Below are 144,179 nucleotides of genomic sequence, written 5' to 3' on the forward strand. Positions count from 1 at the left end.
AATATTTTTGTGCATCTAAATAACAGTGTTTGAGAAATATAACAAGCAGATGTTCTAACAACATAGTAATTCAGGGGTCAAACTGTATGTTTAATTCAGGCCCTGTAAACACAGATTTTTAAGAAATATTTAGAATGATGGTTTCCCAATATTTCTAAAGCAAAATTCAAATTGTACAGTTTTTTTTTTTTTTGTGGCCATGAGCAAACAGCCAAAAAAACTGTGAAAGATTGCTTTGATATAGACCATCAGAAGTCTTAAAATGCCCACAGAATGATCTGTTTCTCGTCTGATTTCTTTTTTTTCTTTTTTTTCACTAAAGCCTCGCAGTTTGAGCGGAGTGGAAATGAGGAAACGGCAGCAGCCACACATTGAAGGTCCCCCACAGGCTCCTGGTCACCCGAGACCCAACACTTGTTGCTTGTGCTGGTGCGGTTGCTGCAAATGCCTCTGGTAATTCACATCCTCACAAGGTGCACCATTATACTGCATAGCAATGTCACATCCACCCTTGAAAGGACATCCAAATGTATTTTTTCGGGTTCTTTCACTTAACTACACGTTTGTAAAACCATGGCGACGTCATTCTATTTGTGAATTGACTTTTCTTCATGGTTCTCTCATGTAAAATTCGAAACTGTTTTCATGTCTTTTGGAGTGACTTTGTAGTTGTGTGCGTTTCCTGAGCAATGTAATATCGTCTGTGACTAGCTTTGAGTGGCCACTTGCAGTTGAAGGCAGGAATTTTTTTTTTTTTTTTTAACGTAAGATTGAAATTGGCACAGTGAACCTCACTGTGGCACTATTTTTAGAACTAGTATGAATATAAATATTGCATAAAATAAAGAAAACATTGAGAAGGCAGGACAAACCAGTGTTTGTTAAGCTGGCGTTTCTATGGTTGTCTCCTGTTGTGTGGTTTCGTTATCTGTCTGTTAGCTGCTATTTCCATCCTCACATCACATGCAAAACAGCTGTGTAGAACATGTTTTATATTTAGAGCCTCTCCAGTTCGGGGCAGAGCCTGTGGCCAGCAAGCCCTTACACTTGTACAATGGAGACTTTGAGTTAAGACACTGAAGGCGAATTCACTCACACACTCATACATAGCCAAAATAGACTCACAGTGCAATTTATGTATTTTAGGAAAACAAACAAAGAAGGAAACAAAACACGAAGGACGTGAATGGCCGTGGAAAATCTTAAGAGGATTTCTTTTTGTGGTTTTGTTGTCAGTTTTGGAAACAGAGATTGGGTGACATTTTTAGCAGTCAGATTATGCAATGGTATCCCATGTAAACCAGTGTCTACCCATTGTGTGGACTATATCTTTTCAGAGACAAGTAATAAATTACAGTTTTTCCTTTGCAAATAACAAGTTTTTTTTTTTTAATTCATTTAGGCATTTTTTTCAAAATAGTTTACCCAGTCCTCAGAATGTAATCACCATTTGCAAATTACACATTGCATGAGAAAAAATGTGCTGAAGTCCCAAAATACCTTTGATAAAAAGATATCGTCGCAAAATTGACGCAAATCAAAATGCTATCACAGCTGTTTGTGGAAGATAGTTAGGTATGGTCGTAGTCACCATGGATTCAGCATAAAAACGTTTTTAAAATCTATCTAAGAAGTATTTTAATTCCCTCAGGAATCATTAGCTACTTCAATATTAACTGTAGTGGAGTAATATTCAGCTGGCCCATTAATGCAGGCTTGATGGATTTAGGACTTAGTCAGCCCTTAGCATATTTCTCAGCAGTAATGTATCACTGTAATGTCTCAGTCTGTTGTGGATTAGTCTTCAGGTAAAATGCAGTACTTTGGCACATAATTCACTCAGAAAGCTGCTCAAAGAATTTGTCAAAGATTATTTGAAATAATTCTACTCAAATCTATACATCTATGTGCCCTAATTCATCACCAATTCTTCTTTTGTTTTTTTTCTCTTTTTTTAAGACCTTAACTTACTGACTGTTTTTAAGACCTTAAGACCTTAACTTACTGACAGTTTTTCTGAGTGGACCATATATTTAAGTGTGTTTCATATTGTACTTTATATGAAAGCAACTTCTTCTAGTGAAGGCAGTCAAGAAATGGACTAAAACAGAAATGGTTAATGTGATGTGTACAAACACTGTAACTTCTAGACAGTGGCATTTTAGCATTCAATAGTCGACATTTCCTATCAGGTAAAATAGAAATGACTCATATGAAGGCCTTCCGCCCAGTGTTGCTTATACGGAACAAGGATCCGTTTTCATGGTAATGTTGATTCACAATACTTGCCTCTGGAGTCCTCTTCTATTATTTGTTAGCGGTTAGTGTTTACTTTGAGCTTGGGAAAGATGAACGGAGTAACTGACATAAGTAAAAAGAACTGATCGTTCAAGTAAAGATATCATTTCTGCATGTGGTGTCATGCCCTCATGCCGTAAAAGACACTTACTTAGAATCACAGAGTGAATTGGCTTTAAGTTCTGTTTTGGTTGTTGTTGTTTTGACCAGATGTTATAACTGTATCTTTATTTTTAAAATTAGATGTTATATCAGCATAAGAAAAACGTGTCTCTGGAAAGAGATCTTTATTTTAAGCGAGCTGAATTTTGCCAGTAAATGACAAACAAAATATAATGCTGTCAGCTTTGAAAATAAATTTCTCAGGATTTAATTTCCCTAAAGCAGAGCTCAACGCAATGCGCTGGGCATTATGCACACTCATAGTTTTGTTCTCTGGTTTTAGCAAGCGCAATAAAGCATTTGTTCTGGAATCATTTGTATCTAAATAATTGAAAAATACCATGTATTGCTGTTTCAGAATTATCTGGTTTGAAATTATTTGTGCTAAGACAAGTTAATAAATGTGTTTTAGTTCCACAAACTGAGTGTTGTATAAGATATTACTCTAGGTAATTACCAATTCACTGTACATTTTTACTACATGATAGACTCAAGCATCTACCAATAGTTGATAGCGATGGTACCCAGAGGCACGAGTGAGTTCATTCTCCAGACCATGAACATGTAATCACTCCAACTAATATTTCCTGACTAAATTTTTTTTTTAATTTAGCTGACACAACGCCATTGAGGTTTTTTACCCTTCATCAGGGCTGAACTTGATTGGGTTAGTTCATCATTTGAAGGGTAAAAATAGGACAAGAAACCTTAAAGGAAATTAAATAATAATTTCTACCTGTTCCGAGGCATTGTCAAGTCGGGCCAGGACACTGTTGCCAAGACAAATATGCTGTTCTTCAGTACAGAGAAACTAATTGCTAATTGCTGAATGTAAAACACTTTTCATTAGCTGTTCAGTGACCACGAGACAAATTCTTAAAGCAAATCAGCTGACGAGGCTGATATGCTGGTAATGGAAGCCAGCTTTCCTTACATCCCTGAAATTTTGTCATCAACTTTAACTCTGTCATCGACATTTTAACTTTAGATAAGTATGCACAAAAATGAATCTCAGTTTGGCAGTGTGTAATAGTGTTTGGCTAATGTTGGCTTTTCTTTTCCAGGAATGAAGATAGGGCGGAGCGCCCAGAACGGCAGACGTGTACAAAAATGGATAGCATAGAAGCAACAGAGGAGCAGTGAGTAACCAGGAACTGCATAGTAAATTTTCCCATCATCGCTGTTCTTTCAGAAAGTTGGATAGAGTGTTTGTTCAGCTGCATTTTACATAACTGATCTTTGTTCCTGTGCATTATTTACATAAACACAAAGTCACAAATTTAGAGTTTGTCTGGTTCAACATGACATGAATCTTGCTGAGATAGTTGGACAGAAATTAGATTAACCCTGTAAAGCCTGACACACAGAAAAAAAAAATCTTTTTGGGGGCGTTTTATTGGAAATGAGAATTGCTTTTTTAAAAAATAAATATTTATTTTTATACATTTTTTTATATATCACACACTAGTGTTAACAGTGAACATTTATGAGTCCGTATGGACTGGATAATAACATTATTGACGTTCTGTTGGCTGAAAATGGCTGGTGTTAAATTTCTGATATATTTCAGTTCAAATACGACACTTTTGAAAACCTCATCTAAAATATTTTTACAGTTGATTTTATTTCTCCCTCCACAATGCATGTCTTAATCATATAAGTAACCACTTTAAATAGTAAAACAACTGCATGTAAAAGACTTGTCTTTCCATCAGAGAACTTCAAATATACACACACACACATATATATGTGTGTATATATATTATGTGTGTGTGTGTGTGTGTGTGTGTGTGTGTGTATATATATATATATATATATATATATATATATATTTTTTTTTTTTTTTTCTCATTCATTATATTTTATATACTTCATTTTCTTTTTGTTGATCCATCCAGAGTGACAGAAACAAAGTCATTATATAACAGCAAAGCTATCATATTTTAATATAAGACTAAGTTTGCTAATATACAATTAGATTTCATTTCTTCAGTTTTCTGATTTCAATCAGAAGTCTACAAATTGAAAATAAAAATGCAGATTTTAGTATTTCAAAAAAAATTCTAAGTAGCATTTTATTGTCTGGGGTTTTGATTTCATCAAATCAGTTGTATACACAAAAGTACTATGAATCAAGTCGTACCTCTAATATAATATGTTTTACCACCATATTTTGTGGCTGTATCATTGATGTCATAAAATTTGACTCATTAAAATATGAACCACGTAGAAATTTATTTGCTCAGTGTGAACATAAGACTCATGCTGATCTTAAAAGGGAAGCTTTTTGTAAGCTTTTTCTTAAAAAGAAAATTTCTGGTTCTATTGCTGATCTTAAAGTCAGTTTGCTTGACTTCAAACATGTTTTGTGATTTTGTCACTCATTAAATAATTGATGTCATCTATAAATCTAACTGTTATGTACTGCGTTCTTATCATTATGATCAGCACTAAACTTTGTCTTTAGCCCTTGCGTATTTTGTCCCCTCTGTGAACCACTGCTAGCAATGTCACAGTGTTTAAAATTCGTAAACTGATAGTGTATGACTGCATGTTGCTGCCAAGCAGAGCTAGTGTACCCTCCCATATCCTCAGCGATTTATTACTCTAGATTTTTTCTCTGAGGACTAAAATCATGATTCTCATCTTAAAGAAAAAGGTTTATTCTCAACAGCCCATTTTTTTCTTAACTTTTCTTAACTCTTTCACTTTAAAGGTATGTAAATTACTGTGTTATTAATTTTTTTTCTCTTTTTTTGTATCCATGTGTTCAGACACCCAACTCTGGACGAGGTTGTTGCCTGGGCACGGAGTTTTGAGATGATGATGCGATCATCTGTGGGCAGGGATGTGTTCAGAGAGTTCCTGCGCTCTGAGTACAGTGAAGAGAACCTCATGTTCTGGATTGCCTGTGAGGAACTGAAAAAGGAGACCAACCCTGCTGCCATAGAGGAGAAAGCCAGAATCATTTACGAGGATTATGTTTCCATTCTTTCGCCAAAAGAGGTAGGATATGATACAAATGCATTTTAAATGTCCTGCAGATTATTCTGGTCAGTTCTAGTTGTTATATAGACATTGTTTCTTGTGATATAGGGACTCTTAATGGACGCTTTTTCCAGTCCGTAAGAAACAGATTATTTGAAGCTGACATTGTGTAGAAAATATAAACGTCGCATCAGTGAATTATTGGTTAGGTTAAGCCTACATAAACATAGGATGTCAGATATTTAAATCCTGTCGGCTTATTTTTTTATGTCTGTAGTACAGATAATTTAGTGGCAGTGTTGGAAGGGTTTTATTACACTAATCCTGTTTTTTTAACACTTAACCTTGGGTTAAAAGCTGAGTATTAGCTCATGCAGTGCTAAATGAGCATTATATTAGTGTACCTATACTGAAACCTGTGTCAATTTTGTACTGGTTACATAAATGAATGTAGTTTATGTAGAAATGGCACAGAGTGCTGCAGCCATTCCTTAAACACTAATGTATTGTATGTTGAATTCTGTCTAGATAAGAGGTCTTTTGCAGAACATTTTGTTTTAACAGCAAGGTGTTTGATAGACCAAGCCAGTTCCCTTAAAATGAGTATTAAGGCAATTTTTCCAGTGTAGCATGTTCGTCACAAAGTGTTGTTTTCATCTGACCCCTTGTGGTGAAATTTAGAAATACAACCGTGGCTGGGATGAGAAGGTTGCATCCAGACACTACACATTCATTTCCTGACCAATGTTGGTCACGTACTTAATGCAGTTAAGTGGGAGTGCATTTTCTATGGTGAAATTTCTGTGATTCCTGTAGCACACTGTAATAGTTTATGCAAGTTCATGGTAATATTGCATTCATTCTGCTGCTGCAGCTATACTCAGAACTCAACATGTGCATCCCTGACATTACAAAAATGCCAGTAAGCTTATGAATATGAATATACTAGCTGCCAGTCTTGTCAGCTATACTGATTTCTGTAAAACATACTTTTGTTAATGCACACTTTCTGCTTTAATGCAATAAACATTGCATCATTTTATTAGAGCTTTGAAAGATGTTCATCTAGGCATACATTTTTGTTAGGGGTGTAACAATTCACCGATGCGATCAGCGATTCAGTTCGGTGCGATGCGATACCATGCAATCTGATACAGTTCTTAATATCAGTTTAACCTAGATATTCATTTTCCTTCCCTCTTAAAAAATCCTAAAGTTTTCCAAACTTTAGATTTTAGATTTGGTGATGCACTCCAACTGGGTCGGACATGTTGTTCTTGTTTTTACCTCGCAAGCAATGCTAACGTTACTCTCGTAAAAGGTAAAAGGTCAGAACGAGATGCGGTGCAGATTTCGCAGCGAATGAGAGGCAATTATTAATATTTTGAAAGTAACATGACGTGTTACGTTAGATCAGTGAGTCTTCCGCAGCAGCTTAGCTCATACTAAAGTAGAATTAGCAGCAAAGCTTCAGTCAACCGATTCCTAACTTTAGAATTGGGCCATCAACTGGTTCGTGATACATTTGAATTGATCCAGGGTTGCGCGTATCGATGTAGTCGCACCAGTTTCTGATTCGTATCTGTGAATCGTTACATCCCTAATTTATGTACATTAATTTTCTCTCGATCTTTGCCCTCCATTTCTCTGTGCTATGCTATTAAGCAAGTGTCTGTTGGTTTACAAAAAAAGTTTACGTTTACATTTTCACGTGCTTTTTAATCTGTTGGCTAGATGACCCGCCTCAACATCTCTGTTTCAATGGTTGTATGTGTTCAGCCTTCAGCTTGTAAGCTGCGTGCATAAATGTCCAAATAATTTTCTTTTCATGCAAATGAATGCATTGTCAGTAGAAAAGGTCGAAAACATCACCTACCGTAGCATAAATCTCTCACAATATGACAGCCAAGCTTTTATAATGCCCGGCCCAAATATCAACAGGTTTCTTCATTTGCATGAAGTATTTCAAAACAAGGAAACTGTCTGGTGATGTGCCTCCATAAATGATGCAAATATAAATATGAAATATCATGAGTAGTCAGTGCAGTGACAAGAGAAGTGGAAGGTCTGTTGTATCTTCATCATCTTACCCTCATCATGCCATAGTTCCATTTCAGTAATCCCAGTTTTCAGAGTTTCAAATTGATGACATTAAACTCGAATTAGCATGCTGAGAAGGAGGTCATGTGAAACTGATGAGGCCTTGTTGTTTGGCTTTTACTTTTTGGGTAGGTTGCTCTTGTGACCATTTTACCTCTTACAGGTCAGCCTTGACTCGCGCGTGAGGGAGGGCATCAATCAAAGCCTAGCAGAGCCCAGCAACCTGATGTACGAGGAGGCCCAGCTCCAGATCTACACCCTCATGCACAGGGACTCCTTTCCCCGCTTCCTCAATTCCTCTGTTTACAGGGACTTTTTGGACAGCAAGAGAGCGTCCTGCTTAGACACTTAAGGTCCAGCCAAAACAAAACAAAAAAAGTATCAAACCTAAAAAAAAAAAAAAAAAAACCCAAGGTGCCACTATTAAAAGGCGTGACGTTTCTTTCCTGAAAGAACGAATAGTTAAGCAATTTCATACGTCTGCTGGCGACTTCGTTCAGTTCCTGTTCAAGTGCCGATATGAGCTCCTCAGGCAACTGTGACACTGAGAAACATGACATAAAAAGAAAGGAAAAAAAAAACCAGACAGATCCATACTTCCTTTATTTCAGTCTTTCTTGTCCACTCATTCTGTCTCTGGATCAATGTATCTCTCTCTCTCTCTCTCTCTCTCTCTCTCTCTCTCTCTCTCTCTCTCTCCCTCTCTCGCTCTCTCTCTCTCTGTCTCTCTCTCTTTCTCTCCCTCTCCCTCCCTCTCTCGCTCTCTTTTTCATGCCTCGCATATTTGAGGACAGTTGAATAATGATACTGTTTTTTTTTGTGACAGGATAAGAACCTGACCACGTCGGAAGAGAAAGCCTGATTATGCGCGTACATGGTTACAGAACTTATTCTAGCTTGATATTTAAGCTGGGACTACAGTGGTTCTTAACTATCACATGTAATTTTAATGCTGTTGCAGTGAGAAACCATGTCAAGCTCTCTTAAGTGGAGGGAAAAATTCGTTTTGACAGTTGTTTTTAAAGAAAGCTCAAAAGTGTTGACACTGTTTCATCCGTCCATGCCCTTTTCTGTCTTGACAGTTTTATCACTGGGAAATGTAAGGGCTAGATATGTGGTTGGGCAGCTAAATAAATCAAGAACATTCTATTCCACTGCAAAAATCACGATGCCTCGATGTTAAAAGAAGGGCAGAGAAGCTGCTGAAGCTGACAACAACCACAGTTTTATTGTACGAGTCCTTCCCGTCCCTTCCCAGATCATTTCCAACAGAGAGAAGCACAGGTACTGTATGTCAGGGGTTGTAACCGTTGTTGAATTTTATCAAAACAGAAATTGCCAATGTTTTGGAACTACTAGAGAACATTAGAGAACTTCCTCTGGCGTATGTTTTTTTTTTTGTTTTTTTTTTCTCCTAGCGTTTAACAAAATTAGTTTGTCGCAGAGCCTTGTTTTCGAAGGTGAACACTGTATTTGCGATAATTGTATGTTCGGTAGAGCAACGCACGACAGTGGAATTTGTAAGAGGTGGCATTAAAGGAATATATTAGCTTCTGGTTTCTCTTTAAGATATTTGTATATTCTGAAAATGTGTTGAGTCATTAACTGTTGCAGAGGCCCCAGTCACTGTCAGGCTTATGAATGAAGGCAGTTTCAACACTAAACTGAGACGAGAGACTACAGCTTAATGCGTTCATGATGTCTTGGAGACTAGGCTTTTATGGTTGTAAAAACAGGCCTTTTTTCAGAGACCGTTGATAGTTTTTCTTCATTTTTGCCAGCATGCATTATTCTGTGTTTGTGTACTGTATAAATTACAATACACCATCCAAAAAAATTAGCTGTTGTGGATGAGAAAGTTGAAGTGAACATAAGAGAGAAATTTTTTTTGGTTATACGGTATATCCCTAAAAGTAACAGCATTTTCCAAGCAGATTTTCTTGGACTTTTTAGGAGAATGAGAACATAAAAACTTGAATGTTTTGCTGTTGACTTTTATACAATTCATGTGCTATTAAGGCAGCCAATGCATGAAGAACCACTATATAAAAGACTGCTGTGTATGTAACCACAATTTCTCCTTTTTAGTTAGTTGAATAACAGTAGTGCAGCGTGAGCAACATTGATTTTAGCATTTTGTAAGCACTTCTCCTCAGCCAGAGTATTAATGTTTTACACACCTGGAAACAATCACGTGCCAACCATTCTTTACCACTTTTCCGTGAATTGTGATAAGGGTTTGGTTTTTTTTTTTTTTTGGAAACCTGAGAGTGCCATTGGATTACACACACAAAGTTAAACGATGCCGATGTTTTTCCGTCCAACGCTACAGTGTATCATACTGTCCTCACTTATAGAATACTCTATACTAGAGTGTGGTGGTAACTGGTGTTGGCATATGGAAGAAATGGGCATTCAAAAAATTAAATGCATGCGGCTCAAGACACATCTTGTATGGCTTTTTCAGTGACAACATGACCGTTTTGATTTTGACTGTTGTAAAACTACTCTTTTCAAGACCAATATTTCAAGAATTTTGTTCAGTCAGGAGATATCTTATGACTGAATAGGAACATCATGATGCAGCTGTCCAAGGTTCACAGTCACATGATTAACCCAGACATTCTGGAGTGGCACAAATAACTTAACCAGATTTGTTATGATCTGCACCTGTGTCCGTGATGTGAATCTGTGAATATTTTACTTATCTGATGGACATGTTCTAAGTCTGTACAACATGCCCTGCTCTGTCCACCTCTCCCTCTGATAGATCAAAATAAAATTAAAGCTATATTTTGGCAGTTTTGAAGACGACAAGGCCAACAGCAACAACAACAAAAAATTTGAATGCTGCATAGCATGTTGTCATTCAGTAAAACATATATTAAATTCTGTGTGTTTTGTTGACAAATATTACGATTATGGAAGGATGTGTCATATCTCATGTGGTCAGATCAGAAGAGCTCTATGCTGATTGACACTGTTTCTCTGTGAAGAGTTTCATTTGGTTTTTTTCCACTACCTCTCATGTTGCCTAATTTATTTCATGTCTAGTTGTCAATGTACAATTTATTTTTTTGATCTACTTGAAGCCTAACACTGTAAATGAATTGTGCACAGATGAACTGAGAGTTGATAAAGAGTAGCGACTTTTTTTTTTGTTCAGTTGTATTCAGCTGAATTAGATTATAAGATATATGAAGAATTCAGGAAATACACTGTTAAAGGGCTAATCTCATTTTGCCTATGCAAATACGTGAACTGTTGGTTGTGCAGAGAACAAGGTTTGAGGGGAGTTTTCAGTGACTTTGGGTGGAACATGGTTTACATTGCCCTTTGCTGATATTCTTCAGTCTGGTCAGCAAATATGTTTTCTTATTTTATTTCTATAAACATAAAAGTAATATACAGTATATTAAGAAAATATAGTATGCCTTCGTGATGGAAAAAAAATTTAATTGAGATTTAAATAAATTCGTGTTGTCTGAACTGTGGCTGTGTTTTGGCATCTTGTTAGGAGTGCAGATCATAATTAGTGTACAATTTACATGTGGAATGTAAGCATATGGCTTATTTGTTCATGAATTTGAACACACACAGTAAATTTGGGGGGGGCCCCTGAAAAGGTTACTTTAAATGTCAGGGGCAGTCATCAATATGATCAATTACAGTCCAAACATTTACGGAGGCTGAAACACAATTTCCAGATGTGTTGAGCATCTTTTTCTTGATGTTTTTAAGAGGTGCTTTAGTCTTTTTCATAGAGGTTGAAGGGCTGTTTTGAGCACTTTAATGATTTAATGTTTTCAAGAACAAGAATATCTACCTCTTGGATCTTTCCTTATTCCTCCAATCCTGTGTACAGATCAGCATTGACATATCACCAATAGAACTCATACGCTCCATGTCTGTATTGCACTGATTCTTGGAACAGTGCTAAGGATATAGAGGAAGGGATTATTTTCAAGAGTCAGTTTCCTGTTATCAAATTTTATCAAGCATTTTGTGTGTCCCAAACACATGAAATGCACATTTTAAAACCTGATCTTCTAAAGCAGGCTTTACTTAACTGATCAAAATGACTTTTTGGTTAATTGTTTGACATGTGGAGACAAATCTGATTGACTAGTGAAGTCTTACATCTGTGTTGTATTAAGTAATAATAATAATACTACAAGTTTATTTAGAGCCCAGTATAACTATTTATAGCCACAAAGGGCTTTACATATTCACAGCAAAGTTAAATCAGAATTATATTATCCATAAGTTAGAGAAAGTAGATAAGTCTTAAGTTTAGTTTTAAAGGTGTGAAGAGAGTTTGCCTCCCTAATTTCTGTAGGCAGACCATTCCAGAGGAAGGGAGAGCGATAGGAAAAGTCCCGGTAGCCAGCAGACTTCTTTTTAACTCTTGGAACGACTAATAGTCCATAATCTTGAGAGCGCAGGGTGTGAGGGGGTTATAGGATGTAATTAAGACAGATAGGTAGGCCGGCGCAAGCCCATGTAGAATTTTATATGTTAATAAGAGGACCTTAACATCTGCCCTTGCATGAATTTGGAGCCAATGAAGGGAAGCCAGGACAGGTGTAATGTGGTCAGATTTCCTTGTTCTGGTCAGGATTATGGCATTCTGGACCAGCTGAAGACTTTTGGTTCTAAAGGCAGGCAGACCAGGGTACAGAACATTGCAGTTCTTGAGGCGAGATGTGACAAATGCATGAACAATGGTTTCTGCATCAGCCATATTTAGAAAGGGCCTAATTTTACCGATATTACGGAGGTGACAGAATAAATGGGACCTTATAACAGTCATTATAAAGGATCTTCTCCTGGCAAGAAATAGGACTTTTTTTTAAGTCTTTTTTTTATCCTTATGGAGTCATTTATCTGGAAATTCACTTTTAGCAGAGCCACCATCATTAACATCATAGTACATTTACATTTAGGTTGAGTCATTTAGCAGATGGTTTTATCCAAAGTGACTTCCAAGACAGGTAAATCAATGTTCTTTAAATTTACTTTAGTTCATCATAGAATATGAGTGATTTTGGTGAAAAATGCAAAGAAATAAACAAGCAAAAAAATATATAAAGACAAATCCTTGCGTTTCCTGGACAAAAAAAAAAAAAATGTTTGAGGCACTGACATACTCAGAGATAAAGGTTATAATTAGCCAAGATGTCAAAAGGAGTGAACTTACCGTTTATGTGTTCTTGGCAAAGTGTGCGATCCCCCCTCGATTTTGAATATTTCACTCTTCACTCTAGTTCCAGCAGGTCAAAAATAATGGAATGATATTAGAGTTACTACTTTACGTTGAACTGACAAAACAGCTTGTATGACATGTCATATATTTAAACTAATTGCGGAATGTGATTTAGTAAAATTCATAAGCAATGGAGGTATGGTTTTCCAGCAATGCCCTCTGATATTTGAGGCATTGACTGGAAATGTGCATTAATAACTGAGTGAACAAGTAGTGGGCTATAGCTTACTTTGAGTTACTGTCATCAGTGAAAGCCATGAGAGAGGACTGTGAATCCCTTTGATTGGCATTGATTTCATTGCCACTAAGAAATACAAAATATCCATTTGTTTTATTGATGAAATTCATTTAGTATACCACTTTCAAATGCAGTTAGTACTTTTCAAGATGAAGATGCTTATTAATCCTGAACTGTGATGTATGCAATTCTGCAGTTACAAATTTTTGATCCACTTTTTTTCATGCCCATAGCTATCACATTTTGATCACTTAAATGACCTGTTTCTTCATTCTTTTCTTCTAGGAAAGGGTTTAAATAAAAGTTATAATCCAGATTACTTAGTCTATCAGCATTGTCTCCACCAGTATTCTGATGGTCCCACCAAGTGGGCACAATTATTTTAGAATAGGTTTTTTCCCCAAAGTGATTTAAGTAAGATTAAAAATTGCATGTCTTACACGTTAAATGGAGAAGATAATGGAATACAGCAGGATTCTTCATTTTAAGTATGCTCTGAAAACAGACCAGACACAGTTCTTGCCTTCGCTGAAGGATTTTTTTAGTCTGTGTCTTGATATGTTTCCTTTTTTTGTACTCACTGACCTGCTATGTCATGTCACACAGTCAACGTGGCATTATGTCAAACAAAATTGCTTCATTTAAAATGTCAGAAAGTGTATCCCAGTACTTTTGTCCATGATGACTGGAAAAAAAAAATGTAGTTTAATATTTTATATTTAGCATGCATTTGCTAATTACAATAATTTAGCTATTTATAACACACAATACTGTATGAGTATGTATTAAAGTACTGCAGTATGCAGACAACTAGTTACGCTGAAACTTGTCGGTAAGCTTATATTTTCTCTTTACGTAATATTGACAACATAAATAGACAGTCCTCTTTTGTGGATTCTCAGAAAATGTGTGATGACTTAAATCCTCCTTACATTAATGAGATTAGGTTATGGTCGTTCAGCTGTGCAGTTGGTTTTTAAAGAATCCAGCTCTTGCATGATACATATTTGAATAAAAAAAAAAAAAAAAAAAAAAGGAACATAAAATTTGCAACAAATGCAAAGTAATTTGGCTGTTGTCAATGTCCAGAGGATTGGACAACAGACAACATTTTTTTCAAAAAGCCAGAGTGTAAATAGTGTGGAAAAATAGCGCTCTCTTGTCTGAGAGAGCATAGTCAGGTGTGGTTTCGCCAATAATGGAGCAAAGGCTAGAGAGCAGGGAGTGCTGCCATTTTTTTTTCTGTATTTTAACCCTTTAGAGGAAGTGTGACTTCTTAAAAGATAGAAGGAACAAATTAAAACATAACAAGTAGATGTAAAATAAAGTGGTGAGATGCTCTTAGTGTGTTTTAGATCAATACAGACAATTAATGTGTTATTATAAATGGCATAAGACATGGTTTGTGCTTTCTGGAACTTGGTGAATACTGTCTAACAGTGTAATGTTTAAGCATTGGGGTAGCTTCTGAAGTAACCACCGCTGTGTTAGACACAGGAAGAAGACAGTGATTTATTGTAGTGTGCACTGCATGTAAATGTGGAATTGGTCCTTTGTACAAACGCAGCCTATGATGTTAACTGATTTAACTCAAATATTTTTTATGCCAATCTGCATGACGACAGCAATATTCAAATACTGTCTTTGGAGGACTCTGGAGCTCTGGTGTTTCTTTATTAGAGAAGTCCACATCAGGCTTGTCATTACAAAAGTAACTGCCCTGACCAATCAGGTTGCTATTGATTCTTCCTCCTTGATTCACATTTAATAAAATCTTAAAAAAAAAAAAAAAAGCTCTATAAAAGCATTTCAACACATGGAAGTGCCAAACATTTTTAGACAGCCTAATTTGCAGCTGTTTTCTGTGCTCTCTTGTGCCAAAATGGTGCCAAAACACAGAGGACAGGTGCCTTGGTAAATGTTTTTTGATGTTCCTGCTCTGAAGCTAAGAAGTATTCTTGAGTGTATCATTTAATGCACAGACATTTCCTTCTCATGGTTTGTTGTTAATTGTTTAATTACTGAAAAAAAAAAAAAAAACAATAAATAAAAAATGAATAATGGAATTTTTGAATTGTGGCATGAGCACGGTGCATGAACACATATGTACTATTCTCATTATTATGATTCGCATAAGCACTACTGGTATGTGAGTGAAAACTACTGGTAAATCAAATCAAATTGAATAAATCCAATATAATCAAAACCCTGACCCCTTTGAACAGAGACTACATGAGACAAATTTGCCAGTCAAATTAATTATAACTTTGAAGTGCCATCTATTATTTTTTGTGGTACTGTTACTACTACTGCTACTACTACTACTACCACAGCTAATAATAATAATAATAATAATAATAATGATAATGATAATAATTCTGTAACCCCCCCCCCCACCCTTCCAAATCTCTTTCAATCAATGCTGCTAGCAGCAGATGTGGCTGAGTTCTATATTTTAGACATTTTATAATGAAAACTTCTGAGATTTGTGGACGAATTGGATTTCCGCACCACATAAAAGAGTTAAAAATACATTAATTTAAAGACCATCTAACACTGACCGACTATCTTGACACTTGACTTGTGTTCAGTCAAGAAGCAGTATACAGAGTTAAATCCACCAGTGGAGCTCCTGTTGATCATCCACAGAAGCCTAACTGTCACCATCCTCAGCATCAAGTTCTACCAACAGATGTGAAGGTCAAAGGTTTAAAGTGAAATTCAATCAAAAATTTTATTATATTCTCCCAACAGTCCTTGAACAGGTTAAGAACAAATCCTGGAACTACTCCAAATCTGATCCCTGCAATACCTACAAAGATCATACATGATCCTACAGGATACTGCACGTTCTATGGTAATAATGCCAGATATTGGTTCTACTTGTCTGCTCAGAACATGAGATCTTACCTTATTTCAGCATGCATAAATTAAAGGGCATAGTACATTTTAAGACTATGCTGGTATAACCTGGACAATTCATCTCCAGGGATCAAATGAAACATTACAGCAAATATAGAATAGCATTGTCCTTTATTCAAAATGTTTGAATGTGTGGAGAATGATTCCAATGATTGTTTCATTTAATTTCCATATTTATGGCATGATTATAGGCAATAGCACTTAAAGGGCTTGGAAGAACACATCAAATAACCAGTTTTAATACATAATGCAATCCCTTTTCTTGAAAAGTCCACTGTTTTTGGAGCCGTACACAAACGAACAAATTGTCATCAGCAATGTGAAATAATATTCGATATTTTAAAACTTTTGACTTCTTTACTTGACTGAGGGAAATGTCACTCATATCTCATGTGTCCTTAAAGTGGACAAGCATACAACCAGATTGAGACATTTACATTAGAAGTAAACCATACTCTTCTGTGTTGTGCTTCACAACAATAGAACTGTATAGAGGAGCTCAATTTACTGGGTCTTAAACACTTACTGGTCAAAGAGTATGATTTTAAAAATATTAACACTTATCATGGGTTGTACAGCCTGTGGAACAGTGAATAAAATAAAATCAGTGAATTTAGGTCACAATTTTGGAAGTCTCAGTTTCCATTCATTTTTGTGGATATTAACACACAAGTCATGTACCCTTTTATTGACAACCTTAAAAGTAATATTGAGTGTTTGAGTTGCATACTCTTAACATGGCCCATGGCTTTATAATGCAATTTGTAAAGCTAATGTCTTATGACTGTATACATTGCAAATATTTTATAATGGCTACACATGGTGTGAGGACAGTTTCTTCAGGTTTGTTTAGTAGGAAACAGTTTTAAGAAGTGTAACAGAGAAGTATGTGAAAAATGAATGTACGCGTATCAAGTGCTCACATTTTCATGCACCAGTTATATTCTGGGAATCTCATGGTGCTAGACTGTTGATCACACACATAATTAGTGCTTAGGATCTTGATTACTGAAGAATATTGAAAGGCTTGTTTTAGTGTGCAACAGTAATCATATTAAACATGGGGCATTCCTCCATCACAGTCCCTGTGAGAGTGGAGTAGTCCAACTATGATACCTTACAATTTATTCAAATGGCAAAACTGTCACTCTTTGCTATAATAATACATCACATGGCTAAGGACAAATATTCATTTTTGCATTGATCAGTACATTGTACACTGGTGGTTTATGGAATTCAATGAATAGGGTGTAACACAGTGTGTTGTATAGCCTGAACTCTTTCAGATGAAGGAGAAAAGACAGAAGAATTGATTTCAAACTAGTCTACGGGGGCAGAATTTCAATAAAACCCAGGACCACAGATTAACACTCTACTATATGAGAACACCCACCAACAGACACATTCTACCCTCTCACGGGGGTTAAAGAAATGGAGTTGGAAAATTAAACCTCTACCCACTTGCAAAGTGTGGTGCCTTCATTTCAGGAATCTGAATTTAAATAAACGTCCTGTTTCAAACAGTACACATTCTTATCTGAAGCCTTCAATACAACTGAAAGAAGACAAAAAAGACACCTAATATACTTACTCTTACCTCAAAATTTAAATTTCCTCAAAACATTAAGTGCGGTAGATTTGTTAATTGTAAAAATAAATAAAATAAATAAATAAATAAATAAATAAAATAAAGGTCTGCATGTTTATTTCAGGACATTCTTTCCAGGCATGTTGGACAGTGAGGCAGTTTTTGGTGATTTTCAGGTCTCAAATAGTCTCTTGTTCTTGGATCTCATTAGAGGCTGACAGTGATTCCTCTTGGTTTTTGTCTACGCCCTGAGCGCTGGCTTTATCACTTGACAAAGAGCTGTCTTTGGGCCCCGTGATCACATTGGAATTGGTGGCATCAATACTTTCATAGGGCTCTGATGTCCACTAGACAGGAGACAAAAAACATGAGAATATTTTAGGTCAACACAGATTATCCTGATAAAACAGGTGAGATTTAAAAAAGAACCATGAAAATAAAAACATGTTAGCCTCTCACTGATTTGTCTTTCAATAAGGTGAACCAGAGGTATGAAGCCCATTTCCTGGAAGCCTCATATTTTTGTGTAGTCCAGTTCATTAAACTTCATCGTAAAATTAAGATTAAAAAAGGCCTGAATAAACTTTTTTTTTCACATGTACTTTTGGTGAGGATGGAATACTTCTACCATTGGACTCTCCAGGAATATGGCTGCCATCCTTCTGAGAGCCAAAAAAAAAAAAAAAAAAAAAAAAAGGGGAACCTGTACCTGCGTGGCACGGCTGGTGGAACGGCAGGAGGGCCCCAGAGCAATGTTGACCGAACTGGAAGACTGCGTGTCACTCGTGTTGCCTCCCTCAGCTGCCGACAGGCCGGAGATAACCAGGCCACTGGAAAAGCTGCGCTTGCCAAAGAGGAGGCTGAGCGTGGAGCTGGACGAAGACACCTGGCTTGAGCGTTGCTGCTGTTGCATGGCCACCGACAGACGGGGAACCTGGGAGAAGACGGAGGCGATGGAGGAGGTATTGAAGGACAGCTGGCTGTTGGAAAGCCGCTGAGCCGGGCCCGCGCCCGCGTCGGCGCCGCCCGAGGCCTGCTGGCTGTCCAGGATGGGACCAGAGCGGCTGGTGACAGGTGGACGTTGGGTTTGAGGTTGCACCGAACGACTGCGGTACTCACGCCGGCCTGAGGGGGGCGACGGGGAAAAAAAAAAAAAAAAAAAAAAGAGGTGATCATTCTTCCCCTTCCTGGCATAATGAGTATTTTTAAACTGAAAGACAGGAACATCTGTGTGCAAATCTCAGTCACCTCACTTATGACCAAGAATGTGTTTTATATCAACAGGTTCTTAACAAGAACAAAACATACTCAAAGTGCCAGAAATAGTCACAGTCAAAATAAGAGATGATATGCTACATCCCTAAACAATTTACAACATGACAAAACGTGTGGATGAGAAAACTGTGACAAGCTTTCCTTAAAATTACATAAACAAAACAAGTATATAAACACTTTTATGTTTCTTCCACTGTAAAGAGGGAGTAGTGTAGGACTAGGTTTTACTTTACTGGTATGTTTAAGGTATACAGCTGACACTGCGCACTGTGTAACCTGCACTATGATGTCTGTTCGTCTGGGAGCTCCTGGGCCGGGCCTGGCTGAGACTCAGGCTTTGGGAGGTGACAGAGTTTGGGTTCTGACTCTGTGAGGACCCAGCGCAGTCTACATCTTCCATGTTCACGCCACTGTTGCAGCTTGTCAAAGTATTTTTCCTGACACTACCAGAGGCACACACACACACAAACACACACAAACACACACACACACACACACACAAATAAACAAATAAACACTAATAAAAACGCAAATAAAACATCCAAGAAAGCAAAGAAAAAAAAGACCGAGTGGCTTTTGCGTCTTGTTGCTCACCCTAAATCATCACTAAAATTCGTATTATTGTACAGTTCAGATTACAAGGTAAAGCACTAAGTAAAAAGCACTAAGTAAAAAAAACAGTACCAACCGCAGCCACCTGGTGCAGAGCCAACCATGGAGAGTGTCTAGACTGAGGGGCCCACCCCAGACACTCCTCAGTTGCTTGTGGGTCCCCATGTAGGAGGTGGTGAGTGGCGAGACATACATGGGATATCCCAGCGGCTGGTCGCATGAGGAGTTGATCATGTTGCGTAGGGCTTGCTTGGAGTTCTGAATGCTCCCCCGCTCTGGGTTACGGTTACGAAGGAACACCAGCTCCTGCTGCTGCCCAGCCCACAGTCCCCGCACACATTCTTTATTGACCTGGAGGAAGAGTGTTCAGTTTTAACCCATGAAACCATACTCCCATTCACAATACTGAACAGGAATCCATAACCAGTATCACTATATACACACGCGCGCACACACAAATGCAAATTAGACACTGCACTCATTGAAAAGGAAAACTGTAAGACGTAGAAGGAGTTTTGTTTATCTTTTATGTGGAACTGTTGTGTTCCATGCAGAACCTGACATGGTTACAATGCAAGGTCAGGAAAACCAAAAAATGAGCAGAATACATCTTTTCTTTTTCCTTACTGGTAGACGTTGGCAATGTAGCCTTCAAATAATATCACCACATTTTTTAATCTTTTGAGACAATGGCATTTATTGTGTTGTTATAAAAAAAAAAAATCATACAAAAAGTTTACATTCCATCAGTTATAATAAACATAAGCTGAGCTTCAGTGCGTAAATAGGGTTCTTATTCTTTGCACCTTAATGACTTTGAAGCTGAGGTGACGCTTGTAGAGCATGATGATCTTGTATTCATCTGTTCCATCATCCACCATGTGGCGGAGTGTGAGCAGCATGTCACGGCTGGACAGCACTGCCTTCCTCCAGGCTGGGTCGCTCTCATGGCAGATGACAAGGTTTGTGTTGTAGGTGCTGATGGCCTCGTATAAGACTGCCGGCTCCTCTGTCTCCTCCAGGCTTGTGAAATGGTCCTATCAGATTAAGGCGAGATCATGTTAGATTAAATTTATTGTTTATATTATTAGCAGCAGTAGTACAGGAAAACGATGAACAAGCATACACATACGGTTACATTTATTTAACATAGAACCAGGTCTAATGAGAGGTGTATTGCTCAGGTCTGTGAGGGCCATGCTTGTTTTCACCCTGGTTTTTAAATACTACAACTGCTTTCAAACAGCTAAAACACACCCTTTCACAAATAACTGTTGTGTGGATAAAAACCAGCACAAAAATGTATTTTTTAAGGCCCAGAGATATGCATTGCTGGTCTGTTGAATCTTGGGTAAAAGTTAAAAAAAAAAAAAAAAAAAAGCATAAAAGGATATGCTAACAAGTGTAAGAAAAACCTATGTGTAACTGAATATAATATTATATTTATAGCACAAACACAGACATATGGCATAAATCTGTATTTTTCTGTTAAAAAAAACAGCTTCATCTCTGACAGATATACCAATGCATGGGCTGTGTTTTACCTGGTGAAGCTTAAGACTCATCCTGACACCAGGGGCAACCACTTTCTGTAGTAAGTCCATGTCAGCAAATACCCACTCATCTTTAGTGGCAATGCGAAAGTCTCCTTTGAACAAGGTGTTGAAACCATACAAGAAAGACTCCAAGCTTTGAGGGAGAGAGAGATGCATTTTTAAGACTGCATCTGAAATTTCATCAGAGTCACATTTGTTAAGGAGAATGTCTTTAAAAACTTGTGTGACTTGTGACTTGGTGATTGGGACTTGTGTCAGTGCATTGGCCTATATTCATACAGCCAATCAGAGAGAAATATGCAAACCAAACTGGCCTCTGTTGATCAGCTTGCATTCAGGCTTAGGTACCATTAAGACCAGTGCCTGGAACAACTTTTTCCAGATTTTGAAGACCGTTCTAAGATATGAATACTGTGATTAGTCTCTGTATTGAATCATTTCACAAATAGAGTAGTCCCCTGAGGTAAGATACAACAATAAACCCAGAATAAGGAATAAAAGACTAGCTAACCTTTTTTGAAGTTTGAGACCAAGTCACTGATGATTTGGCCAGCTCTATGCTGCATAAAGTTGTGTCAGTTTTCAGTTACAGAGGCAGCTCTGACTAATTTTTGGCATCACATTACTGTTCACATGTATCTGATTTACACAAAAGGAACATGTAGATTGTTATATTACGTCAGACTCTTTGTTGTTTACAGACATTTTTTTAAACAATGGCCAAATTCGCAGAATTTCATAACCCACAATACCATCAAACATTTGCAAAAGTCCTCATATTTTAAAATGTAAACCTTAAAAAAATACTTATTTTTCAATACGTTTTTGTGACATAGAAGCTCAGTGAATGGTGTTGTGTTAGGATATGCTGAACTGTTTGGTCAGTGTTTACCTGTTGGACATGTTATGTGAAGCAGTGCCTAAAGACCTCCTGCCCAGAACAGATAAAGCAAAGCACAGGGTGACCAGCGGAGAGTCTTCATCACAGTCCACTGGCTGCAGAGAGAAAGGCACAGGATCTTATCATTCACCTGTCTGACAAAATGGTTGGATGTAGAAACTGAAGCTGTTATGAGAAACTGTACCAAAACAACCGTGCTTTGATGGCAGTGATCCTACTGAAATGTTTAGAACTGTGATTCTAGGACCAAGGTTGACCGTATTGTTTTAAGACAGCCAATAATTATCAGCCACTCTTAGCTCTGCATTCTTTCTTGTACTCTCCATATTGATGTTTGCTTTGATATGATTCACAAAACTCATAAGTAATGAACAAGACTACAGAATGACAGACAAAAGTAACGTGAGACACACTCTAGAAGTGATGGTTCCAAAACAGACTTTTGCAGCTCTCAATCCATTTTACATTTACAGTCTCTTCCACCTTAATATGAGTTAAGTAGTCATAACTGACAACTGATAATTGTGATAAGCAGTAACAAGGGGTCTGAGCAGAACTGGACAACATAAGGAACAGATCAGGATCCCTAGGAATAAAACACAGTGAACCACTGGTCTACAGTTGCTAAAAAGGTTGTAAAGCACCTTTTGTGGCCCCAGGTCCTCACCTCCTCCAGTTTGCTGGCACAGTACTGAATCCATTCAAGGTAGACATTGCAAAAGCTGGCGCGTGTAACACCCTGCAGGCAGTGCACATAGTCCTCATCTATCTTCACACTGAACACAGCTGGGTCCCTCTCAATGTGATGCCACTTGGTATAGGCCTGCAGGGCTTCCTGCATAGATTGCTCCTTAATCCAGGTCTGCAGTTTTGGATGGTTTACCAGGTAATAGATGATACTCTACAGGTAGGAACAAACAAGATGGAATCATTTGTTATAATGCATTGCAGAAGAGGGGTTTTCTCTCCATACTGCAAAACACGACCTAAGTAAATTGCATCACTAGTCAGTAATTCTATGACTGAAATCTCGCACCATATAATCAGTGTCTTTCTAATTTTTAGCACTGCCATTTCATAATGGTATTTCTTAGCTCCAGTCTAGGAGACCCATTAGACAGCAGCTTTCTGATACAGCCCTGCTCCAACAGGCCTGAATCAGCTTATCAAGGGCTTAGTTTAGATATGCAAATGTTGAGCTAGCGTGAAAATGAATTTTATGGTTGCCCATTACTGAAATAGAGACATGCTGACCAAAAGCACATCATCAAAAAATGAACATAAAGACTTTAAACTTTTAAACCTCTAAATTATCCCTTTGCCACAGTAGCTATACTTGAAGCTAACATTTTTATTTTTTTTTTTAAACTCTGAGGGTGCTGAATAAAACATAGGGGTTATTACAACCTTCAGGTAATAAGTGATGAGCAGCTTGCGCAGGTCATAGACCTGTAACATGGTGGCAGCATTGTTCTCACTAATGCTGTAGCCCTCCAGTAGATATTTGGTAGTGGTGACCTCCCAGGCCAGCCAGCGCAGGTTAAAAGCAGCATTGCAAGAGAGCACATGAGGGAGGTGCCCTGGTTCACAGCAGCAACATGCATCGTCCTCCTCTACTCCCTCAGTGATGGCCTCCACCTCCCTCTGCTGGCAGTAAGTACCTACAACAACAGCAAGCACTGATTCAAAACACCATTGGGTTTCTTCAGATCAGATATATACAATGTGAAGGACTGCTTACCAAAAGTGTATTAGACAGTTATAAAGTTATATTAACCCTTATATTCAGTGTGCATACAATGAGCTATGTGTTCCAGTTTTTTTTAATCAGCTTTACACAGAATTCTTAATTTGATCATCTTGCTTTAATGGTGAGTCCTGAATCTAAGCCTGCATTCACTAACTCAGTTATAAACTATACATTTGCATGTAAACATTTTTAGTTATAGTAAAATTTATAATATACTATATGCAATAGATATAAATAGCTGTGAAGATGTTAAACGGCAGTATTTATGTCAAATTATGGAAAAAAGGCTGTTTCTTACAAGGAAAACATACAGGTCGAAACATAAACAATTAACATAAAGGTTACATCAGTTAACATAAAACAAGGCAGTGATTCAGAAGAATTAAGGCAGCAGTTAACATTAAATAATGAAGTGGTTATATCCATCCAAAGGAGTATTATCTTTAGAAACCCATTACACAGACAAGTGGTCCATTAGAGCCGCTGCTTGCATTTGTTTCCAAGTCAAGATGAGCCCGGAGGACCTCAAGCTACAAATTTACTCAACCGCGTAACAACCCAATACATTTTAAAATGAGGGACACCATGTTTCTTTCTGGATCTTACCTCTGAACTCAAGGCCTCTCAACTGGAAAGTGACCAATCCATTGCCAACTTCGATGAGGTGCACAAAGGCATTGAGGTAGTCAGAGGCCAGGATGAAGCAGTCTCCAGAGCTGTAGTTGCCCCAGCGACCAAGCATAAGGTCACCACAAAGCGAGTGTTGCAGCGACCGAGTCAGGTATTCGTAGAAGATGGAGTTCAGGTTATTATCATCACAGCCTGAAATAAAGGAACAGTTAAGGCTAAATAAACTCTACTTTTTCAAAACTTAAAATGTATTTTCAATTTCAAATTGAGATTAAATAAATGGAATTCAATTTGATTCATATAGCATCTACAAGCATGGCAAAAAGTGATGTCAAAAACAATCTACCATCACTTGAACATAATAGTGCATGTGCCAGAGGACTCTATTATTGGTCTCCTACATTGATATCTGGGCCAATATTTATTTACTATTAAATTCATGTCTCTTCATTTCTTATCATTCCAATCAGTGCCTCTTAGGTCCCAACCAAGGTGTTCCCTTGATGGGGCTGAGCAAGGGTATTAATGTCATCAGACATAAATTTATAAACCATTTCTTTCTTTAATAGTTCAGTTAATTAGTTGAGTGTTATGCACTATGCATACTGTGATGTGTTTTGCCCATTTACTATCTTTGGGTGTTTTCTGAAGACTAGTTTCAAACTCTCCATCAGGGGCTCAGCTAACTAGCTGAGGCAGAGTAATTTGACTGGCTAAAAAGTGCCTGTCCAAAAGTGCACATGCATGACATTTAATGCATGACACTAGTTAAAAAATGAGCAGTGTTGGCTTGTTCTATTGACAGCAAGGATATCTATTTTTTGTTGATTATATTTACTGATATATTTATGTTCTTATGTGTCTGTTGCTAATCTGATATTGTCTTATTATGTACTGCTTCTTCCTCTCAGCCAATTACCTGCTTGTGAACACATACAACGAAAGTCATTATTTACCAGTTTCCTTGTCAACTTGAGAAACCAGTCTGCTGTTGGAGTTGTCGATTCGTTTGGTGCTGTCAATGTTAAAAATACAGAAATAAGTTTAAAAATGAAATATTCAAAACATTGTTCTTTACTGCACATTTTGTAAGCACTCATCTGGGTGTGATTCAACTTGGATTTAACATCGTACTCATCAATGTAAGATGTACTTGCTTGGCTAGGTAAATGAGATAATATTAATAATACATGACCACCATGTTCCCTTTCTCAGTTCAGTCAAAGTGCAGTGCTCTGCTGCATGTATGACATCATTTCAAGGACTAACCTTCAGCTACAACAACAGCTATTCAAATAGATAGATCTGGCAAAAGAGGTAAAAGATAACCAATGAACAACTGAACTATGTCTATATGAAAACGGCTTCTCAAATTATCTTAAACCCAACATGCAGCATTGTTTTGCTCACAGGTCAACCCCTTGCTAGAATGTTCAAAAATAGCAAATACATCAAGGTCCTGTGTGGGGTCTATGCATATTTTATGGATTCCATCCTGCAGTGAATAACAGGGTCTCACTTGTAGTTCCTCTCCCAGAACTTGACGGGCCGTGGGTAGGAGGTGATGAAAATGGCACTGCCTAGGAAGGGACTAAGAGGAGCATAGAAGAGGGTGGTGAGGACAGTCTGCAGCAACAGCATGGCAGAGTCTAAGATGCTTGGTGAAGGAGAACCACATTCATTTTTTTAACATAAAAAACAATATCACAGTGTTCTAGCAACATTCCTTCAGGTTTATACTGCATATGTGATAAAACTATTACAAGGACAATGCCCTGTTGCAAAATTACTTTCATACTGTGTGTCTCTATACAACATTTTTAGTGTGCTGCTCTGTTAACTTAATCCCAGAAATGTCAGAGCAGGGCAAGAGCATTTTCAACAATGGACCCTGCAGTGGAATCTGTGGAGGGCCAGTAATATTGGTTTGTAAATGCTATATTCAGATAGCTAAATCATATGCTGAGTGCAGCTGGTTCCCACAGTAGTTATAACATTATTCAAAGCAATTCTAATGTGTAATACTACGTTAAGAAACAGCATTTGCTATAATTACGGCTTACTGGTGCCTTGTCTTGTATTGACCAGATCCAATAAAATTTCCCTTTTGTTATCCCTAGAGAACAACTGCAAAATGAATAACTGACTTATCTAAATGCATACTTTCAACATCAGTGCCGAAAACCTGAAGGTAATTTGTAATTCTTCAAAGTAAAATTTGCAAGGATACGAGGTACAGCAAAGGGTTGTGCAAATGCATGAAACGCACTACCCCATGCAATCTGCCATGGAGCAATGTACACCATGATGAAATGAAGCTTGTGCAGAAGATCCCATAGCTGTGGAGGGACAAAAACCTCTTATGAGTCACCACAAAACAACTTAGGCAAATGTTTCATATAAATGGTGAATACACTGCTGTCTGACTCTTTGTCAGAATCAGTAAAATGCAGAGAGCAGATGGCTTTATTCTTTCACTGTTTGACAATATATTTGAGGTTTATATGCTTAAAACCTTTCATTTTTACGGTATTTAAGGCATTGCATTTTTGAATACCATGTGTATCCCATTCCCAAAGAACCACAAATCTATGCACACTGATCTGGATGCTTCTAAGTAATATCTGTCTACTTTATTGTTCTAATACCTAATTTAGTGTCAGGTTCAAACTAAATATACAAAAATTTCCCATATTTTACCTCTACAATCAGAATTATAGCTGTAACGGTACAACTAGAGAAAGGTGAAAGATACTCATTGACAGGAGAGACTGACCTTGTTGAAAATGATGGACATGATGAAGAAGTTGAGTAGGAACGTCTCAGAGGCCCTGCTGCAGTCGAACTCAAAGAAAACGATGGTGAAGATGAGCGTGAGGAACTGGTAGCTGGGATTGCAGAAGGAGGCACGAAGGAGCTTCATCCCAGCAACTGTCATCAACAAGACATCACAGCTGGAGCGAGACACAGACACCTGAGCCACTCAGGTGCAGGGGCAGGACACAGCCAAGCAAAGCACACAGGTATCAGGACAAAAAGTGGGGGATGTTCTGAGAGCAGCACCAATGCTTTCACCTGCTTACATTACCACGTCAGCCAGGATGCTACTCTGCCACTGGGAACATACTGGTCAGGGGTGTGGTTATTTGTTTCTTTGTTTCTTTGGGGGGGTTTTTTGTTTGTTTGTTTGTTTACAATGGAGAAACACAAAGTCAGACAGAATGCTATTATGTTCCTGAGGGCATTTTTTTTTATGCAGTACAAGGTGTCTTCTAGCCTGTGGTGGAACAATCAAAGTCCAAAGTCAGAACAGCCCATGATCCCATTGCATCTAATTATTCAGAGTGAAATGGTGATTCTCTTACAGCGGTGAAACACATTTCACTTACAATAGGGAAACACAGTCAGATTCTGAATGTACATACTTTCTACATTTTAAGTGCAGGCTTAAGTTGTAACCAATGAAACAACACCGTATGACAGTATTAGGAAACACAGCACATATGAAATGAATAACTGAATCATTTTTTTTCTAACAACTTAATTATTGTATCGGTTTCACTCTTATAACTTAAATAGCCTGATGTGCAAGGACTTCTATATTGCAGAGCAATGGTGCGTGACTCTCCTGCAGTTTTTAGTATTTCCAATGAGAACTCTAACTGGTACAAAGTAGGAACCCTTCGAAATGTAGGTCTGAGACAGCTTTTACCTAATGATATATTACAAGACTGGCCCATGACCATTGGACATGACAGTTCAGCTTTAGTGCATGGCTAAAAAGAGCTTTTCTTTTGTCAGTAAATCATCACAGACAGAAGCAGAAACATTACTGCCTTCGTGATGTATTGTGCAGTAACAGGCCTGGGAAAAGCTAGCTCTAGTAGGAACTGGTGATAAATGGTGACATGAATGTGGCCTATGTAACCAGGCCTGAGGGTGGGTCAAACAGACAGTCAACCTGGACACAGGATACTACATCTTTTAAAAATGGGCACCTCATATATGACGGATGACTTCCATATCATGGACACCTAATATAAAATGAACTTACATCATTTAAGATTGCATTTGATTACATAGATTATTTTGAAGGCTGCCTAGCCTAAAATGCTAACCATTTCCTTTATACAAAAGGAGCAGCAATTCAGCAATTAAGTATTCAAAGAACATGCTCAGTGTAACACACTCACACAGGAAGGACAGATGTAAGGGATAAAAAGACTTAAATTTATGTCTACATAACATTACAGTAAGCCATGGTAAATATTCAGATCTGGCCAAAAGAACACTGGTATTAATATTTTCATTATGCTGAAATTATTTTTCTCATGGCCAATGTACTTCACTATTATATGATTCTTCATCTTTCACAGGGTTTTCAAGATGACGCAGCTCAATTCATGTGTGTCTACCAGTTCTGTTTAGCACTACCAATTCTTAGTTAGCATTAATCTACCAAGCAAACTGTATTTTCTCTGTAGTAGAACAAGCAATTCAGTTGCTTAGGAAAAAAATCCAAATTATATGCTTACAACAATGTATAGCAATGATAAGTTTACATTTTTGTGTTAATGTCATTGCAAGCTAAATCTATGTAGCCAACAATGTCCTTAGAAGCTTGCTTGTATCGTGGTCACTATGGCAAACTATACCAGCAAAAATACTGCTATTTTATGAAAACCTGAGAGGTACTTACTAGATCCCAAGCTTTTTACGATGGCTGAGGACAAAGCCATCATTGGTAAGAGCACTGAGGACAATGGCAGGGTAGACAACATACTTCTCAAAAAAGAGTAACCCCACATAGACACGCTCAAACCACATCAACTGTGCATCTTCTGAAAAGCACAAAGAACACAAAGACTGACTCATTAAAAGGTGAATCAGCTTTAAAAACAGCTAGAGAAGGAGCAGAATGGAACATTTCATCACTATTTTTTCATTTTTCAAAACAAGAACCAACACATGCTATTGCAAGTAGAAATGTGGAAATTAAAGAACGTCTCTTTGAAAAATACCACCAAAGATTAGGTAGCCTTCGCTGCATGTCAAGGCAACAGAGTTCCTCTCAAAATGTTAAAAGTTATACCTGAAGCTTAATATCCATTGAAGACTTTATTAATGCCACAGAACATGGTCCAGTATGACTAGAAACTAACTAGAAAACTGACTAAATGATGACTATGAACACACAGCAGAACTAGTCAGGACCATTACTGACCTCTTGGTTCAAACTGGGCATATTCTTTACTTTTCAGCACAGGGTGGGAGATCCAGAGCCACGGATGATGCTTCCGTAACTGGGGGATTAGATAGTGAGTGAAGAATCCCACAGTTGCAGCGAGGGCATATAGCACTATGGTGACGAAGGGCTGTACGAGAAATGGGAGGGGTAAGTTAGATGAGTTTTAGAAAACAGACAGCTGTGATGGAACTATGTAATCTTATAAACACCTAAAGCTTATATAGCTCTACTGTAGGCTACTACTGTCACATTAGACGTTATGCTGCAAGAGGGCATAAGCATAAGAGAGCATGTCTTTCTGTGAGACAACAAGCAAATAATGGTATAGGCAGCACTCTGATGAAATATGACACTATACTACTTCTCTGTCAAACACAGCTCAGATTTCAGACTTAATTAGTGTTATATTCAATATCCATATGGTGGTAATATAATGTTAGAACTGCTCCCTGTATTTGAAAAGAGATAATTATTCATGACAATAAAAGACACATTTCAGTCCTTTAAATCAGTGGTGTTCAGTCTGTTCCTCAGGGATCCCTATTCTGCATGTTTTTGTTTTAGCCCATTAATTAGGAGGGACTGAAAACTATTTTTCTGTAACGGATTAGCTCAACTCTTATAACAAAAAAGAAAAATCATAGAGAAGACTGACACTCACCCTCAGAGATAAGAAGACAGTGCTGGCGGTAACTGCAAATGTCAACACCGCTGCAACAGTGCAAACCACCAGATCTGAAAGTAAAATTTCTGTCTGCAAATGCAGGATAAATACCTTTAGCTTTCTAGGTATCATCGCAGTCATCATACTAATCTTATTTTCAGCTGTAGAGAAAAACATCAATTGAATATTACATTCAAAGGTATTGCTCTGTAACTACCAGACTGTTTATATAAATAGACACTCTATTGCAGGTCACACATTCTATAAATAGACACGCTTTCCTTCTTTTGAAGAAATAAAAATGCTTGTGTTATGTCATATTGATGTTAATCCATCATGAAGTACTGTCCAGAACAAAATAGATGAGCTCACCACTGAATTTCTCATCTTCTCAGGCAGAGGATCTGAATTCTCCACAGAGACTTCATCTTCTTTCTCACCATCATCCAAGGCTGGCATCAGCTTTGTCTTGATTAAAGATCTGATGTCAATAGGAGATACCAATATTTCAGTTATTTAGTGGTTACATGTGCAATGTTGAAGTTAAATAAAATAACTTGGGTGCAGGGTATGTTGAAAAAACCATTCCTAAAATGGACATATTATCTCTTACATAAGCACAGAAGGGTCACTGCTTTGCCTGCTGAGATGGTATGAGAAGACCACCAGAAGGCCACAAAACCCAGAGAACAATGCTGGGATGTGTTGTTCATCCCAGGGTTCCTGTGGTTGACAGATTAACAGTTTTATATATTTACACCCCAGCTTGAGCATACCCAAAAAAATATTGACTGGGATATTCATTTGTTTGGATTCTGATCATGTAATTCTACGTGACTGCACTGTTTCATATGTTGTCAGTATCCCTGTCCTGGTTATGTCTTTAACTGTCAGCATTAGAAGAGAGTGCACAACATGCATTCATGAGAAAACACAGGGATTCATCTGAGACAGAACATTCTAAATATGAATATACTACATATTCAAGACCTTGTATTTATCAGGAAAAAAAAAAAAAAACTATTAAGATTTTCCTTCAGTCAACTTTATCTACACAGCATGTCAATTCTCTTATAGAACACCTATGAAAAATGCAAAAATTAAAACTGGCATTTGATGTCTTTCTAGAGTGTACCAGTTGAGGAGATTTATACATGTATACCATTTCTTTTTTTAAAATAGGTCAATGAAAGAGAATACAACGGTTTTCCACTGATTAAAAAAAAAACTCATCCATAGATCTGGTCCTACCTTCAGAGCACCGAGACAGAATCCATACATTATGGATAATGCCACTAGACTTCGCACTATACTGTAGACTGCTGAATAGAGTCCAGTTGCAGCTAAGCAGGAAAATTACATATAGTGAATAAAACTGACCCCAAAAATATTCGTTCCTTATCTTGCTAAAATAGTAAGACATGTACATACCTGTTCCACCAAAAAAGTTCATATCAATTTGTTCCAGGAAATAAATTACAAAGGTATTGATTTGTGGAAGGAGGCCAAGAAGAAAAATAACTGGGAAACAGCACGTGAAACCTGTGGAGAACCAAAAGTTTAAAGAATGTATCAGAAAGGACGGATTTCATAATATGACTTGGGTGTTTGATCATCAGACAATGTTCAGCTCTGCAAGAAGGCACTTACCCACTAAAATGTCCCGGACAAAAGTCAGAGCATCTGACAGTACTATTCTTATGCCATACATAGTAGACACAGGGAGGTCTGCCTTTTTCAACATCAACTCCAGAATCCAAATAAGGCCACAGAAGATACAGAAATAAGCAGCACGACTATAGGCAACAATCTGATTGTGTCCCTAAGTAAAGAACAACAATGTGAGTCTGTAGTATAAGAGAGACACCAACTAATACTTGTAGTAATTTTGACTTAGAAAGAACACACCTGCTACATATGTCATACATACTGTAAGAAAGTTGTTATTCCCTGTTACGAAACACCAAATTATGCTTTAATGCATTTAAGTGACTTTCTGACAGATCAAGTAACAATCAAGTGTTCAGTTTACCATGCTAAAATCTATTGCTCAATGAACTCACATGTGTTGGTGACGCTGCATCTGGTTGGACACTCTGTGAAGGAGAAAAATATTTATTATTTAAACAGTACACCAAAATTCTAGAGTACAAATGACAACACATCAAGTGAATTCCTCTCAAAAGAATTTCAGTGTCTCTATTAAGACAACCACGCAGAAGATAGGAGGAAGGTCAGTAGATTCCCATACTTTTGAATTCAGTGCCACAAAACTCTCTGAGAGATTGATTCCTTGATCCTTACCTTTAATAAGGAGTAATGACAACTGGCAATAACCAGACAGAACTGGAAAACCCAGAGATCTTTGAAACAACCATGATTCAGGAGCACAAAACCCAGAAAAGCCACCAGGAAAGCTAAGAACACAGCAAGCATGTTTTCTGTAACATCCTGGTTCCTAAAAGAAAGGATTAAGGCATTTTTGGCCAACATTTGCAAGAGAAAGGACAAATAATAATTTGGAGGGGTAATAGGATTAACTCAAACCTGTCAAATAATGCAAGCAAGGTCAGGCGATCATACAAGATGTTCACCCACTTTCCAGGAAAGACCTTTAGCTTATAGTAAAGCTTGCGTGAGGGCTTCTCCTGGGTGGAAGTCTCTGAGGATTCGTCAAGAGAGTCCTCTTCCTGTCAGAATGTTTATAAAACACATAAGCCAACGGTGTGGTATCACCTTACCCCAGCCTGAGGCGTGGGCCACTTTAATTGACCACAGGTATTTGCAACAATGGTTACACCATATTTATGCAGATAGTCACAAAGTTAATCTGAGAACTTATAATTATGCACTATGAGCAGTAAACTAACATGATGCCTGTTTTTCAATGGAAAAAATCAGTCTGGGAATTTGTGAAGGGAGAATCATCACCTGGAAAATTTCTGGGTGGTTTCTCCTAGGCCGTAGTCTGTGAGCCGGAATAATACGACGCTGGAATGGGCATTCAGAATGCCCACCCACTAGCCCATCTTGGCACTCAGAGTTGGAGGATGTAGAGAGCAGATCACTAATGGAGCAAGGAAAATTACAGGTTTGATAAAAAGCAGTGAACATTTTTAGTTTCATTCGCAACTGCTGTAAAGCTGCCAAGTGAACTATTTGCATTACTTAAAATACTGTGGTGTTATTATATTAGTGGCAGTCAGTAGAATAGTTCAATAGCTTTGTTGGTCACCATAATCTTGCTCTATTAAATATTATACTGTACCATATGTTGCCAGTAATGAGCTCTGCTCCAAGAGGAAGATTCAGTGCTCTTTCTGCATACAGTTTTCGTGGTCTTTCCCCTGGTGTTGGACATTTTAGTTAGTACCATATTTCAAACATGGATAAATCAGAAAAATGATACACAAGAATGAAACTGAAATTAAGAAGTTCTTACAGCTATAAAAGTTCATGCAAATCAAGTGAATATTCTAAACGGACATAAATATCTTCTAAGAGTGGGTTGAAAAAAACAAAGATTCTGACATTTTCAGGTCTCTTCAGAGCTGATGCTGCAGTACCTCTCTTTAATTCTGTTCATTGAAATGTTGATTGACTACTTTCATTCCTCTCCGATCACTTTCATAGTTTAGATGTTTTGTCTGACTGATTGGGAGAACAAACTGACAACTTTAACATTGAATCATCTGGGAAACATCAGTGTTATGGTGAGAAGATACATCATAAGAAGCAAATTGTCTGAACTATTGAACATGTAAATGCGAACAAACTACAATTAAGTGGTGAAAAGGAACAAAAACCATCATCCGTCCTCCAAAAATCATATCTGTACAACCCTGACCTTTATTTACTTTTATCAGTTACTAACGTTTTGAACATGCATGTTTTAGTGTAATTCATTTCAACCTACTGTGAACTGTATGAAAAGTGTATGCTTCCTCTTTGGAGGTCGCCTCTGGTCGACAGATGATTTGTAGCATGGAACTCTCAGACTGGGAAGTTTGCGAAGGCAGAGAATCGTAATCTGGGTCCTTATCTTTGTCTGTCTGGGGGCTAAACACAATGATTTTATGTAATTCATGTGAAAATATTTGTGTCACTTTCTGTATTTACATTGACCATTTTTAATACAATTGTGCTATGATACCTGATAATATAATGCACACTGCTTTGCAAAAGCATTTTCTAGGATAGGTTTAAACTGCTATAATCTGAACAATTCTGTCATTTCTAATGTTATTTCCTCAATTCACCAAGTCACATTTGGTGGGGAATTACAAAAAACTTTATACACAAACAATACCATTTCTTGCTTGACACAAAATACCATGTTTTCTGACAATGACCACTTCAACTGATATCCATGTCTGTTCATAGTTCTTTAAGAAGGCATTTATGGTGGTTGAAAATTAAGGTGTTTTGCACTTCAAATGAAGTCCCTAGATAATCCAAGCATTATATAGACATAATCCAGAATTGCTATCACATCTTTCAAGCACTGAAGGTATCAGGCATACCTATCTGGAGATACAATGGGAATAAGCTTTTCAGGGGTGGCATGCAATGTGTCAGTAGCTAGACTCTTGGGAGGGTTTGGACGCTCCTGCTGTCTCTCAGTTTCTGGCTTCTTATCATTTGTACCAGCCTCTGTGGTGTCTTCTGAAAAATGCAGGGATATGAATTGTTATACATTTCTGAGTTTGAATCAAAAAGGAAACCTAAAAACAGATTTACACTTATTATACAAATACTGTTATTAATTATAATCATTAAAACATTTAGAAAGTGGGATATCCTATTGGACACAAAGTATTGCTCATTTTGTGCGAAAACAAGGTCCAGGTATGAAATGGTGATCATAAAAACATCATTTCCACTTCAGAAATTAACAACAATGTTTACTCTATTCTACTTTAGCCAATTATGTCATGATTCATTCAACACATGAGGATCAATCACCTTTTTCATTTTTATCCTTTTCTTCAAGTCCCTCCTCAGGTTGGCTTCCACCTGAACCTCTGGTGTTGCTGATGGACTCCAGCAGTGAAACAAATTCAACAAAATTTGACTCATTTGGTAGCTGACCTTCCTTAGCTTCCAAATCTGACTTCGAGGACGTCATGGTGTGGGGCTTGTCTTTTTCTCGGTGTCCAATGAGAACTGCATCTCTACCGCTGTCCATGCTGAGACCCCTCACATGTGTCCTTCCTCCTAGACCACACCTCCCAAACCCAGATGGGATTTGCAGAAAGCCATCAGCATCTAGCTTCAGCTCTGGAGCATCAGTTTCATCTGGGTGGGAATGGACATCTATGCCAGAGGAACTATTGTCATTGGTAAGCTGGGGACTAGGGTTCTCTAATTCTTGCTCATTAGACTCTATCTCCTGCAAGCTGGAACCAACTGGCTTTTCTGTGGGATGAACAGCAGCTTGATTCATCTCTTCCTGAGAGGATTTGTCCCTGGCATCCTCAGAGCAAGCTTCTTGCTCCTCCTCCTCCTGGGGTGAGTCAAAAGTGATGACGGGGATTTTGACTGAGCAGTCACCAGCTGCCCCTGCCTGGTGCTCTTTGGCTGACTCAAGCATGCTGAGTTTGACTGACTCCTCTAGTTCAGCTGCTGTCTGCCGGTCACAGCTCATGGTGATGACAATCTTAACTGTGTCATTCTCATTGAGATGGGCAGAAGGGCCCGAGTTATCCACCAGCACCACAGCAATCTCATCCGAGCAGTATGTCTCCTCTGGCTTCTCACCTTTTTGTTGCAAGTCTTCATGGACCTCATAGGAGATGGTATCACTGTTGTTGTTTGCATCTGGTTGGGGCTTCTCTTTCTCAATCTCTTTCTCGCTATCCTCATCACTGTCTGTGGAAGGGGGTAGGCCTTCATCAGCCGTGTCCCTGTCAGGCTGGGCTTTCTCCTCTTCTCGCAAAAGGGAACCTGACTGGTGGGAGTTGGGTTTACATATGTCATCAAGGGTCACCTTCTCCTCAACTTGACTCTCCTCTCTGGGTTTCTCCTGTGAGACAGATCCCTTCTGACCAGCTAGAAACAATAATATTTAAAAGCAAAATATTCATTCAGACATACAGTTATGAGCTCTTTTGTATTCAAATTCTCTTTGGACTATGTGAAATTTTGATGGTCAATAAAAACTTTTTTTTTTTAAATAAATTTGACTTGCCTGTTGAAGCTTTTTATACTCTCTTTCAATAAGGTAATAAAGAGGTGGCTTGAAGCTACTAATACTCAAGCTAATGTATGTGAATAACTGAAACCGTTAATCAAACCCATATTAAAATATTGCGAAGCATCATACTGCTCATCATCGTTTAGGTTTGTTAAGTTTTCAAATCAGATAGAAATTGGTTCAAAATGACAAGCTATTATGCAGACCAAGCCATGGGGCAACAAACAAATTTTGTGCATAATCTAAAAGAAGAGCCATTAAACCTGGTTTAACTAGAAAATGACTTCCAGATTGCTGTGTGTAGCTTGATACTATGAATACAGAAATCATGGATTTTATTCAAATATGAAATGCATCAATATGTCTTGAGAGGTACATGCTAGTCAAACTTTTGGCATTCACAAAAGCAATGATCAATTCCAGTACTACTCAGTGTAATCTACATCTTGACCACAGGTCCCAATATGTCAAAATGTCCAATTCACTCCACTCAGTGGCTTATCTGTTTCACAAATTATATACTGACTTTGTGGTAATAAAATCACAAGTAAATATACAGGTTTGCAGGAATAGATACCAAAATGCTCTGGAGGCCATTTTCTCAAAAGAGAATTTATCAATTTATTTTTTGCAGTCCATATGCCAAAAAGCTACTACATTCACAGACAACACATAAGTGTCTTGAGTTCTATAAATATGGTACCTACTTACCATCACTGCTTTGCAAGTCTTCTGATTTTGGACACTCCTGTAAAAATATCACATATTTAATAAGCAAGAGCACTGGATAGGCAATACAACTTCACAAGTCTAAATACAGGGAGCTATTTGGAATTCTCACAATGTTCTTGGGTCATGCAACTAACACTAGGTGTCTAATTTCCTTAAATGGATGAAAACACATTATTTAACATTATTATTTATCTTGTTTGCTGGTATAGCCAGCAAACAATTAAATTTAACAAAACAGATACCTAAAAGGAACTATACAGATGATATGAAAATGATCTAATAATTACTCCAATAAGTCCGGGGTCTGTTTCTGTCTGCTTCACAGAGACTTGGATTATTGGGCTTGGTCTGTTCCTGGCCAATACTGTCATAGCAACACTGTCAGGAACTGTGCTGCTCTTCCTGTGAAGTGAATGCAAGAATTAAACTTAGCCTGTTTGGTCAAGTTGTACATTTAACATACAGCAAGTATAAACTCAGCATAGGATATATACCTGCATATACATATAAAAACAACCATACCTTAGGTTGTGTGTTACATGTTACAACAATGATTTTACTAATGAAAACACATTAATTTGAGAGAATATGAATATTCTGCACAAGGGGTTACAGACGGGGATCAATTTTGACGCGCTATGATACATGATGTTCAAAGAATGTATTTTTCTACATTATATCATTTAAATCAAGAATAGGTAGGAAAGATGCACACATTAGTTTTTTCCAGGCAAAACATAAAGCAGGCTTCACCTTTTACTAACTGGTTAGTTTGTTGATGTGGAGATTAAGGTTTAAATCACTATTAAGGCAGGGTATTTAACACCATTAATGAGTACACCTTCATTAGACCAAAAGTATTTATCCATTTACTTAAATGCAGAATGGGTCAATGTCATGATCCTAGATTTACTGGAATGTAAACAATCTTTAAGTTTTCTGTGCTTTGCTGGAGAATATTAAAAGCAGAACAATAGTCTACAGCACCGTCAAGAGTATAAGCACAGAAGTAAATAACAGCGTCATCTGCAAACAGATAGATATTAGTGCTTGATACAATACAGTCAAAATGATTAACTTATATGATAAAAAGCACTGGATCAAGAATAGAACCTTATGGAACACAAGTAGTTAATGTCCCAAATCAGATTTGACCCCATTCACAGTAATACACTGTGTTCTTTTTATTACATACTCCCTAAACCAGTGAGGTGCAGAAACGCTTAACCTTGCATTGCACAGTGTTTTTAGAGGCAGAGTATCAACTGCTGTGCCACAGACCTTGAAAAATTCTATAAAGTTGTCTTAAGCTATTATGTGGCCATTAAAAAATAAAAAGATTTTGGAAACTGACAATAGATCAAATGATCAGAAAAAAAGACGTGATAACAAAAACATATTCTCTGCGGGGCAAGCTCTGCAAGCATACTATGAATGGATGAATTTACTTTGCGTTTTACTCTAAAATTACTGATGGCACAGAGACAGATTTATAAATACCAGTAGTGTTAAATACATTATGGTAAAACAACAAGCACCAGACAATAAGCTTAAAATAAATCAGTCCACCACATTCATTATTTTATATGTGACGGCACCATATATCTATACTGACAAGCTATCCACCACATTCACCTACAGGGTTCCCACATGCTATGCTCCTGAAGTTTCCTTTCAACCTACACTCAACCATAGCTTACCAAGTCACTGACACAAATATCTTCAGCCTGTGCTTCAAACCTCTATCCCCATTAATCACAGTAGGCTCTGAAAAGTTGTAAAATAACACTCTTAAAACACAATGGATGCTAGTCATATTACTGATATATAATTTATGCTTCATTACCATAGTAAATTCAGCTCTCCCGTTCTCACGTGTACACATAAAAGAGCTTCAGCCTTCTAACAGACACAACCCCCCCCCCCAATACAACACTTTACTCACTGTATATGACTGCCATGATGGTCAGCAATTAAAACACATCCTGGGGAATGTAATGGTTTAAACAGCTACACGGAGTGAGCGACTTCTGGGGCAGGATCTTCCCATGTAATGAACACACGAGGACAGAGGATACGGCACCACAGAATATCCTTCTTAATTTGTCAAAGGTCATTCCCAAGCAATGGATTTATTGCTGTCTCATCAGGCTCATTTCCTCCATTCTCTGATCTTTACCCTCCACTGTTTCAACCACAAACCCTCCCATTATCACAGGTACCACCCCATCCCTGTGGTCTCTGACACTACCTTATCCCTGATGCCTCCTAAAATCATTGACAGAAAGTAATGTACCCATTCCCTTCATGTTAACCCTCTGCTGGGCTTACTCCCAATGCTCAAGATCCTCCACTGAAATATTATAGTATTCTGCCAGCTGACTTTCAACACATAGCAGCTCTGGAAAGTCTCAAAGTACTCCCCTGTTACATTCATTATTGCCGACCAAAAGCTCAGACTCTGAGATATATCCATTTTTAGTTATATCAACAATTTGAAGTGCTGTATATTCTGCATATGAAACATTTTTATTTGATTATTCTCTGTTTCAAATGGTCAGATGACCTATGGCTTTGCAGAAGCATGTGTTTGTATGAATATTGGAAAACTCACCAGAATAACATACATTATGACACATTGTGACACACTGCCTTCTGTTTCACAAGTCAACGTTAAGTACTGTAGGAAATTTATTAAATCAAAGCTGAGTTACCTCCAAACTTTGCCAAAAGCGTTAAAAAGATTCCTTAGTCTTGCACATCAGGTGTAGTGCCGCCATGCCCCTCCTCATGTATTAACAGGCAAAGCAAAGCTGCTGTATAATTGTGTAATGTCCAGTCAGGCTAGCACAAGGCCTCAAGTTGTGTCTCATGTTGCTAAACATAAAAGAACAAAAGTCTGATGCCCACTACAACCGACACATGGCCTAATGGTGATGGCCTAACCTCTAACCCCTTTCGTGTGGCGGCCATCTTGTGAAATTATTTTATTTAACTTTGACACACCACTCATAAATTATCCAAAATCTTTTCTCCCTTTGTACAATCATGAAATCTAAGTTTGAGAAATACCCCTCACCTTTGTGTAGCCTACTTACTACTATTACATACATCAAACATGCTATGAGCACTCTAGTGTGCTATTCTTTCAGAGAGCAGTTTTCAAATCTCAATATATTGTCGAAACCTCACTATAAAATCAAGCTGTCACTTTCCATTGCTGTGAAGAGGGGACGAGTTGAACCAGACTTTTGGCTGTGCAATTTACTGCATTTATTCTGACTCTCAACGTCAGTTTCATTTCAGCATTCTAGGGGGGCCTAAAAATAGGCTTTGGTGCCTGTAAAAAAAGAGGCCAATCAGTTGAGTTGGAGAAAATCCTTTGCATGCAGTGAGCTGTTATAACCTGTTACTGTTTTTATTTGAACACACAAACTGCTGCCCCAAGAAAAGCTCTAACCACTAGGCATTTTGGCTTTGAAAGACTCTCTTAGCCACAATGACTACCTCTACAAAAACAGCCAAATTCTACTCTCATTCTTTAAAACTGCCATGCTTATGTACAAGTAAATGACTGACCCTCATATTTCCCCAAAAACATGAAATACAAATATGCTTATATTTGAAATAATGCTCATATATCTTTAACTTCAGAAAGTAAATAAAAGTAAAATATTACCTCAAGTTGGCTGGGAGACAGGAATCAGAGGCATTGCTTTTCTTGTCAACACCTTTGCTCACATCGGACATGCTACTCTGGGCGACAATGTCCCCTTTGTCAAACATTAGATGGAGCCGGTAATTGACCATCTTAATAAGGATGAACATAACTGTCACCAAAGTGCAGTATATGCTAAGAGTCAAGGCAGTCGGCGGGAGAGCCTGCAGGAAAGAAAACACAGACAGCTGTACCACTCATTTTCAATCCATTCGCTCAGATGTTTCTAAAGTGAGAACAGTAAGTAGAACTTAATACATAAATTTAGGTCCAGTGGCCTAAATACTCAGACATTTACGTAAAAAAAGTCATTCAGTGACGATGAATTAATTTAGGAAGTATATACGGTCAATAAAAATATGCTTTCTTTCAGTCAACACAACAAGTCAGACAGGCCACAGCACTTCATGTGTGTCCTTCAGTAATACAGACCTGTCCAACCTTAGCAAATGCCGTTAATTTTTTTCCTCCCTCATTATATAGGTAAACTAAATTATGGTTATACATCAAACATGTGCTGACTATAATGTTAGAGCTATTCAAATGAAAAACATCTATTAATGTGACATACAGCTGCCATTAAGATGCAGTTTAATAATGTCACAATGATGTAACACGTTTGGCCATGTTACACAAAGGAAACTGGCGAGGAGCCTCAATAAGGGCTTCTAGTACAAGACCACCCATTGAATTTCTCTATACATTGTACAAGGGTCTGCATTATGTTCAAAGTGGAATGTTGCCTTTGACTTCCAAAGTGGTTTGTCTATAATTATGTATAGTTGTTTATTAAATATTTCAAATATTTTTTAAGTATTACCAAGCTATCTCATAAGCTCTCTCTGTATGTCCTCAAAATAAAACTGGTTGACGTTGTTTCTTGGACAAAAACCATGAAACCAGGCAAGGAACACAACAATACTGTTATACACTTTTTGTACTCCTTAATGGTTATGTTAGTACATTTAAAAAGCCACGTGTTACAATGCTTCTAAAGGATGCTCTTCAGTTATCACGTAAAAAAATATATGTTCAAAAACCATATAACAATTTTTTTTTAATTTCTCAGTGTTTTGAAACGTCTGCAACAATTTTTCAGATAAATGTTGCATGTAATGCAACAAAACACCGGGGATTACGATAACACTACCTCTGATTTAAAAAAAAATCCGATGTTAAATTATAAAATAAAATGCACAACACAGTAATAGCTAAATAAAATACACTGTATTACATGAACTGTAGGCTACAGCTAGCTGTTCTTTAGATGCGTCCGACCAAATACTGAGATTGATCGGTAGGCAGGTGATTGTCCGTACATTCCCCGACGTAACAATTTCTCTGTAGTTTCAACAGCACCATGCGTTCCATCTCCCTCACAGTATGCGGAGGAAATGCGACAATGGCTTGCTGGTACAGTGAAAGGATGAATACAACGAAATACGAGTTAACGATGCCTAAAAAAAATATTTGCTGAAGAGTGCAGTGATGTTCTGCATAGTAAAATTCCGCTTTCAGTTCGAATAAAAACAGCTGACGCATTTTATATCGTCTCTCTCGTCGGTGGACAAAAGAATCGCTGGCCTATGATGCCGTACATCATACTTACCAAATGTAGGGACAGAGGCAACATTAGCAAAAACATCCACAAATACAGATGACAGGAGTTGTTAAATTTGTTTTGATCCGGATCGTGATACCATCCGCCGGTCAGTGAAGCCCAGACACCCTGTCGTAGTGTTTGAACAACTTGGGAGCCCATCTTTAGCAATTCAGCCGATGTTGCAATTTATCACGTAGTGTAATTCATCATGCTACCTCATTGTGACAAATCAATTGGTTTCGCGATCAGTGACATTTTATCAACTCAAACACCTCATCAGTTCTTCCATTATTGTGTTGTTTCCCAGATAAACCAAGCCTGGTTCTTTTATGGCACATTGCACAACCAGCGACAGCATTCTGCGGCGTGCACCGCACCTAACCCTCTGCACAGCATTCTTGCAAACATACGCCTCACGCGCGAGACTGAGATAAGGGATGAACCAATTGGCGGTGATTCCTCCTCTCGCACATTAATCATTTGCGTCTCTCCTCTTTTGACAGCAGGTTACCTTCACACATCCTAAACCATAGTGGAATCCGGCATGAAGTCCAACACTGAATTTCATTTGTTCGAACAACTGTGCTGTGACAAGATTTTTATGTAATACTGTACCGTGCCTTGGGAATCTACTACCCTCTTGGATTTTGGTCCACGTGTTGTCACGCTGCGACCTCAAATCACAATATCTTCCCATGGGATATTTGTGAATTAGCCAAAAAATAGTCTGCAATGTCAAAGTATAATGAAAACATTAGCAATACATTTAGAAGTGGTTTAAATTACTGGAGTGAAATGTTTTTATCTTAGAAATACTGATCCTGTTATAACATCAAATTGGGCTCAGGTCCACTATAAAAGTACAATCTGCTCAACACCAGTCCAAAAACATCTCCACCATAAAGTGGGGTGGTGGTGTCATCCTTCTTTCTCAGCACCAAAGACACAAGTAATTGTAAGTGAACAATGAATGGAACCAAATACAGACAATTTTTTGAGTAGAACCTCCTTTAGTATGCAAATGGCCTTAAACTGGGGTGAAGATTTATCTCCCAAGTTAACGACCACAAGCTACTCTAAGAGTGGCCTTAAGAACAAGGGAAAGTCCTTGAGTGGCACGACCAAAGCCTAGTTTCAAATCCCATTGAGAATCTGTGGCAAAGATTGAAGACTATTGTTCACCAACACAGCCCATTCAACCAAAGAGAGCTTTAGAAAATCTGCATGGAAGAATTGGTTAAAATCCCTAAATTCAGATGTAATGCAAGCATACCCTAGAAGACTCAAAGCTGTAATTCCTGTCTCATTCACGTCCATCATGTATTTATTTAGAGCAGTGAATAGTTAATCAAATAAGCTGTTTCAGTTTTTAATTTTAAAATCATTTTGCCATATGGTAAAAAGATGTTTGCAAATTTAACTGGTTGACCCATTGTGTGTGAATTACTTGACCCAGTGAGATGCATTGGATAGATTTGAAGCAAAAAGAAAGGAAAAGAACTGTAGTTGAGAAAGAAGAGCAACCACAGATCTATGACAACCATGGTTTAGAGCTACAGCAAGCCACACTTGCCCATTTTAAACATGAGTCTCTGGGTTTTTTAAAGTGCCCTCTTACCACTGGTCTCTCCTTACCGTCAGAAAAGAATGTTTCTCTGAATGGAAACCACCTATTAACACATTATAACACAGTTTAGAGCTGCCTTTATGCCTTTGGTGTGTAAAGGTTGTTATCAAGCAGGAGCACACAGAATAATGGGGGAGGCAGTTCTCCCCCAGTCCAACTACTTTATTTTTACATTCAGAACTACTTGACGGCTGCAGTAATAGTAGATACCGCTGTTATGTTACCACCACCAGAAGCAAGAGCACTACGTGCTTAGGTTATTACTACGCAAATATGTTTGAGACATTTAAAACACAAACATCCCGATTTTTATCAGTCATACTAGCAATATGAAATTACTTAGTGGCTCTTTAAAGCATACTTCATCATTCTGAACTTCAACTTCGTTAATGTTATTGTTAGTACAGGTGTAAAGGCTTCAAATTTACATGACTGATCACCTCCGCCTCCACACCTCCACACCTCCACATACTTTAATGAGAGGCATTTCCCCCCAATCGTAGCCCGGTATTGTATTGTCGTAGAAACCAAACTGTCACGTGATACAAAACCACCAATCCATTTGCATCCTCTATCCCCAAGGGTCAGTTAGTTCCGTCCGAGAAGTTGTGAAGTTTGCTCAGCGATGGCGGCGAGTGGATTGTAATGGCTGGACTTTTGGAATTTTAGTTGAAACATCTGTGCATGAAGTAGATTGCACCGTTTGAATGACCAAGTCTAGATTGCTCGGGACTCGGGAAAGCCTTGGGAATACGTAACGAACTCAAGTTTTCAATCTGTCGTCCAGTGCCACATAAACTAACCCTAAGTGGGGTGTAGTCAGGTAGTTAGTTTGCCAACTAATGTGGCTAGCCTGTTAGCTAGATAAGTTAGCCATCTGATTTACTCAAAACTTCAGTGTGGACTAGCGAGCTAGCCTGCAGCTTTCGATATTTACAGGTCTGTTTGTGGTTGACGACCGAATGAGGTGCTGAAGTAAATATACTACAGTTAGTTCTTCTTTATTCAGTATTAGTCGTCGCTAGGAATTGTATCGATTTTGTTCAAAATTAATGAAGCGCATAGATTTAGACAACTGGGTTGTGCTTTACCAACATCTGAAATCTCAAAGCCAACTAAAGCACTTTACCACAAATCGAGATACTTTCCTATCGTTTGGTAGGATGTAAGTTCGTGACGGAGTGCAGATATGTTTGTTTGTGTCTTTGATTTTTTTTTTTTCATGATTGCAGTCAGGTTATTAGAACTGCTTCATATGCTTATCTCTGCCTTCAGCAGCTGTAACGTAACTTTAAGATTTGATTGTGAGCTAAACTTGTTAGCTGGCTCATGCTAAAGAGTGAAGTTCGGCAATGCATCGCATTGATTAGCTTACGTGGAGCGTATCCAATGCACGGATCTACAGCAACTGTGCTCGACTTCGGCTACTTTTGTTTTACTGTTTTCTAATATGTTAACTGATCAGCCAGCTATCATGAAAGTACGGATTTTTTAAGTCTGGAGAAAAACTCAAAGTATCTTTAGTTCAGTATAGACGGGACCAAAGTTACTGTGGTAAAACTGTAAAACTGTTTAAACTTTGCTCCGATAACTCAGCACCTTATGGTGCGGCTGCAGGCACCGAGTCATGGATGTTCCCCGGGCCGTTTTCCCAAACGATGAGGGGCGGCCGAGCCTCGGAGATCATGCCTGGATTGAGTCTTCCACTGGGAGGTCTTGGGCTCATTCTGCTCCAGTATGCTCACGGTCGTTCTGGACCGCAGTGTTCGATTATGATGCGAGTGGAGAGGACGAGCTCAGCTTACGACGTGGGGATATAGTGGAGGTCCTGTCTAAAGATGCGGCAATCTCTGGGGACGAAGGCTGGTGGACCGGTAAAATTAACCACCGGGTCGGAATCTTTCCCTCAAATTATGTTACATATCAACCAGCCATTTACAGACTTCCCTCCGGTGGCTCGGTCAGTGTTCGTGAGAAGGTTCCTTCAGCCCCAGTGCAAATACCTTTCAGCGAACTTGTTCTAGAAGAAATTATCGGGGTTGGTGGTTTCGGTAAAGTTTACCGTGGAACATGGAAAGACCAAGAGGTCGCAGTGAAAGCAGCACGACAAGACCCCGATGAAGACATCAAAGCAACTGCGGACAGTGTTAAACAAGAAGCTAAACTTTTTTCCATGCTTCAGCACCCTAACATAATTAAACTTGAAGGAGTGTGTTTAGAGGAACCGAACTTGTGTCTGGTGATGGAGTATGCACGGGGTGGGACCCTAAATCGTGCCTTAACGGGTAGGAGGATACCACCCCATATACTGGTTAATTGGGCCGTCCAGATTGCCAGAGGGATGCATTACCTTCACGAAGAAGCCGTTGTTTCCATTATTCACCGTGACCTGAAATCTAGTAACAGTAAGCAAAACAAACGAAAAAATCTTACAATCCTTTCACCACTTTTAGAATCACTACCAACTGTAGACGCCCTCAGCCGTCTAATCCAAACTTAAGGTTACAGTTGTTTGCTCACTTTGAATATCAGTATCACGGACGCGATGTTGTCAGACTGGTATTTCCTTTCGCAATTAGTATGTTAATCATTAATATCCACCTTCTTTTTCAGGCACTCTAACCACTGTAAACTCATCTGAGGCTGTCAATGTATGATTTTAAGCATTTTAGCATCCACTTAAGTGTGCATATTTCCATCTGTGTTTAATTTTATTTAATATATTTTCATCTAATAGGCAGACATTGTCACCAGTGGAAAGATATTGTTTTAAAGTGCTGACTTAAAGTTACAGCGTGTTAAAGCATATCCCATTGCAAGGAACAGTATTTTTTTAGAAAGGTGCTTTGTCTCAGCTGGAGTACTTTTGGTTTTTAGCACTTTATGTTTTGTCTCAAGCCATTCATATTTTATACATTATGTCTGAAATAAAAGTGCAGGGAATAAATTCTTGAAACAATGCATATACTTTCAAACATGAGATTATTAATTAGAAAATGAAAGACAGTGTCAACTAAGAGAGTGAGCTGGCCATATTATGGATGGAAGTTTCAGATGTCCCCGGTGTTAGTGCATCACCCCATCCTCTTTATAAAAAACTGTGCCTTGTTGTTAAACCACAATGTATTGTGCCAGTAGGGAATATAAAACACGCAAACAAAACACCTGGTTTAGAAATAACTACACATTCAGAATTAGTTTAAAAAATATAATCCTGAGGTTTTCTGATGTTCTGGCTGATTGAAAAACTGTTGAAGGGTTTGGCCTCATGAGGCTACCTGACACAGCTTCTGACTGAAGTCTCCTTGAAGAGCATGAAAAGGACATTGATTCATTGTGTTTTGTGAGGCTACATTTCAGTTGCAAAAATGCAAAGAAAATGTTAGCAAGCTCTGTATTATTGAAGACTGTACAAATTTGTATGTTGATAAGTAGAAAGCTTCAGAATATTTAGAAAACAGTAGACATCAGAAATTGTCAAGAGTCATTTCACTATTGTCATGTATTGTTAAATTTTTGCAGGTTTTCATTTAGCCAAATTAAAGCACAATTAGTAAGCAGTCCACTAGAAGCAACAATCCTATAAAATCAATAAGCGAATATTCCTCTCCGTGCCCGTCATATACAAATGTGATATTAGTTTGCAACCTTGTTGCTGGCTTAGGATAAATAGATGGCTAGTAGTTAATACTAGAGCCTCAGAAGTCTGTTGTTTTCAATACTATTAAATTAGTAAGCATTTCCTTAAGCTAATTAAATGTACAGTTTCAAGAAAATCAGGCAGAGTATCTCCTCTTGCAGCAGGAAATTTTCTGTCTTTACTGCTATTTTGTATATGTATTCATCTCTCTAAAGTTTGGCTTGTAGACAAAGAAAAAAGCCAACATTCTCTCCTCTTTATTCTTTGTTCTTTATTCTCTGACAGTAGCGATCATTTTTCCGTCTCCCCTCGGCCTGCTGGACATGTGGCTGACCTCCAGGCTTCTTAAGGACCTGTGTGAACTGTAGTTAAGGAGTTGTCTTTCTGAATGTGATCCTTAAGAGGGTGTGAAATTAGGTCAAGAGTTTGCTCAGCTGGACCCCCCTCTGAAAGTCTCTGCAACCCCTCCCCGAATGCTAGAAACTGGACTTAGTAATCAGGCCAAAAAATAGAAAAAGGATAAGCTGACAATGTTAACTGGTGAAAATCATTCCACAGAATTTGCACCCCCCCACCCCTCTCCCACAAAGTTTTTGTAGAGATGAAATAAGCACATCTGCACATATAGATCACAGCAGTCAAATAACAACCCGTGTGTACTGTACAGGACAAAACAATTGGCAAACATATAAAATTTAATTTAAAAGCAAATTTTAACAGTTAACTGGTGTCAAATTATTTAACTACATTCACAGATATGCCATCCTTAAAACTATACACTTTAGTGACTATAAACTAGCAAGTTATAGTGATTCAAGTATCACAGAATACCAAACTGTGAAAAATATTGTTTAACTTTTTTTAGGTCATGTTGCTAAACTTTTTGGTTGCTATCAGTTTATTATTATTATTATTTCAGTTATTACTGTATTATCGCATATTATCCTCACAAACAAGTAAACTATGCAGAGAAGTGACCAAGGGTGTTCAGTTTCATTGTTATTAAATTACATCTCCTATAGTGGCAGCAGAGTGTTTAGTTTAATGTGTAGGCCAGCTGCTTGCTATACATCAGAGTCAAATAGACATAGCATGTTGCTTCGAGGTGTAACCGATACATTTATGGGTAGTAATCTCGTTTTGTTTTTGATGCATTTCATATTGCCAGAAGGTATGAGTCGTTGTCTTCTTTGATGTTTCCAAGACCCGGAGTCACTGCTTGGGATCAAAGACTTGGATGGTGGCGGTACCTATAGCTTTAATGCAACCTGTATTCTTTGATGCAACTATAAATTGTATATTCAGTCCCCTGAGCGAGTTGCCCAATCTGGTTCAGACACTGTGTCCCAGTGTAGAGGTGCTTCATATAAATGGGGCTCACAGTTGGAGACACAGCTCTGTTAGACTTGCCAAGAGTAGGCAAGTGTCCAGGGGAATTCATTTGGCCTTGTTTCTTGGTGAGATGTTTCAGTTAGCATCCCTCTCAACCTTGCTGCTAGTCAGTGTTCACTGATAGTCAAGCCCTAATGCGGCTGTGAGTGTCGTATGTCCCAATGGTGCTCTCCAACCATCATAACATTGCTTTTTAGTGCTACAGCTTTTAGTGTGAAAAGATGCAATGACTGACCTCATACATACCAGACCATGCTTGTGTAGCAGCCTCACTCATCTAGACGGAGGTAACTGCAAGGTGAGCATATTAGAAACAAAACATTAGTTCCTCTCCCCCCTTTGTCCTTGTATATCTAACCCTGAATGGCTTTTCACTGAAAAGTTCTGAAGCACTGAGGGGCTCCTTACAGGCGGTAGAAGGTACTTCAAGTGCTGGTTCATTTAAATGGACTGTGGTGGTGCCATGGAAGTTTGGGGTAAAACGCTGTGATTCATATGGTCTCATTTACATTACATTACATTTTTATCTGATTTGCAGACACTTTTATCCAAAGGTTTCTTATTACAGGGTTTCAACCGAGAAACTGAATTTAATTGTTCGTTTTGTGGTCACCTGTAAGTTTAACCATTTTAAATTACATTTGGCCGTTCCCTACATGACGTTAGAACATTTAAATTAAGTAGTACTTTACTGTTGTATGTGTGTTTGCATAAAGTAATATTACAGTGATTATGGTGTCAAGCCATCAGATCAGAAATGTTTAATTGTATCTTGCCAGGTGCAGTCTTTCACCCTATTCTCAGGCACCATGGCAAATCCACTGTTAGCGGAAATCAGTTTGTTTGTCTCACCGCAGGATTGTGGCAAACAGTGGTAGCTCGCTGAACTTAATTGAAAAAAAATAACATTTGTTTGCTAAGGGCTCACAGCTAAAGGCGCCACCTGCTGTGAGCCAGGCTGTTTTTTTGTTGTTTCATACCTAATACTTTGTTCATGTAGAAACTGAAACAAACAAGAGAGCTCATTGGTCATTCAGCGGTAGCCCACTGACTCTTTAATGGTTTAGACAGGACACCATATTGCTAGAAAGCCACATGTTGGAAACCGGTACACAACCTCCACAGTGATCAGTAATAGTGAAATATCTAACCGGTTTCCTTTTGTCAGCACCTACAGACCTAATCAGTCATTATCTTGAAGGAATTACAAGAAATCAGTGACATTGTATTTGTGTCCCCTAATCTCTTAATTCCTCATTCGAAGGAATGCCACTAATGAGGGGGCAAAAGCTTAACATAAGTTTGCACAATGAAGTGGTCAAGCAGTGGTTGCTAGGTGACTGCCGGCTCAAGAATGTTCTGACTCCAAGGCCTGAAAGGCTTATTTTCATTATATTTAATCTCCTCAATGGCTGCTACTTTTTTTTTGTGAGACCGGGAGCTTCCTCTGATTGGGGGTGGAGAGCGTTGTGATTTAACCATCCCTACTGAAACTTGGCAAAGTGCCAAACCTCATAACACACTTTAATTTTGCAGTTTCGGCAGCATGAATTGAAAGGTTTCAAGAATCTCTGGCATGCGTGCTCTCCAGTATCTACGCTACGCACTTGAAATGAAAACTGAGAACAATGGTGTCCTGTTGGAGTGCAGTGGTGAGGCATTTGATGGCAAGCATTGTTATCTCCAACTCCAAACATGATTTCGAGCCCTATAAAAATGGCCACCATAAATATCTAAAGCCATGAAAGGGACTTAGAGGGGGTAGGAAAGGAGTGCCTGGCGTCTGTAGGCAGTTTCCTTATAAGGTGTTTTCTCAGGATGTGTATAAGACTTTTAAGGGGGTGGGGGACACATAATAGATTGAGTTTGACGGAGCAGGAATGTGTAAATATTTATATTTTGTTCACTTTAAAATATTAGCTGAAATACACTGCTGTCAAACATGTTGATCTTGTTTGAAGAAAAATAATTTCCCCTTTCTTAATTGGCCGCTTTTTCACTGCCTGTTGTGTGGTAAATTTAGCCACCAATATTAAGGAGCAATCAAAATGTTTTTTAGTATTTAATACAGATTTGCAGAAATGCTTACACCATTCCTTTCTTTTATTAGTACCTTAAATGTATGCACTATTATATGATTATGTATCTTGAATCAGTGTCTTTGGCCTATGATTGGCTCAACTAACAGGTTTTAACTTATTGGTACGGTGGTAGTTCAGTATAGCCTGGCCTAATTTGAAATTACTAACACAGATATGCAAGTTTGTGTTAGGATAGGTATTTAAGACAGAAGCGTAACTGGCTAGTCAAATTTAGACTTATTAATTTCAACTCATCCAGTGTTCTTAGTGCTAAAGCCTCCTCACTTATGAACACTCAAAAATATGTTCATGTGCATTTTTAGAATCATATGTGTGAGAGAATCAAATCAAATGAATAGTTACCTGGTATTATGTAGACACATGTGTTGTACAAGTCATAGAGACCTGAAATTGTTTACTTTGTTTATGTAGGTGAAACTCACTGATGTGCCCCGTCAGCATACCAATCTGTTTGGTTTCTCATACTCAGATACTCAGTCTGCAGATTGTGCTTGGGACATCCTTCAAAACACTGAACCAGTAAAACCTGTTTGAAATGGAATTCCAATAATCACATTTTTACAAAAATGAATGTTTTGAGATCATTTTAATTCTTCTTGAGACTGGTGAAGACACTGTAGAGGACATATTGGGAGAGCAAATTAACACTTATGAAACTCAAGTTCTGAAGTCACAGTTAGTGAAATTTTGTCTTAAAAAAAAACGTTCTAAATTATAAAGTATTGATACGTGAAGCTAAATTATTTGAACACTGTCCCATACTACTGTACTTTTGTAACTTAACAATGTCACACTTTTCCTGCTTTTTGTGTGGTGCAGCTGTCTTTGTGCTGTAGCGATTGCATTAGCTGGCAATGGAGTCAAGGTCTTTGAATTTGTCCTATCAGTGTTGCTGCAGGGAACTAGATGATGATTAACTGTCAGTATTTAAGCCATGGGAAAAGTTTAGAAAGGCCTGTGCCTAAAAGAAATGTTTATCTTAAGATAATGCTCTTTTGTTATGCTTGCCACAAATATCATTTCAGTGGAGGAGTCAAGGACAGATGCAACTGAAGTTTCCTGGTTTTCCCCTACTGTTTTGTTTTGTTTTTGCTGCTAGGCCTATTAATAACAGTTGTCTAGGCCTGAATTGTTTTTATGTTTTCGCTGTGTTATTCTTCCTTCCCTTTTTCTCCCAGGCCAAACTGAGAGAAATATAGGTCTGATTTGCACCAAATTTGGTAGGCATGGCAGGAATGACATGAACACGTGCATGGAAACTTTTGAGGAGGGCTGAAGGCTCCCCTCACAGAGATATTTACCAAACAACTTGTTTTTGAAGGTACTTTTCAAAGCGATAAGCATCCTAGGCTGTAGGTCTGTGAACGAACCCCTAGAGGTCTGTTAATCAAATTGCAGGGGGTTTATGGATATTTGCTATAATTTGGGAGCAGGGTCCAAAATGAACTTTTTGGTCTATCTGCCTGTGTTTGGTAAACTGAAAAAATTTACCGGCCAAAAAACTTTTCGATCGGCCATAGAACTGCATAAGATACGATGCCATTAAAAACCATGTAATTACTAATTACCCATTGATATACCTTTTAAAGGGAATTAGGCCTATAATAATTTCTGAGGCTCTTGTAATGAGATATTTTACTCATCTTTTATTTTAAAATGTTAATTGATATTACATCTCATACACAACCTGTGCAAACAACAGGTGTGTACTCAACTCCATATACTCAAAATGCTCAAAATTACTTTTATGGTTGTGTGCTGGCAGTGCTGCATATCATACACCACCTACTACGACTTTAATTTCATCGTCTTGAGATACAAGCTGTCTCTCAGACAGGCGCTCCATGAAATTAAGTCTTCGACTACTGAGGCAGTCAGAGTGCCACAGTTCGACTGCAGGACTAGGGTCATGCTCTGGAATGCCTGGGGATGTGACCTGTACCAGTAGAAGGTCAGACAATGTGTCCACACCCAGCCTTGACCTGCAGCTGTTTTCACCATCTTCATTACATTGAAGCCCCTCTCACAGTCTGCTGCTGCAGCTGGTATTGTCTGAATCAAGTCCATTATATCTGAACAGGTGCTGCCGTGCATGTGACCAACATCTGCCCATGTCAGGGTTTCAAGGGATTTGTGTTCCACGTACAACTTTGTCTTTAGCATGGTCCACTGGTCACTGATTTTCTCAGGGTTGAGAGGACTGGGGAGAAGTGCTCCATAAGAACATCGATTCCTGCATAGAAAAATTTGAAAGAAATTAAGTGCAGAAATCTAGAATAGAAATATGCATCATATTATCCTATTCATGTCATCCTATTTCGTTGATCAATTTAACACCATATTTATCCATTTATTAATTGTATAGCCTACTGCAGGCTACTGTACATTTCTTAGCACTAGTTGTATCTTCATGTAATATACATAAAAAAAACGTTATCCTTTGATGAACAGTGCTCTCATCTACACCTATCAGTGTTTTACACTCCGAGCTTGATCTGAATCTGAACTAACCTGCATGCTCCTCTCCTGACTGTGGCTAATTATTGAAGCAGGCCAACTTTGTAGCCAGCAGTACACCAGTGCTCATATTCTTGAACCTGTCTCCAGTGCTGTCAACAAGCTTGTCAATCAGCCCATCCTGGGATGAGATGAGGACCTGCTTTCCAGCTTTCCCAGCCGTCAGGGACACTCCTTTGAAAAAGTTGCCCATGGTTGTCTTCATCAATCCCTCTCTGATGACATAAATACTTTACTAGTCACTACCCTTCACTATCAATTCTTTTCTCATTTGTAGTTAGTATAACATTTAAATGACACTTCTATCAAACAAATCATACCTGGTTTTATATTTCACCAAAACAGCCTGGGTGGGGCAAAGGCAACTGTGGGCCTTGGCGATAGTAATGGTGGATCTCTGGAGTGACTCTGACAAGCCACTCAGATGTGAAATGAGGTTGCAGAGGAACCCACGAAACCTCAGAACCACAAAGTCCTTTGCAGTTTGGGTGAAATTTTTGGCCTTGCACTGCTGTACTGGATCTCAACTATAATAGCATTAGACAAAGTTGCAAATCACAAAACCATGAACATTTATTTGTCTTTTTAAGGTGATTTTTGGCTAAAACAGGTTGCGTTTAAATAACAAAAGCAAACAAGCCCACACTGAGTGATTTTAATAAGAAGAAATTTTCAAATGAAGGGCCTCCGTGCTCTAGATGTTGGTTGATGGCCTGATATCCTTGCAGGAAATGGTCAATCACACGTGAGAAATGTGCCAGCCATCTGGTGCCTCCGATTCTTGTTGGCATGAGAGGGGGCAATCCAACACCTTGAAGGTGCTGATTAGGTTTGAGCGGTTTAGGGGAGTGATGCGATATAAAGTGTATAGCCCTGCCAGTAGTTCCTTGACTTGTTGAAAAAGGCTGATGGTCTTGATTGCATCTTTAAACATGGTTCCCATGGGTCTTTGAAATCCTTTAAAGTTTGTGAATTTGAGAAAACAATCAAGGCCTTGAAAGTTTTCGAAAGTAGACATCAGTAGACATGGGTCATTGAAAGGGCTTGAATTTATTTATTTTGTGCAAGAATAAAAATTGAAGTTTTTTGGTGGGTTTTTTTTGCTTAATGTCAGTAAACAGGCTGTGTTCCGCTGACTGTATGTGTCTCTTGCCGTCTGTGCGTCCTTGTTTCATGTGCCACCTGCCTCGAGAAAGTGAAACGATCACCTGCGTGCATAAGTGATTCAAGTCGAATGATGCAGGTAAAACAGCGGCAAGCAAGCGAGAAACCTATGTAACGTAACAGTAATGAACCTTGATCTGTGTCTCAAACTATGTCTCGTTGGGTCTTTGAATTTGAGGAAAGTCCTAAAAAACGTCCTTGAATTTGATGTTTATGAAGGTGTGGGAACCCTGTTTAAAACTGAGCCTGTGGGCCATACAGTGGATACCAACAACATAGGGTTTGTCTTCTTTCAGCCGTGAGACAACGCTGCTCTGTGCACCTGCCATCACTGCTGCGCCGTCTGTGGCTGCAGCGACCAGCTTCTTTTCCCAATCACCGCAGAGTGGCTCCATCATCCCATGTATTGCATTTGTAATGTTTCCTGCATCGGTTTTCTCCACTGCTGTTGTCCCAACTAATGCAGCTTCCACTGTACCTGCCACACAGGTTCTGACATACAACATCTCTTCCTCTTAAACAGAGGTGTCTGTTGATCCATCAGTCATGACACCAATGTGGTTGGCCTTTTTCAGCCTGTCACAAATTTTATCTCTCTCAATTTACGCGATAAAGTGCAGGAACAGCCTTGCTTGCACCTCGTGTTGGTAAACCCCCCCCCCCCCCCCCCCCCCCCGGTACATAGAAATGGTGTAGTTATGGTTCTCCCGAGAGTGTGTGCAAAACATGGCTAGCAAATTTTCCACTGGTATGTACAAATAGTTAGAAGCTAGCATTAGCTATAAATCACGGCGACCGCTAACGTAATGTTAGCTAATGTTAGCTGAGTAGAAGTGATTGGCTAAACGTTACTGTTCACATTGTAAGCGCTATATAATATAGCCCTGGTGAAATTAAGAACACACACAAATGGCTACATAACCAAGGAATGGTGCTATCTAAGTAAATGATAGTATTTACTGGCATATCCACATGAAGTCAGAATGGGGCCTTCCTCTCTTTCTCAGGGCATGAAGTGTGCGAAACAGGTTTCACATCTTTGTGGCCATTCGATCACTCATGGTGGTGAGGCTCTGCGCGGTTGGTGTCGTTGCAATGGGTAATATGGCAGCTGTTGAAGTCTTGACACAGCTAATGTGCGCTTTTGAGTATTTGTGGTATTATGATATCTTGTTATCTAAGGCATCATTCAAAAGCTGAGCTTTATTTCAGCTAATCGTGACATGACTATTAGTCATGTCATGTCATGTCATGTCATTTCATCTACGCATTACGCACGCACGTATATCATCGAAAACTGCTGTTTAAAATGACTGAAGAACGTGAGGGTGAAGGGTTTTATGGTATCTTGTTATGTGAAGAAACAGTTTTTGTGCATAATGTAGAGACACATACCTAATGTATGATTCATGATGTCATGTTAGTCATTTAATTTAATATGTTTGATTAACTTTGCTGCTGGGAAGCATTGAGGTAGCTCGTGACCTCTAGTTTTTGTACTTTGTTTTAAAGTAGATAGTAGATCACATTCCATCTGTGACATCAAAGCAATTTGGCCTAGATCTTCATAGCCTCTGCCATTTTCATGGTTTCATATGATCTTAGAAGCTTTTATTTACACGTTAAAAAAGAACCAAAAATTTGATAGCTTTCCCTGCATTCTTGTTATTCATTGGTGTTTAAGCCTGCAGGTAAAGTGTACAGAAAATAGTTTTTAAATTTGATATGGATTCCCCTAAATGGTGAAGAACATTCTCTTGGATTTTTCAATGGCTTGTTGTTTACTTAATTTGATTTTTTTTAAATTTGGCTGATAATGTGTGTAATTTGCTAGTAAAATGTGTACATTTTTGTGTTCATTTCTGTGTTCTTGCTCGCCTGAAAGTGACTTAAGTCTTCTGTCCTTATCTTTAGTTTTATTACTTGAAAAGATTGAGAATGATGACATTGGGAGGAAGACTTTGAAGATCACAGACTTTGGCCTTGCTCGTGAGTGGCACAAGACAACCAAGATGAGTGCTGCAGGTACATACTCTTGGATGGCCCCTGAAGTCATCAAGTCTTCCCTATTCTCCAAAGGCAGCGATATCTGGAGGTAAATTCTTTTTTCATATGCCTCAAAATACCAAATTATCAAGTTGATGTTAGAAACATTTATAAGTAAGATACATATGACATACATTATATGCAGTGGCTACAGACAGCAGTTACACTCGGGTCAGTGCACACCCATCAACATCCAAACCACTAGCTACACTTACGCACCCGATAGCCATCACACCGTCAGATCCCCCTTTGCCTTCAGAGTACCCTGAATTTGGACATTGATCCCTTTATGTTTTTAAGGGCTCATAACATAAACAGAGAGGTGTAACTGATAAATGCACTACTCAATGTACATTATATCTGTACTAAGACAGAGACACATATTACACATCTGATAAACATTTCTGATACTTTGCATGCAGTTATGCCAGAGTGCCCCAAGGTCTTTTTGGATATGTCCTTCAATGGTAATTCTCCTTCCCAGTTATGGTGTACTCCTTTGGGAGTTGCTGACAGGAGAAGTTCCCTACCGTGGTATCGATGGACTGGCAGTAGCCTACGGAGTGGCTGTCAACAAATTAACCCTTCCCATTCCATCCACATGTCCTGAACCCTTTGCCAAGCTCATGGAAGGTGAGTCTGAAGTCTTGAGGCTCATGGTACTTTGTATATTAACCCAGCCTAAAACAAAGCTTAATATACTGTGAATATAATGAAATTAATGCCATCTCTCCCAACTGAACTGACACTAGACATAAAGAAGAGTATTTTAAAATGTTGAGAGATGAGTCTTTCAAATCCATGTTCAAGCAAAGTCCCTCGATTGTGTTGTCATAGACTGTTGGGAGCAGGACCCCCACATCAGGCCGTCTTTTGCCGCCATCCTGGAGCAGCTGACAGCTATCGAAGAAGCCGTAATGGCAACCATGCCCCAAGACTCATTCCACTCAATGCAAGAGGACTGGAGAGTGGAAATCCAGGAGATGTTTGATGAACTCCGTACAAAAGAGAAGGTCGGTTACCTTTTTAACTCAATCGTATTTGTGGGGGTTTTTGCAGCGTACATGTATGTAAGCTCTGATGCCTGAAAAGAACATTGAGATTTATGAGTTATAAGAGTTACAAAGAAAAATGACTCAAATCGGATGGATCATTTTCTCAAGTGAATGTATTTGGATGATGAAAATGACAAGAATGAGGGTTTCTTTTGGTTATTGTTTTTAAAATGACCTGTGTTTCCAACCATCGACTTCAGTAGCTGGTAGAATAAAGCAGCCAGATTAGGAACAAACACCACAGTTGATCACAAGTTTTTAGTCTGTTCTTTTAAAAACAACAACGGAAAAGAATATGTGAGATATCAATTTTCCACCAAGCAGTGACATAGCCGTGTAGAGAAGTAAACCAGAGGTAAAGTGTGAAAACTAACTGAATGCGTGTTGGAAAATTGCATTTTAAAGCTCTCTTTCTGATAACAGCTGATATATTTTTTTGTAGGTTACTTTGTGGGTGAGTTAATCATTTGCTTGACAAAGCAAGCTATTAGCAGAAAGTGTTTACCGGACTTAATATGATAAGCTGCTCCCAGCCTTAGTCACTTGCTCTGTTGAATGGGATTAGTAATTACTTTACCAAGATTATGCTTTCTTGCAAGTACAGCCCAACTGTTAAGAGGCAAACTAGGGACTCTTGTGTCCTACCCTTGTGTCAATGCCAAAGAATTCCACAAATAAGTTGTGTGTCTTTTTGTTTGGTCTATCTCAACTGCATTATTATGAAAGCGACTGGCCCAAGGTCATTTCACGTTTATTTTTTCACTCTCATGTAGAAAGATTTCTCTATGCCACAAGTTATCATTTTAATCAAAATCTCCTGTTCCTGTGTTATTCCAGGCAAATGGTTTCAAAGCTGCTTACAGAACTCATTCATGAGGGATTTCTTGCTCTAGGCAAGGAGGGTAAACAACAAAAATGATTAATGCAGTCCAAATGCTGTCCAGGTCTTTGTTCAAGTTGATCCTAGAGCATTAACGTGATATAAATACTGGCCTTATGTTATAACAAGACACGTTGATTGGGCGTGATGCTGTATTGGACCATAGTAAATACCTAATTGTTTCCAGTGTTTGAATCCATTTGCTTAACACAGAATATCAGAGGTCCAGAAGACCTCTCTTATGAAGGTAAACATGCCATGCCTTGTACAGTTTTTTGACAATGGTGTAATTGCAGTTGTAGTAGACATAGTAGTAGTTTTGCAAGGGTTTTCAGCAAAAAACTGTATTTGAATTTCGGATAAGGTGTGGTCTTGTTTTACGTGCCGTTTCACTGCTTGCCCTTTGCCTGAAGCTTGACACTCTTCTCTCATGGTGCAGTGGAGACAATTAGTTTTGTGTTTGCCTTCAAGGCTCTTAACGACTGATTCAGGTCCAGTTTCATGGTGTTGCCTCTGATATGTATGGTTAGGAGGCATGAGAGAAGAGCTGATCCTAAATCAGACAGGGAGTAACCAGAGCTCTGTCCTTAGGGCCACAGGAAGTGAAACTGCAGACAGGTCATTCAAACCTATAATCTTCTCAACCAGGGGCACATTTAGAGTCAGTGCACAGTCCTCAGAATGATTCATGTGACCTCACAAACACTACTCATAGGATTTGCAACAACTCAGCATATGCTAGGGGCCTCGGTAGGCTAAGGGAATTTTTGCAGTAAAGAGGGGATTGTCCTCTATTCTTTCAGATGTTAGGTTTTTGGTTGTGGATTAAATATAGCTTTTTGAAGCGAGTTTTCTTTAATCAAAGGATATAAAGTGCTACATGCTTTACTGTATAGTTGAGCACAGACTTGAATGAAATTGAATTTGGGGTTGCAGTGGGTACGTACATATCAACATGAGAAACTGAACATTTGTTAACAGGTTACAAGTTCAAAACATACTTCACAAAAGATTTGGGAGAACTGTCCTCACCATTTTCTTTTAGCTGGCAATTGCTGTAGATTTGGTTATAAATACCCAAACAAAGGTAGTGCTGCTAATATGAATCATTATTTTAGCTTATGTACACCTTCGGAAATCAGAAGAAAGCTTCGTATGTTTGGACAGGAGATCAGACTGCATGTGAAGGACTCTGGTATTTTTAGCTAAACATATTCTAGTGTCTTAGCAGAGTTCACACAGACATTCGTATCTAGTACGTATCTAATAAAAACTTGTACAACAAATATGCCCTTTTTTGTTATGCTACACCACATGTATTGATTGTAATACAGTGAAAATTGGGTAGGTATAGGGGTGTGCGATATTGACAAAAATGATATCTCAATGTTTTCTGGGATGTTATCGCTAATAATAAGTAGATGATATTTTGCATCCTTCAAAATGTGTTTATAAAAGTCTTTTATTGTACCAGCTTGTTCTTGTTAATAGGATATTAATAGTGTCTTTCTAAAGATATTAATGGAAACAGCATATTTAAGTAACACAGGTCTTATTTATTGTTGAACTGTCTTTAACGGCATCCGATTTCCGACATAGTTTGCAGATTGCCGTCTTTTGAGCAACATCCATCTCCTCAAAGTCAAACCTCTATATGCAAGTGAGGATCCACGTTTAGCAATTAAATCTAGCAACGTAGATTGTTAGGCTGGTGGTGTCTGTATTTTGTCTCCTGGTGCGGTTTGTTCACTCATTTTTAACTTCAGTCATGCATTTTTAGGCAGCTGTTCTAGTTTAGCTTGTGGTGGGGTGACGATGCACGCCTACACTAGCACACTGCATGCACGCGCAGTAGTCTATCCTGCTAGGCTACTTGAAGCAGTGAATGTGTGGTCTCTCAAGGCGTGTTTTGATTGGTTTTTGCAAAGTGAGTGACATACTCGATAATGTCAGCTCGCACATCCTTAAAACAACAATTATGATATTATCGTAGACGATATATATCGCACACTCCTAGGTAGGTAGAACATGTGCATAATTTTTTTTTTAAATATGATATTAGACTATACGTCACAAGCTTTGTGACAGGTGTAGGGCCAGGAACAGTGCCTTTTGTAAACAACCCAAATCTCTCTGTTCATTTGCACAAACTTTGTGCTGCTTTTCATTATGAACTCTATCACATGAACCACTGGATATTAGCTCACTCTGATGACCCTCTCTCGTGTCCTGTGTGCAGGAGCTGCGCTCTCGTGAGGAGGAGCTGACGCGAGCTGCCCTCCAACAGAAGTTGCACGAGGAGTTACTGAAGAGGCGTGAGCAACAGCTGGCCGAGCGTGAGATCAACGTGCTGGAGCGGGAACTCAACATCCTCATCTTCCAGCTCAACAAAGACAAGCCGAACGTCAAGAAGAGGAAGGGCAAGTTCAAACGCAGCCGCCTCAAACTCAAGGATGGCAACCGCATCAGCCTGCCGTCAGGTGAGCTCGTCTAGATGTTTGGTTTTTGTTTTCTTTTAGGGATTTTGGTTTGTTCTTTCAGATTTCTTTTAATGAAGTTTGATCTCTGGAAATATTTCTGACAACTGCTATGACTCCAGTACGCTGATGCTCTGGTTAACTGCTTGAGTTCAACTCCTCACTGGGCAGCAAATTAGCACTCCCACCGTGCTTTACTGTTGTACATTTAAAAACTTCCACCTGCTGTGGTAACGCTAAGATACTGATCATCATTGCACACGAGGTACATTTCAGGCAGTCTAAACAGTGTTGTACGGTGATTGATGGAATCTCACGAGAGCAAAGTATTTTTTTGATTAAAAAAAGTATTTTTGACTCATTTGGATAAAATGCATTAACATGTGTAATGCTGTATTGATAATACCTAACAAGCACCCACCATTAACATTAGGAGGTCTTACAATGCTTATTCATAACAAAGAGCACAGTAATAGATAAAAGAAAAGCACAACATGGCAGTTGAAGAGATAACAGCAGTAACACATGAACATTAAAAAACAGTGCCAATATTAGCCCGTTTTGTACTGCTAAAAATAGCCAATATGTATTTCCATTCTTCAAATGAATGCACTGCTTGTGATATTTTTTTGTTATATGCGCTTCAAAGTCAGCACATCCATCCTGAAACTAACAGATATTTTTGCAAGCCGTCTTCGAGCAGGCTGAGTGACATCAGGATTTTTCTGCCTGTGAATGGGTTCAGAGTTCTGCTAATGTGCATGCAGGTTTACATTGCTGTTGTGTTTGAAGAGTCTCTGTAGAGGTTTTTTGTTGTTGTTATTTTTTTCAGATTTTCAACACAAAATCACAGTGCAGGCTTCACCCTCGATGGATAAGAGGAGGAGTTTAAACTGCACTAGCTCCAGTCCTCCAAGTAGCCCCACCCTCATTCCGCGTCTCCGAGCCATTCAACGTGAGTCGACAGCCGTCGATTGCTATTTGGCCATTCCACACAGTTTTTCCAGAATGTGCACTCCTACACAATAAGCTATTTACATTTATGAAACTACAGAATACGTAAGTCCAGGAGACTTATCTTGTGTCTTCTTTCTGAGTAATGCACAGGTGTGCTGCACATAAGTGTATGAAGAAATGTGGAGAGTTTTTTTTTCCTCTTTTGCCATTCTGGAAATATAACAACTCATCATTTGATTATTTTGTAATTATGGAATTATTTCAGTTCTGTAGAGTGATTGCAGCAGCCTAATGATGCGATGAGAGATGATGGTTTGGACATCATCTGTGAAAACTTCTCATTTTTTCATTGATCCAGAATTTCTTTTTTGAGAAATATTTAACAGCTGGACAGAATGAGTCCGGAAACATTTAGTCATGGTTAGGTCAGGTTTGCATCTGTCACAGTTTTGTAATCATGTTCTTCTCCTTCAGTGAGCAACCCCAGAGACAGTAGGCGGGGCAGTTTGTATGTGTATCACCAGGATGTGGATATTACAAGCGAGTGTGAACCCCCAACAGGGGGTAAGAAGAAAGGCAAGAATGCTATGGCATTGTAGGGCGTGGCTACTGCATCTCCCTTGCCGACTTGTTTGATTGCCAGTGGCCAGGGCTGCTGTCTTTAACACTGCTATCTTTGTTTTGGAGTGCTGTGTGTGTGGACAGCTTCTCAGTAAATGTGGTTCAAGAAAATAAACAAATTTGACATCCAAACTTGAGGGTCTGCGCAAAACTATCGGTCCTGTTTTTTTTTGTTTTTTTTGTTTTTTAATGCCGACATTAACTCTTAATTTCTTTAATTTTCCTTTTCAAAGTGAAGAATAATTGGGGTTGATCTTATAAAGGAACTGACAAACATAATGTAGCAGAGCATTGTGTTAATCAGTTCAGAGGACTAAGTTTACTTTGTTAGTCTTCCTCTTTGCATTTCCAGATAGAAGCAAATTGTATAACGGACCTAAATCAGTTCCTTACTCAAGGTCAACTCAATTAATCTTTTCTACTGAAATGGTCTGTTTTTTTGATGAGTCCCTAACTGTCATCAGCTTCGGTCATTTATAGCTGTAAATGGTGGCGGTCGCCTCGGGTCATCGTCCTGCTCTTAAATTTCTCTGCCGCTGGTGTTGAAGACTAATATACGTAATCGGTGCCGTCACCGCTGTATGTATTTGTTTTAGAGTGAGTCTTCTGCCAGCTGATGAATAACGAGGCTTTCTTCTCTGCAGTAACTCTAGACGAGAGCAACAGGACGTGGGGAAGGAGCACCATTTACAAGCCTGAGGACTTTGAGGACGTCAAAAAGGGCTTTAAGAAGAAGGGTCGCACGTGGGGTCCAAGTTCTGTCCAGACGAAAGAGAGAGGAAACTGTGCCGAAAGGTCAGAGACTGTTTTATTTTTTGTTTTTTTGGTTTTTTTTTTCTTTTGGTGCGTGGTTGTGTTTCGGAAAATGCTGTTCTGCTTTGGTTTGTCCTGGTTTATTTCCTTTTTCTTTTGTTTTGCTGTATTTTTGCTACAATAGCAATCAGAAAGAAATTCCACACTTCATCTAATTGACAATGCTAGCAACTATTAACCTTGTTGATTAGATTTAGGATTCGCCAAAAGAAAATCTGATGACTTTCTGTCGTTAGAATGTGTTGATCCTGTTGTAATATTTCATGCTTGTAAATCTATATGTATGCCCAGTTTACATTTTTTCATATCTGTGTTTTTACAGTGTCTTTTAAATCAAAGTGTTGAACATGAATATGCAGTCTGCTAGAAAAGGCCTGCTTTATAATCGGAACAGGAGCTAATACAGTCCATACACATGATGGCAATGGCTGGGAACAACACATTTCGCATCATCTAATGAACACTGCGATGATTAGAAATATTAATATATTACTGTGTGCCAAAATTATATTCCTCATTCCCTTCTAGTTAGTTATTTCTACTTCAGCTTTCTCTGATATCACGGGGAGAACTCACGCTAACATCTAATAGACAACCCTCTTCAGAGGGCATGCGACAGATTTCTTTCAGATGTATTTTTCATGAGATTAATGTAAACAAATTGAAGTAACTGTAAGTAGTGTGGTGCAAACATGCGATGACGTCAGTTTCATTCAGGTTTTGTAGATATTGTGTTAGTAAAATGCTTCTTGCTTCTGCTTTTGCTTTGTGTCATTTTTGTGATTTTCATCACCTCAGGTTAAATCATTTTTATATTAGCAGGGTACGACCACTCTCAGATGGGAACAATCCTTGGTCCACAAGTCTGATGAAGACACAGAAGTCTGTTCCTCTGGCAGCATTGTTTGCAGACCAGGGTAAGTGGAGGCAAATACTCACCTGCCTACACCTTCATTCTGATCTCTCCTTCCTCTATTTAGCCATTTTACTTTGCACACAAATGCCACAGTCCACAGCGGTTATTTATGTGACGGATCAAAAGCACCGGCTTTATCTCAGTTCCGTGAAAACTCACATCTTTCTCTGCATTCAGGGACGTGTAAAGATGACATGTGCTCAGCCGACGGTACGGACAACAAGCCAAAGCAACTCAAATTCCCCAATCAGGTCTACATTGATCTACCTCTGTGGAAGGATGAGCAAGGAGAGGGCCCAGGGGGTGGTGAGAGTCAGGACGACCCCACCACCTCCACCAGCTCCACCAGCACCACTCCCCAGCTCACCCCAACCAACAGTCTGAAGCGGGCGACCGTGAGACGGCGAACCGACTCCGTGCTCTGTAGCTGTGCCTCACTCCTGGCGTCCATTGGGCTGGGTTTTGACCTCTGGGAGGCGCACAAAGCTTCAGCTGGCGAGGAGACGGAGCCGCGGGAGGAGAAGAAGAAGCGCGAGGGCCTCTTCCAGCGCGCCACTCGATTCCGTCGCAGCACCAGCCCTCCCGGTGGTCGCTCCCGTAAGGACGAGGCGTCGCCCCACGTGCCAGGACCGGTCAGCCTGCTCTCCATGTCGTCCATCTCCGAGTGCAACTCCACGAAGTGCCTCCTGCAGTCCGATTCGGACGGGCCGGACCACAGCCCTGTCAAAGAGTCGCCGCCGGTTACCTTTGACAGCATCAGGACTCACCAAGGCGTCCAGAGCCCAGTCATGCCCCAGAGCAGCCGGATCCTCGGTAAGGCCGACGCCCTCCCGCCACCCCCAGCGTCAGACCATGGCTCCACTTCCCGCCTCAGGAGGAAGAAGTCAAGTCCAGCGATCTGTCAAAATAGTAAGTGACTCTTTTCAGAATTCCAGCAGAGCAAAAACATTTCAGTCCACAGTCTTATGTCTCCATGTCTTTGAATGTCTTTTTGAGCGTCTTTAGAGTCTGTAGGTTGTAAACATGTTGTGAACTGGTCTTTTGAATGGACCCAGTTAACACAAAAACCCTGTTTTTTTGTCTCAGCTAATGGGAGCTCCTGCTCTCAGACCTCCCCTGCTGAAGCACTATCCCTCTCCTCCTCACTGAAGAAGAAACCCAGCAGAGAGTCATCTCAAGAGAAGCAGGCCCCCACAGATGCGGTATCTAGACCCAGGCCCCTTTCCTTGAGGGGCAAGTCCCACTCATGGGGCCTCTTGAGAGGTCGCAATAAGAGCTATTCCTTGGGGCACTACTCTGGAGAGAAAAGTGCCCAGGATCTAAACATTGTCCTCTCGTCTGAGGTCAAAGTGGGTTGCTCTCTGCTGGACATGGACACAGAGGCTCAGAAACGCGATTGCACTGTGCCCCTCTGTCGAATTCAGAGCACCCCAAGTCGTCCATCTGTCTTTGAACTGGAAAAAGAGTTTTTGTCCTGAAATAAGCTGCCTTTGTTTTATTTTTTGGGGGTTTTTTTTGTAATACCCAGGAGTTCTGGTGCGCAAATTCCACTTGAGTCAGTTTGTGTGGCACATCTAGATATCCTGGGGGGTTTTTTTGTTTGGTTTTTTTAAGCTGAATTCAGGCCACTGCTGCTGGAGTTAACCTGTGGTACTTGTACTTTTTATTTATATGCTGTATATTTTGATAAGTAATTTAATATGAGAATACATATTTCATCTGAATCATGATTATGCCCTTTCACTGAAGAAACAGCAAACAGGCTGTTTTGTTTGAATACATTCCAGCTTGATGGCCGCCTCGCGTTGTGTTCAGTCCACACAGCTGAGAGGTCTTTTTCTGATTGTAACTCTTGTTTTAAGACAAAAAAAAAAAAAAGAAGAATGTATAGGTTTTATTGAATATGTGTCACATATTGTCGTATTAGGGTTTGTTCAAATTTGACAGTGTTCATTTGACTCGGAAGAGTGATAGCCAAGATAAAACAGAACGTCTGAGTGTTACATTTACTTCCCAGTGGAAGTTAGGAAGTGCCTCATGTGACAGAATTGACAGCTAGAACAGAACAGAGATTACAGTTAGCCTGCCTCAGCCTCTGTTTTTTCCCTTGTACATTTGGTGAAAATCCTGCATCAGGAAATGCTGATTTCTTTCACAGTTTATAATGGCAAGCAACTTCAAGTGATATTGCATCGCATCCTTTCTGGAACTTGTTAGCAAATTTTGCCGGGTAGCCTGTGCATTCAGTATTATAGAGAGTTTAGCATGGTCCATGTTTGTCTGCATTGACACATTGCAGCTGGTCTTTGCTAGCAACCCAGGATTTTTTTGTTTTTCCTAGTGAAATGCATAAACTGACTTCATGCTCAGCATTTAGTTGATGGAGTGGAGCTATGCCATTTTCTTCCAGTATAATAAATTAAGACTTTCCCTGGCCTTTCCTCCGTGTGAATGTAGTTGAAAGCTCTCGTCAAGTATTGCTTCCAATATATGGTCAGTAGTGTTATTTTCTTTTCTTCAAGGCTAATTATTGCTCCCTGAGTCACATGATAATGAGTTTATTAAACTGTGCTTTATTTTAAACTGAAGATTACAGAAAAAATGGTAAAAGCCATCCAAGTGAGCCAGTCTACTGATCTAAACTGTCTACAGTTGCTTATGTAGGGTTAACGAGGCTTACCATGCTGTATAATTATCTACTGTCAAAACAAGTTTTGAACCAAGTTGTGTCACTTGCCAATCTAAATGCATTTAGATCTCCTTTTTAAGATTTTTACTATAAATGGTACTATTATAGAGTAAAATGGAAAGTATAGATTTAGGTAAGAACTGCATATGAGGTTTTAAAAAAAAATGAAAGGATTTGCCCTGTCCTCACCAAGGATTCCCCAGCCATGCAGGTTTGAGACTTACAATATGAAGTTAACCACTTAAGACTGTAGTATCAGCAATGTTATTGAAACCCAAACCTGTGAGAACACTGGTCATTTCCACGTCTGTGTTTGAACGCAGTCGTGAACTGTTTTTAGTTTGTGAAAGCAAGACGAATCAGATTCGCGCAGTCAGAGTTGCCTTGAGTTGTGGATCCATTTATTTGTGCATATTTGAAAGCGATACCCAACATTTTAACAGGCCTCAACCCTATGAATAAGCCAGCCCCCTATTTAATAGGTAATAGGTTGTTATATACTATACATTGTTTAACTGAAGTCTTTGAAAGGGACAAAGCATACAGGAAAAACACATTACGGCCAGTTTCTAACAGAACAAGTATACAATTCTGACAAATAGTAGTGTCAAAGTGACTCCTCAGTGGATTTAGATAGAGCATACGGTTGCATTTTATTGTTTTCTTTTACTAATGTTAGCCAGTAAATTGTTAATTTTTGAAGAAAGAATAACACTGGAAACTGAAAGAATCACACTGCAAAGTTGTTATATGTTATGAACTGGTCCTTTGAATGGACCCAGTTAACGGAAAGACCCTGTTTTTGTCCCGGCTAATGGGAGCTCCTGCTCTAAACCTCCCCTCCTGAAGAACCACCCTGCTGGAAAATCACACTGCACAGTTGACTCTTCTAAAGAGCCCTCTTTTTCTTTTCTTTTCTTTTCTTTTCTTTTCTTTTCTTTTCTTTGATAATGCTACCACTGGATAACCTGTATGGGTGCATGATAACATTTGAAGGATAATTTAAGACAAATTTTCTACCCTTTTGATTGAGCACTAGTTTCACATTGCCAATATTAGAAATCCTATCAGATACTGGGTTTCAAATTATAAGCCAGTGCTAAAGTTGAAAGTTGAATATAACGAATATCTGAAAAAATAATAATGTTTCTGTGAGACATCACTTAGTACTGAAAATGCTATTACATTACATTTTTATGATGATGATAATGATTATTATTGTTATGAAGGGCATTTCCTACATGGCCAGTAAAATCCCAAAAGTGAATTTGACTTGAAGCAATTGGATTGGTTAACAACGCTCTTTAGGTTTTTACTTGTTTTAATTTGTATTTTGACAAACAAATAACAGTGATTGTTCAAAAGAACTACTAGACTACCTCCTGAGGAATAAACAAACGGCCCCCTTCTGTTGTGCTAACCGCTTCCATAACATAACTCAGAGCCTTATCAATAATAACTCATGCCCTTTTAACAAACCACTCATGATAGTCGGTTAATAGCGCTACTTAGTTGACTGCTTTTTCATCATTGTGATGTCATGACCGTTCTGTATCAGCAACTAGTGTCACCATTTATCAGAATGAAGTGGCAATATACTTACTCATTGAGCTGTTTCTTCTTCTTTTTTTTAAATTTTTTTTTAACTGGAATTTCTGCTCTGTGAGTTTGGTATTGTTTGTTGTGTAATCCAAGTAAGCAGTTCCTCTTCCTATTTCCCCTCCTGTATGACTACCATAAAAAAAAACATCTAGAATATGAAAAAAAAAAAAGAGAAGAATCCTTTTTTTTTTTTTTTTCCCAGGTCAGCTCTACCAATCATCATGTATTATGAAAGTCAGCATATTGTTTCTCACAATTTTCCACTTCCTTGACGTATGTAGCAGTAACTGGAACAAGCAAAATGCGCTTTTAGGGCCCCACAAAATCAAACGCTGAACCTCCTCCCATATCGTAGTTTGTAGTTTCCTCTTTTTTTAACGTTTTATCAAGTGACTGTAATAATACAAATAATTTTGAAGTGAATGTCATGTTGGGTTTTTTTTTTCCTATACATTGACACAAACATCATGTGACAAGATGAAACTTCACGTTTGTTTTGTTTAAGAGAAATGATCAAAGTAAGTATTTTCATATGTAGCACTGTCATCGTTGTTCTTTGAAGGGATTTACACTGAATGGATGTTAATGAAATTTACACTGTACCTGTTATGATAGTTGATGTATGAGCAGCACCAGCTAAACTGTCTTCAAATTGCAATTGCACATTTTGATTACATGAGGAAAAAAAAAAAAAAAGACTGGAAACTTTTAGTGCCTCTTTTTTTTTTTTTTTTTGAATGTCTTCAGCCTTTTTTTCTGTTTCAGCTGAAATAACTACAATATCTAACCTTATGTTGAATTGGCAATATAAGCACAATCACTCCTCTGTGTCTTGGAAACAGACTTTTCAACCTGTGAAGTATTTCCAGTTTTGTTGAACACTGAAATAAGAGGGGAATCCATGTACTGAAATCTTGAGTTATATACTGAGGGACCAAGAATAGTGGTTTATTCTCATGTTTTCACCAAAGTTTGAGTCGCCCGCATCACATGGGAGACAAGAGTTTTTTTTTTTTGTTGTTTTTTTTCAACCAACAGCTTCATTTGTGAAAGATTTGAAAACACCAAGTTGGGGGGAAAAAAAAAAGTTATTTCATAGAGTTTTATTCGTTACATGCTATGTGTACATATTTTCATGATTTGGTTGTACTGTTTCATTTATTTTGAAGGGCATCAACTATATCATGACCTCTTTGATTTTGAAGATTGAAATGTTTCACCTACATGACCAAATCTTTGTTAATACTGTAAATCTGATGGAGACCTGTACCGAAATCACAGGAATCATCTCCCACCAGACTGTTTGCTGTAGGTATGTTTAAATAGCAGTCGAACACAAAATCATCACCTATGACCTACGTGAAATTTCATTGGTATACATGAGTGATCATTAAATCATTTGTATGTTATGAATTCCGGCTCTTTTTATATTTCTTCACCATTTTGTCATTGTGTATACCATACTCTGAAGATACTACTGTCACATCAAATGTAATTCATTATCGGAGAAGAAAATAGCTCAGAATGAGACATAAGGATTTAAGATAGTTGACATTGTTAACAAATATGAGAAGTCCAACACAATTTTGCTGCTTTTTTTGTGGACAGAAAAAACAAGGCTTGTTTTGTCTATGCCTCTAGGAAATATTTTTGAGAAGTTATATATTCAGCAAAGATCTGACAGTGATAACTCCTTCCAAGTTTACCAGGGTTTGCTGATATTAGAAAGGGAAATACTTGATCATAAGTGAGGTAAATATTTATTTTTGCATTTTTTTTAACGTAAGGCAAATATTGATATTCATGAAATACTCAGGATTGCAGCTACAAGTGTTTGATCTTGTTTGAACCACATCCTTGTGTTTCTTTGCTCCTGGATGGCCAAGAAATTGAGGACCAATGTTTACCTGCAAACTGATGGAAAAAAAAAAGTGAAGAACAATATAAGCCTAAGGCCAAAACCGGAAATGAACATGAATGGTCTGAAACTATTAAATAAACACTATCTCCTATTCAAAAACGCGGAATGTAAGAAGATATTTTTTTAGCTTCAAGGCTAAAAGAGTTTGAAGGTTCTAACAACATTACTATTACCCTATAGGTGTTTGGCACTAAATATGACTGTGTCTCTAGAGAGCAATCTTTCTACTCGCATGTCACCTGGCATGTCTGCTCTTGTTTTGTTGTATTTTGTTTCCACTCTTCCTTTCACTCATTCTATTCTTGGGGTAACTTTGAGAAGGCACAACCGGTACACGATCACCGTTTTGGCTCAAGCACAAAGGCATGGGCAGGTGATTGACACTGTTGGCCATCTCAGGTGTTCCCCAGCATTACAGAACATTACAGAGGCACAAAAGGAATGAGTTATGTAAGGCTTACCTGTGGGAGACACCAGACTCTGGTTCTCACAGGGTTGTGACGCAGGTTTTTAGACCCTTTGAGCTTGTGCGACCAAAACGAGGAATGACTGTCTGAGCCTGCAGGCAGTAGGTTGTCTTGGGTCTCAAGCCTTGGATCAAAAGTTCTTTAGTGCAGCTCTCCATTTCATGTATCTCCTGCTCAGTAAAAGAATTGACTGATGTGGGTTTGTTTGTGTTGTGTTTACAGAAAAATATGCAACTGAGATGGACTCTGATACTTTGGACTGTCACAGACACTTTGCTCTCTTACCAGTAGGTGGCTCTGTAAAAGTATGAATAGGATAAAGACTGCTGTAAGAATGTAGAGAAGTAAACAGGAGAGAGAGACGGAGGTTCCGGGGTGCTAAGCCATTTATGCTACCGACCTAAGTTGTTGCTGAGAATTCAGTAAAAGTTACTCCACAGTTCTCCTGTGATTCACTAACCAACATAACAGTTTGATGCTTTGGAAGTAGTGACCAACAGATTCAAATCAGTAGCTCAAAACTGAAGAAAGAAATAGCACTGGTATAAGTGCCACGAGCAAGGTGACTGTTGACGTGAAAGACAGATGAAAGAAGATTGACCTCTTTTAGCTGACGACAATGAACGTGAGACCTATCATTGTTGCACTTCAGTTTTTGCTCTGCAAACTTTGAAGTGCAACAAGGATAGGTTAGAATGTTCCATCACAGCTGCTCCTCTCATTGGCTGTGATGGAACATGACACCTGTCATTGTTGCAACTCAAAGTGGGCAGCAAAATTTTGTAGAAGCAAAATTTTTTTTTTTTTCCCCAGTAATGTCTTAGCTATTTTGCTTGCTTTTTTTTCTGACCCACATCAAACAAATTTCAAATCCGGTTATTTTTTATTTATTTATTTATTTTTTTGAGTTTGTTATTTTTTTATTTTTTATCTTTTTTTTTTTTTTTTTTTTTTAAAAAGAAAGTTACAAAATTCAAATGAAATGTTCAAGAAGGAGTGCATCCTACCTCTTCCACTTCATTGTGCATCACATATATCCTGAATATTAGTTTCTGCAGCTTCAGCACAGAGATCCTGGTGCCATTCTGTCTCCTATAGGGAGTACGTGGAGGTTTGACCCGAACCACAATGCCACGCTCAGTTCCATTCAGTTTCAGCTGGGGTGGACTGAAATTGGCTGTTATGGAGAGCAAAAAGTAGCAATGCAAAAGTGCTCCATGGTACAACTTTCTGAACTAAGTTCATTTGTCGCCTACAAATTACCCTCTGGCTTCCAGTATGTTCCCTGTTCTGTTCTTTTTTTTTTCCACTTTGAGGGGGCCAGTTTTCTTTGACTGTATATCATCTGAGAGCACAACAGTCACTCAGTCTGAGAGAATGAAAAGGCAGTTGCTGCACCTTTTACTATAGGCAGAATTCATCTTGCTGCACCAGAAATTGTTTTACCAGAAGAGTGCTGTTTAAATTTTGGGGGTATAGATAAACATAATATGTTTAGTTACTTACACTCTGCTTGTGGGTGAAACCTGGCACTTATCACCCATGGGGACTGGCCTGCTTCAGAGGTTGACTGTACCCTAGCATAGTACCATTCTCGAGGGTCTGACGTCTCTTGGCTCAGGTCACATTGTGATATACTGATACTCTGACAGTGTTTGGCATCTGTCCAGTGCTTATCTCCATACCTGAGTTCCACAGGAGAGCAAAGATGATAATTTTCCTCCTTACGCTTCTACAACAAGCTAAGCAACAAGCTCCAAATATGCATAAAAATCATCCACCTTTTATTTTGTTTTGCAAAAATTCTTCAATCCTCTTCAAGCATGTGGTTTAACAAATTTAGGGATGAAATACTCACTGGAATGTACATCTAATATATCAAAAGTATATTTAAGCATAGTATAGCATTCTTATTTACCCTAATATTAACCAAAAGATATCAGGTTGGATATCTGAATCAGAAATTTGGCTTTGCTGAAGTTAGCAACATTCCCCCCCCCCCCCCCCCCCATATAAATACAATTCAGAAGCAAGACTCACACTTTGTACTGGACAGAGTACTGGAAAATCTGGTGAGAGGTGGGGTGCTTCCAGTACAAAATATTTCTGTAGTCCAGTGACTGAAATTTCACCCCACGTGGTCTCATATCATCTTGCAGAGTCAAACTGCCTGTAGAGAAGAAGAAAAGAGGAGCACAATGTCACCAGTGGTGATTTCATCCATTACATTACATCCTCTTGAGTTCAGGTGGACCAGCTCTGTGAAAGTTGAAATAAGGTTAAAACTTACTGTCTCTGCAACAGATGAATGTTAGATTGCATAGCAGCAGAAGCAGAATTAAGCCAGACATGTCTGCAGCAGTGATTCCTTTAGCTCTTTCAGCTTAGCTCCTTTTAAAGCTGAAATCTTCCTCTTTTCGCAGTTTTTTTTCGTACAAGGAACGTTGCACCTGGTCGGTACAAGGGATCCTTTTGTGACGTATATATCAGTGCATATACCAAAGGAAGTCATGTGTGTTTCCCATTCAAATGTGATTGGCATGACCTTTTTTAGTCACATTAGTCACATCTCTTTTTTTCATTGAAGACAGATTTAATTTTAGAAGTCAGTCATGTACTCAAAAAGATGACAAATGGTTTTGAAGCAATATATGTTTGCGTTTAGGGTTCGACTATGTAGATAACATAGAATAAGACCCTGTGACCTGTCACAGATCTATCCAAGCTAAAAAAAAAAAAAAAAACTTAACTCAGAGTTCAAGTTTGATTAATTATTTGAATGTGATTTACTTAAATTACTTAAAACTATGATTTTAAGCTGAGTCATTGGGATGTTCCAGTTTCCCTGTAAACGGAGCGTGATCCTCCCGCTCCTGTAACCCATAGGGCAAGTTGACCTTTTCTTTTGTTCCTCACTCTTTGTTGGCATTCATACTTTCACTTCACTTTACAATAAATGAGGTATTATTAGTCAGTCATTATGGTAAATCTGGCCCAAGGCCACCTTCCTGAATTGACATACCCCCATAAAACTGATTATCATTTTATCAGTTTACATTCACAGTTGCATAACTACTTAAACTGAAGGTCTGAAAATCCTAAAATGTAAATGCATAAAAATTGAACATGTTTTTGGGTTATTGTGCATTCTTGGACATATTAAGGAGGAAGCATATTTTTGTCAACACACACATTCATAATAATTGGCTCCTTGTGATGAAATAGTTGAATATTCTTCTGATGCATTAATCCAGTACACCAGTAATATGTATATGTTGTATTGTGTGTAAATATATATATATATACGGTCTAACAGTTCTGAAACCGAGACTGAAATCTCAATACAAATGTCGCGGTTCTGGAAGACGGAATTGCGACAATCACCCCCCACCGCCAACCCGCTGCAGATGCAGCCTGTTGAGCTCTCATTCTGTTACTACTGCAACAAAACTCAATTTTCATTTCACAAACTTATTATTTTATTTAAGTTAAGGCAAGCTGGATATTTTGTAAATATTAGGGGTATGGGGGTACAGGTATTTGGTGCAGGATGATCAGTTCTTTGCGCGTTGTGATCCCAGTGAATAGTCTAGCTTTAACCACAGACATTGCGTGCATAACTTTTTTATAAGATGGTCAGGCGACCGAAACGTTAGCGAATAAAGTCATACTTGACAAGTGTTCCCTCTCTTCTACATTTCTGTGTGCGGAACTAAATTAAAAACTCAGTTTCCTCTCCGATTCCGACGTAATTAGCACATGCTCTGTAATGCAGCCTCGTAAGTAAGGCGACCGCAAAGCCAGAGCTTAAGAAATCTCCCATATCCTTCAGGTCTCCTGTTTGGGAACATTTCGGTTTTCCAGTGAACTACAGTAGTGAGGAGCAAACACAAGTGGATAAGACCAAGCCAGCGTGCCGGCATTGTTCAACTGAATTCGGGTATGTTGATGATGGCAGTACGTCGCACACATTGCTCATTTGAGACGGCATCTTCCAAATGTGAATGTCACCGGTACAAGGAAAAAACAAGGAAGAGTGCAAACTGGAAATTACGGCCAGTTTGGCACTGTTTCCAAGTTTGTACAAGTTTATAAGTAACTGCATAATAAATGAAAAGAAATTTCATGCTTTGCATGCCTTTTTTCACTGTACCGAAAAAGGAACCGAACCGTGACTTCGAAAACCCAGGTAGGTACCGAACCGCGACCTTGCGTACCCCAAATTTGTATACACACACGTGTGTGTGTGTGTGTGTGTGTGTATGTATGTATGTATGTATATATATACACACACACACATATATATTTATTTAATTTTTTTTGCAAATTCAGTCTCAAGACACCACTAGCCACTATTGTTGATGACACTGTAAAACAGTGTGCTTTGACTAAGTGTGAAGTTGTCAAAAAGCAAATTGACACTTTTGGTGATGCACAGAAAAGCTAAAGAGAGGGTGAACTTTCCATTTAACAATCATCTTCGCTAGTCAGACAATTTTATGACTTGTTTTAACAAGTTGAATTTTTCTCTTCAGTTAAGAATGCTAGCATGTGTGTGTAAGGAAAACATTTCAGGGATCTCTCACAGAGAATTCGAGGCCAAGTTATAGGTGGGGTCAAGGCTTCCCTTGTTGGGAAAGCCCAAAAACCTTTGACCTGATTGCTATGGTTTCATGTTTTGTCCTTCATGGCTGTTCTAAGGGATATATCTCCCCCCTGCCACTTTCCCAATCTCTCCTCACTGATTTACACTTGACTTTTGTGTGAGTTAAGCTTTAATTGTGCCAAGCAAGGCATTCACTTGCTATAATTTCTCATAGTTAGCAAAAGGCCCTAGTTAGATTCCTCAGAGCATGATTTTCTTTCATAGGAGATTAAGCAATCTCCTATGAAAGAAAATCATGCTCTGAGGAATCTAACTAGTCTAACAATGTTACAGAAACCACTCCGGCATAGCTGGCTGATATCACAACTTGAATTCTCTGTTCATGTATAGGAGGTAAGCAAGAATATTTGAAACATCAGATGAAAAGGACGAATATTTTCAAAGAACAAAATTATGACAAAGAACACTGACATGTTTCATATGAATTTCTATACTGACCACAGAGGAAAGTTTGCAAACAAAATAAAAAGAGCTGTGGAGAAGTGAAGGTACTCTGAGTGTCCATGCACGTGTCTCTCTAGTGTGCATAGTGTGTTTACATCTGCTCTAATATTTAATATTTGACTTATCATAGCAGAAAATACAGTCTTTTGATGGCTTGGATAATTTTGAATATTTGATATCATAGAACTGGTACACTGGTTTGTACGCAGGGGTGGACAGTAAGGAAGTACATTTACTTGAGTACTGTACTTAAGTACATTTTTCGAGTATCTGTACTTTACTTGAGTATCATTTTTTTCTGGAAACTTATGACTTTTACTCCACTACAATTGAAAGACAAATATTGTACTTTTGACTCCACTACATCTCTGTAAAGATCGTTACTAATAACTTTGCATAGCTTTGAAGTCAGCGGACGAATTTTCTTTTCCAAAGTGAGATAGGCCAAATTGTGTTCTTCACAGGAGAAAAAACAACCACAGTAAACTACTCCTACGCTGCCAGTCAAATTCAAAGTGCGTGCTGTATTGGATTTTTATGGATTTGCCAACCAAATTGTCGTATTGAGACCGATGTTATGTCTCAACTGGTTTTCAAGCTGACTGGTTCTTGTACGCGTTCACGCGCTGTGTTCGCCTAATTTTCCGTAGGTGGCTGTGATGTAGTGCTCGTCCAACGCAGCAGATATGAGATACGACTTGCAAATCGTAAGCAACATTTGTGAATGTGTGACGAATCTGGTGACAGAGGCAGACCACTTAACACAGTGCGTGAACGCGTACGGGAACCAGTTAGCTTGGAAACCAGTTGGGGCGTAACAACAGGTCCTGTGTGAATCCAATGTTGACGCATACTAATAGCTAGCGAGAATGCCGAGTTAACGTTACTGACTGAAGTCCTTTCAAAAATATATGTAAAAACTATCACTAAATGTTCCACGGTCGGTTTCTCATTTCCACTTTTCTTCACACTGAACTTGTGTACTTGCTTAATCATGATTATGATGATGAAAAAGATTATAGTAAAAAACTATAATTGTTTCTGATTTACAGAACATACACCACACACACACACACACACACACTCACACACACACTGCTAGGGCTGTGTCTGAGCACTGCCATGCTGTTTTGTGGGGGTGGGGTAGGGTGGGAGTAGAAGTTTTAAATAGAAAAAATGAAAATGATGACGGCTGTCCTTTTGTCAATTCAACTGTGTTTCTATGCTTTGTAGCATATTCCACAAGCTTTTTTTATCCTACAGCTTCTACAAGCAAGTCAGTGCATTCAGTAGGTTGTTTCAGAGTCGTTAGGTTCTGTAAATGCATTGTGGCAACAATGGGTTGGCATTAAAAAGAAAATGTACTTTTGAATACTTAAATATTTTAAAAGCAAGTACTCCAGTACTTTAACTCAAGTAAAAAAATTTATTGAACAACTTTCTCTTGTATTGGAGTAATATTTGACCAGTAATATTTGAGTATACCTACTTTGACTCAAGTAATGGAGTTGTGTGCAGTGTTGTTGGGGCTTGCTAAGTCATGGTAATATGTGCTGTGTGATGTTTTCATAGTGAGTACGTGTATCGTGTCAGTGAATATGTATTTCCTTCATATTCCTCTACATTCTGCCGTCTGCACCTGATGATGTTGCAATGGCCAACACTATGCAGTCAAAGCCTTGTCTGGTGATACTTAAAGTGCTGTAAATGAATCCAATCCTGATTTTGCAAGCCAATTCTTTCTTCTCTCCCTCTTAGCAGTTTCTCCCTTTGTCACTCCCTAGTGCTGTTTCTGTCTCTCTCTTTCTCTCCATCCACAATACTAAAATTTTTATATGTTCTATGCTGCTCTCTTGGTTGTGTGTATGTGTCCATATATAGACAAATTTGCACATCCACTCGCACAATGTGTTTGTGTGTGTGTGTGTATATATATATACACACACACACACTCCACACAACAAAACAAACACACGACATCCATACTTAACACACAACACCAATATGCACACATAGTTGTATTGAAGTTCAGTTCTACAATGTTGCCAGAGTAACCACTCAACTATATCCATGCCGAAAAGCTTTTTGAAAACCAACCATTTTAGTGTTGGTATCAAAAGATATTCCTTCCTTTCATCAAGGAGTTTAACAGTGCTATCCGGATGACTTTTTTGAAGCTCATTTAAACTCTGCCCCTAAATTTCTCTTTCTGTTTAGGATGTCAATTTCTAAAGCAATATGAGAAAACAAGCAGATTTCAAATGAGGTCAAATTGATGGTGATTAAACTGCAGGTGCAGCACTACCAGAAATGGCCAATTATTTAATGCATCATGGGGCCAGGCTTCAGTCAGGGCAACATGTAAAATAACAAGTACTGCAGCAGAAAGAGACAGTGGTTGAAAGATAATAAGGATTTGACAGTAATCTTTATAGTAAAGACACTAAAAACTAGAAACAACCACAACCACAAATGTATGTCATACCTTTCATAAGCTTACAATGGTGATACTGTATAACTATATAGCCACTAAGATATTTATATTTTATGTGGTGTTTGTTATTTTGTATAACCTTGCGAGAGAGTTTATGTCTTATTTATCCCACTGTTGGACAACCACCTCTTTTGTTCTGTTTGTTCTGTGTTCCCCTTTTGTGGTGTTGCATGCCCTTGATGGATTTCATGCACACTCACACCAGTTCATGCAAGTTCATGAGAAGACAAGTAGTGCCAATGACTGTTAATGACCAAAACAGCCAGTGACACACGAGGTACTGACTCTACTACATAAAATAAGGGTACATAGTTTAAACATAATAGCAATTCATGTGGAAGTATGTTTGGTTGATCATAAACCAGATCTTATTAAAACAATTGTAAATCTGACAGCTGTTATAAAATGGCACAAAAATGCATTTGCCAATGCATTTTAAAATGTTAAATGTCTAATCATTCAGGCTCTGACAGAAGCTAAAAAATTCATGAATTTTCAAAAAGCTCCCAGATACAGATAACTACACCTCAAATTTTAATTAAAACTTTATTCAAAATCAGCTGGTAATTAATCAATATTTATGTCTGTTTGTGTCCACAACATAGAATATATATCACTGACACTTTGTTGTATTATTTATAAAACAAACAAACAAACAAACAAACAAACAAATGCTGACATTTCCTAACAAGGTAAAAAAATAAGTGCAAAAGCATGTCCAACCAAACAGCAACATAAAAAAATAGCAAAATACACTCATAGCTAGACCATAAATGTGCAAATGTGGCTGTAACATATGTTTGAAGTTTTTTTTGTTGAGATGTCCATCTCAACAAAAAAAAAAAAACACATCTGCAAAAGGTATGCAAAAGGTGTGATTGAACCTACAAGTTCCTACAAGATCTGTTTTTTTAACTTACAGTGAGCAAAGAGAAATGGCATTTGTGGTCGTATGCACCATTACATACTGAAGCAAAAGTAGCCATTACAATCACGCAACAAACAAACGGCTTTCTTGTACAGATTTTAAAAATTACATATGAATCAGAAGGATACAATAACTATCAGTAATGGATGCACACAAAGGCGCACCAGAAATGTTTCTGCTTGCTCAGTAATGCTGATTAAGTATTTGAAATTGAAGGACATTTAACATATTTGCTTAAATGAAATGTGTAGGCGTTGGTTGCTGGGTACACATTATTTATAAGCCATTCTGTGCATTTGTAACACTATATTATAGAACAGCTCCAACGGAGCATCGATCTGGAAATTCTTGGCACAGCTTGATGCAGCATCCGTGGACGTTTGTAAATGTGAGGTCAGCCATTACTGTGGCTTTATTTAAGCCACAATTTAGGCTTCATTCATGTCGTTAATTTTGTTTATTGGTAACCTTTCACCACATCCCCTGGGCTCAACTCACATGGCACATGGGGACAGTCGTAGTCAGAGGACTTCCCATTGGAGGGTCCATAATCCTCGCTTTGGTCTGAGTCCTCCACTGTGCCTCCTGACTCCGAGAAGCCAGACCCGTCCTGGGGCTCTTTTGGGATGGGCTTAACTTCAGTGACCTCCGCAATGGAAGTTGAGCTCTCATCTTTTGATGAGATCGGCTGATAACCTGGGTAGTCTTCACTCATTTTCTTTGGCTCCTGTGGCATACTTGGCTGGTTTTGAGTGGTCATCAAACTGGCCTATTGCAGAGAATATAAATCACATAATTTGTCTTTTCTTGAAATAGAACAGTGTGAAAAACACAAAATGGGAACTGGTAGTATAATTGATAACACTGTGATTATTATTTTTACTTTTTCCCCCAAAATTACCAAACCATGACTCAAAAACTGTGGCTGGTACTGAGCTATGAACTTCATGTAATGGTACGCCCTTATTTTTTTAAATGACTGACAACTTATCTTAAAATGCTAAAAAACTGTATCTTATATTCAAATTGGAAGAGTAGGAGAGATGGGACATACTATAACTTTGGGTAATGGAATACGTTTTATCCATTTCTTGCACCACAAGAGGAAGCCAAGTACCCCAAGCAACATGATGGCGATAACAGTCAATGTAACAGCAATGACAGAGGGCACATCTGGAAGAAATATTTTACACTGTGTTATCATAACTGAATGACAGATCTTTATTTAAAGTGTTTCAAAGACATGAAATTCAGCTAGCTTGATAATGAGAGAATTAGCACAGTAGCATAAAGGGAAACTTCACAAAATACTGAGTGGTGCACTCTTGGCAAGTGTGGTACAGTTATATTTCAGACATTGCCCTACACTGCCTTTCTTTGTGAGCACACATACACTAGATGCTGTTAACTATAGCTTCCCGACCAAGAACATATAATAATTCCTTTATTCCATTAACAGCATGTCTGATTAAACTAAGCAAGACTTTGTCTGTTAGCTATCTGCTGGAATAAAGTCTCTAATTGTCTTGTCTTGAATTGTTTCTAAAATATTCTGGAAATGTCATATACATCGCATTTTATGTCCCTGAAAAACATCTCGCCTACATGTTACACAATATCCTTAAAGCCTGAAGCTAAATAAGACTTTGAAAACTGTCATAATTTTGCCTGTGGGAAATAGAGATGCACTGATACTACTTGGTGATGCTTGTATCGAAGTGATAGAGCAAACACTCATACTTAATGTCTATGGGAACTCAAAAATGAAAAGGCAAAGTGGGAAACGATAATGCTATGCTCATTTGCATTTGCCTTTTCATATTGTCAGATACAGCGCGCTGATGTCAAAAATTAAATCGCAAACCGGTACTTCGTCCCCAGGTTTATCGACGTTGGCTTTTCGTTTACTTTTTGTCTGATTTGTACCGCAAAATCTTCTAACTTCTAACTAAAGTCTAACTAATGAAGTGAAATGACAAAAAGATATTCTAATTTTATTTTTGTCAGAAAAGACTTGTGAAAATGAAAATGAAAATCAAGTTATCTAATCTCATTGTTTATTTTGGCAGGATATGTACCCAAAGGTATTGAAAAAGGAATGGCTAAACAGGGTTTGAACTTTATTTTACCGTTTTCATTTTCATTTTCATTTTGGCAGGGATTACCTCCTATAAATATCTGCATCATCATTTAATGCTTCCAAGTATGAGTGCACTGACGTATAATGACATAACCTGTAAACACGCTGCAAAACACACAGTGGAACACAAAGCAATCTGTTTCCTTCCTTTGTCTTCCACAGCTTGGAAAATTCTCCCAGCATCATTTATCAGTGTTGAGAGCAAACAATTCTGTAGCCTAGCTACTCAAGTGGTCAGCGAGAGAAGAAAAAGACATGCATGTGAGAAAGTGGAAATGCTTCTCATCAAAAAGAAAAACCGTCCCATTACGTTTACCCAGCCAAATTAGAAATGTTACCTATGTTTATTTATCAGTTAGCCAGACTGCTTGTAGCTGGCTACTGCCTGTGCAGAGAAGGCACTCGAACTTTTCTATATTCCTGCAGAATTATTTTTGTAGTTATCACTTGCAGTACATGGAAGTATGTATTAACCTTGTTTGTTGAAGCTAACAAAAAAATACTGTTCTGGTGAAATATTACATCATAAATGTTTTCTTTGAGTAACTATAATGCTTCCTTCACCACCACCCCCCCCCCCCCCCAAGTACTTTTATCTGTAGTCGGCATTCGTATCATTCTTTAAAAATTTGGTATCAGTGTAGATCTAGTGGGAAATATATCATTGTAACTCAGGAAATAAATCATAAATCAATTAAAACGTTACAGTGGAGGTGCTACTGCAAACAGTACACCACAAAATGACTCCCTGCTGCAAGGCACAACATCAGCCTCTGGTGACTGGGAACAGAAATGCTTCTCATGACACAATTCACTGTAAGGTCGAGTGCAGTGTGCTTTACAAACTGGTACCAGTCAGCCAACTGTAGCTTCAAATAGTAGAAACAAATATAATGACTTATAAAGTGACAGAACTACATTTGCTCTGCATTGCATAAAGGTCAAGTTCTTACTTAGGGTAGGTGGAGGTATGCTGCGTTTGTTGCAGGCCGTTTCTTTTGTGGAAGTCAAAACGTTGCTGATCACACCCTCAATAAGGAATTCGAAGCAGTCTTCAGCCTTGAATTCTTCAAGGACTATCTGCTCACTGCATACGTCATTCTCCACTGAACAATTACTTTCAAATATGACTGTGAAGGTGGACTGGACAAATATAAAAACAATAACAGTTAAGGGAAAAAATTTCTACATTTCTTTCTACAGACCACCTCACCGCCTCAAACCTTGATATTTTGTGAGTCTGTCTATATAACAGTATCTGCTAAACAGATCTATAAATGTGGCATTGAATACTTAATTCAAACATCCAAACACAACTGACACAAGGCCCCTGACAATACACATTTCACATGTACCCTGTCTCACCGTTGATTGTTCAGTAATCTTGTAAAAAAATTCCAGGTCTTCATCATTCTTATCATCCAGGAACTCGTTGTAGATGTAAAGAGGATGTGGAAACGAAATATACAATTCTCCTGATGTGAGAGAAATATTTAAAGGTGGGAAGTCCAAAATGCCTGGAGAATAAAACAAGTTAAGTTTACATTGAGTGCTGTAAGTGCCGTTCATATGCAGAGCATGATTTCTCCATGTCCTTTGTTAAACAGAAATGATAAAAAAATAAATGAATAAATAAAATAAAATAAGAGATCAATAGATTGACACTAGTTTCTGCAAGAAGTTAAAAATAAAGAGACTATTCTCACTAGATACAGACTACACCAGATTCAGTTACCTGTGTTTGAAGAAAACTCCTATCCTAAGTTTAAAAACACATTTATATACAAATTATCTTACATTTGTCATAAATGTAGTAATAACATTTCTGACAATGACTGAAAACACTGACTACAAACTGTCCCCCAGGTTACCAAATGCAATAGCGTGGCAGATTTTTTTTTGTTTAGATTAGACAATTCAGATGACCTAAACAACAAAATGTAAACACACTTTGTTTGAGAACCAGACAATGTGCCCCGCTGGAACTTACACTCATGTTTGCTTTTAAAGTCCCGGTTATAGCTGAAAGTTATAGGACTACTTTCATACTCTTCTGATCCAATGATTGTCTTCAAAGTCAACTCAAACGAGTCTTCAATAGACTTAGTTTTTTCAGTCACATCAAGCTGATACGAAGTTGTGTTTATATATTCAATGGCAGCACTGTATAAAATACAAGAGAAAAACAGACATACAAACAACAAACAAAACATAAATAAATAAAATGAACAAACAAATAATGGATTTTAGGCAGAACAAACTCAGCTTGTCTGAGTGGTATGTAAGCTAAGGAATGGCTCAAGGAGCTAACTGCACCAAGTAACCTTCTAAGATTAACTCTAAAACGAGGCACTGGAAAACCTAAAAGTATCAATAACAATTTTGTTAGATCTATCTGCAGCGATGGCAAATACTAAAGTCATTTCAAATATTTCAAAAATTCCATTCATTCTTATGCTGGCACTGTAATGAAGACAAACTGTATTTATAATGAGACTTTTCCGCGTAAGTCTTTGCGATGCCTTTATTAGCATGTCATGGAGCTTTCCAGACGTAATTCAAGTTGCCATTAAGGTGGTATAGTAACATAGTAACACATAACAATAACATATAGTAACACATGATTTATTACCTGGAATAGCTCCTGATTTCAACTGTGAATGTTGGGTGGAGGGATGGATTAGAGTAATTCCAAAACAGAATATTTCTGAAGTTGTGGCATTCAATGTTCACGTCAGTTGGAGCAGGAACTGCAGGGAAAATAGATGTCTGACAATGTAGAGTCAACTTCAACTAATAATATTCAATCACCTATATAAAGGTACTGCTTGTTGTTATGGGATCCACACTACATCACAAAATTTTATGTACATCATGATACAAAATAAAAAGCATTCTACTATTGCCCCCTAGAGGGTAGACGAATGTTAGTGTTGAAACAGCCCATGAGGACTTTTAACTGATTCATTAAAAACTGGATTGATTACTTGTCTTTTAAATCTACGCAGCCATCGTGACAAGTAACTAACAACAAAACCAAAGGTCATTCCTAAATTTTCTGATACATGTAAACAAAACTAAACAGCTATCTTAGATACATAATTGTGCAGACAATTTAAAGTTTTGGAGGAAATTCTATTGTTTTTCCAAACAAAATCTTTGTTAATCCAACAGTTCATCTAACAATTACTCTGTAATTTTCTAAAATATCTTTGTATGCAAACTCTACTGAAAATTAAACACTGCAGGTCTTATGATTTTTTGCAATTTCTGCTGCAATTTTTTGCAGAAGGGTGAGTATTCCACATAGATGTCAGCAGATTTGGTACAGACACAGGAAGGAAGAAAGATTGCTACCTCGTCTCTAAGTAGTGTGGTAAGTTTTTTGTTATACAATCCTCACCATCTAATATACAAATCAGGATGCCATTTAGCTCAGCAGTTGAGGCTGCAATTAGAATTTAGCTTGTATTTGCATCCATGCATTCAAAAGGTGAGACTCTTAAAGACAAAAAAACATTGAAAAGAACCAACAAAAGTGTTCATTTCAAATTATAATATTGATTAAATGTTAATATATTACTTTGCAAACTGATTTTGGAAATGGAAACACATCTTTCCAAAGTAATTTTCCAGCCCAAATCACCAGTCATGATTGCATAGACCAGAAGAGCTGTGTGTGAAGTCTTGGAGTATACCAACTCGAGTGCTCATTTTACTACCCATGAATATGTTTAATGAACGCTAAAGGACATAAAGTGGGCTAGTCTTTCTTATTCATAAACCACAATGCTTTAGAATTATATTGCTTACAACTGGAACTTATATTATTAGATAATTTATATGTTCACATTTTTGTCGATGAACTGCTCAGTGCTGTTTTGAGGAATTTAAAAGCAGTAATGACTGTCTTGTGACAGTTGTGCGATAAGAAAAGAAACGAAAAAAAAAAAGAAAAAAAAAAACAAAACAAAACAAAAAAACAGAAGTCTCTGCAGGATTGCAACAGTCTATGAAAGCATGTGCTGTTTCTTTGGGGAAGGAGGAGGTCCAGGCAATTTTACCAGAGCAAAGGCCAAACAATTCACAAATATAGGCAATCTTTTTATCAGCTGTCACTGTCTAGCTAAGCATCTGTAATAAATGTAGGTCTAACTGGGTTAAGATATAACGACAATATATATATATTTTTTTAGAAAGACAGCTTCATCTACACTGATCTCAAACAGACCGCATCACACGTGCAAACACTGTTTCCTGCGACCTGATCTACTACAGGAAGTTTTCAAAGTGTTACATTTATCAAACAATATACCTACAATTGCTATGTAGCCTAAGTGAAAACTCTTTCTTAAAAAAACTGAAAATGAAAATAAAAGTTTGCATGCACATGGACTAGGCAGGGAAATCCCAGTTCTCGTGTGAAACTTCTGTTTAAATGTGTAATGAGTAAGATTCTCTGAGGTTCATGAAATTCATTTAGGATCATAAGATAATTTACACCCATCTTAAGAGCATATTACTCACTTTCCTCTGAAAAGATTAAAATGTAAATTTGAATCTCAGCTCTTTGATCTGTTTGCACTTCGGTAAAAACTATTTTATTCAAATTACGTCCAGATCTCTCGAAACATCAACCCAAGCATTTCCGTTATGCATCACTCAAAATGTCAAAACAAAGAGGCAAGCCCATTTAATCCATACTTTAAATCAGTTTACCAAAATGGTTCATAATGTTCCATCAGAAAGAACTATGGACTCTCAGTATGAAAAAGTAAATAACAATGTGACAAATGAAAGTGGTGACTACCCACATTCAGCCTAGTCTGACCGCATGATTCTAGCTTTCACACCTTTTTTCACAAACACAAGATGTAAACTCACAGCGGTTAGCAGTGATAAAGCCTCAGTGAAAACGAAACCAATACGTCCTCTAACACATTCTCACTAACACATTACTGTATAAACGTGTCCCCTTTCTACAAATTTCTTTTACAGTTCATGGCTTTGGCTCTTATACAGACCAGCGCAGTATGAGCTTATTTTGTGAATATGGGGAAACCCAATTACTACTAGCAGATAATAACTGTATAACAAACACCTGAACAATCCCATGAAACTTGTGACAAAATCACAGGACTATGCCTACATAAGAAATATGAAATAAAACTTTTGTAAGTAATCCCTGAATAGTGCAAGAAATAATTTATACACTGTGCATACTTAAGAATCCTTACTAAAAATAAAAATTCTCTCTCTATATATATATGTCATAACATTAGACATTAGTTCCAAAACAGAAGTACTTCAGGCACAATCATTTTGGCAACCCTCTAAAACATTCAATGTGACACTAGCTTGGCTTAATGTATCAAAACAATAACCTAGGAAAACTGAATTTCTCACACATTTCACTTGTCAGAAGCACTATCTACTACCAAAAGGGTGAATCTGTAGATTCAGCAGTAGGTTTTACGTTAAAGTTACTCTCACTAAAACATATGGGAATGGTTTCACGTGTCAAAACAACATAAGGATACCAAATCTCTCTCAAACCTTACTAGTCATAAACACCATCAAAAGAATGAAACCGAAATGTAAAGACAAAACAGTAGGTCGACGTGAAACGTTTTATTAAATAGGCTAAACCAGGTCACATTAAGGTACTTTCTTATGGAGAGGAAAATGCTTAAAATATTGTCTTGGTCGTTGTAGGCAAAATTAGAAAGAGGAAAAACATATTTCACATTTGATTATTTGGTCTTTAAGAGTGGCCTTTTAACGTAAAGTTGAAAATAGTTAAGTTAATGAACAATAATGTCACTGCTGAGGCAACCGTGAAACTAACGATACTACTCAAAGATGTCGTCTAATCGCTATAAAGGCCTGCTTCCAACAGCCTACTTTGGGGTTGGTAACAGTTACATTCGCCAAATCATGAGACAACAAAAATAAAACCGATGTTATAGATTAAAAGATAATGAAGTGTAGGCCGTTATATTTCAGTTCTGAACTAGGCATCACATTTTGTGGCCACTGACGTCCACTGCTTTCACACAATTTAAAATCATGTACAATTAAACCAGGATTGTGAACTAAACATCAGCTTTTTCGTGACTCACTAGCTACTTTTAGCCATAATCAAACTGAGACAAGATTGTGTAAACTAACGTCAGAACCTCCGACACCACTCCTGGTATATTCTGTAAACAAAACTACGGTACACAGTATCGACTGACTATTCGACGCGAGAAACGTGTGATAACGTTACTTACTTTCGCCACCACCTTGGTCAAAGAAGAAGACGTATAACAGCATCGCTACCACCCAAGCCATTTCGGTCGTGTTCGTTTTAGATTGTTCCAAAGTATTGATCTCAGTAACAAGGAAAATTATCACTGCTTCGTTTCCAATGGTTATGTTTCAAATACGTTAGCTGACTGTCTTCATAATTACACAGATCGAGGTACTTCCTGTTTCTGCTCAGGCCTCTGTGGCTTTTGTCTTGGAAAAAAAGACAGAAGGAGTTAGCAAACCAGATCCACAGTCCTCCTTTTAGTTAAGATATTAAACAGCTGTAGTAATCAAATACTACATTTTTGTCGAAACAATTCTACCTGTACTCGACCACAAATGTACAATCCCACCATTAAGGCGGCATTAAGAAAGTCCCTGGTTGACAGCCTACTAGTGGCTGCGTAAAAAAGTGGGCATGTTCAAGGATATTATATGCACATGGCGCAACATGCTTCTAAGATCTGGGAGCAGGCAATATATGAGTTTTACATTGAGTGAATTTGGCGTGAAGTATCTAAAGCAGTGAACTCAAGATGTGTCGTAGGCACTTTTTACCTTTTTCGGTATTCACAATAAGAAGCCAAGAAAAGATTTTGATTCGAAAAGACGGCGTTAAATCAATATTTGATACTCATCCTTATGCTGTTCAATATTTGATCTGATGTTTTCTAGCATTTTGGACTGTACCATTACTGGGGGGAGAGCGTTGGGTCATGCATAAGAGTGAACCACTTTACTCGATCATTTGCTAGCGTTAGTGGAGATGCACTGAGAAAGAAAGGTTAACTGGATTGATTTAATTTATTGTTGAATGAAAAAAGAATGTTGTTTGTCTCAGTGTCAGGACAAAAAGCAAAAACAAAGAAATAAATAAACAAAAAATGATGCTCAGCGTGCTTTTGGATCGTTTAGTCGTGGATACACAGAACACAGAAAAACACCACAGCAGGCACGTTTTACAGCAACACAGCAGCTTGGCAAGCATGCCCTATAAATGTTAGCCCTATAGATGTCGCGATTCAATAGCAAAAAATCTTTTCGTGTCATTATAAATTTCATTTCCATATATTAAACTGTTTATTTAACAGGGTTGCTGCTCTGGGAAATCTAGAAAATTTAACTACAATTATCGATGTTTTTGGTTACCGAAACAGGCAATTACAGCAATAAGGGAAGTCAATGCACTATTAGGCCTAGTAGGTAAACTAAATTCTTTAAATATTTGTGGGGTCACACAAGTTTACATTTCATCACACGCAGGTGTTTAAAGTGAGCAGAGATGTCTTCTTTTTCCACCGTAAACTTGTCATTATGACTGTAAAGCAGTATTTGAGTTTCGGGCTGAGATTTCTGTAGTTTATTGGTGCTGACATTAAATTTCTTTGTTCGCTCGTTGTAATAATCCTTGATGTGATCACCAAAACTAATTTGACTTGAGATTGTTTGTTTGTTTTAACTGAGAGCGTGCTAAAAAATGAACAGAGACCGACTGAAAAGATGTTTTAAATGAAATATGAAAAATAATTCCGAGAAGCTCAAAGATCTTTTTCAAATAACCGTTGTTGCCATCTGGTGGACGAACAGTTACAATGTTAGAGAAGGAATGTTCAGCGCTGGTGTACACGAAAGACCCAATTTTTTCACAGTTTCCCCGGCTACACCCCACCCTCATCCGGGCTTTGTTGTGGACGTGGAAATGACACACTCTACCGTTCTCAACTTACATCCTTAAACTTTTGGGAAACCACACATTCACTGTTACAGCAGGCCTGTAGTGGTCACCTAAATTAATCACAGAAAGGGAGAGCGCTGCATTAGGACGCACCCTTGTCTATTTTGCATTGAGTCTGTACTTAGTGCACTCCGTTGGATATCAAGATTTTTTCAACGTCTAGGAACAGACTAAAATATTACTATCTGCCTCTGTCCTGAAAAAAAAAGTAGTTTTAACAAAACTCTGTTACCCCACCTTTTAACGCAGCTTAAAGGCTTCAGCTACAAAAACCATACGGCAACGTTTGAGAGGAGATTTGTGGGATATGTAGTGAAGTGCCCAGTTTACCCTCAGCGGTAATGCCATCTCCCAAGAATCGCCGCTGCCACTTCAGCGCTAAACTTGAACGTGCCGTTTTGACGTGGGCGAATCATCCTGTTAAGAAAATGTATAAGAAGAATTCAGGGCACATCATCTGAGAAGCGCAGGCTTTCTTATCACAGGCAAACATTTGTATCTGTAGGCAAAATGATGGGAAAGGGTTTGGTCCTGTCTCGCCATGTGCGTCACGTAAGTAAACGTTTTAAAATGACTATTTATCTAAACCTTACAGTATTTGCCAAAGTGTGGTTGCAGAATTACTTCGGAGAGTTTTATCAATAGCTCAACATACAGGGCCAGAAACTCAACGAAAAAAGACTGATATTGAATTAATATAGCAAACACGTTTCGGGTATGACTTTGCCTTTATGCCTTTTCAGAGGATGTTCCAAATTTATTCGTTTCTCGGGAACTCCGGATCGACTGATCAAAAGAAAAAGCAAAACATTACTTGGTAATTCTGTCATTTAGGACGCTGACATTATCTCGTCGCACAGTCGTGTTTTGATTCGCTTTTCGATCAAAATCTTCAACAACCGGACCAATGTCACTAATCCAAGCATATCGTTTGAAGTGAAGTTATGCTGTTAGAGACCTGTGGTCGAGTACCAGTTTGATCCATGATGGGAGCTGATTATGTTTTTCGCTAACAGTTGCGCCAAATGTGGATGGATTATATAGATGGTTTTCTTTCTTTCTTAGATTTTTCTTGTTCTATCATCAGCAACGTTGATCATATACAGCAGGGGTTTTGTCTGAAGTAGTTAGTGTGCCATTTTAAGGCAATAAAGAGATCTCATACAATACATCTGAGCATTTGTGGCCACTTGAAAGAATGATTCATCTGGGATTTTCCAGCAAAAAGATTCCATTGTGTTGACGACCTTCGTTCTTAGCCACGAGGAGTAGTGGGAAGCTATGTAGATTGGGCCTCCCCTTTACAGTGAGGTTACTGCATAGGCAGTAAATGAAGAGTGCTTAAACACAGTTGTGTTTCTATGGAGAGAACATGGAACCAAGACAGAAACAAATCTGTTTTAGTTTTGTTGTTCGTTTTTCATCTTGAAAAGAAAAGGAGAAGTTGCAAGTCTTATTTTTCTTCAGCAGTGCAAACATGAATATGCTTGAGAAAGACAACTGAGTCATAACTGTTATATTAGCAATATGTACGTTGTACGCTTGTCATTTGAGTAAGAGTAATCTTTTAAGGCACCTCTTTAGACTAAGTTTTGATGATTGGCTTGTTCTGCTTAAGGATCCACTGGTCTGAAATCAATGTGTACTGAACAAAAATATTTAAATAAATCTTGACACATATTAGTGTCAGATAAGCATAAACTCCATAGTATACCATAGTAATGACCATGCTGACAGGAATCTGGGCTACTTAACGAATCCCCTGTCACTTATTTCCTGGATCAACAGTTGCCATCTTTAATGTTGCCTCTGTCATTTGCAGGTATGATCCCTCAAAGGCCACTGTCTTCCCTCACATCTAGTCCAGACTGCAATTCAAACTGTTCATACCAATTCTTAAACCTGGACGGAACCATAAAGAGCCAAGAAACAGCATGTGAACTAATGGATCGGTTACATTTTAATAGAGTTGTATTCCTGTGAGCAGACCCACTCTTTACTGGAGTTTCACTTCAGGCTACAAATTCTTCACTTCAGAAAGAAGCCTGCGGTACCAATTTGCTTAACTGCAGTCATTTTGTCACATCCTCGAATGAGTGATCTCTCTCCGTTTCTGCCACGTCCATGTCCAGATGAACTTTAATTGACTCAGTTTTATGCTAAACTGCTGAAAGAACTTCTTAGCTATCATGGTACTACAGGTTCATCTGGGCTGTGTCATACTGTCATGTCTAGTGTGGCTGACTTTGCCTGCCTTCCCATGGTCAGAGTTCAAATTGGCTTATGTGACTGACCACAGCTTGATCAAGTGCACCTGTGTCAAGGATCTGGCAGCATGTGTTATTGATTCAAGTGAGTGCAACTGCAAAAACCAGTCGTTCTCTGCTCTCTGGCTTGCCAGCAGTTCCAGCTTGGTGCATGTGAAGCGCCTAACAGTCTGGTACACATCACCACTCAATGTTGCACTTTTGCTGAACCACTCAGAAATACGACATCTGTCCCTGGTCAGGTGTAACTCTTCAGAGGGCAAACCCACCTCCACCTCTTTTACAGACTATTTTGCAGTGCAACAACTGGAAAGGCTTACTGTCTCTTTCCCCCTCTGGAGGTCAGGACAGACCCAGGACATTGTCTTGGGTAGAGACATGGGTGCACTTTACCATGAGGAAGCCAGGCTTGCTATCATCCAAACCTCTGTTCTACTGGGGGAGACCAACTTGAAAGCCTACACTGTTCATACCATTGTGGACAGTAGTGGTTTGCCTGCATTTCCAAACCTCTTCACTTTTCAAGATGGACTTCCAGAGACATCCAGCATATTTGTAACATTCCTGTACTGACGGATATTAGAAACGAAGTGTACTTGGCAGATGTTGTCATCTCTTTCTTTCTCTCCCTATAGCCGTTTTCACATATGCACTATAACCGCAGAATCCAGCATTATGTCCGAAGTTGCCCTTTCACACATGCAGCACACAGCAGCAGACAGTCCGAGTCAGACGCTTTCACATATACTCGAAATACCCTGTTTGGTTTAGACGGGGGTGGCTGCCTGGGTTGAGCATGCAGGAGGCAGGTCATGACGCAAAACAGTACTCCGCGAAAATCGCAGTGTTTTGGTTACAACAAATCGAAAAAAGCGGACGAAGCTGCCGACTTTTGTCTGAGGATTTCGGCGTCGGCCCTTACTGATAGAAGTTTCCGAATCTCGCCGTCTCTCCTGTTAGGCATTTTCGTTAGCGTCTTCATGTAAATTACCTTTCTACTTCACCCTCGGATGTTTGTATTCTTCCGGTTTCGCGCCAGTCGCATGTTTGAAACACGCCCACTCGCTTGCTGTGTATACTCCGGAGTATAAACCGCTCTATTCACACATGGACCCAAACGAAGAGAAAACGGAGTTTCTACAAGGGGGCTGGTAGATTGAAGTCCGTTTAGAATCCGAGTCGACTGATTCGGACATTTTTGTTCACACATATGGCCTCTGAGGTTAGAATCCCGATTATTTTAGTGTTGCAGTGCATGAGTGAAAGGGGCACATGACTCTGCTGCTAATATTTTGCTTTAATTCACCGAGAGTATGAATGGCTAAGTACACAGTTTGAATGGGCTTAATAATATACCGCAGTTGCAAGGTATCCTGTCATTACACATCTGCAGTCTATGACAGACAAGTATCTACTGATGTGTGACCTTTCTCGGAAAAGCATCTCCTAGTGTAAAAACATGAGTAATTGGATATTAGAGGAAGTATATGGTAGCCTCAGTTACCACAGATGCTGCCACGTGAGAAGAATATTTTATTTATTTTATAAGAGGACATTCCAAATTATAGTGTAATTGGACATGGGGAGGAGTAATGAAACAAAAATTACTTGGATTCTTTTTATTTGCTTCTGTCTCTTAATAGGCTGGATTTAATGAGACTAGCTGAACTGCTCTGTGGCTAGGAAACTCCTTTAGTAAAATAAAAGTGTTGTGAGTTGAGCATTCACTATTTCATCATGTCATGATGACTTACTCTTAAAGCTGATAGCAGGCGGTCATAGTTATTATTTTGGACTACCAAGAACAGCTTTATGCAGGTCAGAAGGCTGTATGAGCATGCTGCATTGATTTTGTTCACTTATTTGTTCACCAATTTCTTTCTCACAGGTTCACGGAAACTTTTTTTTTTTTTATTCCTCTCCAATACTTCTGGTTCTTCAGCTGATTTCTGTTGCACACTAGTTGGCAACTAGTTTGTCTATTGATTAATTCACTGATTCGTTATTGCTTAAGCTATCAACTCGAATAAGGAGATGAATGAATGAAATGATCAGCTCATTACTTGGAAGTTATTAGAAGTAAATTCCTTGATTTCATTATCCAAAAAAGATTTGTTCATAAAGAATGAGTCATCCGCAAACAACACACCATTACACATTTGCCACCGTCAGTACTTTCTGGATATTAACTGACTCACTGCTTCTGTACCTGCTAATTCCACATGGATAATGTAATGACTGTGGACTCTTTAAAATGAATGCCTTTTTTTTTTTAAATAATACCTCTTATGAAACATTGTTTAAACCTCTACCACTTTGGCTTTTGATTTTTGTTTTCTAATTTTCTGGCTATTTTTTGGCTCTCATATTTGCGCAGTACACTTAAAGGCTGTTTTACTTTTGCAGACTCTCCCATTGTGTGTGCATGCTATTCGCAAGTTTTCTTTTGATAATTTCATCTAAATAATTATGAAGGGATAGAAGGGTAAATACAGAGCATCTGTCATCAGTTCACTTTAGAAGTATGGCCCAGGGGCACTTATAGGTGGCCTAAAATTGCTCATAACAAATGGCTGACTAGAAACTATTACTCAAATGCAAGCAAGCAGAAGCATATCAGCTTTGGCATAAATGAAAAGATTTCTTATTGGAACAGACAGCTATGAAGATTCAGCTCTTGTCCAGCATGATTTTTGTTATTTGCTTAAATAACTGCAGTGATGTAGAAGGTCCACAAGGGTGCAGAAGTGTTCTATGTTAGGCACAAAGCAAACGCACTTACTGATTAAACTGTGCAACAGCAGATGCAACATATTTTCAGTACATTGTTTACAGTTTGAATAATCAGTAAAAGTGCTGAAGACAGATTGTTTGAAATATCCTACAGGTTAATACTATCAATGGGCGTATTTTGCACAGACATGAATTTCAGTATTACTGATATTTAAACCTTCTGTAATTTACAAATGGGCAAATGCACTAAGTAAAAATGTATTATTTGTAGTGATGAAAAATAAATAAACACATATATGTGACATAAGATCTTCATAAATGTTTATTTTTCTTATACTTTGTGGTGTGTACAAGCATGTTTCAGACAGTATGGATATCTTGTATTGGTTAGTAGGTATTTGTCATATCAGCAATGACTGATTCTTAAATCTCTTGGGGAGATCTCTGTGCTTTTAATAAAAGAATTAACAATTGAATAAATATACTATATATCAGGGAAGCATGTTGTATAGAAATGTATTTGATAGTGGTTCACTCGTTGATGGGTGGAAAAGGTTTTCCTAATAAACCTAAATTTTATGAGTAGTAATTTGGTAACTGAATTGTTTTTGCAATGTTTAGTGCTGCCGTTTTCATTAACATTCACAAAGAGGCAACACTATCTATCTATCTATCTGTCTGTCTGTCTGTCTGTCTGTCTGTCTGCCTGCCTGCCTGCCTGCCTGTCTGTCTGTCTGTCTGTCTGTCTGTCTGTCTGCCTGCCTGTTAGTCTGTGTGTCAGCAGGTCTGCATATGTATTTTACTGGCTGGCTGATTAGCTGGCTGGATATAATTGACCAGAAATTGTCCAGAAATTTGAAAGAGATCCCTTTCAGTCTTTGACATCCATATCAGGTGACAACTTATTTCTTTTCATTTTTAACACTAAACTATTTATAAGAATGTTTTCAGTCAGAGTTGTTTGTTTGTTGTGAACATTCACTGAAATGCAGATATTCTGAAATGGTTTTCATCACTAATTAAATAATTCATAGTGACCATGTCTCCATATATCATGGTTACGCTTTAATTACTTAGGATAAATAAGAAATGCGACGTATGCGGATGTAAGCTACGAAATGGATAAAATGCGGTCTCAGAAATCTCAGTGCAGTCTCAAAGCCTTTGTAAAACACGCGGGAGTGGTATTCAATTTCCTATTTACCGATCTGTGAATGGAGTGGCACAATGCTGGGTCAAATTTAGAAATGATTAGATCACAAGCTTGACAGATGTTCGCATGTACAGTTAACAATCTACTCAGGGAATTGAGGAAAACATATCGAACTGAACGGACATTTGGCAATTAACAGGGACCAATTAACAGATATAACTTTACTTGACCACGTACCGAAGAAAACTGAAAGAGAAAAAACAAACAACCTATATATTCACCCTTCTGTCTAAATAAAGCAACAGATTGAAAAGCAATTACACGCAAGCACGCATTCACATTTTGGGTCTCATAACATGCGTTTCTAGTTTATATATCAAGCAGTATGGCACCTGCTGAAGTGCGAGCCTTGAGACTAAACGTTGCAAATGAGGAGTCTGTTTTGGACTGATTGCCTGATGCTATAGTTGACCTCACTGATGCGCACAAGCCAAGGCAAGGATGGGCGAGGGGATGGTTAGCAAACGTGCACCGATTACACCCACACTTAAAAACAAGCCACTAAGCCGCGCTTTTTTGTGTGTGTGGGGGGGTAGGCTAATGAAAGCTGGGGAAGTCTATAAAAATCAGCCTTTGATCTCCTTACCGGCAGTTTACCACTAAAACATTTTTATAATCAGCCTTTATTGTTCACGCGCTCCTTGTGGGAGATGCGCCCATGTTCATTTTTTAAAAGGGCAAATCAGCCATAATTCAGTGTATAAACTGCGGCAGCGCCGGCGAATGCAGGGATGAATATTCATGAGACTCCCTCAAGCTGCCACGCATGGTGATTCATTAGACATATGTAAATATCACTCACTTTAATTGCCCCTAAACTGACTCAACATAATGTTGTCATTAGCAAATTATTACTTATTTGTGAAACTAATGGTACAGTATGGCGTGCATGTTAAATTCCCCACATATATGATTGCAATTATGAGCCACTTTCTAAGGCTGTCCGTATGATTCGCGGTATCGCCCGACAACTGATGGATTGTGGACGGAAGACGGTATGATGGTAATGAGTGAACGCGTGAGAACGAATGGTACCAACTCTCTGCTCTGTTGATGCGCCAATAATTAAACAAACTGGCACTTTGATAGGTTTAGGAGCGCAGTTGATCTTTCTATTTCACCATCGTACATGTGACAGAACCAGTTACAGGACCGTGTGCATTTATCCTTCTCAGGCGCGTTTTAAAACTGTAGGGAACTGGATGGAAAATGGCCTTGTTTAACAAGATATTTTCAAGAAATTTTGTTATGTAGAGATAGTACATGTCTTAATATCTGCATATATAGCAAGATTGTTCATAATCTTGAGCAGAAGCTTTGCGATTACATACAGTCATAATTTGTCTTTCTACAAGTGAGAATACAGTGCCACACACACACACACACACACACACACACACACACACACACATATATATATATGTATAAGCATATTGGTGCAGTGAATACAAGCAAACTTAAGTATTGATGAGGAACAGAGCAGACGTTCAATTGTTCTCATTAAACAATTGAAACAAGTGGGATTTCAAGAAGAAGAAGAAGAACGACAAAACAACAACAACAACGATAATAATAATACTAATAATAATAATAATAATAATAATAATAATAATAATAACAATAATGGTGGTGATGATGATGATGATGATAATAATACATGCCATGTTTCTTTTTTTTTTGTTTGTTTTACTTGTGATAGAAATTAATACTTCTTGTACATATGATTACCATTCTTTCTACAAAAATGAACTTACCTTTTATATAGACAAAACAAACTTTAAATCCTCTCATGAATCTGTTCTAGAGGTGTATCTGTTGATTAAAACAGCCAAACACAACTGGGATTTCAACAACAACAACAACTGCAACATTAATAATAGTGATAATAATAATAATAGCCATGTATTTTTCTCTTTTTTTTTTGCTTTACTTGTAATGGTAATTGATACTTCTTGAACAATTGATTTATGTTCTTTCTGCAAAAGTCTCCAAAATTCTGTTCTTTCTCATGAATCTATTCTAGAGGTGCATCTGTTCATTAAAACAGCCAAATTATTTCACAGTATTTATTACTGTTATATGTATATGCTGAAAAGAATTTTCAAAAATATTCTCAGAAAATAATGCAATGTTGTTAAAGACTTCTTTTTCAAATTATAGCTTAATCCGTTGTCTACATATCTGTCTGTCTGTCTATCTATCTATCTATCTATCTATATAATAATGAGGGAGAGAGAGAGAGAGAGATTAAAAATTCTAAGCATATGGTGAAGTAGTGAAGTAGTTTAATGTTACAAGCAAATTAGCAAATTTAGTGGGTTTTCAGCTCCAACACTATGAAATAAAAGTGTTAATTTTCACATTTCTATTGTTTCACTCATTTTAGGGGGCCTCATTATAATGTCTACAGTCATTTTGTACCTATGATCTCTGTGTTAATGTTCAGTTTCCATATGCAGTGAGATATTAGAAATGAAAATCAGAATAATTGATTAAGACATTGCATATGATATAATTAAACTGAAAACAATCACAGCAATTGTAGGATTATACAGTTGCATATGTCAAATCTTTGTGTTTGCTCTCACTTGTTTGACACATATGACAACGAAAACCTCACAACTGCTTAGTATTCCAAACATGATTCATGAGTTCATGCTAACAACCTCAGGATTGACTCCATCAGATACTAAACCTATAATTGGTGATGGTTTGTGTGGTTAAGAGGGAAATTCATTCAGTATGCTGGAAGCATGGGTAGTATGCTTAATAAAGGCTGAGGTGGCTTGTTTATAAGTCCTTTTTACCTGTCAGCTTAGTCAGCCCTGCATCCACTACCCTTCCAACCTGTCTGCCAACGTAACCCACATTACCAGCAACCCATGCGATCCAAAACTTTTAGTCATCCTACATGCAGTTTTTGCCTTTCATTTCTTTTCTATGTTTCCTTCCTTACTTCACTATTGCTATTGTTTTTTTTACAACCTGGATTTGATTTGGATTTTTTTAATAGGGCCAGTTGCACTTAGCACCACAGCCGTGACAAAATAGGCCAACAAACAATGAAGAAGTGAAAGAAGAGAGAGAGAGAGAGAGAGAGAGAGAGAGAGAGAGGAGTAAAAAGCTAATAAAGTCATGTGATGGATGAGCTTCTCGCCCCATGAGCTTCAACACCATGTAAATTGGCCCAGACAATACATTATGGATAAGACGTTTGAGATTATAGCTTGTTAATGTGTTCCCCCTCTCTGCTTCCCCTCCTCTCTATTGGCCCCTCTGCTTCTGTGCCGGCACTGACATGGTCACCTCATTGTCAGGGCATGTGAGTCTTTAGGTGCAGATGGAGAGAAGGAGAAAGGGGGGCCGTAATACCACAATCTGCTGCTGCTGCTGCTGTGTGTGTGTGTGTGTGTGTGTGTTTGTATGGGTGTGTGTTTATCTGTATGTCTGTGTGTGTGTGTGGGGGGGGTGTGTGTGTGTGTGTTTGTGTGTGTGTTCGTTTGTGTGTGTGTTTGTTTGTGTGTGTGTGTGTGTGTTTGCATGTGTGTGTGTGTGTGTGTCTGTGTATCTGTGTGTATGTGTGTGTGCGTGCAGGGACTGAGTAGAAACACAGAGACTTGCAGAGAGAGGGTGATCTTGGGAGGGGGTGAGGAAGTTGTGGCCATATGCCTCGGTACCACTGCAACCCCCCATCCCTCCTTCTTCTGGCTGACCCACTGTTAACTGCTGTGTAGGTCTCTCCCGTCCACAGAGACTCAGGGCCATCTGTTTAAGGTAGGGGAGGTTTTCTTCCAGTGTATGGTGTGGCGTGGTGTGAAGTGGTCTTAATAGATGCCCAGGCTCCCTGAGAGGAGTGGATCGACAGTGACCTGAAGATCACAACAGGTCACATGCTTTGATCTGTGGCTAATAGTTGTGGTTAGGATTATAGCTGAGAATAGTGACCCACAGATCAATGGTACAAAGCAATGTTCAGCCACATTAAACTGCAGTAGGGCTCCACTGAGTATGGTGGAGCCTGTCCATTGGACCGACGGATAAATTAATAGAAAGTTTTTGACTTCCGTTTAAACTTATGCCTTTATTTTGTTTTTTTTACTCTCTACGTTTTTCCAGAGTTTACGTGTGTAATTTTCGTTAAATCCCGAAACTCAAATAAATGCCAAAATTGCCGCTTCTTTATTTGTTTATTATAACCTCATCCTCCGTTCTTCACTTGGAAAGCATTCTTATCTGTGATACTGACTGAAAAAAACTAGCTGCAGGTTTAAGTAGTCAAAAATATGTATTATATAAAAGACTAAATGTGGGATGCTGCCATATATCTTTCATGAGCTATCGGGTCAGAATCATTTATATCTCTTATATCATTTATATCTTGCAATACACTTTCATGTGTGTAAATATTCAGAAGTTTTTTAATTTGTTACCACAGAGTCTCGGTAAAATGAACATTCAAAGAACTTCCCCTTAAAGACTGACAGTTAGGGATAGAGCGGTATGCTTTCTCCTGTTCCTCAGTCATAAAAGAGTTATTAGCCCGACAGTTTTCAAAGAGCAGTCAGCTTGTTCTGATGTTTTCAGATAATGTTGAGACGGGCTGGATTTGATGGAATCGACGCACCATATGTTGCCGCGGCCAGACACCTTCATTTTCCAAAACAACACTGATGCAGATCTTTAATGGAGGCATCATTCCAGCTTGTTTATCTGATGTGACTGTTAATGTAATTTATTGTGTTGTTTCGCACTGCTCTCCCACACCACCGCATGCTAAGGAGGAAGGCATAAGATATGCTAATGCAACTGTCAGCCCCAACTTTGCTGCAGTAAAACAAAACATTTGCATTTGATAGAGCACATAATAAACTGCCTATTAGCATTTTAAATGCATCAGAGGAAAAGTTTTAAGAAATTGCGGCGTAGACGGCCAATAAGTATAAACACGGAGCGTCACAGGGTCATCAATATAACCTTTGTTATTTTGGGTTTTTTTTTCAGCCTTAAGGTTCCATAATAAGAAGGACATTTTTGGAAAAAAAAAAATCAAATCTGGTGAACACTGACCTGTGGGCTCAGCTGTTATTGTAAACAAGCACTTATATAAGTGCCTAATATTTAGACAAAAATAATCTAATGAAGAAGTACATTTTTAATTATTCTTTATTGTTCTTTAATACAGAAATTTGAAATCTTATTTGCAGTACTAGTGATGAAATTCTTCTGTACTTCATATTATACAGAACAAATGTAGGAAAATGTGTATATACGCAGAGTAAACTTCAATTACTTTTTACATTCTTAAATTAAAAGACTTGCTGATAGTATGAATAGCAATTCAATTGGTTCTTGAAAGAAAAAATGTTGACAAATAGCAAACATAGCTGCAAGACCTTCTGATATCACGCATTTTTAACTTACAGGATTTAAGCTGTGTTCAGAGATTAGTTTTATCCCAAATCAACTATGGTTATGGAGAAATCCTCTGCTTCAGCCCAACACACAGGCTTGAATAGAATGGATGGACAGACTGATAGAGAGGTGTTGTCCAGTCATTAGAAAGGATGTGGCGCAGATGGCCATGTAAAACTGCCATTCTAATCCTCTTGCTTTTGTTGTCCAAACATCCTCTAATGCTATTGAGATATGTCAACTCTTTCATCCCTGTAAGCCAAGAATATGTTCTTTTGGACACTTCAAGTCTGCATGTTCCCTTTTAGAGCATCTAAAGCAACATCTGCACTGTTTTTGTTTCCTTAGCTAAGCCTCCAGTATCCCTAACACTCTTTTTTTTTTTTTTAATGACAATTCTAAAATAGCAGTAATGATTCTCTTTGAGTTTAAAAATGCTGTTGCCATTGACTGAATCTGCTCTCTCTCTCTCTCTCTCTCTCATTCTCTTTGCGTGTGCATGTGTGTATGTGTATGTGCATCAGTGTAATAGTGTGTGTGCGTGTGTGTGTATGTGTGTGTGTGTGTGTGTTTGTTTGTGTGGTTCCCCCTAACTGCCGTGGCACACTGTCCATGTCAGCCCTTGTCCTATTAGTATGGAGATGAGGCCAGAGTGACAGGTGGCCTACAACCAACCCAATTAACTTTCTCCATTAGCCCATGGGTTAGCTAAATTAGTGGGGCAGGGAGGAACACAAAAAATGCACTGCCTTTAAAACAATGTATATGGTCGCTCTTTAGAAGAAAGCGGAATGAAGATTCCCTTCAGTTACCCATCCTCTCACTCTGTGGCTCACTGTCCATTCCTTTTCCGCTTCAGAATACTGTGAGTGTGTGTGTGTGTGTGTGTTGCAGTTAAGAGATCCTCATAGCTTTTTGTGATGGTATCACTTACATCTCCTCTCCCTAAAGTTATACGCTATAAGTGTGTCCCTTGTCTTTGCCTCTGTATCTGTCTATACATCTGTTTGTCTGTCATTTTCTATCTATTTTTAGCTCTCTTTCACACACACACAAACACACACACACACACACACACACACAGGACCTCTGAATGCACATTCAATGTACATTTTTTAAATTAAAATAACAACACAATTTTTATTGAAAAAACACAAAAGATTAGAGTGGTACAATGTTTTCCTGTTCCATTAATGGCAAAGATTGAGATGAGCAGGAATATCATTATACTATACTGCTTAAGCAGCTGTTTTGTTTTTTTATATTTATATTTATGTTCACTGATCAAAACACATACAGCGTTTGAAAAGCATGTAGCCTATATCCCACTTTACAGCTATAAACTCAGTAATTTTAATTTGATATCAGGTATAATAATGATATCAGGAGAAAGATCATTATTATTAATATTATTATTATTATTATTATTATTATTGTTGTTGTTGTTGTTGTTGTTTTTATTATTATCATTATAATTATTATAATCATGGTGTTGTTGTTGTCGATGTAACTGCTGTTTCATTTAAAATGACGAAAGCCCTACAGATTTTATATCACAAGTATTCTAATGTTAACGTCCTTAGTGAAATTTGCCAAGAAAACATTTTAAAAACACAAATTTAGAGAAGCTTTTTCTTTGTGTTACATAGCTCTTTTAATCTTAACTTGCTTTTAACTTAAGATCCAGCCTCCCAATATTTTTAGACAAAAAGGAATGTAGCTGATTTTAAGTAAATTATATTGTGGTCAGCACTGCAAACACTCGATTTATCATATCTTCTCAGATGAGACACTTCCTACTCGTGCAACATGCACCACATGTCTCTGTTTTTGTCTCTGTGTACGTTCTCTACTGGCTTTAAGTATCTATCTGATATGCATTATCCAACACTCAGATGCATATAGCGAGCTGGATATGAGTGACTTGTGAAAGAACTTGTAAGAAATGAGATAAGTGCCAGTTTAACTTTCCACAGGACTAGACCTCCCTACAGAAGCAGACGGCAGCACCTGAAGAGCTAATGACCCTTGACAAGTGAGTGCTAATGAGGTGTGGTGGGACTTAGGCTCCCCAGAGACAACCAGTGAGCTGGATGCTGAAGGAGGCGGAGAAAGAGAGGATAGATTATAGAGAGATGTCTTCTCCATCATTTGAGGGTTCATTAGTTCTAATGACTACATGATCCCCACAACAAGCCCTCAAAGTGCACACTCTTATGCTAATATCATGCCATGCTGACAGGCATCTATCTATCTATCTATCTATCTATCTATCTATCTATCTATCTATCTATCTATCTATCTATCTATCTATCTATCTATCTATCTATCTATCTATCTATCTATCTATCTATCTATCTATCTATCTGTCTGTCTATCTCTCTCTCTCTCTCACTCACACACACACACATGCACACACTTATTCAGCTCATAGATTTGCATTGTATGGATAGCCTAAGCAAAGGCAAGATTGAGCCACAGCTTATAAGATTTCATTGTGAGCTAGCTTCCTACTTTGTACAGCTAGTGGAAAAAACTCCTCACTGTGCTTATCACTAGAGCAGTCCTTAATACTGCTTTTTCTGAGTAAATGAAGAGCTGTCCTATACAAATAAAGAATCGCTGGCCTTCTAGGATGGCCACCAACATACAGAATTTGTTCAAGGGCGACCTCAGGGGCTGACCTTCATCAGAGGAAGAGATGTGAAAGGAGTTTTTACATGACTATAAAATGACTGTGTTCAGAGATGCACATTTTAGGGCAGTCTCTGTGGAGACTGTAGGCAGCTGGAAGAAAGCTCTTTCAGTCAGGGGAGCATCAAGGGAGCTCCATTCACAGACACAAATGTATGTTGCTACCAGTTTGTTTACGTCTTGTTTTGGCTTGAAAAAATGTAACAAAATTAAGACCTTTTCCCAGACTATGCAGTGCAGAGAAACAAAGTATTCATGGATTAAAGTATCTCATGGGAATAATCCAAAGAGGAAGAAGAGGGCATTTTGGTAGTCGTAGCCGTAACGTGGTGACCCACCCTGAGTTTTTCTTTTTTTTTTTTTCTTTTTTTAACAAGGATGCCGTTTGGGTGGGTTAAGGATTGGTGACCTGAATGAGAATTATCCTCATCAGGTCATAAAGTACTAAAAGTCTCTTCTGGTGACCAGCAGGAAGAGAATGGGGACAATAAGAGGACCCCTAATGCACTCTCTCAAAGGTACAAGGTTGGGTTTCTTTTAACAAAAAAATGACCCCTCTCTGGACACTGTCTTTCTGTGTGGTGTTTGCAGTGTGTTAGGTTTGGTTGTTGCTGCTAGTGGCAAGAGGTGACACTTGATAAAACTAATGGTGCAGTGCTTCTGGTCGCTTGGGTGAGACAATGGATGCTCACTATTTAGCGATGTTGATCTCATATATGTGTTTAATACCCCCTCTGTGGCATCATTGTTTCTACTTCATTTTGCCCTCCTTGAGGTTTATGGCTGCATGCTCCCTGTGCTTCTTGGGAAAAAAAAAAACGTTTTTTTTCTCTCTCTCTTTCTTTGCCCCTTCTCTCTTTTACTCTGGTTCTAAGTCTGGCTTAATCTCTCACTCCTTCTCTTTCTCTCGTCTCTGACACATCTGCTTTCTCTCCTCTCTCTTTACCTCCCACTTTGTGACTGGAGCTAATGTGTAATTAATGAAACAACCTCCCTCAGATTGACTGACACAATGGTACGTGAGCATTCCTCTAGAAATGGTTTTCAGAAGGTTGTATGTGTGCTTGTGTGAGTGTCTATGTGTGTGTGTTGGGTGGGGTGGGGGGGTGGGGGTGTTGTGCTGGTGGTCGTGAAGTGAAAGAACAAGCTAGTGCCTACTTTCCTTAAATGCCCCCCCCCACTCCCCCCCACCCCCACCCCCCGAAGTCGGGGCCCAAAGTAGCTCTCCGCTGTGCCCGGCTTATCGCCGAAAGCTTACACGTTAATCTCCCCTCTCCCCTTGCTCCCATCTTTGGGGAGCCCTGGTGTAAGAAAAAACCCCTTCATTTTCTGGTCATGTGCACCCATTGGAAGGGGGCGAACCAGACACACAGCAACATACAAAGCAGAATGGAGGTTGCTAGGCTGAAACTGAGCCTGAAAAAAAAGAGGCGAATGGGGGACAAACAATTGGGCCTGCTGAAAAGAGGACAGTTAAAAATAGGGCTGGCAATACACTGCTGAAGTTGCTGCCGTGGCCTCACTGACAGTGGTCTATGTGATGTGAGCCCAAACTGGAGTATGAACTCGTTCTTTAAAGCTACCTCCATCAGCAGACATTAAAGATATGGTTGGATGACCATCTGGACCGTTTACGTTTTTGGTGGAAGCATTTTAGTGCTGAGGTTGCCATCTAATAAACATGGCAGGTCAGGAACAGACTGTTATGGTTAAGGATAAGAATTGATAACGCTGATCTCCAGCTGCTTCTTGCTATTAATACAACATCTTACCGTCTTACTGGTTGTCTGCTAGACAAATTTTATCTGTGAATACGATGATGAGAATTTTAATTATCTGTAAATGACATTGTGGTAAAGAGCTATGATTAATTTGGTTATTTGGCCATCAGCAAATGCTGAAACTGAACATTATACTCATGATCAAAACATCTTTCAAGTATAAAAAATAATTTAAACAAAAACTTTAAAAAGTTTGACAGTATTTAACAGCAAGCATTTAGTGAAAGCTTAAGTCAAAGTATTGTCTTTTCAGAACTTTTCAATTTAAGAAAGAACATGAAGGTGTATATGCAGCACTGAAATGTTAATTTGGCTTGTTTTTGACTAATTAATGCAAATGTCTCCTCAGAAGAAAACAACTATCAAAATATTAATTAGAAACTATGTATTCATTCTAGTGCTCCTTGTGAGCTCTTTAATTAGTAAGCTTTTATCGTTTGATCGTAACGATAATTAGACATTTCTAATTTGAAGGTTTGTTTACTTGTCAGAGAACAGAATATGGAATCAAGGGAATCAGAGTTGTACTGATATGTTCTTTTTGTCAGCGACTTCAAGACATGATGTAAAAGGAGATTCAAGCTTAAAAACATGCTGGCAGTGAATTTATTTACTCGGTTTTATATAAAACAAAAACTACCCCTTTGGGACCCACAGCAAAGCCATGCGTGCACACACACACACACACACACACACACACACACACACACACACACACACACAACTCAGAAGTCTACATACATATTTCTGGTGCCATTTGTTTTTGTCAAAATGATTCCTTTTTCCCCTATTATTATTTCTTGAAAACTGTTCATTGTGTGCTGTGTGTGGGAGATAATAAAAAATATTTGCAGATATTCATATAAACAGATTAAAAAGGCTGCTTCTTTGCAGTGCAATAACTTTATGTCTAAAAACAGATCTTAGTGCTCAAACAGCCAATGATAATGTTTGTCCTTCTCTTTCTGGTATGTGACAATTTATAAAACTATTAATTGATTATTCAAATAAGCTAGATCTATCTTGTTTTAAGAGCTCCCAAAATACCTGTGTGTGTAGTTGAATTTTGGAGAGCAAACTAGCCTTGTACTTTTTGACATAGAGTATACTTATATGCATAATTATAGTGTAAATACACAGTTTATATATTCAACCTAAATGGGACTAGTTTATGGCACTATTTATGGGGCAGATCTTAATTCATCTTTATCCATAATGATGTATGTGATATTTTGAGAGAGTAAAGCTTTAAGTACATCTGATGAACAGATTCTGTCTGTGTCTAGTGATGCCTCAAAGACATCTAAGCAGGGCTGCAGACTTTGATCAATCTGTGAGCTTTGAAAAAATCACTTTCCAGGAAAAAAAAAAAACAGATTCAGGTTGAGGTAAACCTTCAAACCTGCAGAATAAATTGCATCACATCAAATGCAGTTTGCTCTTAACCTGTAATATGCCCATATTATTTCCTTTATTGAACTTACAGAAACGATTGATTCAGAGTTCTCGTGTACTTTATTATCATCAAGAAATAGAACTATACATTTCAAAGAAGTTTAAATAAAAAAAAAAAAGATTAATTTCCCGAACCAGTTTCCAAAATCAGCTGTGAGATGTAGGATGTAGATAAATATATATGATACTAGATACATAATCTTTAAGAATTTCAGAATTGGTATTTTTCTTGACGGCATTTCCTTACAAACTTAACTTTCACTGTCATGTGTGGAAATACCACATTATGATTCCTTGCCTCCTGTTCTCCTGTTCTCTTACATCCTTACAAACAAGAGCCCAACTTGCTAAAATTAGTGTGCTGTTAAGCATGTCATGGTGTAAAGTTGCACTGCTTTTCTACTGACTGTTTGAAGAGATCTATCACACATTTGGCAGTTAATTGTGTGAAATGCTTAAGGAAACTCAATTGTTTGGACATCCAGTTAATATGTTGTGCTGTATAGCTCTCTACAACGGTATACATCAGTATAGTTCTCTATGGTTATAGTATAATTATAGCCAGTTGAGTTGGGGAGTGGTGACAGTAGAGAGCTGTGTGGCCTCATTTGTCCGTGAATAGCTGACAATGTGGCCAAGATACGAATATATTGCAGGACCAGATCAAGTAAAGCCAGTGATCATCAATGACCATTAAATCACATAAGTGAAAACTAAGTGAACTCTAGAACTATCGATATGAATGAACACAAAATACAAGATAAAACAACAAATACCAATACTTAGATATACTGTAGTTGTAAAATACACAGGATACCATTTTTTTTTGGTAATCAATTCAAGGAATTTATCAAATTTGAACCTTTCTCAAATTAGAAGATAGTTTCCAAAGAATATTTATATCACAAAATTGATCATATTCATATTTGCCCTGAGAGATACATCACGAAGTTTTAACGTGGCAGCAAAAAGATACATTAAACACTGCTGGAGCTTCTGAATCATCCTCCTTGCTGTGTGCATGTAAGATACGGTTCAGTCCTCTAACAAGCATGTTTAACATTGTTTCAGGAACTTAAACCTCTTGACTGTTATCCTAATTGTGGCAAGTAGAGATTTTAGTTTTTAACTTCTTTTATCTGTTGCTCAATTTATGAATTTAAAAACATTAGTTTCTTTTTATGTGTGAACATTTGCCTGTTCCCACATTGACGTATTAGAGGCATGTACGTTTTTGAGGAGTGTTACCTAATATATATATATTTACCTAATGCAATGAAAAAGAAGGTCGTGGAAAGCCATAACAGAAAGGCAATGCTGCAATGTTTCTTATCACTGACATGAAGTTTTAAAAATGTAGGAAAATGCAAGTTTTATTAGTTTTTGCTTTATTTTATTTGTAACGTTCTTAAGGCACACATCTTAAGAGAGAATTACTGATTTTTTTTTTGTTTAGAAAAAATAAATAGAATTAATTTTTTTTCTCAGTATTGGACAAAAAGTTCATACTTGGAACCTAACATAAAGTTGTGTTGATCATTTTACATAGCCTTTTTTTGCTCATCTTTATCTAGTGTGCAAATTACTTTCTGACCCCATATTACATATGCACATTTAAGAGTGTATCAATTCACAAACTGTAGGATTAAAGTCATTCAGACATTCCATTTAATACAACCTAGATTCCACAATCATTATCACAATTAAAATTCATCTCGAAATATCACATCATCACAAGGCTATCATAGTTTTGGCTTGATTTACAGCTAAGTGATGTCTTCATATTTTGTCAAAATAATTGCAATGCCACTGATACCTTTATAAAACATTTCATATCACATATAAGCTATTTCTCTATTCAAACTAAATGTTAAACAACTGTTAAAAGCATACATTACTGACTTTGAAAAATGCGTGAACTGGAAAAATGTTATCTTTTGTACTACTTATGATGATTTTGGAAAATCCACTGCAAGTGCATTTTCTGTGTTAACACTCTAACCTTAAAAAATCTCTTCCCCCTCTACCACCATAATAACATGACCGAGCACAACAGTTGTTCATTGCGTTAATGTTTTCGAAAGCACAGAAAATGTGAAGATGAGAGAATGTGATATGAGCTGACAACAAAACAAAACAAAACAAAACAAAACAAAACAAAACAAAACAAAACAAAACAAAACAAAAACCTTGGTGCTTAAGAACAGTGAATGGAACACATTAGGAGCTACCTGCTGGGACAGTACCGCTGAGTAAGACCAAATTTTAAAAAAAAAAACAAAAAAAATCCTGAAATGTCGGCCAGTCTTCCTCAAGTTATGGGGAGGCTCTGTGTGGGTCCAGCAGACTACGCGGGAGGGTGAGAGTGATGTGTGCGGAGAAGGGGAAGGGAGGGAGGTTTTTTTCCCTGCTGTTTAGGTTTCCTTCTCCAGGCAATGGGTAAGTGGGTGAGACCCCCTGCCAGCCAACATCCCTGCAACCACCGTGACATTAAGGCCGAACCTCAGAACTGGTCCCTCTTCCCCCTGCTCCCACATTGAGACATTTTTCCACATTGCCTGGATTAGGAACACTTTCACTTAGATCTATGTGGTCACCCCCAGCCACACAAAGAAACACTTGGGGACGGGATTAGTAGGATTAAAAGGGATTCACATATGTCCAGTTCAAGCAATTGGTATTCAAAGCTTTACACTTTCAAATGCCACCAAGTGAGAGCAAAGACAAGCAGGACTTTTCTTTGCATTGCAGCACCTTTATGAGGAACCGTACCATTTCTGTCTCGACAATGGCACTCTGAATCCACGTTTTCATTTTTTTTTTTTTTTTTTTTTTGGATGGGGGTGGTTATTACTGTGGAACACCAAAGAGAATATGAGATGGACATTTTTGGTTATTGTTACTTGCACCATGAAATGCTGAGGAAAATCTACCTTTTGAAAGTGGAAGATAATAATAATATGGTATTTGGAAGATATGGTTGCTTGCGTTTTGCAGTATTGCTGACAAATGTAGTTATTTTTTTTAAGTAATAATTTCTTAATTTGTATTTACAGCAAGGGTATCTATAACAATTTAGCGCATTGTCTTGACTTCACGGAAGATCAATGGTTGGATGACAAATTCAAATTCTCATTAGATTCCCTATTATTGTTTTCCTGAACTGGGGCACCAACACATTCAAACTTTAATTTTTTATGTGGCAAAACTCTGGAATCATTCAAATAACACATTTCATAAAGTTTTAACACAAACCCTATTTTATTGGTTTTAGTACATATTTAGTATTAACAGTTAACTGACACTGACATTTTGCAGCCAACAAGCAATCAAGTTTATGACAGTTTAAACAGTTAATGCGTTAGCACAGAATCAGAGGGCTGTTTAAGCAGTCCGAGCAAAAATGGTCATGTGACCAGGCCTGCCCGGTTAAGCTTCATTTACTGATGACCATACTGTCCACAAGACCGGGGAGAAACTCATGTCAAATTGCTGTGTGAGGAGGTTTTTACTGACTAAAAACCATTTCAAATCAGCCTCCTGGAATAATATTTCATTTATACTATTCCGTGATAGTAGCCCCACAGTTCTCGCTGAGCTTTAAGTTGACCGCAAGCCTACACCTGCAGACAGTGGTCTTCTTCTTTGAAATGAAATTTTCATTGAAGCCGGGAAAAAGCAGTTACTCTCACAAGGAAGCACTGTAAGCACTTGAGCTGCTAGATCTGTTTACAACAGGTTAAAATGTAATCGTCAACAACACTAGTACCACTGTAATAATAATAATAATAATAATAATAATAATAATAATACAATCCTATAATAACAAGTCCTCGTCACGCTGTAGGTGATAAAAATGATTGGAAGATTGGTTCTCCATTGGAGACTACACTGTCTCTAATAGAACTTAAAATTGTGAAATTTGCAATATATGAATCCAGGTGACATGGTCACTTAAACAAGCTGCATGACTAAACCAAGGGATACGAAATCATCCCTTATCGCTATTTCTGACTGAACTTTTAACGCTCACTTTGGGAAAAGCCTTTAGATTTTATGCACGCTAATAAAAAGCTAAATTAAATTTGAGTTTAATAAATAACACCCAGACATCACAAGGAAGCGCGTATGTGTCCAATGTCCTTAGCTGAATATGACACCTATGAAAACGTCAGTTAAATGAAACGTTTCAAAGCACCCCTGAGTAGATAACTGTCACTCAGAAAATGACTGAAGTATTAGATTACGAGCTGTCACATTGCTCCCTGATAAAGATGAGCAGGTTTGGTGAACTATGGTGAGACGTGTCACTTAATCCTGAAAATCCTATTTTGTCTGTCTCATCACAAAAATACTAACACGTGCAGTGTCAGGTAGTTTCAGCAATCGTGATGTCGACAGATGTGCGAGGTAATTATGCTATCGACGCAGTCGTTCCTCAAAGAAAGGACTCGACTGTTACATTTTCACTGGCAACTAAGAAAATCAACTTTGTCACATTTTACATATGACAACTATACACAAAAAATTTTGAAATTCGAGGATAACATTTATGAAGATGCATAACAAAAGTCAGGTCATTTTCATCAGAGGCAGTGCATGCTTGATGCAAATTGAGTAGCAAACAGTCTGAAGAGTAATTAGCTTGCACATTACAAAATATTTCTAGAAAACGAAATCGTTTTAATGAAACAGATCATCATCGACATTTAACGTGCGCTCAGAAAATGAACTCATAAAACTGACCCGGTATTATTTCTAGAGAGTCGATGAGTATTTTCAAGTTGCCTTGGTTTTGGAGACTCCTGGACTGAAGTGTCCCCCCACGGTGGCATTACAATGAATATGAATAGGTGCTCCGTTGGTCAATGGGACAGTCAAAGCACACCGCCCCATATAATGGGGACGTCATCCTAATAAGGCCATTATGAATAGAGGGGGCTCCTTTTGTTTGCCTTCTCTCAAGCAGCACTATAAATACGAAGTTCCTTCTATCTCGCCACAGAGCAAGAGGTGTAGCCACGACTCAAATAAATACTGCGCGCCAAACCACACCGAGAGCAGGCTACCCTCTGTTCGTTATATACTTACAAAGAGCAAGAAAAAAACGAAGACCCTATCGGGAAAAAAATCAGGTGATCGGGCCTTAATATAGAGTCAGTGAAAGAGAGAGAGAGAGAGAGGTGCGACCTCCTACCGAAGTAATAAAATGAATTCTGACTCCAGCTCGAGCAGAGCTTCTTCGCCAGATATGGATGGGATGTACCTCCGCGACCACCACATACAAGACGGGCGACTCAACTCCGTGTCCTCGACACAGAACGAACTCATCCAGAAAATGACTAGCGAGCACCTGTCCAGGAGTGGGGATAAAGCGCCGGGCGGCAGCAAGTACAAACTCAAGAAACAGGTCACCGAGGAAGAGATCCAGCAGTTGAGACTGAAAATCAACGGCAGGGAACGAAAGCGGATGCACGATTTGAACTTAGCAATGGACGGCCTCCGAGAGGTTATGCCATATGCGCATGGTCCTTCAGTAAGAAAGCTGTCAAAGATTGCTACTCTGCTTCTCGCCAGAAACTACATCCTGATGCTGACGAGCTCCCTTGACGAGATGAAGAGACTAGTAGGGGAGATTTACGGTGGCCATCACTCCGCTTTTCACTGTGGGACAGTCAACCATACCGGTGGCCACTCGGCTAATCCAACACATCAGGTGCACCCGCTACTCGGAAGCGCGCTATCTTCGTCTACGTCCTCCACGCTGTCCACTACCTTAACCGGACTTACTTCAATCAGGGCGCCTCACTCCTTGATTAAGACGGCTCCTACACCTCCACTACAGCTCGGCAGCGGTTTCCAGCACTGGGCAGGCTTGCCATGCCCTTGTACGATTTGCCAGGTGCCCCCTCCTCCCCATATCCCAATTACTTCAACTGGACTGACGAGACTTTCTAGCGAAAACAAAGACGTGATGAAGTGAAAGTGGTTCCAACGAAATTGGCGATTCCAGACTGTGCAGTAACATCGTGTAAATTGTAAATGGACTGGACTGAGAAAATTGAATTTCATGCATGCATTATTTGTCTGTTTATTGGTTTTACCGTTCAGATTTTGTCCTTGTAACAAGGATTTCGTCAAAAGACTTTTTTCAAGGTAACAACTTAGTTGGTCACTGGGTGTCAGACGTGCATCACACAATGTAAATATTTGTATGACATCATCCTATACATCGTGAAACGGAGGTGAGGTGTATCCCGCGCGTGCGTCAGGAGGCCTAAACCATAAGGTTAGGCAACTTGTTGATTTTAAGGTGACTGGGAGCCGCATGCAAGTCAAGCTTCTTGCGCAGCTGACGTCGCTTGAGAGAGTGCATATTCAGTATTCCAGTTCCTTGTAACAAGGATTGTGGAATCACATTCAGCTGAAAATGTTATGACTATGTATTTAGTTTGAAATACAGTGTTGTTATATTCTTCTGCGATGATTTCAAAATTTATTTCACTGAAATTCGAGAATAGCTTTATTCTAGTAACGTGGCGTTATACTGTGTGCATTCGTATCGTTAATTGAGGTTATTCAGCATGGCTTCTAGTTGAAATAACTTCGCAGCATGTATGTGTTGCTGAAAAAAAAGTTTTATGTCAGAGACTTCGCTGTGTCTTTATTTTTGTACATTCTTGACGATAAATAAAATATTTATTAATGTCCAGCGCGCCTGGATAAAATTTCAATAAAACTTATAGTAAATATCTGAGATGTTCTTTCATCACTAAAATCGTCACTAAAATCACTAAAATTTTGCTCGAGAACATTTGTGCTGTTTTGGGAGAAATGTGCCAACTTGAATATAAAACACGCTCAGAAACAATGTAACGAAAGCAGGTCTATCTATTTATTTATTTGTTTGTTTGTTTTTCGTAATGGCCCGTTCAACAGATCTACCCGCTGCCCTTGGTCCCCATTACATCTACGCAGCGAATTATCAATTTGTATTTTTGATAGGCTACCATAAAAAATATTCAGCCATTCACAGATGAGAATCAGTAACTCTACCATTCACTAAAGTGAATATCAGAAAAGTAGAAATAAGATGTAGAATGGGCTGAATTAGGTCAGTGCTCCAAATGTTTTAGCACTGGTCAACCCCATCACTTCGAAGAGCTATTCTACAGCAAGAAGAAACAATCAGAAATAGTAGCCTAATGTTTTCTCTGAAAAAATAATAAAATAACTAATGCTCGTTTCGATGACTTGTGCATTACACGACATTATATTCAATTCTGATTAAAACTATGTTAAATCAAGAAATAGTAATAAACGTAATACATAAGTGTTAACTACCTATTAATTTTTTTTCTTTTTTAATGTAGGCCTAATCGACAACAAATCTGGTAGTCTTCTTCTTCTTCTTCTTCTTCTTCTTCTTCTTCTTCTTCTCCTTCTTCTTCTTCTTCTAGTAGGCCTATATTCAGGTCGACATTAAACTGCAGCTCACACTTCGAAAGGCGATTATTTCATTATGAATCTAAATAAACGAAATAAATAGACATGGGACAAACATGGAAAGATGTGAAAAAAAGGAAAAATTGATTGGACACATTTGAAACATAAAGTCGGTAGCCAGTCCCCTGAGTCCTTTCAGTGGCACAGCGTAGATCAGAAAAGCGCAGCAGAATGTATGTTTGTGGAGATTACAAGTTAATTGTTCATAAGGGAACGGGGAAAACAGAACATCATAGAGAGCTTTCGGATTACAGGACCCTAAATGCAAAAGATAATACATTCAAACTCTATTCCTGGGGCATGTAAATGAGGCAGAGGATTAAAAAGCCTTTTGTAACTTTCTCCGTTGAAAAGCTCATTTTCTTTCGTCTAAGTAACTGCAGTAGGTTGGTTGAATGAAAAGAGGGTTCATCTAACACTTTGTTTTATTGAGACTATAAACAATTTGGAGAAGACTGGGCAGTAGTTACGCCAGATGGGACGACGAGATGCTGGCTATCTCAGAACAAGGCTCCTTGATGAGTAATTTACAGGGAACACAAAATGCCAGATAAATCGCCATGGTTAACACAAAACCTTGTTGTCCGGGTAAAGTTTGGAACATTTATTTCGAATGACTGTAGTTGTTTGTTTGTTTTCAAACAAGATGTACACCAAGGCTTTGCAATACAATTTAGTCGACACTATACAAAAGTAGTTCTCAATAACGGACTTGAGTACAAATCTCTAAATTTCTACGTTGCCATCACTGCTTTCCGGTGTCCCTAAACTGAACTTAGATATATCAGTCCTGTATCATTACACTTGGCTGAAAATGGGCAAATTAGTAAAGGGCTCTGAACCAGATCGAGATATCGCTCGTTTCATAATTCATCCAGTTGCCTTTTTCTTTTTTTTTCTTCTTTTTTTTACTCTGGGGCCCATTGTATTCTGTAATAGATTTTGAATTCTGAGGACCAAAATGCACCTTTGTTTAATAAAAATGACCAGACACTGTAATATCTTACTTGATTATACTGAATGTAGCAACAATTCAACAAACGTAGCAAAACGTAATCACGCAAATTTCCTTGTAGGCAACTTAACAAGATCAAGAACAAGAACAAGAACAAGATCAATAACAAGAACAAGAACAAGAACAAGAACAATCTTGGTGACACCGTCTGTCATTTGTTGGGCGTCTGTGATTAGATTTCGTGTTTTATATGATCCACGATTCGCTCAAAGACAAGTTTTGTATAAAGTTTCAAAGTAAATTAAGGCTACGTGCAAAGCCGTCCTAATTAGGTGCTATGTGGTATTTTTCACTCCATGTGAATCCCGTTGTTTCGTTTAATTACAGTTTGGTGGTTAATAAAAACACTCACGGCTGGAGCTTCATTAGCTATTCCGATTGTCATGATAATACTTCTATGAGCAGAATATTTTCTGTTTACTCGCATTTGTTAAAGTTTTCCAATTTTCGCATGTCTATGAATGAAGCATACCGGGGGGACATAAAACCAAACGATATAAAATGGTAAGCAGGTCTGCCTTTTACTAATGTAAGTCAGCTGTCAAAAAATTCGGACCTTTCCGTAATGAAGGAGTTGATGTGAGGCAAATACATTTTACTCAATTTATCTAGGTATTCAAACATTTCAGTTCAGTTTGAACTGGAATAGAATTCCATAAACTCTTGTAACAAAACTGACATGTAAATTAAAAAAAAAATGTATGTGTAGGCTATATTCTATTAGGCTACTACTCCAGTGATATTAAAACAGCATAGGCCATACAGTAATATTATGCAAATATAATTTATTTATTTCTCAGATTGCAGGCCTTCGCCTCAGAACGATTTTAAGAGGCAAAATCTGCAAAATTAGGTGATATGCATATTGCTGGGGGAGAGAATGCAACGAAAAACATGCTGTCTTACACTGGACCAGACTGTTCATTATAAGCACACTAGAGGTCAACCACAGGGACTCAAGTGTTTCCCAGCAATCTCCCTGATTCGCTTGCTTTTCGAAAAAGACAGCTTTGCTAAGTAGCTGCCCTCATAACCCCCCTTTTTAGATCGTGACAAATGGCCCGTCCTAGTCAGTGGACACACCTGTTACTGGAAACACTTGAGATTTTACACTTTAGAGAGTGGCCTTATTACGATCACAGTCCGCTAAAAAGTTCACGACAAAGAACGCAGGCGTTGACAATGCTCCTTAGCCCTGAGCTAAAAAGAGGTCCGCGTCAAAAGCCAGGCTTGTGCCGGACAGCACCGGGGGCTGCAATTGAAAATAAATTTCACTTGAATAAGGGCATGGGGTGGGGGTACGTCGGAGGAGACACTAGCCCCGTCGCTGCTAGAACAAAAGCAGTTGCAGGGATAAGTTATTGACTCCGCTGACAGGCTGAATGCAGTTCATTATGCCTCGTCCGTTCCTCGGGTAGCCTCCGCATCGCGGGCTGAATTAGGTGGCAGGTGCAGGAGCCATTCCGCTGTCCCCCTCGGGAAGGCCTGAGGCCTGTCATCATCTGATTTCATAGACAAATGTTTATCCCATACAGCCAAAACAGAAAGCATATTTCCATCATAAGAGCGTTTTGCAACAGCCATTAGTGTCGCCGCTCATTTGCATGTTAATTGTGCAGTTAAAGTGGCAAGGTCCATATGTCCTCTGTCCAGACATTTTTGGTAAGGCTGTGTTTTATAATGTATAAACTGACCTCAATTTATTTTTGGTGTGTTGAGCATATTTAATTTGATCCGAATATGAAAGAGACGAAAGAAAAATGTTCAGAATACAATACTCTATAGGCTATCACTTGAGATGTGTAAGTCCACAGACCTTACACAGAGAATGATTAAATGAAGCTCGATATTAGAACTGATGCTTTTAGTCTGTAACATTCATATGGATGCATGTAAGATGATGAGTACAATACCCACATTTAATTTTCCTAACATTACGCAAATCCTGGGGACGTGTGCAATAACGATTTTGCCGCCACTGCAAACCAGATAACTTTGTCTGCGATCAAACATTAAAACTGAGCTGATTGAAACTCCCAAAAATCTGGAAAAGAAAGAAAAGAACTGCACATTCTCTTTGCATATGTCAATTTGACAACATCCAAGTCAGCATTTGGTGTCCCTTTAGCTGTTAGAGCAATACAAAAACGCAGCTCGGGCTATCATTTCGGCGGGCGGTAATGTCCTCCCACTGTGTCTGACAGATGGCGTTCACTAGTTGGCCGTAAATGGCTGTCACTGACTGTTTGTCTGACTGCCAGTAGCCTATGGATAAGGGACTCCCTAGGAGAATGTAACTGTCCTGACATAGCAACAAAAAACTGAACCATCCTTGATTGTCAACCACAAGCCAGCCAGGACCTTGTGCCACCAAACCTTCTGTTTAGAGGGGAGAGGGAGAGGTTTGTGGAGGTAGGTGCATGTAAAAGAAGGCTATTTATTTTAAAATGAAACTCCTGACACATGCTTTAAAGCTGCTCTGATTGTTAACGCTTAAAGCATGCACAGCTCATGGAAGATAAAGTGTATTTCTGAGTGCTGGATGGTGATGGAGGGTAATCCATCCATCCATCCATCCATCCATCCATCCAAATCCCTATGCATTTATCCACAAAAGGAGTAAGAAACTTATTTCATTTTTTTTTGTCTGACTGAAATTTCAGGATCATAACCATTCTCAGTCACCAACATTGTCATCTTAGTGTAATCAAAAATATCGGGCATTCAGTGAATATTAGTAACACAGGTAATGCAGGTGCATTGATGTGTGGTATCCCACCATGTGAGGTCTGCTGGGGCAGAATTGGGGTTAATGGTTATTCACAAGAGGAAGAGAGGGAAAAGGGAGAGGGAGAAAACGATGCCAGTGGGCCTTGATCTGTGTGCCAGCTTGAAGCCTGGCATCGGGCAGACTGGCGCTGTGCTTCCAGCAGGAGATTTTGTTCAACAAAGTGAAGTATGAAGTGTGAACACAAAATGAGAAATAATTGGCATCAAAACTCACAGTCACACTTTATTTATCTTAAAAGCAATATTTACGTGCCACCACAGTAGTGCACAGCAGCTAAAGCAGGTTACATGTGATAATGCTCAAGGTGTTATATATCTCATTGAAACGTCATCAGTATGGATCACTTGGGACTACAGTGAAACTACAAAAGTACAGTTAAGTGGTGAAGAGCAGATAACTCTGGGGACAGTACAACAGTACTTGTAACAGTATCTTGAACAATTCCAAGGCATAAACACCAGCCTGTTTTCCAGGATTATTAATCTCCACTAGGTTGGGTTAGTCTGATCTGGGCTCACATCAGAACGAGACAGGACTGAACAAAGAATGAGTATGGTAACCATTTACTCACTCACACCACAACGGAGAGTCACAAGTACTACAATAAGACACCTTTTCAAAATCGTATTCAACTATGGAGCAGGTAGGAGACATTATAAGAGCCTGTTAGTAAGAGTTAGCTAGAACATTGCTGATATTCTGATGGCTTGGCAAAAAATGTTGAGAAAAAAACGACACACATAGAGACAAGTGGGTGCAGGTCAGACTATTCGGCCTGAAAGAGAAGTGAGGTGAGAGAGGGGGCTAGATTCATACACTGAGCATCAGTGGATTGCACTTAACTGGGTCTGCATTTAGCTACCATTCAAATCCACATATAACTGTTGAAAAACACCAATTACATTAGAAAGAATCAATTGAACTATTCAGAGAAAATAATAATTATTCATTTTGATTGATTTCATATTTACTAAAACATTGTTTAAAAAAACGCAGTAAGTACATAAATCACACTAAACTCATACTGTAATTTTCATTTGATAAAATATGAGTGTTCAGACAAGAACAAGTTCAGATCAGCTGTTCCCCAGAGAAAGACAAATGGTGCTTTGACCACAGACATGTAAAGTTCAGTCACACTTACATGTCTTCATTTAACTGTACTTATTTCACTAAATACAGCATAATTATATTCAACAACATTTGATTTTTGAAAACTCATTATCACATCAGGTGAACAGATGTGTTGGTTCAGGAACAGTTGGGGGAAAGTAAAGATGTGTCTGATGAGAGCTTGTGACTGTTACACAGCACTGGTCACTCCACATTTCCATATGAACAGCATCTGTGCAGTAGTATAGGTTTGCTGTATGTGAACAGATAGGTTAGATAATGTACAATTCCAAAGGTTTACAAATGAAGGAAAATTGTGCGTTCGGAAATTCAAGGCTTACATGCTGTCTTCCGGGCATTTGATGCTCAGCTCGTATTTCACTCGCCTCTGTTTTGTGAATTTCTTGGCAGAATATTTTTTTTTTTTCTGAGCTGAGCTAAGGCAGGCCTGTGCCAGTGAAAAACTGGTCACAGTTGATGACTATATTCAGTTTCAACCCAAAACAACCTCCAGACAGCTTGCAGAAAATGGTAAACAAGTAAATAGTTGGAGTGATATTCAAACATATTGAATAAGTGATAATAAACCAAAGAAAATAGAGACAGACAGATTATTCAATAAAAATGTAGTCATTCTGATGGAGTAAGCAAAATATTTTGTTGCAGCTTTGCTATTTCCACAACTTCTGAACACTATTGATGTACACAAACACAAAAATACACATACTGACATAGAGAGAGACGGAGAGAGAGGGGGGGGGGGGGGGGGGAGAGAGAGAGAGAGACTGAGAGACAACTGCAGCCAAATGTGATAAACGGTAAGTTAACCAAATAGCTTTTAAGATTCTTGTAATCGCATATACACACAAGCTGTCAGTTTGATGGAGCTCAAGATGCTTGTATCAGTTAATAAATATATACAAAATTGCTCGATAAGAGTGCTTTACCCCTTGTGTAATGTGAGCTCTTTGTGAACTGCTGAATTTTGAGAATATGAAAAGGAGCCAGTCCCATATGGATTCTGAAAATGCAGTCCAGCTCATGCTCTTTGTAAATCTTAATCACTGAGTGGAGGGTTCAGGCAAACAGAACTAATTATAGTGAGCAATGAATAGTGGTGTGAAAAGAGAAGTGACAGCAGCAGTGGTCTGCTGGTGATGTGGAAGCCCCCACTTCTGGCTTCGCTATAGTCATCATATGGACAAATCACAACTGATCTGGGGGTGTAATGGCTGCCAGATGTTAACGCTTTGTACCCAATGACCCTCCAGGGAGCTCACCTAATCGGAAGAGAGACATCAGTCGGTAGGAGCCGTGCGTCTATGTGCGTGTTTGTGGATGTGTGTGTGTGTGTAATTGTGTGTGTGTAAATGGTACGCGTGCGAGAAAAGAATCATCTCTTTGATATATCTGTTAATGTATTTGCTTGTCAAATTGAATGTGTGTTTGAATGTATAGTGGATCAGATTTAATGATATTGATTTAATGAATTTGCATCAGTGATGTACTTTAACATACGTTGAGATATGTGCTCCACTCTGATTGTGTATTTATTTATTTATTTTACCAAATACAATTATCCTGTGATCTATTAAATATCTTATCTTTTTACCATTTTTGTTTAAGGGCATTTTTTTCTGTTGAGTCATTATGATGATATATTGGGATTTATTGCTTGGTGTAAATTCCATGAATGGTGTGAACGTGACCATCAGAAAACACTCATATCACTTTTAATATATATATATCATCTGCAACTTCAAAAGCGCAGAAATATCACTCCTAATGATCTAAAGGAGCACATTTAGTGTATGGTGTTGCTTTTCACAAAAAGGTATTATAAAATGTATTCAGATGACTGTTTTAGAATTTGAAAGAAAAATCACTACTGCTGAATTCAAGCCCTCGTATTGCTGTTCAGTGGCATTGTTTCACCGTGTGGATGAAGAGCAGTGAAGGATGTAATCACATGGGTGGAATACCAGGCTGCTGCCATGGGAAATAGAGCAGATGTTGGTTGATCTGAGCTGGATGCAGAAATGGAATCCAACAGCTGGTCACCATGACACTCACAATCAGGGTGGAGAGTGACTTCCATTCCAGAGTAGATCACAATTTTTTTTTTTTTTTTTTAGGATGCTTTCCTCTTTGTCACTCAGCAGTCTCTGTTTTAAAATCTTCTTGTTCAGTCCAAAGAGCGCAAATGACATTGATGAACTGTTGGAGTGAACCTCTGATTAAAACGTTTCAGATTTTATTTTAATATGCATGTGCCAGTAAATGACTACAACTGGAAAACAAACTCTGTGCAGTAGGTTCAATTTTCTTAAGAGATGAGGAACTCTGGGAAACACTGTTCCATTGACTTTACTGTCCAAATTTTAATCAAGTCACTCCAAAGGGCTGGTGAAAATTCAAGCCAAACAATTCTCACATGGATAATACATGTTATGTGTTACTGAGCCCTTAAGTGACCCACCGGATATGTTTCCCATTCGGCATTCATTTGAGTCACACTTGCTAAGGGTGACAGTTGCCATCATTCCCTTGGGCAGGTGTGACAGGTAAGATCCCTCTCTCACTCACTGCTTATTGGTTGTCAGGCACTTACGCTATGGAGCATGCAGTGTGAAAAAGTGCAGGATCAGGCTTTGTATGTGTAGAGAAACTGCAGTTGAATTTTCTGTACTTACAATGAGCTCGAGAAGTTTTTGGATAGCTTTACTTTTTACATTTTTTCTCATTCTGTCTTGTTAATATTTGTGTCTTGTTGCTGTGAATGTGAGTGCTGATTTACCTAACCCTAACCCTTTTTACCTTACGATGGCCAGTTGGATTGGCACTGACACATCTGTTGTCCAGGCCCGACAACAGTCTCTAAACGCAAATGCCAATGTTAGAATAAAAACTATTTGGCACTCTCATGCACACAAACACACACACACCTACCTAATAAGGCAGTTTTGCAGTCAAATCAAAGAGTACTTGAAGTGCACTAAAACGGGGAGGAGGGGTCATGTATAAAATGTGCTGTAATTTTTTTATGGTTCATCTGATGTGGATGAAAACACCCTCAAATTAAAGCTGATGTTGGCACTTTAATCATCTCAGTCTCACTGTATGAGCTCATATCCACAGCAATGGAAGACAGAAGCAAACCAACAAAATGTATCACAGTTCATAAACATTTGGAGTTCAATGTATGTCGCAGCAACTTCCATTATCAGTGTTTCATAGCGAAAATAAATGGGTTGAAATATATAATGTCACGTAAATTTGTAGTGTCAAGTGTCAACAACTGTGCTGTAGTTTTTCATGGCACAGCAAACATTAACGTGTTTGGGATTATCAGATACTGAAATGCAAAGGTGAATGGTAATATGGCAGTGAGAGCATCTCTACTTGGATTAAGTCCTGCACATAACACACACGCATACACACTCACCATACAGACACGACACACATAAAAACAGACAGACAGACACACACATAGACACACACACACACACATGAAACCCAGGCCTCACTGAGAGGACTACTTCCTTTGTAGAATAAGAGACAGTGTAACAAGGTGTCTGCTGTCATTTATGTCACTCAAACAACCTCGTCTGTTCTGATCTGTCTTTCCTCCAGAAAGGGCCACTCCATCTGTCCCTGGGCCTTCGAGAGCGGGGGCCGGCCTTGGTCTGATTATCCCATTAGCAAGTCATTACAGTGCCTTAAATGTAAAAACAGTTTCACCACTGGACCCTAATGTCATCGGGAAGTGTGTGTGAATACCTGGTGTAGACCCCATGGTGCTCCAGCTCAGTCAGGAAACTGCCTCCATGTCGATCGGTGTCCCTTACAAAGAGTACAAAGAGCCAAAATGGCACACTTCTGTGGTGTAGTTGCTCACCAGAGCAGAACAGGTCTGTCATTTAGACACGCATTTGTCACAACATAATGCATCACACTACATTACATTGGAGGTGCAACTGAACTGATGGAAAAAAATAATGTTTTCAAGTGTGCATTTGCTGGAGATCACAGTATAAGTGAAATGAAAGCCCATAGAGTGTTGACGGGATACCGGAGATCCTGTAGTGCTTGTTTGAAAAATTAACCTGTGGGGATCTTTGCAGTAATCTGTATACATCTCTCTGTTCTAGAGCCTTGAACACAGCAACGGTGTTGAAATATTTAAATCACATTGTGAGCATAAATGGGGTATAGATACACATGCGTAGATGGGGTTTTGATGATACTTCAGGTAAAACATTGTTACCTCACACACATATAGTACATAGAATACTGCAAATGTACTTTGACAGTGGTTCTTTAAACCCTCGGTATACCAAAACTGGCTGCCTGAGCCATACATTTGCTCGCACAATGCCACTTCCCAGTGCTCTCATACATCACCTAACCTCACCGAAGCTGTCAATCAGAAGAGACCTTCCCTTCCATCTGTCTTTACCCAGCGGGTGAAAGGAAAGTGATTTCTACCCATTAGCAACTCATTAGACGTGTGGCCCCGAGCTTGCTCTTATTTCGTGACGGCCCATTTGAATACTTGTGCTGGGCTTTGTCCTTATGGCCCAGCCCCTGGCCCAGTGTGGGCCACTGTTATGCAAGAGAGAGAGTAGTCGTGAAGGGGTTGCTGAGGGGTCATCCATCACTTGCTGTCAGAAGGTTGAAGGGGGGGCGGCAGCCTCCTAGAGAGAGATCCCTCCCCATATGCAGACTTCCACAGTTAAGTCTGAACATGGGGCAGGACGAGAGGCTGGGCTGTCATGCCCCCCCCTCCCTTCTTAACCATGTTTGGCAAAGTGGTTCTGCTTCATTAGAGCATGTCAGCCATTCATAAACTACCTGCCATTTGATGTGTGTGTGTGTGTGTGTGTGTGTGTGTGTGTGTGTAATATTGCAGCATCACATGATGTCTCTTCTGATGATGTGAGATTTAAAAAATGATTTGAAAAATTTGTTTATTGCCCTTCATCATGTAATCACACCACAATGGAAAATTTTCACCTCATATGCTTGGGAATCAGTTCACAATTTTGGCCAAACTTCTATGCCCCATACTGTGTTTATCTCAAGCATGTGTTTGAGACATCTTTTGAAATGTTGCAGCACATCATTGATAATACGGTAGAATTTGAAAGCCAAAATAAATAAATGAACAGATAAGTAAAAGAGGAACAAACAAACAAATGAATAAATAAATACGTAAACAGTCTGTATGTGCAGGCGTTCATGTTTATCTTTTAATTGATTCTTTTGTTTATTGTTTATGTATTCTTGTTTTCTTTGATTTACTTATTTGTTTGCAAGAAAAGAGGAGGAGCACTGAGGCTAAAAAGCACCAAAAATGACCAAGAAGTAGAAGTACTACAACTGCAGCAGGACCTGTCAATCAAATTGCTGTCAACTTTGAAAATGGACACTTACGCAAGCAGTTAATGATAGTGCAACATTCTTAGGCTCTGGGATTAATGTTTCATCTCGAGAACAGGGAATATATACATTTCTTCGGTTGGAAATGTCTCAAATTAAGCACAAATTTAGCCATCAAACAGCTTCTTCTCACCATGTAGTTTAATGCTAAAATAAAGCTCGCTTCTCTGTCTCGTATTGCGCAAGATAAATGGTTTTAAACTCTTAATCTTACCGTGATTTTTTAAAACATGTGTTAACTATTTTTACCACTTTTATCAGGCTTATTACATTCTCAACCAAATTTAGAATGAATCTTCAAATGACAAAATGTATGCTATACTGTATGTACCTTGTTTGTAAGATGGACTGCTAATCCCAGAGTCTAGGCATATATTTCATTATCACTAACTACTTGTAAGGAGATCCATTTCCAGTCATGGCCATAGCTTGATTGACAGGCCCTCTATTTCACTTTGAGAGTACTTCAGTGCACACTCTGTGATGTGCTTCTTGCACATAAAAGACAATAAATAATAAAAAATAATTTGTACAGTACATGACCTGAACTGAAATTTAAATGGACAGGAGTGAAAAAAAAAAAAATCCTAATTCACATGTAAGACTTCATAAAACAATGATAGTAGTGAGGGAAATTAGACATAAACAAACAAACAAATGAATAAACTTAGTTTTAAGAACAACTTCTAAGTTATTATAATTCTGTAAATTCAAAAAGATTAATGATGCAGCTAAGTCAGCCCACAAGCTGAAGGGGACATCAACTCCAGCTTTTCTGAGCCCTGGTATATCTTTTGTGTGGGACCCAGCAGTGTCGCACGCCATCATCAAAGTGCAACGGCCTGTCCCAGAGTTCCACATGGGCACGGTGTCGGCGGACTCCAGGCGCCAGTGTTACCTCACCCTAGATCGCTCCCACCGCCCAGCTGAAGGGTGTGAAATCAGCATGATTAATAATTACAATTATTTGCAAATGTGCCAGCTGCTCTTGAGCAGTGGGTACCTTTGATTTATGATGCTGTAAATGCTCCCTTAGCCATTGTGCTGTTGGAGGCGAGGGGGAGGAGGAAGACCCTTTGACTTGCCCCTCCCTCCCAAATATGATTTTTATCTTCTTTGGTTCCAACTTATCCGTTTGGGCCCTCCCTCGATCCTTTCGACACCCCTCTACCTATTCCAGAGAGCCTTTCTTTGGAACAAAAGCTCCTCCTCACTGTGCCTCAAAGGCTGTGGGGGCCAGGAGTGGCCAGCCATTGTGGAGCTCCTCAGAGGCATCAGAGGGTGAAAACCTGTCTGATGTATTGTGAAGTCGGCAGTTGACTATGATCTAGAATGATCTGTCATTGCCTCCACAAAACAAAGCCCATTTAATATGTAGTACTTCAGATTGTTATAACAACATTTAATTGAGATTAATTATGATTTAAGAAGCATAAGTCAGACATCAGTAACCATTTTACAAAATATAACCACGTACAAGGAATATATAATCTGTGTTGTCACTGGATTAAGTCAAAGGCAAATCATCATTACTTATCAATAATATACAGTTCAGCCCTAATTCAGTTTCTCATAACAACCTCAGTAACTATATGGCTGTTTTCTTTTTTTAACTATAAGACTTTCACAGAAATCATATGGTGCTGCTGCACCTCCACACGTTTTCATGGGCTATACAGTAGGATCATGGTTTAGAAGTCTTGTGTATAAAGGAGTTTGAATCCAGTTCTTCTTGAATGTGTCTGATTGCCTTAGCACAACTAACTAATTACTTCTAAAAGTACAATATTAAAGAATGTAGTTTGTGTTTTGTAACTTTTTTTTATCTGATAGTAAGCAAGTATACAGTCAACTCGTTGAGTTGGTGGTGGGGGGAGGGAGGGAGGGACGGGGGGGGGGGGGGGGGTTGCTCCCTCAACCTGTGCCAGAACCCGCTGGGTGTGCCGGCCTGGCGCCAGATCCAGAGGAAGTCAACCCTGGGCTAGAGCCAACCGAGCAAACCATGGTGATGTGTCTATCAGCAGCAGGATGATCCGCCAGATTAATGCACTCATTAATCACCATAAAAAAAATGCCGTAGCACGACTGATGGTTTCCAAGCAGAGAAGAGCTGACAGAGAGTGGCCACAAACCTGTCCAAAACCTAATTTGATTACTGTCCGGCTGGCATCTGTGCTATTTCCAGGGGGTTGCTTTTTGACAGAATGAAAGAGACAGACTGTTCATGCGTATAATGGACATCTAAATAAACACCCGGAGACCTGCGATGACAATAACAACATAAACAAAAAACATGGCAAATAATAAGAATTTTTCAGAAAACTTTTCTTTTTTCAGCAGCACTTTAGAGACTATCAGGAGGCCTCGCATGTTAGTCAATGAATGAATGCTCTCAACACGCACATGATCTATAAGCAGTAACTATGTGATTGTTACTTAGGAATTCAATTTATAACACAAGCAATCAAATTTTAAGTCAGTAACTAAGTTTCAATCAGTAAATAAAATGAATAAGGGGCTTGTACCAGTCATGCACTCAGCTGAGACTGCCAGGGTGAGGATACCTGTTTGGACATGAATAATCTAGAGATTTAAGACCAAACTCTGAGTGTGGACCTGCTTTTCACCCCCATGGTGGATGGACAGAATGAGCACAGTCGGCACTGCTCACATTCACGTAGGAAAGCTAGGCCCAGCAGTGACAGGTGATAACGACAGAAGCCGCTGTCCAGAAGGCACTTAAGACCTCACAGTTGCTGTGATGCTGCACCCGAGGCAAAAGGAAGCTGCCACTCATAAGTGGACACCTGCAGGCGAACCTATTCTACCTGACATCACTTTGCAGATGGGGTGGTCCCCCAGGTAGGAGCAGCTAAACACTTGCCATTAATCATTGCATAAACCTTGCCCAGAGGGAGGACCTCTAGGTTAGCCATCATTTGGAGCTAAATTGAGTGAAAAATAGCTCTGGCAACAAGACGACTGTGTTACCCTCCCAAGAGAGGTTTTGCTAAGTGTGAAAACAGGCCTATCCAAGCAGCTCAGTAATCTGTCAGTTAGTCAAAGACATCATAATTCATTTGGTCCAATCATGCCAAGAGTGATCATAGTCTCGTCCTTATTTATCCTCCTTTTTGATTTCAGCTTTCCAGAGTGTTAAGATTTGGTAATCTTCCCATCAGTATGGGTAACTTTTCAATAAATGAATCACACTGACAATTGGCAATGATATATAATTGACACCAAAAAGTTCAGTTAGTTCAGTGTAAATTAAAACTTCCTAGATAATTCATCTAATCAAATCTCTTACCCTCAGTTTAATCACAATAACACTGTTCTCACTTAGTTGTAAGAGGCCTAAGGTTTCTCACATTTGAAGCACATTTGATAAAAATTGATAATTTGAAAAAAAATCTGATTTGCATTGGAATCTCAATATATATTGCTTAACCCAGTGATATCAAAACAGTACCACAACTGACATAATTTTACTGTCTCAGCGAGTTGAAGATTCTAATAAGTACATTTTCAATCCACGATCACAGTTAGAAAGAAAATTTATATTGTGAGCCCACCATCAGATCTCTGAGAAGCCAGTTGAACTGACATTAAAGCAAAAAATCCTTTCAAACACACCGTGACACAACAGTACGCTTTTTCCTGATATTACAGAATTTTTTTTGTTTTGTTTTGTTTCAGAGCAGCGTGCTAAAGAGCCGGTCCTGATTATACACCCTGTCATCTTCACAGTCACCTCTGGGGAATCAAACTGAGGCTGCGCTCTGTGCAAGCGGATTACGGGAGCAAGGACCCGAGCTGTCCAAAAGGATGATTTATGACTGTGGGGACCGGGCTGTTCAGTGACTGGCCCTGCTGTATTGACACTTTAGTTATTGTTAGTAGTCACAGTATGGTAAAAGCCCTCAGGCAGGTAGGACATGTTCCTTTGCCATATTCAACCATAGCTTTGACTCCAAGCAAGCAGATTGGGATGTAGAATTGAACATGTCAGAAATGAAAAAACATAAAATCACATCATGACTGAAAAATGTCAGCAATTACTAGATATACAATAATAATTTTAGTGTGCCTCATGGTGTGAACTCTAACCCTTATAAGTATGATAAAAGATGGCATTTAGTGATCAGACCAAACTGTCCAATTTATGGTTGTTACAGCTGACATCCAAGTGCAGCTTTTGATAAATATTATCTGGGAACAAACAAGAGGAAAAGGGTTTGTGGTTGATTCTAGATTAGAGCACCAGGACATGTCCTTTAGGTTAGCTTTCTCTAAATGCTTTACCCTACACCCCAAAAGGTTTGTCCTGTGTCCTCATTTACATTGGGGTCTGTAACAGGGTGGGATTTGAAGGCCCAGATGCTGAAGAGAGACAGGAGAGGACAGGGTCAAACTAGTCTTTGTACTTAAACCCTAAAATAGGACCTCCAAATATACATCGTAATAGCTGCTGGTCTGATGTCTGTACCCTTTCTGTACTTTTTTGAATCGAGGGTGATTTGGGGACTAAGTCAAGGGTCTGGAGCCATCCTGTAGAAAACAGCTTCAATTTTAAAACCCAGTTCCTGCAATTTGACCCAGTTTGTTGTTAAATGCATTAGAGTCACAATGATTTCACTGAGTAAACCTTTAGCCAAATGACAGTCATGATCACACTTGTAACATGATGCAAACACTACAATCTTACATGAAACTCTTTATCTCTCACTCCAATAAACCATTCTTCATTAACTGTGACTAAAACTGCCCTTCTGTCTTGAACACACATGGACAGTTTCTTTCTTTCTTTTTTTTTGAACCAGAACTATCATATCCTATGTCCTCAAGAACACAGTGCAACTTTTAAGCTCTAGGAACCCTAATTCAGAGATACCACGAATGCCGTGCAAAATTCCAGCCAGATAGGAGGGCCACATCCTATGGTTTAGTTCATGACAGTGCCTACTTCATTCAAAAAAATTCTATGTTGCTACCACCAATAGAACTAGCAAATGCACTTAGCAGAGGTTATCATCGTGGCTGGTTAAAACCACAATCTCATCTCTGAATCTATTTTGCTTGTCTCTCTGTCATCTGGATATTTGTCCAAAATGAAACACAAGAACCACAATAACCATAACATTACATGACTCATGACATGTAGAATTTAAATATGAGAGCAGAAAAAAACTAGCTACACATAACCACATATTCCTACCTACCTTGATCATTGGCTAGTTTGGACAGCTAGGTAGTATAGCTTAACAATTAATAAGAACTGGCTAGATCTGTCTAGATTTTTGCACAAGCCTAATGTAATAGGCACTGAGAGACAAATACTCAGTTTAAAAGTTGTGTCTGGCAAATATTTCACATTACAGGTTGCATGCAGTCACTCAAGAATATTGTCTATCTCAGTAATATTCTACCTCAGATGTATATGTAACAGATATAATGTAACCTACACCTTATAGAAGTGATTTACACAACAAAATTCCAAATAAAAAGTTACTCACTGAGCTGTAAATGTATGCTTAAATTTGAGCTAAATCTTACAAAAAATGTATGGTATCATGCAGAATGTAAGACCATTTTTCTACATCCCAAACTTTAGAGCTATTGAAATTCTTAAAGCTTATGCAATTTTTAGCCAAATATTTGTTAGGTTGGAAGGAAAAATGAAAATATGGAAGATATTTAACAGTAACAAATCAACACTCATACAATTCAAAGTAATCAAGTTAAATTTGTATAAATATATCAAAGCCAGTCAAACAATCCTTCTGCTATTTTCATCTAAACTATTTTGTGCTGGATACTTGACAAATATTCAGATATCTAATATTTTAAGTTCTTTGGTGATGATCAATCCCATTTTGTAATATGCCATTGGGACTCCAGTGGAGCAGTGACCAACAATAGAAGGGCAACTCTTTCATTCTGATCTGCTGAGTTCTATTGTAGTGGCAGATTTAATTAATAGACTGGAAGACAAGTGAGCGCTTTTGTTTGAACCCTATCTGTTTGTTCTCATTCCCCCACAGTCAAGGGCACAATGTGGGAGCTCATCAGTCAAAGGGGCATCGCTTTACCTGCTTGCCTTTGATGCTGGCCAAAAAAAGGGCGTGTTTTTTGAACCAATCTATCAGCTATGGCATGCGTTGACCCTACCTTGCTGTGCTTCAACCAAGCTGTTGCTCCCAATCTCATTGGCTGAAATAATTATTAATCTGCTACGATTGTCCAGTGACTTTATGGTTATTTGAGGTCACAGAGCTAAGGTCACCGAAGGGGGACACAGTGGGAGTGGGATAGTTTCTTCCATTTGATGAAAAAAGACATGGAGTTTTGCAGCTTATCTCCAGCAGCTTTAAGCTGTCAGTAACTTGTGAAAAATAAATGTCACAGTGACCCTAACTTTCTGCTGGTGATTGTCCAATAATATTATTATCGGCATAATGTTTAATTTATAGGGGATGTTGAAGTTTGTTTCTAATTAGATTAATAGTTTCTCTTGGGATATATCCTGTTTATGGAAAAAGGAAGGACCGCCTTTGAACAATTTTATTCAGACAGATCAACAACACATGTTGCAAATAGCACAAATGTTAAGAAATGCAGGATATAGTCACAGTAAGATATGTGGTGTGTTAATAATATTACTATTACAAAAGATAACAACAAAATAGAAAGTACAATGAAGATCTTAACAAAAAGAGAGAACTGGGCAGTTACATATATGTTTTCTAAACACATGATACATTTTGCAATAATTTATTTTTAGAAGTTACCTCTTAATTCTTAAATCCTATTCTTATTCTACACAGGCTTCTCATATCATTTGGGAACAATTTTAGAACATAATAAAACATGCAAGGGAAGATCCCTAGTATTGATTAATGTTTATTTGACATTGATATGATGACATCAGATATATTGATACATGTTGTTTAGATTTGCTTTTGCACTTATAAAGTATTCTGAAAAAAGATGTTTGTTAAGAGTGCAGTGCATTATAAATACAGTACATACAATAGATCTTAACATACTATATTGAACATAACAAAGATTTTTCATCTTTTAGTGTGTACACAACTGAAACATCTCTTGAATGTGTATATGAGATATAAGTCAGCAAGACTGTGTGAAGATAACATCAAAATGCAGGATTGTTCTCATCTTGATGCACTCTTAATGCACCTACAAAAACTTACTGACTTCAGATTAAAATTCAAAAGCTTTAAAGCACTGCTAATGGGCTATGAGGCTCTCAGTGTGATATAACCTGGGAATCAGTGGATTTAGTATGCACAAGCCCCCATATAAAACTTTCCCGTGCTCAGATACACAGCAATTTATGCTACTCCCACATTGTGACTTGAAGAGGCTTTGTGTGGAACCACACAAGGCATATTCTAAAGATGTTTGGGTTCTGTAGGCCATAAATCAGGAACTTTCCTTTGCAGTGCCTTTAAGTGCCTGGGTTGTATCATATTCGCTTAAGACCTACTGCCATTCGTGAATGGTCAGTCTGCATTGCAGACACTGGCGGGTGGTCTGGCACATAAGGGTTAAATATGGCGCAATCCGCAGTGTTCTCAATACCAAGGGTTGTTTAAAAAATAAGTTATGTTGGCTGTATATCTCATTTTGCAGTCAGAAAATGACAAGTGTAGCGAGGTAACACATTGCTGTCCTAGGACTGAACTTCATGCATGAATGCGAAATTTTAAAAAGACACTTTAGAAATCCATTCTGTCCCTTGTTTTCTCTAAATTTATCGACTTACCATCAAAAGCTGGGGTGAAATACGTATCATGGCTTTTGTCAGTATAATACTTGGCCTTGGCGTGCTGCTTTTGATTGTTTGTGATCTTAAAATGATATTCAAATGGAAATCTATGTACAAGAAGCAGTTCTAGGTAAACAAACCAATTGAAAATCACCTCCAAAAGATGAACTTGAATATATAGACTATATATAAACTTTTAGCTCTATTAAGTCACAGGCCTTTAAAGAATTAAGCTATGCTGGCACATGTACTTGAATTACTATTAATTTAAGTACACAGAAACAGACTGCTTATCTGTGATCTTCTCATAATCATTACAAAGAGAACTAAAGCAAAGATGTTTAACTAAACTGTAAACAAAAACGTAGACAATGAAAATATGCAACTGTAGTTTTGGACTGTTAAGTTAAAAAGTTGAGTTAAGGACCTATACTCCTAAGGATTAACCTCTTTTTAAGTCAACCAAAGGCTTAATATAGAGAAATCTCAGACTGTCATTTACGTAGTTAAATGAAGTTACATATAGTATCAGGGCTAAATTTTATTTAAGAATTAGCCCTCCGTGACTTTACATGGAAGGCTTTAGCATGACTTGAAATAATACTTTTTCATAATATTTCATTTCATTATATTTTTATTTCATAATAAAATATTTTTTCTTCAGTAACAGTCTTTAAATTGTTTGGAGTGCACACTTGTTCAACTTCAGCTCTGTCTAAGCTCTGAAATAGGGGGGAAAAACTTTACTTCACAGAAGGTACACTGTTTAACATGTTTAAAATTTGTATTTCAACTATGTATAAATTTGAAAGTGATGAGATGGTCTGTCAAATGAAGTGGTATGCAGTGAATATGAAACAGAAGTTGGGAGTGCTAGAGGACATTTTTTTTTTTTTTGATTCACACAGTCCCCATGGTAGGGCATCAAATAGTCTACTTGTATTCCTTCAAGGTACCAAAAATTAGCAGTGAGAAACAAAGTAATGGTATGGATGAACATCGAAAGAAAAGAATAGAAAAGAAAACTGATTATCATAAAAAGTATTTCAGTCTGAATGTTGAGCTGTGGTGTTATGCTGTTCCAGGCAAGCTGTAAGACCACAGCTGGAATGTTAACTCAACACTCAAGACACTGAGCCAGATCTATGCATTTTTGTGATATAGTTTAAGTGTTTATCCTGTGTAATCCGTATTTTGCCATACATATCTGGGTGTGAGTGAAGTAAAAAAAAGAATTCTTAGTGTGTATAATGGATCATTGAAAAAGGAATGATTCTAGAATAGCTCTGCTTAATAGGTGAAATATGAAGTTGTTGTAGTGTGGGCAAAGAGGTAGGTAAATTTGGTCTGTTGCTTTGCTTGTGTAAATGGATACCTACTGAGCTGCAGTCCATATCTTGAAGTGGGCTGGGCTGACCTTAACAATTCATAATAATCTTTAGTAATATGACTGCCGTTAAGTAACGAACCTCTATACATTCATCATGTAACAATATTATTCAGATTTCACTTGATGGCTGATGGGGAAACTCGCCCTCCTCAGGTTACATTTACATTGTTTCACTGCCAAAGAGGGCACCATGCCCATTGATCACTCTGACAAACTGCCTAATGGACATTCCCACACAGACAAGATATACGTGTCAGCCAGGTACATCGCTATAGCAACAGCAGGCTGGAGAGAACAGGGCCTGGCGGAACTGAGAGAAGGGGTTTGGTTCCATTACGCGACACCAAAGGCTTACGCTCACCTTTGACATAGCCCTATGAATGGGAGTTTGTTTTCTGATTGCCATGGTTCATCTTCACGCAGAGGGACACAAACAGTGGTAAACAGGCGGCAAGGGCTTCAAAGCAAGTGTAGAAAGCTAGGGTCCTCACTTCAGCTGTGTTCACATGAGAATCAATCTGTTTGGAGTCTTTGAAGTTAGCGTGGGATAAAAGAATAACGGGGGTCGGTTTTGAAAAGCAGACAAGGAAGCAGGTTCAAAGAAATGAGAGGACTTGCCACTGTACCTCTTGATCATAGTGGCTGCCAAATAACTGATGAGGAATTTTATGGCATCATGATCACAGTTTCTCATAGTTCAGCAGCTAAGTTATGTGAAAGCTAAACTATGTACAGTAATTTATGCAATTGCTATTATGGTCATTCTTATGATATATTTTGTTATGGTCACTGCTGAACGGATTTTTGTGAGTATTAAAAATTGAAAGCTTAAACCTGTTTTGTATGACACGTTTTGACTTATATTGTAATCTTGTTCCTTCATGAGATTTCTCCACGAGAGACACTTAAAACGAACAAAACAGACACACTGAACAAAACAGACGAAAACACAGATCCATTAACAGTAAACATAAAATAGAAGACAATACGGTGACTACTCTACAGACACCAAACAGTGGTTGTCAAGAAGCTGTTGTTGGGCTCTTCAGTCCAACTGAAAGGAATGTTGTTTTATTTGTATTCCTTTGCAAAGAAACCAAGATTTCTGTCAGGAGGGAACATAAGGACAATGAGCGGTGAGACAGAGACACTTTTAGGCTCTTTCTCTTTTACTTCAACACAAACATGCTTGCACGACGCTCGGCTTTCAGCTAATTAAGCCATTTTAAAGAGAGCTGGTCTAACAGTGACATCTTGGTGGGGAAGCATAGAGTCAATGAGGCTGATACAGAGGGAGAGACATTTATGGGGTGGCTTTTGCCATTGTTTCCCTCCCCTCCCCTCGAAAGATCTTTTCTACTTGGCCGCCTCTGCCGCGGTGACCTGTACAATGAGAAAGATTCAAAGGGGTAACCTCGGTGCTCACTACAAAGGGGACAATCACAGAATAAAAATTTCACGCTGCTGAGCCGTGGATCTACTCTGCCAAGATTCCACAGATATTTTTGCCTAGTTCTCCTCTGGGCTTGTAATTCTCTCCTCCAGCCTCGCAGTGCAGAAAGCTTGCAGGCACCAGTGTTTTTCCAATTCTGCTCCTTGTGGAATGGAGCACAAATTTAAGCACCTCCCTGTTCTAACACACCTGCTTCATCTAATTAAGGATTTGATCATCAGCTAATGAGTTGAAACAGGTATGTTAAGGAGAAATCTGTAAGGTGCACAATTGTGGGCCTCAAGGAGCAGGCCAGGGAAATATTAATATAGATGGCCCCCCCCCCCCCACACACACACATACACCACATACAAACACACTGCACACCTACTCCAGTTTTGAGATTTAATATGAAAGCTTTAAAAAGCATTTTAAAAAAGACTACCAAACTAATTTCTCTACAAGAAAAGTCTGTTGAAATACAGTACATCATTTTTTTTGGAACTAAGTTAATAGTTTCATAATTTCATAGTATGTTTGTCCACAATTGCAAAGGCTGTGCCGTTTTTGAAGCATCTCATGCACCCACAGGTCAATGACAATCACAAGGCTAACATTAGAAAAACAGACAGACATGTGAACAGAATATTTTGAGTCCTTCTTAAGCCGAGATGTGTGACGAAGATGCGCAATCAAAGAGCCTTTGCTTTTGAAAGAATCAACAAGTCCAAGGGGAGTATGTTGGAAGATCTCGGTTTCAAAGAGAACTGGAAGCTAATCGCAGTTGGTTTTTAAAACTTTCTGAACATGATCATTTCAAAGATAACTTAGTCTTAACTTTGATTACACTTTAGAGCTGAGGCACAAGTGTCACTTCGAAGATTAAAAAGAGGGGACGGCAAGAGCTGGATGTTTGAAATATTAGTTCTTGTTTTTGGCATGACAAACTGTTGTTTACGGCATCCTTAAAGCATACTTCTAATACATTGAGATACCACATCAAAGTGCTTACTAAATCACTTTGAGAATAATCCATTCTAAATCTACACAGGAAACAAAGAACCCTGCTATGTGGTCTGTAATTGATATACTTCCAACTAGTTTCATTTTTAGGAACTTTTTTCTTTAATCGGCATGAAAACTTTTCTTTATGTCAGATAATCCTACTGATGTTGGACTTAAGACATTCAAGAAACTGTGTCTGCCCTAACTTTACAAATTCATCATTTTAAAAGTGAAAGTGGAATTATCAACACCACCTGCTACTTTTTTCCAGTGCCTTGCCAGCTTTCCTCTTTTTTGTGTGAGCCATGTGTTGTCATAATGTAACACCATTACACAGAGTGTTTTGCACAGTTTTCAGCAGAGCCAAAACATGAACAACAAAGCACACCAATTATGAAGTCATTTGAGTGTTTGTTGAGCCTTCAAATGGGTCCAGCTTTCTCTGGCTGACCATATTGAAGAGGTCAAAGCAAACATCTGAGGTGCTGCTTTATTGCAGATCGTGTAATTCTTCTCACATTTTCATATTGAATAAGAAGGGGTAGGGGGAAAAAAACAACTACAAAGTTCCTGGTAACAATTTGGCTCCAGACGTCTTCACACATTGCATTTGCGTCTGTAGCAGCATGTGTTTCTGGGATTGTTCTGGAAGGGAAAATGCCGAAACAGCAGGGAGCAGAAGATAAACAGGCAATTCGTGACTCATTAAAACAGGCGATGGTGGCCAACATTGTGGAGAGTGTAAGGACCCTCGTTCCAACTGGGCTATAAACTTTTTCGGCACCAGCTGGACTGAGCATCTGTCAGCCTGTGCGCGGAGAGATAATCTAGTGTAAATGACATCGGAGCGGCGCATTTAAAAAGTCCCGACACCTTACATAACTGTGCTGATTGGGAACCCAGGGAACGGTTTTTAGCAATGACACAGCTTAATGTCCAAGAGTTATGGCCACCAGTGAGCAGTGTGCACAGTGCACTTGGTGCTGGTAGTAACCACTGCAAGTTACACTAAAATGTGTCTTGAGCATTCTTGTAATGGGTGATCCTACCTTAAGTTAAGCATTGCCTAACGAATGTGGATTTAACCTTTTTTTTTTTTTTTTTTTGCTTGTTTTGTTTTGTTTGGCACTGAAGTTTGCATATGTTAGCCAACAGTGTAAAAAGACAGTTTGCTGCAGACAATATGGATCCTCAGATCCTCAACAATTTCAGCTATTTAGCTGCTTAAATGCCAGCAGTGGTATTCTAAATCTGGCAAAAGCGCTACAGCGCTACTTCTCATAGCTTGGCATTGAGACATACTGTGTTGAGAGAACTGGACTATCTGCAATATATGTCAAAGCAGAAATCTATCTTACACACTGTGGACATTTACAATAAGTTTAAAAAATTGACCTCTTTTCTCTTGCTTCTTTCCTAGTTTCTGATATATCAGTGTAATTTTATTTCTTAGGTATTTTGTCTCTCCAGAATGTACAAAGACGTTTACAACCTCATTAGGCTATAAATGAATATCAATGCATGAAAAATAGATAAGCTAGGGATGTGCCACATCTAACACCCTGCCAAGAGAGGAACATCTTGCACTTAAGTCTTTGCTGTGTGACAGAAGGGAGGCCTTTCATTCTGCAGCATCAGGGTGTAATTTGGACTTAAAGAAACTTTACGAGTCCCTGAACCAATTTGCTGGAATATGAACACATCAGCATATGGCAGAAGACAGCACCAGGCTAAAAAGTCAATTTCCCTGATGGAACATAGCAAGTAGGACGACATTCATATTTATATTGTCCTTTTGGTTCTGTTCTCCATGTTACTTGGGAATGGAAAGTAATGGCTTTTTTCTTTTTTTCTTTTTTTTTTGTGTCTAGATATGGTGAAAATATGGAACACAGTCTACCAGGCTGATGGAACCTGCTTCAGTGCTTTCGTAGTTTGATTTCTTCTCCATTTGTTGAGTGGCATTTAAGATGTCCTATTTCACACCTATGGTTTTCAGTATTTATGGCACTGGTTAAAATGAGCTTTCCTGGCTTGAATTTGGCAACATGTGAACACACCCACCAGATGAGAGGAAATATGCCATGTTCCTGTGTTATAGTACCCAGCATCTCCTGTCCATGAGGAGGGGGGTTTGCACAGATCCAACATCTGGAGCAAAAGCATTTCTATGTCCTAAGTGTGCTCTAATGTCACACTGAGTCAGTCAGCACAAAGTATCCTTCAAAGAAAAGTGGTGGTTCGAGAAAACATCAGTCCTTATCCTCTGTCCATGCCACAGCAGAAATTCAAATTTTAACTCTCTAGTTTATCATGATTTAGATTGCGAAGACATTTGAATTAAGCAGGCTGAGTGCAAGCTTGAGAGTAAGACTAACTTGTTCTTTGATTTTTGTTGTTGGTTCATAGCTGAAAATATTACCAGAATGGAGAGGGAAAGGGTCTCTATCCTTGAGGAGACTTACAGACAGATCTTTTTCAAGCAATATCCTGTCAACCATGACAGCAGGGAGCTCCGCCCCTCCCCCTAGTCAGACGCTGTCAGAAAGGCTGTCAATCAAAGTGGTTGTAGGGTAGTTTGATGTGGTCTGGCTCAACATGGGCCTGTCATGGGCTGATGGACAAGAAGAGTTTCCCACCTTATAGGGGGTCCTAAAAGGGTGGGTAGATAGAGAGGCACAGACTTCACTGACCCTTATATTTTTGAGTAAAATAATCTCATAATAGTAGAAGATGAAACATGTTTTAAGAGCCGAGCAAACATTTAAAGAAGATATGGTTACGTATATCGTTATACAGTGTATATTATATATTAAATCTCTCCATTTCTTTCCTTGATCAAGCATAATCATAATCAAAGTTCTGCTGAAGCTCAATTAAACAAAGATGTGACAATTTCACAGTACAGCAGGTAACAGGCAATTATTTTACTTACTGATGCAGTGCAAAGTCTTTAAATTAGTTTGTTGGTTTGGTTCAATTATGGTTTGGACCAAAATTATACACAAGCTGAAAGGATAAAACTGCCCTTTTAGATTGATCAAGCGATGTATAGATATGGTGTGTTTTTTGCTGATGTTCCCTTTGCTGTATGGAGAGAATACATCAGGAATTCAGATTTTACACAAGCCTTTCTCAGTTTGTTTGCCCTTTCTAGGTTATCAGCAACAAAATTACTAATTAAATTAATAATAAAGTTCAGTAACTTCAAGGAACTTGGAAAATTTGGAGATGTGAAATCAACTTGTTCCTGTGTGTACACATACACACACACACACACACACAAATAATAATAATAATAATAATAATAATAATAATAATAATAATAATAATAATAATAACAAATAAATTCAGTTTAAAAAAATGCAGTCTTGCAGCTGACCGTCTTTATTTTAACAATGCTTTACAAACAACAAGAATGGTTTATATATATATATATATATATATATATATATATATATATATATATATATATATAAAAAGTTGCACCACAGGATGGGACACAAAAAAAAGCCATGTCCTAGAACAGACCCCATGTCACCCTCACATAACAACTCTGCCCCTCTTTTTTTTATGAATAATTAGTGATGTGTGTCAATATTGCACCCCATAGTAACCATATGGTTAGCCTGGGCAGACAGGCGATTGTTTGGTGCTGTGAAATATTGTGTTACCCTGTGAGTCGTGGAGCCAGTGGAAGCAGAGGCTGTTGTTCAGACTGACAGTTACATTGTGCATCTGAATGGGGAAAACTTCTGAGGAAAAGATGCGAGTGGACCCAGACAGAGTGTCCTGACCCTGGGCAGAAAGGCCGATTTGACATGGTATAAGGTTCTGCATCTCTTCACATCCCTCTGCTTTAGACATCAGAGCATTAAAAAAGAGGATGAACCAAACTAATGTGTGTTTTAAGACTATAGTCTTTAGTGTTTTTTTTCTTTTCTTTTGCCTTTTTTTCCCTATAACATAGAAGTATTTGTTCTATGTTTGTGCATAGACCGATTTATGAAATTAGCATAGCAGTACTTTTAGAGTATCCTTTTTGAAGTGCAAAACAAAAGGTCACAAATGGCGCTTGCGCTGGAGATATGTGAACATTTTTGTGCACATATCTATAATATAACTTTGTTTTGTCAACATGATGCTGTACATAGGAGGTTATACATAGGAATGTGATTCCACCTCCCTATCATGACAGAGTTGAGTTTAGATATGGTGACTTACCACCTGTAAAACTTCATCAACTATCCCCTTTTATCCTGAAACATGTTTAAGCGGTTGTGCAATGATCCTGAATTTAAAAATATATGCACTATACTGTATGGTTTACTGGATTAATGAAAACTCTTGGTTTTATTGGTTTTACAAGACCGATATTTTTTAACCAGCTGAGGCCGATGTAATTTATCCGTCCTAAACTACATTTTGCTGCCAATTGACTACTTATGATTAATCTTCATATACATCTATACAAACAAACAAACAAACAGACACACAGACAGACAGTCATCTACAACAACAACAAAACACATAACAAAAAAATAACTGTAATTTAAACATTCTTCCAACTAAAGCAGCTCTTTTTTCATTCTACATTCATCTGAAACATATTGAGATACTGATATATTGATACTCTGATTCAAATTTGAATATCCGCACATGACCATAAAAAGTGCATGTGTGTGCGCCACCTGATGAAAGGCCATATCCACACCACTTTCATCATTCCTTACATTCTCTGGAACAATTACAATTCTGCTACCACAATCTGCTTTGTTCACCAATAAAAAGAGACTTAATTGATGCTAACTCTGCCTTTATCTTAGAATTAAAGCTGGACAATTAAGGCCCATGTCCCTTTGCACAGCTTTTGATCTTGCACAAAGCTTTCCTGCTCGTTGTTTTTTTGAAGAATGTAAAGTAAAACACACTGGTGGACTTCAAGCTAAGCAGTAACAAGCATGGGGCGGTTCCTTGTTTTTGCTCAATCGGAGGCATTCAGTGACTGTGTTTTGACCATCAGTGTGATTTATTTGTCTACACTGACCTGTGCCCCCCTGCTTAATTACCCTGGGATAAACCAAGGCAATGCCTCTTGACCCCCACTGAAAGCCCTGTCATTTTGGCTCTAGGGGACCAACTGTTGACCTGATGGCTGGAGTGATGGAGAGGGGTCATAGGCTGTGATCGCACTAGCCACTCGAATGCCAGCTCTCCACAGTTCCTAGAACCACGGGCTTCGGCCCTCACGGGTGAGGGAAGCCTATTCTCCTAATGAGGTGTTAAAATGTTGACTGCTATGTGAAGCAATGACACTTGACCAATTGGGTCTCGTGAGTAAATCATTGACTAGTCACTGTGGTCTTCAGGAGTTGGTGTATTCTGTGATATCAGTGAAAGTACCTCACCCATCCAACACCCAACCTTAACATCTTCATAAACCACATAAAACACTGAACACTGAATCATCAAATGCTTTGAAACTTCTTGCAAAGTTTAAAATCACTCAAACAGTGTCTTCAACCCAGAGTCTTTGGCGGACTGAAAATTTCAGTAGTCAACATGAAGAGATTATTGTGAAGCCTAATTTTTGCCTGAGATATTATACAACTGCACAATGTTAACCAAAGCAAAACTAATTACCAGGAAAGTTGTATCTGGAAAATAAACATTTAAAAACTCAGCATGATACCTCAGAAAGCATTTGATATGTTTTGTCTCTGTTCTTTTAATTGTATTTTCCTATATGCTTTGACAATAGGGGGCATGCTTGTTTGTATAGATATGAATAGAAAATGAAAACAAATAAGATGGTTCGACTGAAATGAAATATCTAGGTATTATTATGATGCAAAAACAGCCACAAGGTTTAAATGACACCTTAGTGTTGTTGTGGGAAAAGAATGAAAAGACTTTTTTTGGTTTTAATTACTTTCTCCACTCCTATGTAGTTAGCGACAATTTATCCCTGTGTAAAAACTTGTCAATAGACTTAAGAAGAGATCGAATACATCCGCTTCATTTGTCAATATAATTGTTGACTCTCCAAAGAATATTTTTTTACCTCAGTTTTGTCAAAATGAAACCTCGTTTTGCTAGTCTCCACAATGGCACAATAAATGGTACCTGGTGGAAAATGTTGATAATGGTTGAAGTCCACTGACTGATGTGCGGAATGCCAGCAAAGGTAGCTGAACTCTGTTCTGATGGGAACAATGCGCAGTGCTGGACAGCATGGTCGAAGTCACAAAATGCCAAACTCTCTCTTAACCCAAACTCCTATTTCTGTTACCTAGGAACCTCTGGCCAGGGGTCTGAGTAATGCTGTGCAGACAAAGAGAGTGACAGCAGAAGTGTGGAGAGAGTGATGGGGCGTCCCACTGGCCCAGCCTCTGTCCTCCCTCCGTCCTCTTTCACTATTCCTGCTTTCTTTCAGCTCCACAACATTGGCTGGGGTCAAATGTTTGGCATTGCACAATGCTGTGTTCTTTCCCAGTGAACCAGCAGGTCTTACAGAGAGAGATATTTTGTAAAAGGTGCGTTGATGTGGTTATAGCATCACGTATGCCTTGACAGATACACCCAAGTGTCACCTCATCGTGACGGTTGCTGCTTTATATATAATGAATAAAAAAAAAAAAAAAAAATATATATATATATATATATATATATATATATATATATATATAAAATCTCTCACGTCTCTCCTCATCAACTCTCCTATCTAGAAATTACTCAAAGCATGTGCCACTGTGTCACACTCCAACAAACCAACCTCCTTCAACCTCCCTTAAACACAGAACCCCCAGCACAAGTGTCCCGCTGAGCAGAAGCGCCACTCTCTCTCCAGGAGGAGGTGGCCTTCTGCACGGAGCCTCTTTGTCATGCGGCCCACAGCTCCCGGTCTTGGGAACTGACTTGCCGCGGTTTCCACGTCTCAGTGTTTGGCTCCAGGCCTGCAGTTCCCTTTGTCCCCTAAACTGACCCCCCTTAACCCCAGCAGACAAGCAAGCAGACTGGGAAGTAGGAGCATGTCATCTCATAGCTCCCAGACGTTCTAATGCAGCCTGCATTCACAATATTCCCCCATTAACACACATCTTA

The 144,179-nt window shown here is 38.5% G+C and overlaps 7 protein-coding genes across 8 annotated transcripts; 4 read left to right on the forward strand and 3 right to left on the reverse strand.

Moving 5' to 3' along the window:
• The first annotated feature begins 322 nt into the window (after positions 1 to 322).
• Positions 323 to 7,900, forward strand: rgs17 (regulator of G protein signaling 17). Its single transcript, XM_030772750.1, has 4 exons — positions 323 to 453; positions 3,525 to 3,599; positions 5,235 to 5,466; positions 7,712 to 7,900. The coding sequence occupies exons 1-4, from the start codon at positions 347 to 349 to the stop codon at positions 7,898 to 7,900; spliced, it is 603 nt and encodes a 200-aa protein (XP_030628610.1). The 5' UTR covers positions 323 to 346.
• A 9,841-nt stretch (positions 7,901 to 17,741) lies between these two features.
• On the reverse strand, positions 17,742 to 42,606 carry pcnx2 (pecanex 2). The gene is given in 34 exon segments (XM_030771612.1): positions 17,742 to 17,909; positions 18,272 to 18,687; positions 19,120 to 19,280; positions 19,526 to 19,800; positions 20,256 to 20,486; positions 20,994 to 21,138; positions 21,898 to 22,001; positions 22,574 to 22,807; positions 23,314 to 23,567; positions 24,263 to 24,478; positions 25,243 to 25,301; positions 25,806 to 25,935; positions 26,517 to 26,625; positions 27,063 to 27,240; positions 28,986 to 29,127; positions 29,511 to 29,661; positions 30,196 to 30,288; positions 30,571 to 30,679; positions 30,812 to 30,921; positions 31,450 to 31,541; positions 31,630 to 31,740; positions 31,849 to 32,020; positions 32,262 to 32,294; positions 32,503 to 32,656; positions 32,746 to 32,888; positions 33,130 to 33,265; positions 33,467 to 33,545; positions 34,115 to 34,257; positions 34,722 to 34,851; positions 35,164 to 36,220; positions 37,065 to 37,142; positions 37,414 to 37,528; positions 40,806 to 41,008; positions 42,454 to 42,606. Coding segments are annotated over 34 exon segments (6,084 nt in total).
• A 2,879-nt stretch (positions 42,607 to 45,485) lies between these two features.
• map3k21 (mitogen-activated protein kinase kinase kinase 21) lies at positions 45,486 to 66,303 on the forward strand. The gene is made up of 10 exons (XM_030771459.1): positions 45,486 to 46,479; positions 56,804 to 56,984; positions 57,420 to 57,568; positions 57,773 to 57,948; positions 61,110 to 61,350; positions 62,180 to 62,302; positions 63,570 to 63,720; positions 64,561 to 64,655; positions 64,832 to 65,563; positions 65,741 to 66,303. Exons 1-10 carry the CDS (start codon positions 45,702 to 45,704, stop codon positions 66,130 to 66,132), a joined length of 3,018 nt encoding a protein of 1,005 aa, XP_030627319.1. The 5' UTR covers positions 45,486 to 45,701; the 3' UTR covers positions 66,133 to 66,303.
• Positions 66,304 to 71,353: 5,050 nt separating this feature from the next.
• il22ra2 (interleukin 22 receptor, alpha 2) lies at positions 71,354 to 73,684 on the reverse strand. Its single transcript, XM_030772915.1, has 5 exons — positions 73,624 to 73,684; positions 73,374 to 73,503; positions 72,840 to 73,018; positions 72,341 to 72,510; positions 71,354 to 71,503 (listed from the first exon to the last, which is right to left on the reverse strand). Exons 1-5 carry the CDS (start codon positions 73,682 to 73,684, stop codon positions 71,354 to 71,356), a joined length of 690 nt encoding a protein of 229 aa, XP_030628775.1.
• A 5,785-nt stretch (positions 73,685 to 79,469) lies between these two features.
• On the reverse strand, positions 79,470 to 88,946 carry ifngr1l (interferon gamma receptor 1-like). 2 transcript variants are annotated; one of them, XM_030772684.1, is made up of 8 exons: positions 88,858 to 88,946; positions 88,281 to 88,509; positions 84,638 to 84,755; positions 83,996 to 84,168; positions 83,371 to 83,522; positions 82,959 to 83,148; positions 80,920 to 81,038; positions 79,470 to 80,634 (listed from the first exon to the last, which is right to left on the reverse strand). In XM_030772684.1, the coding sequence occupies exons 2-8, from the start codon at positions 88,339 to 88,341 to the stop codon at positions 80,323 to 80,325; spliced, it is 1,125 nt and encodes a 374-aa protein (XP_030628544.1). In that variant the 5' UTR covers positions 88,342 to 88,509; positions 88,858 to 88,946; the 3' UTR covers positions 79,470 to 80,322. The 2 variants fall into 2 exon arrangements, with proteins under 2 accessions (XP_030628544.1, XP_030628543.1); XM_030772683.1 differs by lacking the exon at positions 88,858 to 88,946 and adding an exon at positions 88,623 to 88,687.
• A 3,277-nt stretch (positions 88,947 to 92,223) lies between these two features.
• On the forward strand, positions 92,224 to 92,874 carry LOC115810406 (uncharacterized). Its single transcript, XM_030772335.1, has one exon. The coding sequence runs from the start codon at positions 92,224 to 92,226 to the stop codon at positions 92,872 to 92,874; it is 651 nt and encodes a 216-aa protein (XP_030628195.1).
• Positions 92,875 to 112,798: 19,924 nt separating this feature from the next.
• Positions 112,799 to 113,572, forward strand: olig3 (oligodendrocyte transcription factor 3). Its single transcript, XM_030772814.1, has one exon. The coding sequence runs from the start codon at positions 112,799 to 112,801 to the stop codon at positions 113,570 to 113,572; it is 774 nt and encodes a 257-aa protein (XP_030628674.1).
• The last annotated feature ends 30,607 nt before the right edge of the window (positions 113,573 to 144,179 follow it).

Source organism: Chanos chanos, chromosome 4 (assembly GCF_902362185.1).
Source record: "Chanos chanos chromosome 4, fChaCha1.1, whole genome shotgun sequence".
In the NCBI taxonomy this organism is placed as follows: Eukaryota; Metazoa; Chordata; class Actinopteri; order Gonorynchiformes; family Chanidae; genus Chanos; species Chanos chanos.

Bases quoted from the DNA above. Each gene is read 5' to 3' on its own strand.
- ifngr1l (XM_030772684.1), bottom strand. From the start codon at position 88,341: ATGGCTTGGGTGGTAGCGATGCTGTTATACGTCTTCTTCTTTGACCAA. The intron at 84,756-88,280 runs GTAAGTAACGTT...TTTTCCCTGCAG, and splicing joins TGACCAAGGTGGTGGCGAAA to TTCCTGCTCCAACTGACGTG. The intron at 81,039-82,958 runs GTAAGAACTTGA...TATTTCTTCCAG, and splicing joins CATACCTCCACCTACCCTAA to ATGTGCCCTCTGTCATTGCT.
- olig3 (XM_030772814.1), top strand. From the start codon at position 112,799: ATGAATTCTGACTCCAGCTCGAGCAGAGCTTCTTCGCCAGATATGGAT.
- rgs17 (XM_030772750.1), top strand. From the start codon at position 347: ATGAGGAAACGGCAGCAGCCACACATTGAAGGTCCCCCACAGGCTCCT. The intron at 454-3,524 runs GTAATTCACATC...TTTCTTTTCCAG, and splicing joins GGTTGCTGCAAATGCCTCTG to GAATGAAGATAGGGCGGAGC. The intron at 3,600-5,234 runs GTGAGTAACCAG...CCATGTGTTCAG, and splicing joins ATAGAAGCAACAGAGGAGCA to ACACCCAACTCTGGACGAGG.
- il22ra2 (XM_030772915.1), bottom strand. From the start codon at position 73,684: ATGTCTGGCTTAATTCTGCTTCTGCTGCTATGCAATCTAACATTCATC. The intron at 73,504-73,623 runs GTAAGTTTTAAC...TCTTCTCTACAG, and splicing joins ATTCATCTGTTGCAGAGACA to GCAGTTTGACTCTGCAAGAT. The intron at 71,504-72,340 runs GTAGGATGCACT...TTTACTGAGCAG, and splicing joins TGCACAATGAAGTGGAAGAG to GAGATACATGAAATGGAGAG.
- LOC115810406 (XM_030772335.1), top strand. From the start codon at position 92,224: ATGGTACTACAGGTTCATCTGGGCTGTGTCATACTGTCATGTCTAGTG.
- map3k21 (XM_030771459.1), top strand. From the start codon at position 45,702: ATGGATGTTCCCCGGGCCGTTTTCCCAAACGATGAGGGGCGGCCGAGC. The intron at 64,656-64,831 runs GTAAGTGGAGGC...CTCTGCATTCAG, and splicing joins AGCATTGTTTGCAGACCAGG to GGACGTGTAAAGATGACATG. The intron at 65,564-65,740 runs GTAAGTGACTCT...TTTTTGTCTCAG, and splicing joins TCCAGCGATCTGTCAAAATA to CTAATGGGAGCTCCTGCTCT.